This window comes from Panthera pardus, unplaced genomic scaffold (genome assembly GCF_024362965.1).
Source record: "Panthera pardus isolate Hobbes unplaced genomic scaffold, ASM2436296v1 HiC_scaffold_24, whole genome shotgun sequence".
Lineage (NCBI taxonomy): Eukaryota > Metazoa > Chordata > Mammalia > Carnivora > Felidae > Panthera > Panthera pardus.
Genome location: NW_026526810.1, coordinates 84095439 through 84239617, shown reverse-complemented (window position 1 = coordinate 84239617; position 144179 = coordinate 84095439).

Below are 144179 nucleotides of genomic sequence, written 5' to 3'. Positions count from 1 at the left end.
GCAAAATATATAGTAGTCCTCATATAAAGCATATTTTATAGGTACTTAAATAATTGGTAACGATAGAAACTACGAAGGGAATGGCAGATGCCATATTCAAGCGAGTGTTTACTTATATCTGGGATGAGGGAGGAATAAAGAAGATATTTATCTGTATTTTCTGTTGATTGTATTTAAAATATTATGAGACAAATATTATAAAATGCTAAGCTTTAAGGGGCAACTTAGCTTTAATGCTAAGCTTTAGATAGTCATGTTTTGGAATTAGATCATTGCATTCAAACCCAAACTCTGCCACTTGCTAGCTGTGTGACCTTAGATAAGTTACTTAAATACACTGTGGCTATTTCCGTATTTATAAAGGAGAGTGGTAGGAGAGTACACCTCATAAAGTTATGAAGATCACATGAGTTAGTATTTACAAAGTGCTTAGGACATAACACCTTTATATGGATTTTTGAGAGATGTAAAATTAATAAAATGGATAGTGTGTGTTTGGTTATTAACTAAATAATTTTTACAAAAAATAATTTGGGTAATTATCATAATGGCAGTTTTAAAGCAGTTATATGGCCAAGAACAATTTAATAAACAAAAGTAGAAACAAGTGTCCATTTCCTTCAAGAATCCTGGATATGAAAATAATAGTGGTAAATCTAGGAAAACTTTTGCAGATTCTATATGAAGACAGAAAGAACTGGGTGAGACAGTAGTCAATTCTTGAGAGAAGGAAGAAGACCAAGGCCATCCACTAAAATTTGGAAGTTGGTTTAATCCTGAACCTAATTAAAACTTTATTTTTGCCAAGGACTAGGGGGACTTCTTATAAGTGAGAGATGGGAAAAATACAGAGAAAACTTTAAGAAGTGTTATTAATTCTAGAAAAGAAGGTGACAGAATTCCTAACTGAAAGCCTCTTCTGACAACTACAAGAAGGTCCCTGAAGACAGTTGTTAAAATTTGACAGGAGAAGTACAAGTGATGAATTATGGTCAAATAGATCACATCTCAAAATCACTGTCTTATAATATTTTCCAGCAGAATCATGGAAGACAGCATTGAGGAGTAAATAGTGAAGATCAGCTGATGAAACCATCTCTGTATAATTGTTTTATTGAGAAGCACTATAGAATACTGACTGGAGTGGCAGGCTCTAGGGTTCCAGTTAAGACTCTATTCTTGGCTGAGGTATTTAATATCTCTTGATTTGTGTTACAGTATCAGTAAAATGGGCACAAGAATAGAATTTACATCAAAGAGTTGTGATAAAAGCACGAAAAGAAGTAACTGAAACATAGGCGACATAAGACAAATGTTATCATAATTGCTTCTATGACTTTCTTTTTAAAATAATTTTTTAATATTTATTTATTCATTTTGAGAGACAGCACATGTGCAAACAGGGGAGGGGCAGAGAGAGTATCCCAAGTAGGCTCCACACTCATCAGGGAGCCAGGTGTAGGGCTTGGATTTCACAAACTTTGAGTTCATGGTCTGAGCCAAAATCAAGAGTCAGACGCCTAACTGACTGAGCCACCCAGGTGCCCCATTGCTTGTACGATTATTATTACTTCTGAGTACAATGACAAAATCCTGAATCTGTGCCTCAAGATTATTTGTTTTTTAATGAACTAAGATTTGTTTTATTCTAGGTTTAATAAAGCACACATAGATTTTAAAAATCAGCAACTTCAATATAAAAATCTGCATATGGGTAAATCATACTTCAGGATAGTAGTTTCCTTGGCATGGGCAAAAGTGAATAGGATGTAAGAAGTTAAAATGTATCTGTATCATTTCATGTTTATAACCTATTTTTAAGTCTGAAAATACTACATTTTTAAAGTCTGATCAATTGCTAATAATCACCATTTTCAGCATTTAGTATTTGGAAAACTAAACTGTGCTAACCACTTTGCATGCATTCACTCATTGTCCTTTATATTCTACACAAAGTTTATACAAATTCTTCTCTTTTTACTCAGTATTTAATAGCAACACATTTTTAAAAAGCAACTGATGAAAAAAATGAGAAAGAATATTTTTTGAGCAAAAGGCAAAAGACACCACAATTTGTGGCACTTTGAACCTCGAACAAATTGCTTAGCAACCTTCTTGGAAAACAAAAGCACACCGTGGCAGAGAGTGGGGCCTGTTGCTTGATCCTGAGGTTGTAATGATAGCCAAGAAATGGAATTGAGAACTAGTTAAATTTTGATAAACCTAGGCTATTGGAAATTATTTGTCTTAAAATTTCACAGTGAAGATGCTGACTGATCCTTTAGAAAGTACAGTTCCCCAAACTAGACTACCTTAGGGAGAGACCAGTCTGAATTAGGAACAAAAATTAATTTTTGATGACAATTATAATAAGTTTTATTGAATGAGAAATAACTTTATTTCTACTTGTACTGATTCAAATTGCAACTGCTATGTCCACAAAGTTTCTATTAACACTTCTTTTAATAATAGATCAAAATATACAGTTAGCATAGTAGATCTCTGTTAAAGTAAATTTTAACTTATGATGAACTTAATAATTTTAATGCAATGTATAATTTTTCACAATCTTACTTTGATTGATAATTTTCTTAGGATGACCTTTACAAATTTGATTAAGTAGGCAAAACATAATAATAATAACCAAGATCTGTTGAATCCATCCAGTGGGCTACAAATTCTACTTGTACTTATACACTTTAACACTATTCAGCCCAAGGTTCATGCACCGTCCCCCCATATTTCACATATAAGAAAATGCAGGCTTATCTATCAAATTATTGTTAAAGAAAAACCATGTCAATTGTAGAACTCTCTATTTCAAATTCCACTGAGACTTTCTTTGTTGGCAGACACTTTTCATTTTATAGAAAAGCACAAATTAATGAAGGTGAAATACATGACATTTGATTCTAAAGCATACTGTTTGTGTAATTTGTCCTAATTGTAACATCTCACCTATGACGTATGATGTCACTTTCTCTAAGAATTCCATTGCAAAAGGTTCTTTTTTAGTTTTGCCAAATAATTTCAGATATTTTATCATTTATTTTTCAAAACAACTCTGAAAGGGTTACATGGATTGTATAATGATTTCAATGTTGTGAAGAAACCCAGAAACATGCTCAGTTTGCTCAAGGTCACAGAGCTAGTATGTGTTCAAAATTTGAAACCTGAACTTTTGATTGCCAGAGCAATTACATTTCCACAACTGCCTGTTATTTTCTAACATCAAAGAGATAATAATGTGTGCTTGGGATTTCGCCAAGTATTGATATCTCATTATTAGATTAATCATCATATATCTATGCTAATGCTCCATCTTCTCTCTTTGCTTCTTAGATATCAAAATGATATTAATTTGTTTGCTTGTTTGTTATTTATTTTGAAATGCAATTTTTCTGGGGAGCTGGAGTGGCTTTGTGGGTTAAGCGTCCGACTTCAGCTCAGGTCACAATCTCATGGTTTGTGAGTTCTAGCTCCACATCGGGCTCTGCGCTTATGGCTTGGAGCCTGGAGCCCATTTAAGATTCTGTGTCTCCCTCTCTCTCTTCCCCCGCTCACAATCTGTCTCCCTCTGTCTCAAAAATAAATAAATATTAAGCAATATTTTAAAAAATGCAATTTTTCTCTTTTCTAAAAAGAACAGTGACTCAATATACAGTGGGTAGCTTTTGTAAAATCTAATGCAAGCTTGACAGAAAACAGCCTCAACACCATTTTCCAAAAGGAATACAATACTGAAAGGCATACTTTGATTACAAAGAAATTCAGAAGATTAGGAACTGCAATCATAGGAGAGGTTATAGTACATGCAACAAAAGTTTTCAGTAGAAACTGGTAGTTGTGTTTTTGCTTTCTTTGTCCCAAGTCTCCTTCCAAACCACTAGGTACTGCCTTTGTGTGTTTGTTTGTTTGCCTTTTTATTTCTACCTACCTCCCACTTTTGGCTTCTTATATCTTCTTTAGCAAGCAGAATTGACACTATTTCCACTGACAAGTGGCGCTTCACTCCATACAGAGAAGTCTATTTCATCAAGGCCTGGTATTTTGAAGGAAGAGAGAAAATAAAAAAGCTTTAGTAAAGGCACATCTCTTTTTAGAAACATATTTTCGTCCAGTCACTAAGAAGATAAGATGGCATCCATAGTAATAAAATATATAATTGTAAAATTTGTCCCATAATCAGAGTGTAGATCATTTTAATACTAAACACTTCTAAGTATAGCAGTGTGCATTAACATTTAAATGGAAATACAGCAGTCATACTATCGTACTTGACTTGAAGTTTAGTTTTTCTTAATTAGTTTTCTACCACTATTTTTTCACTAGACAAATATATTTAATTTTGAAGTTTCATTTATGGTAAGACTTAAATGTCTTGATTTTTAAATACTACTTTATTATAGGATAAAAGAACCATGATAGGGTGAGAAATAGAATTCAGATTTTAGTTATCAAATATTTCATAATAGTTTACTTCAAAATTCTCCATAGAAAAAAGTCATAGAGCATAAGTGTCCTGAATTAAGGCAGTTAAATTTAATTATTACTAAAAAGGATTTAAGTATTTTTAAAAACCCCAGTAAATGTGAGCTAAACAATATTTTGAATTATATTAAAATAATTATTTGGGTTATTAGAAAAATCACTGTATGGTTTGCTTTCTCAGTAAATTATTTGAAACATTTTCCAGGTGGTCAATTACTTGGATATAATTTTATTTTATTTTTAATGAATATTCAAAACATATAGAAATTTGAATCACTTCATTACAATATAAAGCAGTTTTAGGACAATGTCCACATCAATGGGATCTCCTTCTCATCTATTACTGACTCCAATTAATCACCCACCACTGATTCAACCAGCATGTGGGTACATATGATAGGGTCCAAGCAAAGCTTCAAGATCTCATGAAATCCTAGCGGAATGTAGGAGTACAAAGATTGCTCTCCTAAGGGTTAGAGTCAACCTGGAAACTAGTTTTAGAGAATCTGGACTTAAATGTAAGCACTAACTATTGTGAAATCCCATAATGTTCTTGCTTGAGTGTGTCTATGATTCCAGGTCACCAAAGTTAAGTAAATGGATAGGTGAACTTAGTTTCCAATGTTGGTGAGGCTGTAAAGTCACTAAGAATCAGGGAGGTAACTTTCTAAATGCTTCAAAAAAGGGACTGCATGTGGAAAAGTTATGATACATATATTTATATATATATATATATATATATATATATATATATATATATATATATGTGTGTGTGTTCTCCAACAATTAATTATATATGAGCAAAATTTTCAGACATGAAAGATGCCAAATTGTTGGATTTTTTTAAGCCTTTCAGTACCTTTAGTTAGGTACTCTAAGGAGAAGTTACAGTGGTGGATGGGATTATAAGGAGGATGTGCTTCCTGAGCCCCATTAGTCAACTGGTCAATCCTCATCCAACAGCAGCTAGATCTCGCTTGAGTTGAAGCAGATGGATTCCATAATTGGAGACCATTGGCCTATTGATACTTCACAAGCCACTCAGCTTTTTGGAGGGCAGGTGATAACAATGACCAGGATTATGTAAAAGTTCCAAAAGTTCACTTGCCATGCGTCCATTCGCAGGCGCTATATCTCCATCGAGTGGTAAAAAATAATTGGCAAACCAAAGCAAACACAAGCAGGACCACTAAAGTCTCATTTATACTATACAAGAATGAACTTGAAATGTCCTGCTACGTTAGAAACTCACCCAGGCATTTCTGCTTGTGGAGAAAGAATATGGAATGGGTAGTAAAAATAGTAGGAGGTACATATACCTTATGAACAATTATAGAAATAAGAACTGTAGCAAATATGACTCGTTTTCTATTTTCCTTGCTTGGTTATGTAATATTTGAGTTCATTAATCATTTTTCCTCTATTCTCTATCTCTACTACTTTATATAAAGAGTATTAGTTATGGTTGCATTTATATCTTACTATGTATTACAGATATAATAAATTAGTACATATATATGTCATTTATTTTAATATATTTATTTACTCATTAGATTACATAATATTCCAGTGAGATTATGACTGCACTGGAAGAAAAATTATACTGTCCCAAAATGGATACAAGTTATAGGGATATCTAGGCAAAATATTGTTATTGGAAGTATGTGCCTTTCCCCGTTGGAGAAAAGGTGAACACATCTTCATTCATAAAAGGGGACAATTATATATTTTAAGGCAGAAATATGATGTATAATTGCATTCTAGGAGGATGGATAAGAACGAAAACCAGTCCAAGAGGTGGATATTCCCAGAGTCTGTTTACATTTCAACACCATTTTTGTTCCTTTTTAGGAACTCGGTAGTATCATAGGGGTTGGAAGACCAGAGACTACATTTCCAAGACCCTTTTGCCAGTATATTTACAAGGACTTACCAACAAGATGCATATGTATAATGTGGGGTGTAGTGGACAAAGGGAAGCTGTTACAGCTCCAGCAGTGGTACTCCAGCAAATGGGCTTTGACATATGGAAGAATTAAGGTTTTGCCAGCAGCCTCTACATCATCTTCCTATGGATTACACATTTTCATGCCACAGGCAGCTGGGATCACTGGAGGCAACTCCCAGTTTGATTTCCTAAACTTTAATGAGTGTGTCTCTAATCTTTATGCCTCCAGCTCTTTCAACAGTTTTATAAGCCTCTCATTCACTATATGAAATCTCTTTCTCCTCAATGTTCCTGGGTTGTTTTCTGTTCTCCTGAAAAAAACTCAGTAATACTGGAAAGCCATAATAATGCTTGAGGAAATCTTCCTGCCTGTTCTGCTCCCCTCTACCATCTCCTAACTCCATCAAACTTTGTTCATTGGACACTGAAAGACTGCAGGAGAGTTTACCTGGTCTTGTGGAAGCTTCTGGTCTAGTCGCCCATTCTTTACATTGCTCAGAACTTAGCCTTATTCTGCAGGAAAACTAACCATACATTTCAGGCACTTTCCAGTTTTTCAGCCTAGAAGAACTAACGAAAGCTCTATCAGTCTTTTTTTTCTACCAGAGGCTCAGAGTTCTCCACCAGAATCAGCAAATGCCCTAAAGGAAAGTTTTCACTGGTAATTCTTTGCTCACCTAAGAATGGTTCTGCTTTTAGAATTTTTATGTGTCGGGTTCCCATTCCTTCCACAGTTCTCAGATGCCTTTAAAGCCCCTCCTGTGTTTTTCAATGTAGCTGACTTTTGTTTTCCCTGCCACTGGAGTATTGGCTATCAGTCCACTGAGCCAATAGTGAACTTTCTATTACCAGGAATGCTAAATTACAAATTAGATAAACACATGCAAGGCATTTTATTGAATGATTATCATCTTGATTATGGAGAAGTTAATCTACTCTAAACATGGTATGTGTTTTCTAAGTAATTTTCCAATCTGTGGCTCTATGACCATATTTCTATGTGATAACTATATTGCTAAAACAATTACTTGCAACATCGCATATCATGTGTGTACTTATGCATACACATACAGTAGAATTGGATTAATGTAATCTTGCTTGTGTTATTTTCTCTTCTTATAAATTAATTATGTTATGCAAATCCTTTAAAGGAAATTAAAGATGTGTACACATAGCTATTGCATGTTTGGGAATTTCAGGACAGCAACCTTGCATCAGAATCACCTGGGGACATTAACTAGTGGAACTATGTGTCTTTCTCTGGGGAAAAGTTGAGTGGTCTTCATTTGTCACTGTAAGGTAGAAGTATGATGCCATATAACTGTGGCGTAGGAGGACAGAAAATAACGAAAACCAGTCCAAGAGGTTTTAATCTAAAGCACAGATTTCTAGCCTCACCCTAGAGTTTCTGAGTCAGTAGGTGTGGAGCAAGGTCTGAAAATTTGTTCTTCTAGCAAGTTCTCAACACCAATGCCACTTCTGGGGACCATACTTGGAGAATCATGAGTATAAATAAGGAGGTTTATGATTTTGCCTTTATTTTGTGTTTATATAAACCTAAAATGTGAATAGTGTAAGTTAGGTCAGAATGGCCCCATAGCTTATGGCTCTGCTTTATAATTTGCACTTACAAATGGACTGTCAGTTGGTTATATGATCAGCTATTTAAATATTGATGAGACATTTTTTCCTCACCACTGTTCTCAGCTATGCCAGCTTGGAACTCTAAGCAAATCATTTTGTCAGTCTACATGTAATGCACATTGCTTTCTCTTTCTCTCTCTCACTCTATCTTCCTCCAATAACTTCCTGTACTTGCTGCTTACCTCTGAGGGAATAGCAGCAGCTCAGGTCATCCATCAAACCGGTGCTCTGTGTCAGCAGCTTCTCAAATGATATAAGGTGATTCTTATATGACATAACCATCAGAACGCCACAAAGAAGTCACAGTTGTCAACTTGGGTCATAAACCACAGGAAATCTCAATGAGCCTTCTAGTACCTGCCAAGGCTAGTATTAAAGAGTCAGAAGGATGGAAAGTTAGCATGGTGACAAATGGCAGGTAAATATGTCTTTCAATATTAAAATGTATACAGTACCGCATCCATATTATGGCCACTATTGTTACAGTTATGTCACCATATTTCTGATTTCTAGAGGTAAGATTTATAACACAAATAACATTCTCAGAGATAATTCACATGTGCAAAATATATTTGGAGTTAAAACTACTCATTTAAGCATAAATGATTTAATTTAGATAAAGGTAATAAAGATGCATTTGTTTGGGGCCCATTGCCCAGGTATCTATATTCCTTCCTCCTTCTGATAAATAGCCTTTGTTCTGAATATGCCAACTCAATATATTTAGTATTTTATTTTAAATGTATGTATTTATTTTGGGAGAGAGAGGCAGAGAGAGTGCATGAGCAGGGGAGGGGCAGAGGAGGAGGAAGAGGAGGAGGAGGAGGAGGAGGAGGAGGAGGAGGAGGTGGAGGGAGAGAGAGAGAGAGAGAGAGAGAGAGAGAGAAAGAGAGAGAGAGAGAATTGCAAACAGGCTCTGCACTCCCAGTGCAGAGCCTGACATGGGGCTCAAACCCACAAACCCTGAGACCATGACCTGAGCCAAAGTCAAGAGATGGACGCTTAACCGACTGAGCTATCCAAGTGCCCCGACATATCTGGTAAAATTTATTAGTCAAGTAAGTTTCACGTAATTTTAATTTCATAATTTAAGGAGAACAAGATTTTTGTCTTACTACTTCTTCCTTTTTCTTTACCTTTTAGTAATTTTTTTTAATCTGGCATTATTTCCAAACTGGTTAAAGAAAGAAGAAAAAACACATTGAATGTTTTTGTCTGATTCCACAGAGGACCTATTTGTCCTTGTTTATAAACATGTTTTCTAAACCAAATCGACATGTATTATTAAAAATAAAAAAAGAAAGAAAAGAAATAGAAAAAGTTCTCTATGTCAAAAAAATGGTACTGAGCAAGGTAAGAGTTATTCAAGTTGAAGAGAGTAAAATAAAACACTTAGATTTGAAATGCAATTTTAATGTAAAAATAGACTCCTTCTGAGATTTTTTAATATTATTATAATGATCAAATGTAGATTGAACATCTTTGTCTCTTAAATTTTCTTGTATATTTGATTCTTTTGCCATGTTTGCTAGATAGGCTATAAGATTATCTGAACATATTTTTAAGTTTTCCAACATTTTTTGTGGTAGAAGTGGCAATCATAGTTTTAATCTCAAAAGACTTTTTCATATTATTTATGTTATTTTTAATAGCATCATTTTTGTTATTTTAAGGATGTAATTTCTCTGATTATTTTCCAGTATATTTCTCAGGGGTTTTTATTTGTATTGTTTTCTCTCCTTTTGTTACACTGCTGACTAAATTACTTATATATTTCTTTTATTTAGTGTTGAAATTATCTTCCTTTTGATTTTTTTTTTCTTACACATGCCAAATTATTGTCATACAATTTATATTTAAGAAAGAAGGATTGGATACTTGATTGGGTTTTCTGTGCTGTCTGATCACTAGGAATGTTTCTTGACATATTTTTTCAGTAGATGTTGCATCAAGAGGAGTAAGCTAAATTATACTGTACTATCAAACAATCCCTTAATTATAGTGGCTTTACAAAAGTCTATTTCTTCTTCATGTCGAACTTCCATCTCGGATTTGGATCTATGCTCTGTTTTAAATTGCTCTCACTTTGGAACCTATTCTGCCACAGCAGGTACTCTCTGGACTTTTGTTGGTCCTCGTGGAAAAAGAGTATTAGGGACTCTTCTGCCACGGTTAAATGCCCCAGCCTGGAATGGGCTGCTCATTGTCCACAATCAGTTACAGGGGCCACATTCAACCACGAGGAGTTGATAAAGTGCAGTCCTAACATTTGCTTCTTCCTTTTTCTTAATGTTAATGTATTTATTTTGAGAGAGAGAGAGAGAGAGAGAGAGAGAGAGAGAGAGCGCACACAAGTGGGGGAGGGCAGAGAGGGAGGGAGACAGAGAATCCCAAGCAGGATCCACGCTATTAGCACAGAGCTTGCTTTGGGACTCCATCACTCAAACCCCATGAGATCATGACCTGAGCCAAAATCAAGAGTCTGACATTTAACCAAGTGAGACATCCAGGTGCCCCTATCTTTTGCTTCTTGAAAGCCAAACAATAAAGAGAGAGATTTACAATAGTCATTAATTACTACTATAGGTCAGAATTTGACTGGGAGCTCAAAGCATGATAGAATGGGATATATCGATTCCTATACTTCAATTTATGATGCCTTAGTTGAGATGCTCCTGTAAGGAAGTGGACCAGAATGGGAAAGAAGACATTTTTTCTAGGAAACAAAATACCCAGCAGATCCTTGGATTTCTCCAAACTCTCTAATCAGTTTTATTGAAGAAAAATTGGCTGCTATTTTTCCTTGATGTAACTGCTAATTGCCTCAATTTTGCATAATGAATCAGTGGAAGAAAGGAATTAGATGTGAGCTGTGTTTTCAATCCTAACTTTTACCCTTACATAATTTTATACTTGCTGAATCAGATCCAAGAGCACTTTCAGTTATAGGTGAGGATTGTATTACAACACCTGTTACAGACCTTCATAACCTATATTAAGCAGTAACTTTCTATAAATTCCACCTAATAAAAATGTTCCATCTAATTTGTAATTTGAAGAGATTTGTTGTTATGAATTGATTCTTGTGTATTTTTACATTTTAGTTTCAATAAGTTTTCACGGGTGAAACTCATATGTGTCCAGTATTTCTGCCTGAAAGGAGAAGCTGTGTTTTTTTTGTTTTAATTTTATTTTTAAGTAAATATTTCATTTAGAATAGATTCAGGTTTACAGAAAAGTTGTGAAGACATGCAGAAAGTTCTCACATACCCATACCCAGTATCTCCTATTAACATTTTATATTAGTGTAGTATATTTGACATAACAAATGAACCAGTATTGATACATTATTATTGACTAAAGTCCATACTTGAGATTTCCTTAGTTTTTAACCCAGTATTTCTTCTCTGTCCTAGGATTCTGATCCCATGCAGGATACTATGTTACATTTGGTTGTATGTCTCTTTGGTTTCCTATTGGCTGATATTTTGTCTGACTTTCCTTGTTTTTGATGAACTTGACAATTTTTTTAATGTTTACTTTTAAAACTTTTAAATGTTTATTTATTTTTGACAGACAGAGAGACAGAGCATGAGCGGGAGAGGGGCAGAGAGAGAGGACGACACAGAATCCAAAGAAGCTCGAGGCTCTGAGCTGTCAGCACAGAGCCCAACACGGGCTCAAACTCACAGACCGCGAGATCATGACCTAAGCCTAAGTCGGAGACTCAACCGACTGAGCCACCCAGGCGCCCCTTTTAATGTTTATTTTTGAGAGAGCGAGAGAAAGCACATGCAAGCAGGAAATGGAAAGAGAGGGGGACAGAGGATCTGAAGCAGACTGTGTGCTGACTGAGCCACCAGGCCCCCCAAATTTGACAGTTTTGAGGAGTGTTGGATCCTATTTTGTATGATGCACCTCTCTTATTTTTTTTTCTGCTTACTAATGATTAGACTAGGTTTTTTGTTGTTATTGTTGTTTTGGTAGAACAATAATAGAAGTAGAATGGTGTTTTTGGTTTTTGGGGTTTCATTTGGTCACATCATAACAGGGATGGAACACAATATTAACATGCAATCACTATTGATGTTAACTCTGATCCCCTGAATGAAATTGTATTTGTCAAGCTTCAACACAATAAAGTTACATTTTCCCCCTTTCCATACTGTACTCTGGAAAGAAGTCCTTATGTACAACCCATATTGAAGAAGCAGAGAGTCAAGCATCGCAATCATGAAGTTGGAGTATCCATGTGGATTATTTAGAATTCTTTTGCATAAAATATTTGTCTCTATCTCGTAATACTCATTTATTCAACCATTTAGTTAAATAAGTATAATCACAGAAGTATCAATTTATTATTTTAAGTTATAATTGAATAATATTTTTTGATTGGTTTAGCTTTGTTAATTGAGAGTTTAGTATGTCCCTTTTAAATCCCCCATCAACGTGTGTGTGCATGTTTTCTGTTTTTCATCATGTTCCTTTTTTTTTTTTGTTTTGTTTGTTTATTTGTTTGTTTTTGGCACTACAAGGTGTCTCAGGCTCATCAGTCATATTTATTACCTCATTCTGAGAATCAGCTTTTTTCTTCAAACAGCTGTGGCTCCTTTAATTGAAAAATGTATTGAAACCAAGGTCTGCAAAATAGATAAGTTCATTCCTACTAGGGGCCATTGGTTCTAGATCCTCTCAATTGACAGGGGAAAAAAAATACATGTGTAACCCATGAGTGTACATACACACAAATATATGAATTATGTGTATTTATCTTTACCTGTATTGATAATAAATTAAACATAGATTCATAATGATGTCTTGACTTCTAATCCATGGATCATGTGTGGTTTATTCCTCTTGTTTGTCTATAACCTCAGAGTACAACAGTGAAAAAACTGGCCTTCACCATCTATGATTCTTTGACTTAATTATTTAATTCCAGCATATCTGAACAGTATTTTCAGAATTGTTCATCAATACCCCCATGAGAAGGAATTTTATCAACTAGAGTACAGTGCTTATATTCAGTTTATGTTTCCTTGAGTCTTACAGACTGTATTCATTTCCAAAGATACTTAGATCAGCATCTTCTTCTCTCATGCTTTTCAGTGAGGTTGTTCATACATTTGTAAACAGATTCATTTGTCAAGAATGCATTCCATTCTGTGATATCTCGATCTCCTAAATATATATTTTAATTTCATATGTTAAGCTTCATTCTTTGTGCTGTAATGTTCTATGGATTTTGACAAATTCACAGTGTCACTTCTCTATCACTACAATCTTATTTCTTGGCTTTCTATTCTCTTCCATTAATCTAGGTTTCTGTTATCTTGCTAATACCACATTGTTTGTATACTGTAACTTTACAGTAGGTCTTGAAATCTGATATCCTGAGTCCTTCAATTTTATTCTTGTTTTGTCTAATAGTTGGTTATCCTAGCTACCCTCGTTAGCTATCCTAACTACCCTTGTTAGCTATTTTTTGTCTTTCTCTGTACACTTTAGAATGAGATTTTAGAAGTCTACAAACTAGGTCACTTGGATCCTGATTGGTATTGAGTTCAATGTATTAATTAAGTTAGGAAAGAATGACATTTTCAATATTGAGTTTTAATACATGAACATGGGCTATTTTTCTATTTAGAATTTTTTATTACTTTCATGTATTTTATAGATTTTTGCATATGCATCCTGTACATATTTCTTTTAGATTTATACTTCACTATTTTATGGGTCTTTTATATGATGTTTTAAATTACCAAGTGCTCAATATTGGTATACATAATATGTAATGAATTTATACATTGATTTGTATAAATCTATTTTTTCTTTTTCTTTCTTTCTTTCTTTCTTTCTTTCTTTCTTTCTTTCTTTTCTTTGGGGGTGGGGTAGATTCTTTGGGAGTTTTCTATATAAACAATCATGTCATCTACAAAACAATTACTTCATTTTCTAGTCTGTATAATTTCTAGTCCTTTGAGTATGATGAAGATAAGGAAGAGTTAGAGAAAACATCCTTGCATTTTTTTCTGAATTTAATAAAAATTCTCCAGTCTGTAAACTCAAACTATAATGGGATATGTAGAGTTTTGATAGATGCCCTTTACCAAGTTGAGAGATTACTCTCTATTCCTACTTTGCAGAGATAATTTATCAAGAATGGGGATTGGATTTTGTCAAATGCTTTTCTGCCTCAGTAAGTATATTCCTACAGGTTTCCTTTTTTAGTCGGTTGATATCCTAGGTTACATTTCTTACATTTAATGTTGAAAGAATTGCATTAATGGAATAGATCTTATTTGCTTGTGGTGTATAACACATTTTATATTTCAAAAAATTAATTTTACTAAGCAGATTTCAGCTTTGATTTTCTATGTTCACTTGTGTCTCTAGATTTGGGGTAAAAGTTTGCCCTGCAATCTCAGTACCTGAAGGTTCCAAGAAAAGTCATTGATTTTTAGTGTTTCTTGTTAGGGTAAAAGTGGTAACTTCTAAGCTCTTTATATGTTGGAGCTGAAACCAGAAACCTCCCGGCATGCCTCCTCACACAGTTAAAAAATTTAATATCTTAATCCTTACAAATTATTAAATATTGAAACTCCAAATAGTTTCTGTAAATTACAGATTAATTTTATTTCCTCTTCCAACTTCAACTTTCCTACAGTTGCAGGTTAAACAACAATAACAAACTAATTTTCTTTCTCGTTTCTTTTTCTTCTTTCATATCACTCACTTTTCTGTTTCTCTGGTTAATAATAATATCTAAGCAAAAAATCAGTTAAATATGGTCAAGAAAACTAATCAGTAGGACTACCAAAAACATATTATCATCAAACTGTAGGACAGTCTCTAGCCATAGAATCCTCTCCTCAGCTCATACTCAGCAATGCCATTAATTACATGGATAAATACTGATAATATTTGCCAAGTGTAAGTAAATGAGAAATTATTCTAGCATATCTGTGTCAAATCTGTATCACAAAATATCTAGACATAAGGGGATGATAAGTCTAAGGTAACAAAAATAAATTTAACTGGAATGTCCTACCTTGTATTCCTTCCAAGTGACAGTTACTAATAGTGAAATAAAAGAAAATCCAGTTCAACAGACTATTAAGACATTCTCAGTTACAGTAAAATTTCCTCTGCATCCATCATTTCATATAATTTTTGAACAACCACATATAAGATACAGTAGTATAATTATTGTTTTTTAATGTAAAATAACTGAGGATCCAGGAGGCTAACTTTTGTGGCTCAAAGTCAAACAGATAGTATTAGAACAAATACTTGAATCTATGCCATATGAACTTACTATGCAATAACAAACTAAAAAAAAAAAAGCAATTGTTTTTGTGTCAACCGCATTACTTATGGTTATGTTTAATACTTTTGTGTGGCATTTGGAAAATCTCAGTACACACAGAGAAATGTACACTGTGTGGGTGAATACTTGGAAAGATGTCAAAAGAATAATCATTGAAGATGCTTGGGGGAAAAAAAAGTCGTAGTAACTCTCCTGACATGAAAACAGCCTTAGAAGAATATTAGTGATAAAAGTGGGTTTTAGCACCTTAACTTCTTCATATATAATGTTTTGTGACTTGTATCTAAGAAAATGATAGAAAAAAAGGAGGAGCTACTCTTTTCTCTAACATTCACTGAACTGCAAGCTAGTTATTTGGCATGCATGATAGGAATCTCTTTCTAGATTAATTTTGGCTTCCTAGAAAAACAGTTGTGATCTATATTATCATTCTTAACATTAGTAATCCCCTTGGCAAGTATTATATCTGTGTAGACATATGTGTAGAGAGGTAACTCTCTATTTTTTCAGGTTTTTTTTTTTAGGTTTGTTTTTGTTTTTTGTTTTTGTTTTGTTTTGTTTTGTTTTTTGTACACAACATTCTATTTCACCAAATTTTCTACAAAGTTTCTCTTTCTCCAGACAAATGGAATATGCTCTTTTTGGGCTGGGGGCGACATGGTGAGAAATTAGAACTCAAAGCAAAAATAGATTTAAAAAAACATAAAGTTTGGATTCCATAATTTTTCAGCTACACAATAGTCTGCAAAGCCTGGTCAATTTTTTTTAGAAGAAAAACATAAATTTATCCTTTAACATATACTAACATATCAAGAGTGAGACCTACATTACCAGATTAAAAACTACTTCATAGTACAAGAAGATATTCAAAGATTCATAGCAAATTAAGAATTTTGCTGATCCAGGGATTGTGGAAGGAAGAATAACAATAACAAAGAGTCTGAGGTGGGACAGGAAAGCTTTAAATTAAGATAGAACCCTTGCAATGCTGATAAATCGAGGGAAGTGTTTGGTATATTGATAGGTGGAGGGAAATGCCTGGGAAAGCTCTGGAAACCTTGCTTTCCATTTGGGACTGTGGGTGGAAACCTCTCAATGGGGAGGCCTTACACTAACGCAGGGTGGTCTCAGTAAGGAGAGAGGGTGGAACAGAATGAATACGGAAAGAGACAGATTATTCCATAGTCCCAAACTTCACGAAATTTTCTTGTACTTCATCAGCACACATGATTTCTTACATGTCTTTGACAGAGGTCAGCCTAATCAAAAGCCTGTCAGCAAGAATGATAAAGTCCTTAAATTGCCACCACCCACCCTAGTAGGAGATGAGATGATTCTACAGCTGAGAATGTGGCATAGAAATCCTGGGCCAGGGGCTGTAAAGAAACTATCAAAAGAGGCTTACAGGGCTTGGGGAAAAGGAGACGTAAGATGTTGCAGAAGTCTTTATAGAGGGCTATCGGGCCCTAAGCAAACCAATGACCAGATCAAGGGTTAAAGCAGCCAAGGCCTTTAGCTTGTCTCAGCCTTTTCTATCCCACAGCAGCTCAAACCACTCAGTCACACAGGATACGATATGGAACCAGTACACAAAAGCATCAATCTGTGTGGATGCTTCTTTCCTCTGCTGTCACAAAATTATGGAAAACTATGATTTTCTCCCTGTACAAGTAGCAGGGGAGGAGAAAAACCAAATGCAAAGCATTAGAGTCAGGAGAACTTATAAAGGAGAAGAAATAATCAGGGTATCAAAACATATCAAAATAACTTGCTTTCCTTTTTTACCCCATCTAAATCAAGAAAATTTTAATCTGGATATGTCAATATTTTCTTTATAAAAAAACATTCATATGCAGAAATATTATGAGTAATTTTCTTTATTATGTTGCTGTTTGGTTTTGATTGCTTTAAATAGGAATATTGTGTTTTCTCTTCTCTTGTTGAAATTTATAGGAAGGAATGTTAATATCAACTTCAAACTCCAATTCTACATATTTTGAGAAAGTTTTAAACATAACATAGTACAAAAAATACACTTTTTCATACATTTGCTTCTGGTTTTACATTCTAAAATATCATCATCAAGAACCTATGTACAGAAGCATATTAGCAATGCCAAGGTATCATATATTTGTTACATTATGAAACTTTAAATCAAATTTCACTTGCAAAGCTATACAAAAATAACATATTTACCAATTGTGTTGATTGTTGGTGATCATTCACCCTTTGTTAGAGAGTAAGGTGCTTATTTACTAATAATTCTGACACAGCTTGTAAAAAAAAAACAACCACAAAAAAAATGTACAAGGATAACAAGGAATACAGAAAACAAGTGCTTCTCCTATAACAATTTTAAAGATAACACACAATTTAGCTCCCAGTCTTAGGATAATGTGTTTGAATGTCACATGTGCCTGTTTGTATGTTACTAATTTCAGAAGACAACTGTTCCTGCTCGATGGGCAAGATATTCTTATCATAAAAGCACCTGGGTTTTTTTTCCCATGTTTCCAATGTATAAAAACTTAATGACAGCCCTAATTTATTCTGATATTTTTCTCCATTTTAACAAGCCAGAAATCCTACTTTTAATCCATAATAATGAGACTGTTAAAAATTTCTCTTCTTTTCATGAGGAAATAGATGGTTCACTTAAAAAGACATAGGAATGTGTACAGCACACAGGAACCTGTTAAACATTCCTCTGTGGGAAGATTTAACATAAAAAAAATTCCACAGCATTTGTTAGTTAAAACTGACATCTTTAAGTAAGTAGACATTGAAGGTTACACACAAGCTTCAATTAAATTGCATACTTTGAGATCTGCTTGTACTCCTACACATATCAAAGTTAGGTTTACATTGGTATAATCATTCTGAACATCATATCACTGTAAGACATACAGCCAAGTATATTTAATTTTATCTATATTGGCTATGCATAGATTGTTTTGAGTTTTATTTTATAGTAAGGTGCTATTATTCACCACAATAAACTCATTCTTGTCCCAAGTTCATCTGGTTGCCTGTTCGGTTGTTGATGTTGTTGTTTTAGTTTCTAGAGTTCCTCCTTTACTCCTTTGTTCTTTTCCTCAATTATTACTTTCATCTTTGTTTTATGCCTCTTCTACACTATGAATAATATGTCTGCTGTTTCCCTCTTGGAATAAAAAGGTTTATCATGCTATGCCTGCCCCATCATTGTATTTTGAAAGATAGTAACCTTTTTATCAGTTTTTTAATTTCATAGATGGAAAAGAAATTTTTCCCCAAGATGGATCATATGCAAAGTCTCACCCAGTCTGATTCATATGATTTAAGACAACTCAGCAGATGAGATTTAGGCTTTTTGAGGTGATGTTATTTATACAAGATATTAGAGTTGATATTGTAATATTTTGGGAATTTAGGGTATATTGGTATGGACTGGATGTATTTTGAAGATGGGATGGAGATCTAAGAAAGATTTTAAAATAATAACTTCTTAAATATATAGTGCAGGATGAGAAAGAATGTATTCTAGTCCAAATCCCTTATACCTGATAACATGACCTTGTTTGGAAATAGGTCCTTTGTAGGTGTATTACATTAATGATCTTAAGATGAGGTCATCCTGATTTAGTGCGGGCCCTATATCCAATTACAAATGTCTTATAAGAAACACAAAAGGAAAAGACACTGAGATATCTTTAGGAGAAAGCCTGTGAAGATAGAGGAAGAAATTGGAGTGATGTAACTACAACTCAAAGCATGTCAAGCTTTGAGACAAGCTCAAAGATTTGTCAGCAGGTACTATGAGATAGGAGAGTAGAATAGAACAGATTCTCAGAGTTTCCAAAAGGAACCAATTCTGCTGAAAGCTTGACTTTAGACTTCTGGTCTCCAGTACTAAGAGAGAATAAGTTTTGATCTTTTAAGATTTCAAGTTTATGCTAATTATTATGGCAGCCCTAGGAAACTATACAATATTCACCATATGATCTGCAAACTCCAAGGTATTTACTTAATTGATTCTAAAACTTATCAGCACATAAAATATATATGAAAATGTATGTAGAAGTTTTATTAATAACCACCAAACCTGGAATCAACCCTTCAACAGGTGACTATATACACAACTGTGATATATCTATTCAGCAGAATATCTTTCTATGATTAAGAAAAAAGCTAACAAGCCACAGAAGACATTGATGAATCTTAAAATGCATATATTGGTAAGTGCAGAAAGCCTACCTTAGAAGCATACTGTATGCTTCCAATTACAAAGCATTCTGTAAAAGGCAAGCCTATATCAATGGTTAAAAAAAAATGTTTGGCAAGATTTGTGTGGGAGTGATATGGAGAACTGAGTAGAAGCAGAACAGAAAAACTGTTCTGTCCGACATTATAATGGTGAATACAAGATATTAAGTACGTGTCAAGAATCCACAGAACTTTACAGAACAAAGATACAACCCTAATATATGCAATTAAAAAATCACTTAGGAGTTTGGGGATTTTCGGATGGAATGCAAAATGTGATAAAAGAATCCACCTGAATTATTCATTCACTTGATGTTGTTCACGTTATTCATTCATAGTCTTTCTTTACTCTTTTCTTTTTCATTTTTGTTCCTCTAACTGGATAATTTCAAATAATCTGTCTTCAAGATTGCTGATTCTTTCTTCTGCATAATCAAGTCTGTTCTTGAAGTTCTCTATTGAAATTTTCAGTTCCATCTTTGTATTCTTCAGCTCCAGGATTTGTTTTTCTATGGTTTCCATTAAACTTCTCATTTTGCATTGCATTCCTGATTACATTTAGTTATCTATCTGTTCTCTTGCATTTTATTAGTTTCTTTGAGATGATTGTTTTGAAATTTTGTTGGGCAAATTGGAGCTCTACATTTCTTTGGGGTCAGTTACTGGATCTTAATTACTTTTCTTTATGGTATCATATTTGCCTGATTCTTAAGATCTGTGTAGCCTGTGGTATCTGTACATTTGAATTAGCAAGTATCTCTTCCAGTTTTTACAGACTAGTTTTAGAAGGTAAAGGCCTTTTCCAGTTTCCTGGTTTGATAAGAATATTTCCAGAATTGCAGTCCTGCTAAGTTAGAGATAGATATGGCTATTGCTAGGTGGGAAATAGGATGTGGGGTTGGCAGGCTTATTTCTAGGGGTTCAGGTAGATGTGGATCTTGCCTGCTTCCTGGATAGATGGGACGGCCTCCATTACCTTGTGAAGTGAGTGGCCCCGGGATAAGGGTTCACTTCAGCGTCCTCATTTGGGTCCTCAGACAGTGGACCTATTACTACATATGAGGCAGGTGTGGCTCCCACCAGGTCCCTGGGGAGGACTGCTGCTTGGTCACTGGAGGGATTCCTGGGTGGGCAGGACTCGTTCTGGACCATGGCTGTGAGGGGTTGGAATCTAACCTCAGGGCTGTTCCAAGTTACACAACCAAGACTGAGGTCTGTATATCTGGCTTTAGAGGCACAGATGTGTGTGTCTCCTACCAGTACCCAGGAAGGCTGGATTGCATCCTGATTGTGGCTAGAGTGGCTGGAGCTGAATATAAGGCACTTCCAAGATCTTCTGAGGTGCAGATGTGTCTTCTACCTGGTACCTGTGCAGCAGGACTTCTTGTAGAATGTGGCTGGGAGGGGCCGGAACTGAAAACAGGGTCTTTTCAAGATCTCTAGGACTGCAGACAGGAATGGCTCTCACTGGGACCCCAGAACCTCCGGACTTTCGGCAGACTGGCTGATTGTGGCTGTGTGAAAGTTGGAGCCCTCGGACTCTTTCAGGTCTAGAAGTGGAGGCAGCAGTTTGCCCAGCCTGATCCCTGTGCCAACAGTCCTGCTGATGAACTGTGCCTGGAGGGAGCTGATACCTGGCATAGGGTCCTTTTAGAATCTCTGGGGGCACAGACAAAGGCGTCTCCTATGGTGTCTGTATGCTAGCAGGACTATTCATGACTACAAATGGGATGGTCTGGCTCAGTTACAAGACCCTTGCAGAATCTACAGTCTGCCAAGTTTGGCAGGCTTACCTTCAGAGGCTTCTGGACAGAGGCTGGGAGGGTCTAGAGCCAGCTCTCAGGCCACGTCAGGAACCACAGCCAGGACCGAGTTCCACATGTTTATTACCCAAAGCATTGATGGGCGTGACTTCTCCCAGGTCCTTTGGCATATGGTGCTGGTGACAGACAAAGCCAAACAGAGCTGCAGCAGAGTTCTCAAGGGTAGAGAGTTTTTCTATGTCTGCAGCTGGGACCACAGTGGGCTTGTTAGCCACTTGGTTGCAAGCCTGACTTCTCAAAACAACTCTCCTCAGTCTGGGACTACACCAGGGTTTCACAATCCTGCCTGGACTCCAAAGCTCCCACAAAAGCACTTTTGTACATAAATGGATAACAAATGATTGTTGTGTGGGTACAGGGATACACGCAAGAGACATCTTTGCCACTTTTCTGATGTCACTAGGCTTCAATTTATATTTCTTAAAATGTATCCCCACAAATGGATAACAATGAGAAATGCTTGAATACAAACAATTTCAAGTTTTACGATTCCATAATAATGTCAACTATTACACAAGCATTATAATAATACTTTAATTTTGTGGTGGTAACTTTGGAGGCCTGAATTATTGTGTTATGTAATAAACCCACACCTACCAAATTATTAATAACTGTCAAATAATTGAATAAAATTTAAGACAAGTTTGTGCTGCAATATGTAGAGGTACAGACTCCACTTTATACATATGATAGAAGGATCATTTGTATTACTGTAGACAAAATGTTCTTCATTCTTTTAACTGATAAATAGGCTATATTGTGAATCAGTGGTCATAATTTTTATTGTTTTTTGCTTTATCTCCTTTCCATAAAAATGAACTAGCAACTAAAAAATACTTCTATACAAAAATTGCTTATGAAAAAAATAGTGCCCTCTGAAATATATCACCAACTTGTATTTCACCTCTTTAGATGTGAAATGACCTTAAAATGTATATTTTTTAATGAGTAGATGACAAATACTCAAACTTTAATAGCATTGTCGGTGGGAAACTTTTTCCTTTAATATCTAAAAGTAATGGAAATGAAAAATGTCTAACAATTTATCATGTTATGCCAATTGCATGTAATGAATACCAATTTCTGCAACTCTCAGCCCAAAATTTTAGTTTTCAACTTTCTTTGTCTCTAGTAAAATTTGGCACTGAGACAAATGCAATAGTAATTGGGTTACCTTTTCATATTGCTTGCATATCATGTAATTGAATGATGGTTCCGAATATTTAAGACATCTTTGAATTTGGAACCTACTACAATATTGTCATTTATTTAGTGATAGCGTTCTTTCTCCTTTTCTCCTCTCTGTCCCCCTTTGTGATTGCAGTTAGCTTTATGGGATGAAGCTGCCTTTCAATAATGACTGATTTCATTTCCATTGTAAAAAGTTTAGTACTCTTGATCTTGCCTTTTAACTATATAAAAAAACATTTGAAGTACAAAAACTTATTTTCTAAATATTCTGTGAACCGATAGATTTAAATAAGTGACATGGCATTTATCTCATCATTTAGTATATGTGTAACCAATAAAGCAATTCATTAGCCCCTATGATTATTTGTTTTTTAGTTATATCACTTATATTGTTCCCTCAAGCATTTCTTCTTCTTGTTAAAGTAGAGCCAAATAGATGGTAGTTGTGTTCATTTAGGGGAGCTCAGATAAATCTATATTTAATTTTTATTGATGCCAGCTTCTGATTTCTTATTGAAGAATACAAATACGTATACTTGATATACAACACAGCTTTAAAAAACTTGCATGAGTTTTCTAATTGTTGTAAGTATATGATTACACTAGATTACAATTACAGGAGAGATTTACTAAAAGTAAAGGTATGCTGAGCAAGAATGCAGAGTAGGTAGTGACTTAAAATGTATGATGATGACTGGATTTTTATAATATTTTCATTTCTGATTAATTGTTATTTTCCAATGTCATTTACATTTTCATTTAAAAGGTCTTCTCTCCTTGTCATGTGTTAGCAGGACATTGACTTGATTTGATTAGCTGATTGATTCTAAAATTAGTATTTTGTTCATGAATATAAGATCTACATTTTTCTCTTAGCCCAATCCATTGATGCTTATATTATCCAAGATACTTAAGAGAAAATTTGAATATATTTGATAATTAATTTAATGTCGCTTATATTTCTTCATTTTCTGTAAAAGGTATTATGGACACACCTATTATAACTTCTATTTATTTGTGCACTTACCCATAAGAAACACATAATGAATGAAAAATTTGAAATGTGTACTAAGTTCTAAATGGGATGTGTATATACTAACTCATCTATTCACAAAGATACCTTATTGAAAGGTATCTAAATATGCATAAATTAATTCTTTCTCATGACTCAAAGTGGTTATAGGCATAAATATGTACATTTCTACTTAATCATTAATTGGTGAATTTAAATGCTGTTATGCAACCAGACACATAACTCAGAACCTTCTGAAGCAAAAGATTTCAGATTAGAAAATGATGGAACAGGAGTAATGTCCTGTCACCAATTTTTGTTCTTACACTTGGGAGATGGAATATTGGGGATTCCAAAATATTATATGCCTCTTATCTTTCTTATATAAAAGATATTAAAGGAATATTATGGAGCCTACTGAAAACAACAACTGCAGAACACTAAACTTATGTTTTATTTTTGTATTTTGAGAGAGAGAGACATTGTGAGCAGTGGAGAGGGGCACAGGGAAAGAGAAAAAGCATCCAAAGCAGGATCCACACTCAGTATGGAGCTTGATGTGGGACTCCACACCCCACCTCAACCCCACGACCCTGGGATCATGACTCAAGCCAAAATCAAGACTCAGTCATTCAACCAACTGAGCCACCCAGGTGTCCCAACATTAAACTTATTTTAATATGGAATGTGAAAAGCTGTGAAGTAGAAAAAGGGATGTGATAGCACTCTTAATTTTTCCTGGAGATTTTTTTTTCTCTGTAGGTAAGGAAGAATGGCTGTTCTGTCTACATTTGGGGAGAGATTATTTTACTTATCTTCTTATTATCCTTCTATGTGAAAGCACATAATCAAAACTGATGTATAATTGAAAGCAGGTCTCCTCCCTCACAACTAAGAATCAGGTTGATTAAATGAATAAGACTTTGAAGTAAAACATGAAAACTCCCTGTAAAACTTGCAATGTTTTAATTTTCTATTCAGAATCTCAAAACCTCTAATAGTGGATTCTATGTTATTTAAAACTTGTCAACACTGCAGTTATTCTGATGAAATTACAATAAATGTCAGTGAAGGAGAATTTTAATAAGTAAAATAGTTTCTGAGTTAAGCATATTTTCATCCCCTCCAGAGTTTTGCCACCTGCTCAAGCAGTGCATTATTCTGTCTCAGGATAAAGAATATTCATATTTATACAAAGGTGACAATTAAACTAGTTCGGAATTGGAGTCGTTTAAAGCATTAGGTTAGTGTTTACCTATGATCAACGAACTTTAACTTAGCCAAGATAGCCAAGACAGCATAAAAGAGTGGTACAGGCGCTCTGGGAATGTGTTCACCGTATTGATAAAAGATCATTGATATCTCTGATTTTTGTATTAGATAACTTTTTAAAAATAATTCCTTGTTGGAGTGCCTGGGTGGCTCAGTCGGTTGAGCATCCGACTTCGGCTCAAGTCATGATTTCACGGTTCCTGGGTTTGAGCCCAGCGCCTATAGGGCTCTGTGCTGACAGCTCAGAGCCTGGAGCCTGCTTCGGATTCTGCGTCTCCCTCTCTCTCTGCTCCTCCTCAGCTTGTGCTCTATTCTGTCTCTCAAAAAAAATAAATGTTAAATTTTTTTTAAAAGTATAAAAATAATTCCTTGTTTAAATTTCTTCTCTTCAATCTACACAAGGGAACATTTGTGCTAATAGGAGAAGATGCATAATGTAACATAAGTACTCTTATGTATGTTTGTACTTGCCTAAATTCATTAGCCCTTAGAATATTTTAATGAGGAAAAAGGTAATTGATTACCAGAAAGTAAAATATTTAGTAGATTAAACATAGAGAGTTGGCCTTTCCTTATCATTTTCACATTCATTTGCCACTAATGTTTAAGATTAAGGCTTTTTCATTTGCTACATATTGCTGCATAACAAATCACTCCATAATTTAGCAGTTTAAACAATATTTATATCTCATTGTTTCTGAGGAACAGGTATTTTGGAATGGCTTAGGTGGGTGGTTCTATCTCAGGATCTCTTAGAAGGTTGCAATCTCCATGTCACCAGAGGTTACAGTCAATAGAGGGCTTGACTGGGCTGGGGATTCCAATTCCAAGAGTGGTTTCATATATGGCTGTTTATGAGTAAGCTTCAGGTCCTCAGTGGCTCCTACCACATGGTCACAGTTCCACTGTGACATATGCCTATCTGTAGGGATGCTTGAATGTCTTCATGATATCCCCCCAGAGTAAGAGATTTCTTAGACCACTAGGTGGCCATAATGCCTTTGATTACCTAGTCTCAGAATCACACATCATTTTTCAATACCCTGGTTGATTACACAGATCAGCTGGATTTGATGTGGGAGAGGATTAAAGAGGAAAATGAATACCAAGAGATGGAGTTCATTAAGGTCCATATTGGAGACTGTGTTCAATATTTAGTTTTAAACTAATATCAAGGAAGTTTGGAAATAAAATTATTAGTATTTTATACACATGAGTTTTTTCAGAACTCTTCCATTGCATTGGGACGTTGCTGAGAATGACTTTTAAAGAATTTTAAAATAACTTTTCAAAAGTTATTTTTCACTTTTCTGAATTTTAGAAGTGTTCATCAGGTCAAGAGACTTATCTCACAAGTTCTACTCATTTTCTCTTTATGGTGAATGTTTTTATCCAGTGATTTGCATAATCCCACTGTTTCAATATGCACATAGTTTCCACCTTTCCAGGCTTCATTCATGTCTTACCTTATTGACTATGAGACAACCAAAAATTCTAACCTACTCTAACAAATCTAACCACCAATTCAGACATGACATACATATATATATACATATATATATACATATGTATATATATATGTATGTATATATTAACAAATGGCTTATATTTGTAAGGTGTTTTTCTCAATATACTCTCTTGAATGAATATCTTATACTCTTTTAAAAAAAAATCATGACCTCACTCAGGGTAATCCTAAGTACAAAATAATATTTATGCAGTTGAATTATCTATACAAAGGCACCTGTCGGCAGCATCCCAGACAATACTCAGACAAATGCCAGAAGTACTTCAGCTTATCCGTCCCTTGAGGAAGAGAGAGATTCTTCAGATGAGTGACTACCACTGCCATGGCTTTACCTTATTCCGTTATTTGCCACTAACTCATAATGATTTTCCTGAAGAAAAAAACAAAAAAACAAAAACAAAAGCAAAAACATTTCCTGTTGATAACAATGGCTTAAACTAAGTTCTAGAATATATTTTATTAGACTACTCTCCAGTCAGTTTAACTTTCTTCTTAAAAGATTCCTTTTAAATTTGAACTGTTATTTTCGAAAAATCTTAATCCTGGGGATTTTGTCATAACTCAATTAGAACTGACAGCACATTTCAAATTCCACTTTTACTTTAACAAATTACTGTACCAAAGTTCCTTCAGGCTGTACTTTGATTATTAATTAGCACACATATCATGTAGCTAAAGGAAGATAGGCATTTTATGGCAAGGTTTTTCTCCTAATTAAGTGTAACAGCTTATTTTCCAATGACTTTGAGGTTAACTTTTAAAAATCATTTTAACTTCTTCTTTATCTTCCTTAGTTGTAGGACATAAACTTCTGTGATTTTAGCTGTGACTTGTGGTAAATATTATTACCACTTATACTCCAGTAACAGTTTTGATCTAAAAAAGCAGCTAGCTTTTATTTGATTATTGCCTGATACTCATTAAACTAAGTGCTTGGTTGAGTTTACAATGTTTACAGTGTTCTCTAATCATATTTTTTGAATTATGAAAAATCATATGATCTTTCTAGCCATCTGTTGGAGAAGACAGGTTACATCAAATGTATACTGTAGGAAATTAGGAAGCTTCTATTAACTTATCAGTGATAGATGCATTCTACAATACCAGTTTGAGTTCCAAAGCATGTTTACAAATGGTTTCCAGTCTCATTTATCCTATAATGTTCTCTTCTCATCCTGGCTTTCCCCTTCCTATGCCGACTCAAGAAAACACCTGAATTCTGATTCTTATTCAAAAAATTCGGCATACTTTCTCCCAGGTTTGAACCTGGAGTATTTTACAACTACCAGTTGTGCCATGTCACCTGCCTTAGAAGCAGCTGAACAGATGTCCCAAGAAATTCTTCACTGGTGGGTGGCCAGTGCTACCTCTGTTCCCCCTAGGACACATTGTTTCTCCTCCAGGCAAAGAGACTGCAGCAGTCTCCTGCTCACAAGCAACTACTGTAAATGATTGCTACCTTTACAGTCTTCCAAATTGTAAGAGAAGGGAAAAGATTCTTCTCATCAGCCATATAGTAGTATGATCAGGTGAGGATATTACATATAGAATCTGGCTGGTTGCTATTTAAGTTTAAATTTCCACAAGGAAGATTGTACCATACTAGATTCCTGTGTCAACCACATTGTAAATGTAGTTTCACATTCATGACTGCCAGTCTGTTTCTGCAGGATCAAGTCCACACATTTCATTTCTTTTACTTTCATATGGTAGTTTTTATATCAGGGACTCATTGCTCTATTGAGCAGAGTGGTTCACCGTTCCATGTTTAAAGAAATACAAATTTCAGGAGAAAGGTAATGAGGTCTTTGTTCTTGTCTTCTAGGAAGGCATCTTGGCTGTTTATAAATAATTGTCTCCTCTGCTCGTCAGCAATCACTAAGTATGTGAATATATTTTTCACCCAGAGAAAAAAATACATCCCCCTTCAGCAGACAAACTGATACATATCTGAAACCATACATACGGATATCTGTATTAGTGTGTTTGGGGGGGGGGGGCGGGGAGTGGGTGTATAGTTGTTATTCTTACTGCATCCTTCATTAAAAATTCCAGGTATAAACTGGAAACATATTAAAATACAACTGCCAACAGGGATAACTTTAGACAGCAGATAAAAGCAAGAGTTTTATTTTCCCTCTTCTGTATTGATAGCACTTTTTTGGATACGAGCACTCTATTTATAGAAAGAAATAAAAATAATAATGACAAAGGAACAACTTATATAACTGTATATTTTAAGAGACAAAAGTAGAGTCTTATTAACTCTCCTAGAATCTGAAATATGATCACTTTGAATCATGCTCTTTGTAAAATGGTATAATGTTAAATCAAGTACCCATAAGAACAATTTTTTTTTTGTAGTTTACCTCTGCTGCTGTCAGTTTATCTTCCATACCTTTGTTATGCATTTACTGATAACAGAGACCTGTTATCTTTGCTATCATGGATTTCAGATTATTTTACATCAGGAGGTTGTTCACTGATGCTATTTTCAATTTGCAGTCTAGTGGTGGGCTTAATGAACCACTTAAAATACAGCAGATTTTCATCCCTAAGTTTATCTCCTATATAACAAAGTCTAAAATCTTATGGTTGCTTCCCAGGTATCATAAACAAAATACAACTGGTTTATTTCAATATTTCAAACTATATGACATATATAAAAGACATTAACTGCATCTCTTTCAGTAGTCAGACTGCCACATATCTATATGTTTATGAATGAATCAATTACATTTCAACTAATAAATTTAATAATTATTGAATACCCTTATATTCATAACACTTCATCAGTGCTTTGAGATATTAGAACTTTAACATTTTATGCAATAATATAGTTATGAATATAATTGGATACCAATGAAACACAATGATAAGATAAAGTACAGGAGAAATATCATAAATTATTTACTGATTTAACAAGTAGGTAACATACTAAGTAGAGCAAACTGATGAGAATATTGTAACATCACAGACAGGCTTTATTTTATTTTTCAATTTTTTAAAATGTTTTGTTTATTATTTTTGAGAGAGAGACAGACAGCGCATGAGTAGGTGAGGGGCAGAGATAGAGCAAGAGAGAATCCAAAGCAGGAGCCAGGCTCTGAGCTGTCAGAATAGAACCTAATGTGGGGCTTGAACCCAAAAACCTGTAAGATAATGACCTGAGCAGAAGTCGGACGCTTACCCAACTGAGCCCCCCAGGCATTCCCCATCATAGATTGGCTTTAAACAGAAATATCACATCAAAGTTTTTCTAGTTAATTCTATCATTGTAATAGTGCAAATAATCATTTATAAATCTTTCCAAAATTTAATTGCGAGAACATTCTGAATATAGAAAGCATAATGCTAATGAAATAGCATCTATGTTGATTTATTTGTAGACATGCAAAGTGTCTACTCTCTTATCCTGCTTTCTTGAGAACTTCCATCTAAAAACTGATGTCACCTAACAGGAATGAGGAAGCATTCCTGTTTATAATCATGCTAGTCATTTTGACAATGGCCAATGAAGTCTCCAAGAATTAATATCAACCTAGAGGTAAATTTAATCTAGTACCAGTTCTAGTTGTTATTATCATAAATTTGATGCTGTTGTCTTTTTTCCACAATAATTAATTTAATAAGATATAAATACGATAAAATGTACAGTTAAGTCTATAGTTCAATGAGTTTTGAAAACTGCACACGGCCATGTAACACATACTCTTACCAAGATGTGGACTTCCTGTTGTTCCTGTACGTACACCTATTCAAGTAAAACCTCTGCACTTCTGACTCCCAGATATTATTTCTGTCATCATAGATTTGTATTGCCAACCCGACTGGGATTGGGTTCTGGCAAGCTGTACTTTCTTTTGTTCCATTCTATTTCTCACCACAATAGCTATAGTGTTGCATATATCAATAGTTTGTCCCTTTTTATTGCTGAGAAGTATCTTCTTTTATGAATATGTCACAGTTTGTTTTCTTCATTCTTCTGTTGATGAATACCTATTGGTTATTTCTAGATTTTGCCTATTTTAAATAAAACTACTACAAAAAGTCTTATTTAAGGCTTTTGTGGTCTTGTTTTTATTTTTGCTTTTTCATAAATAACTAAAGTGAAATTTATGGGTCATAGTTTTAAGAAAGTGTGAAACTTTTTTTTTTTAAGTAGTTGTATGTTTCTGTTGGCAATTTGTGAGTCTCAGCTGCTCTACAAACTTATCATCATCTATTGTTGTCAATCTTTTTGAATTACCATTCTAGTGTATGTGTAGTGTTACATCATTGTGGGTTTTTTTTTTTTTTTTCATTTTTGGTAACTAATGATGTTTAACATTTTTTATGTGCTGATTGGTCATGTGAGCACCTTCCTTTATGAAGTGTTTGATTAAGACTTTCTTGCACAGGTTTTTCTTGATATAATTAGTTATAGCAGGAAGAGGGAGAAGGCCAAAACCAGGAAAATTATAAATTATTTCTGTGCTGTATAGTCCATATTCAAATCTTTATTTTATCCTTTTTAACTGTGTTCTTGGATTATCTAACCATTGTAGTTACGATGTATGTATATATATATATACACACACAATACACACACACTATGTATATACATAAACACACACACACACACACACACTCGTTGAAATTTCCTCCTCTTTTTCTTTATGTGTTTTCCCAATGTGTAATTGGATGGTAAATAGTCTACAGAATTCAATAATTTAACCATATTTGTCTTAAATTAATATTCCAAGCAGACATAATTATTTATATTTTTCTACAATACTTGTATAATGATATTTTGCATACTTAAATTTAACTTTATAAATTCTCTAATTCCAGTATAATACTTTCATGGTTTTATATTTGAATTAAACAATCTTTGATTACACTCAACACAAAACTTATAAGTAAAATTTATCTAAGTATATTAATTATATAATATTCAATGTTGTATGCAAAGCAAGATGATAATGTGTTGCACATTTAATGTTAGTTATTCTTGAAAGCTGGCATTTGATATTTTAATCATTCACAAATTCTAAAATGATTTGTGTAGTACCTCGAAAAAGAATATTCAGGAAATGCTTTCTTTGCATAGCTGAGATTTCTGTACCATACAAATCATGCTGGCAACCATATTTGTAGCTATATGAAACCAACTGTTTGGGACAATATGATGCCAAAAAGCAGAGACAGGAATGAAAGGGAGTCCTGGAGGCTTTAATTTTTTGTGTTCTAGTTATCTCTTAGGTCCAGATGCATTTTTTAAAAAAAAATTTAATGTTTATTTTTTGAGAGAGACAGAGCATGAGTGGGGGAGGGGCAGAGAGAGGGAGACACAGAATCTGAAGGAGGCTCCAGGCTCTGAGCTGTCAGCACATAGCCCGACACGGGGCTTGAACCCATAAACCCAGAGATCATGACCTGAGCGAAGTCGGACGCCAAACCGACTGAGGCACTCAGGCGCCCCTAGATGCACACAGTCTTTGATGTGAGATAATAGTTTTCTATTTTGCCTAAATTTCCCACATGCTGTCTGTTTCATTTATGTATAGAATATCTGCTATCAGTCACTGATCAAAGCATTGTGTAAAAATTGACCCACGACCGATTTATTTCTCAAATATTACAGATAAGAAAACTGAGTACCAGAGACTTAAAGTAATATGCCGTTTGCAGTTACCTATTGCTGCATAAGAGACCACTTAAAACTTTAAAAAGACAACTGTTTGTCTATAATGCTGTGGGTCAGCACTTTTGTCTGGGCTTAACTGGGTAGTTCTTTTGTTGGTTTCACCTGGGATCACTTTTGCAACTTCAGACACCTGGCCACTCTACTGTGGCTGGATGGTCTCAGATGGTTACACATATATAACTGTCAGTTGATTCTGGCTGTCAACTGCAGCTCCTTTATTCTCTACAGAGCATTCATCCCTAGCAAGCTAGCTCTAGCTTTTTTTACAAGGTGGTCTCATAGAAATGTTCATACAGAATGAGAATAAGAACTTAAGTCTTTTAAGGCTAAGGTTCTGCAACTTGAGCAACACCACACACTCTATATTCCATTGTTCAAAGCAAATGAAAGTGAAAAGACAGATATAAAAGATAGGAAAAATATATTACACCTCACTGTAGATGAAGTGGTAAAGGCACATTACAAGGGAGTGTGCACTTAGGGGAGAGAAGTATTATCGTGGCCATTTTTATAAACATTTCATCCAAAGACTGCAAATAGAAAATGTACAGTTTTTAATGCCTTTATCAAAAAATGAGATTTTTAGGTTTATTGATTTAAACCTAAGTTCTATCTTAAGAAACTAAAAAAAAGAAGAGCAAACTAAATTAAGCGAATCAAAAGAAGAAAATAATGAAGATTAAAGCAGAAATCAATGAAATAGATAACAAATACAATAGAGAAATCAATGGAAATAAAAGTTGTTTCTTTGAAAATACCAACAAAGTTGACAAACTTTACTGAGGATCATCAAGAAAATGAAAAAAAAAATACAGATTGACAAAGTCAAGAATAAAAGGAGGAGTAGAATCACTAAAAAATTATAAAAATATAAAAAACTATAAGGGAATATACAAAAACTTTATGCCAATAAAATAGTCATTTTATTTTTTTTTTAATTTTTTTTTTAACATTTATTTATTTTTGAGAGAGACAGAGCATGAACAGGGGAGGGTCAGAGAGAGGGAGACACAGAATCTGAAACAGGCTCCAGGCTCTGAGCTCTCAGCACAGAGCCCGACGCGGGGCTCGAACTCACAGACCGTGAAATCATGACCTGAGCCGAAGTTGGCCGCTCAACCGACTGAGCCACCCAGGCGCCCCTAAAATAGTCATTTTAGATGACACACAAAGTTCTCAGAAAGAAGCAAAACACCAAAACTGAATTAAAGAGAATTATAAAATCACCTGTTTTTCACCAACTCTTTTAGAAAATAAAGAAGGAACACTCATAACTATTATGAGGCCAGTATTACCTTGATACCAATACCAGATAGTCTTTAAGAAAACTAAAAACTAATACCCATTATGGATATAAGATACAAAATGCTTAACAAGATATTACCAAGGCAAATATAACAACAAATAAAAATGATTACACATCATGACCAATCGGGATTTATCACAGGAAATCAAGGTTGGTTTCACACTGTAGTGTATACATATATACACACACATTATATCAACATTATATATTCAACTATACATATCTGTGATGTTCATTATCTTCTGGTTTAATGCTTACTCAATAATAAAACTGCTCTTTCTACTATCTTTTTGGAGAGGCTTCCTGGTTTGGAAGAAGATAATTGTTATTAGTTTTTTTCCAACACTTTCTGTAAGATTTACATCAGTATGTACAAATTTCCTGAATAGGTGACAAATTACTACTTAAGTACCTTATGTTTTATTTTATTATTTTATTTTATTTTATTCTATTTTACTTTTTTTTTCGTTTTTTATTTTATTTTTATTTTGAGAGACAGTACATGCATGCATAGGTGTGGGAGGGGCAGAGAGAGAGGTAGAGAGAGAATCCTAAGCAGGCTCTGTGCTGTCAGCTGAAAGACCCACATGGGGCTTGATCCCACAAACTGTGAGATCATGACCTGAGCTGAAACCAAGAGTTGGACACTTAACCAATGGAGCCACCCTGGCACCCCAAGTATCCTATATTTCAAATACATGTATGACATATTTTATAAGGTGTCATAGCATAAAACAAGAACAATGGCTATCTTTTTTTTTAAGCTTATTTATTTTGAGGGGGGTATCAGATAGAGAGGGAGATAGAGAATACCAAGCATACTCTGAGCACTGTCAGCACAGAGCCCGCTGCAGGGCCTGAACTCACAAACCATGAGATCATGACCTGAACCGAAATCAAATACATAACCGACTGAGTCACCCAGGTAGGTGCCCTAGAAGAATGGCTACCTTATGAAATGAAGGAATGGTGCCAAATCAGATATCTCTTTCCCCAGGCATGAGTATTCATTAGATATCTTCATTATGTGTCCCACAAACACCTCAAAAGTTTAACATGTGCAAATGCAAACATGGCATCTAACATGTCCAAACTGTTTTGGTCTCCTTTATTGAGATCACTACTGACCCCAGTATCCAAATGAGAAGTATCATGCTTGATTAATTTTCTCTTATCCTAATCTCCAGTCAATCCTTGAGGATTATGAACTGTACCTCTTAAACATCCATCAGATCTATCAACTCTTCTCCACTGCTGCCATCATTATTCATTCCAAGCTATCACTTCCTAATATATATATATATGTGTGTGTGTGTGTGTGTGTGTGTGTGTGTGTGTGTGTGTGTGTATATACACACACATATATATGACCTAACTTTTAAAGTTTTTCTTCCTCAGTTTATCCTTGCAACATTGCTCTATCCCAAACCATACATCTTGCAATCTGGTCACATTGAACTCATTTCCATTTCTCACTCATAATGTTCTCTCTCTTTTTCAAGGGTTGCTGCAATCATTATTTACTTCTTAGATATGGTGGCAATTTTTCTCTGCATAGTTGGTATTTATTCTATGTGCTCTCAGTCCATTATACTTCAACTTTAATGGTACTTATCCCATTGAATTTTAGATGTCTTCCACCTCTAAGTATGGCTCACAAGTACCTAAATTCCATAAATAAACTGCTTTTTTGTTCATGTTATTCATTTAGCAAATATTTATTGGGTACTAATACTGTACTAGGGACTTTTCTCAGCTTCAACAATAAATGATGAAATACACTCATAATGTTCTTGATCTCACATAATTTACATTTTATCAAAAAGATAAAGACAAACAATGAAGAAAAGGAAGGTATTTTCAGATAGTGATACTGCTTAGAAGGCAACAGAATAGTTACCTGGTTTGAAAGAAAAAGAGGTCTACCTTAGATATCATGATCAGAGAAAATTTGTCTGATGATGTTTTTGCATTATCTCACACAATTCTTGGTACACAATTCCAGGCATATCCAAGGAATACACCTTTGCTAAATATTACAGTTCATGAATAACTACAAATACCCAATTAATATAAATGAGACTGCACAAAATTTGAAAAGCACTATTTCAATTAACAATAGCTGATATAAAACATTTACAGATTAAGCATTTACTCCAAGACAATGTCTGAATGAATACAAACATTCTCCCTCTCATTTATGTCTCACAATGGTTCTATTCTTTTTAGCAAATGTGGAAGGTGGCTTAGAGAGAAGAAATCACTTGACTAAAGTCATAATGTTCAGAAGGGTGGATCTGGGTTTCAAACTCAATTCCACTTAACAGGAACCCATGGGGGAGGGGAAGAAAAAAAAAAGAGGTTAGAGTGGGAGAGAGCCAAAGAATAAGAGATTCTTAAAAACTGAGAACAAACTGAGGGTTGATGGGGGGTGGAAGGGAGGGGAGGGTGGGTGATGGGTATTGAGGAGGGCACCTGTTGGGATGAGCACTGGGTGTTGTACGGAAACCAATTTGACAATAAATTTCATATATTAAAAAAATAAAAATTCCATCTCACTTTAAAGTCCATACTCTTTTCAACAAACAGTCTGTATTATGAGTAACAGAGCAAAAAAGAATAAAATATCTCAGGTGAAGGAAAATATATACTGAAGATGCAACTTAGAGCACACCAAAATAACTCAGTAAATTTAAAATTTAAGGCTGTAATTAAGTAATTATTCTCAGTCTAGTGGGAAAACACCTAATCTGACAACACCAGAATAGGATTTGATTTCTTACACTGTTTATAGGCTATTTATAAGTTTATGCTCAGAACTCAAGAACAGAAATGAAGAATGTAAACAGATGATGCAGAGAACAGGAAGTGGAAATGTATAGCCTAATTTATAACATATAATTCTAAATTCAAAGCCAGACAACTTTATTAATTGTACTACAGTTTCCTCTGGCACAAGTAAAACCGACACAAAACTAAATCTCTAAAACACTATTGTAGAAAATTTATGCAGTTATCTTGAAAATGCCAATTATTAAAATATTTTAATTTTTAATGGTTCCTTGGAAAATGTAGCTGTCTGAATTTTTGTTTGTTTGTATTCAATATAGAAGTTTTTATTCTTAAACTGTGAAGTAGATACTGTGGATTGCTCTCAAATTTTTAAAATGTTTTTATTTATTTATTGTGAGAGTGACAGAGGGGGCAGGGAAGGGCAGAGAGTGAGGGAGACAGAGGATCCCAAGCAGGCTCTGCATTGTCTGTACAGAGCCCCACTTGGGGCTCGATCTCATTAACCATGAGATCATGACCGGAGCTGAAATCAAGAGTTGGATGTTTAATCAAAAAGGTGCTTCTGTCCTTCTCAATTTCCATTCCTTTCTCTTTTTTTAGAGAGGTGGGAAAGCTACAACTTTACTTTCCATACTTCCTTGTAGCCTTGGTTCTGGTGGTATAAGTAAATACATATACTTAAATAAACAAACCATAAGTTAAGAGCACGTGTATGCGTTTTTAAAGATAAAAATGAAGTAAAACCCAATTTCCTAGATATTTTTGTTTCTTTTGGTGGCAAATAGGGTTGCAACTATGTGAAGATTTTCTGTAGCCATCATTCTGGCAGGGCTCTTCATACAGCTTCCAATGTGTTGAAAAACATCTGTGGCATTATTAGTGGCAATTTCTTGATTCTGGATTTTCATTCCTTGAGTTTCATTTTCACAGGTGTATGCTTGAAATCATGGATCTTATTCTCATTGGTAGTAAGAGACTACTGTGGTATCTGGGCATTATTCCTTACTGGTAACCAAGAACCTGCTCCTTCAGGGCTTATCATTTGTGAGAGTACCTATTTAAAATCACCTGGGTGGAGTGGTTTCTATTTCTTATACTTGACCTGACTGTAAGTGGTTGAGAAATCAGACGCCCAGGGATAGGAATCTGGGATTTTTTTTTTATATGACCTTCTTGGATATGAAATAGTCTGACAGTTACAAGTGGAGGATGACAGTTCTGTAGTCCATGAAAAACAATGGTGAGAAAAGTCATAAGAAAGACAAGGCTTCAGTGAATAGAGTGATGGCTACAATAGAGTGTTATGGTAAAAATGAATATAAGAAGTGGGAAATGGACTGGGCTGCTTCTGACAACACTGGAAAGTTTAAAGAAAGACACCTGCAAGCTCAGAATAGATTTTCCATATTTAGTAGTATCAGGGCTAATAAAGGCCAAAATCAGATGCAGAGTTTTATTCTGCTTTGAATTAATACATTTGTTTTTCTCTTATGTGAAGGCTGGGCCACTGATTGGGAAAAAGTGGAGCCTGAGAATTGGAATGAGGCCATGTAGGTGAATTTATCTGGATATAAGTTCTGTGTATCCCTATCCCCTGAGCCCTTCCTGACTGTTACTCCTACTTTGATGGAAACCTTTTAATCATTCTCCTGAGATAACTGCTTTAGCATGGAGTACCAATCCCCTTACTGCACCATTCCTACTATTTATAGTCTCTAGGCAGATAAAGTGAATTCTTTTTTTGTTTAAGTTTTATTTATTAAGTAATCTCTACACCTCATGTGGGGCTTGAACTTACGATCCTGGTGACAAATACTGCATTATTTTTACCTTTTATATTGGCAAAATAACTTGAGGAATTTATGTGGAGATGTAGTCTCAACATTTCAGAAAGGGAAGGAAATCATAGATTATATTGGAGCAACTTAATTGGTATGGTGTGTGACTGCTACCTCGAGCAGCCAGTAGTTCAAACATTTTAGTTGTTTGATCAAAACTAATTCTTACAGGTAGCCCACCCTAAATGAATATGAAACACTGACATTTATTGGTATAATTTACAAACGTAACTGGTCTCTTGTTCTGAAACCATGCTTATCTTTGCAGATCTTTAATACCACTGGTTTCAACCAAAGGTAGGGTTTATAATCAGGTGATAAAGACAGTTTGGTCTGAGTCATTTTCAGAGTGGGTTGGGCAGTTAGGAGGAGCCAATGATTAGCCCTGAAATCTTCCCCTCCCTACCAAAAGAGAAAAATAAAAGCAATGCTGCACTCCTGGGGAAAGTACAGAGATTCCGGGATTCTTATCACAACTCTATTTAACATGTCTGTTTGGCCTGTGAAGATGAAACATGGCAGTAATGGGAGATGACCAATAAAATCTGATGAAGACTCCAATTGTTGTTCCAGATGTAGTCTCTTTATAGAGGCAATTAGCATTACCCATGGCACCCATTATGCAGCTATCAAACTGCCAAAAGATTTTGCTCTCTACCAATAAGTAGAAAACACCAGCAGCAGTTGGCTTTCAACTTGTAATGACAGCAGTAAATCTCTATTGTATTTCTCTTTATATAGTTCTAGCTCACAATTTGGTTTGAGAAATCTAGATAAACTCAACATCTCAAAAGACGTTATGTTGGTCCACCACATTGATGACAACATGTTGACAGGACAGGCATAGTGGATACCATCCAACATTTGGCAAGAAGCATGCTTGCTAGAGGGAGATAAATCCTATTAAATTTTATTTTCCCCTTCACAATGTTTTGGTGTTTCCTGGCCAGGATCATAACAGGATTTCCCCTTCAAAGTGAAAAGGAAAACTGATTCCCAGTGCACTTCCTAGGACTAAAAAGAGGCACAAGACTCACGTGGCCTCTTTTTACTTGAGAAAAAACATATTACACTAGAGTGTATATGCTAAGTAAAATAGAGAAAGACAAATACAATATGATTTCACTCATATGTGGAATTTAAGAAACAAAACAGATGAACATAGGGGAAGGAAAAAAAAAAAGAGAGAGAGGGAGGCAAACCATAGGAGACTTTTAACTATAGAGAACAAACTGAGGGTTGATGGAGCGCGGTGGGTGGAGGATGGGCTAAATGAATGATGGGTATTAAGGAGAGCACTTGTGATGGGCATTATGTAATCCACCAAGTCATAAATGTGTGAACAGCATCTTTGTACCAACAACTGAAAATGTAATATAGGACAATGGCCTCAAATCTGTCCTGAAAGCCCAAGTAAGTTGCCCAAGCTTGTAGAGCAAGCTCCCAGAACACCTACTCCTGCTACTCTGCCTGTCACCCTCAATCTACCACCATGGTCTATGAGGAGTTTGCTGTGATCAGTTAGCTGAGGAGGACAACATTTTAGTCTGCTTTATAGATGATTCTTCATGATAATCTGGCACCAGCTGGTGCTGGAACACTATAAAATTAAAATCTTGTTTATGAGCATAAATCACTAAATTTTTAGTGAAAGAGGAGAAGCAATGGGCTAATGAGCATGGATTTGATTGCTTCTATTCTGTTTTCCAGATACCAGTAGCATCTGGGCTCTTGGAATTTTGAATGACCTTCTAAAAATGCAGAGTGCAGGTATCAAGGGAATAGAGATAGGCATGGCATTTTTTTCATACCTACTAATTTTCATACCACTTTATTCCTTACTGTAAGACACTGGACATAAACAGTTTAGAAGTTTTTTGTTTTTTTTTTTAACAGCTTTGTTGAGGTATAATTGATATAAAAAGAGTTGCACATATTTAATTTGTACAAGTTGATGAGTTTAGAAGTATGCAAACACCTGTGATACTATCACCACAATCAAGGTAATAGACATATCCAACACTACCCAAGTTTCCTTGGGTATCCCTGTGTGTGTGTGTGTGTGTGTGTGTGTGTGTGTGTGTGCGTGTGGTAATAACACAACATGAGATCTGCCCTTTTTACAATTTTGAAAAAATGCACAATACTGTATTGCTAACTATGAGCTCTATGTTGTACAACAGATTTCTAGAACGTATTTACTCAGTATAACTGAAGCCTTATACCCATTGAACAACTACCCCTTCTCCCTCCAGTTTCCTTCCACCTCTAGTTCAGCTTATGGCAACCATTATCGCATTTTCTTCTTTTGGTTTGGCTACCTCATATAAGTGGAGTTGTAACTTATTTGTTCTTCTATGATTGGTTTCTCAGTTAGCTTAATGTCCTCCAAGTTATTCCATGCTATCTTCAAATGGCAGTATTTCTTCCTTTTTAAGGCTGAATAATATTCCATGGTATGTATATAACACTTTTCTTTTATTCGTCTTTTGATGATGATGTGAATGTTTTCATATCTTGGCTATTGTGAATAATAACACCAATGAACATGAAAGTGCAGATATCTCTTCAAGAACCTGATTTCAATTATTATGTATATACACACAGAAGTAGGATTGATGAATCCTAACAGATATATAAAAAAATACTCATCATTAATTATCATGAAAAGACAAATCAAAACTACTATGAGAGATATCACCTCACACTTTAATGGATATTATATATATATATATATATATACATAATTTATATATATAAATAGTATATGTAAATAATAAATAATTTATATAATTAATATATACATATACATATACATATATGTATATATATATGTACATATATATATACATATATGTATGTATATATATAAATAGCATAGCAGTGTGGAAAACAGTTCGGAGGTCCCTCAATAAATTAAAAATAGAGAGTTTAGGAGTTCTAGTTTCTAGATGCAATACACTGAATTGTGTCTCTGCAAAATTCGTGTTGAAACCCTAATCCTCCTGATGGCATTTCGAGATTGAGTTTTTGGGGGATAATTAGATTTAGAAGATGTCATGAGGATGGCACACTCCTGATGGGGTTAATGCCTTAAAAGAAAGAGACTGACACCAGAGCTTGCTTGCTCTCTTCCTCTGTCATGTGGGTCCACAGCAAGATGGCAGCACTTATACACCAGGAAGGGAGCTTTCACCAGAACCTGACCATACAGGCATCCCTGATTTCACCCTTTCAGCCTCAGAACTGTGAGGGAAAAAAAAAAATCTGTTTTTTAAGCCACTTGAATTATGATATTTTGTTATGGCAACCCAAGGAACAAGACACTACTCATATTATGTTTCCTGTTTCTTGTATGTATGATACAAACCCACATCCCCACAAACACACCTCCTATTTTGTAGGTGTTGGTGGTGGTAGTGATTGTGAATATTTAGTTCCTGGGTTACTGGAAATCAGATTGTACTAGATTGTGACAGGTATAGAACATAAGTCAGCACCACTAACCTATTGCTGAAATTCTATGGCCTCTTTCAGTGAAAGCAGAATTTCTTCATTCTCATTTTCTGATGCTTTTTCTCCTAGCTGTGATGTTAGGGTACAGAATGACAACAGTTGCCTAAAAAGTAGTACGTGTCTTGATTGGTCAATTTTTCTGTTGTTTAAAGGAACATTTCTGAAATTCCAATCAAAAACAAGTTCTCTACCCTTGAGAAGATTTTATTTAGGGAGTAAAAAAATAATATAAAAAGTTTCTTGCTTCAAAAGTTTGATATTCTGCTTAAATCCATGGCTGAAAGTTAAATGTGCTCCTTTTGAAGAATCTGACAGAAAAAAAAATGAATAATAGCAAAGAAATTAAAATCACTTAAAATTCTACTATAAAGGCATATCAAGAGATAAGCAATCACTATTAAGAATATTTTGTATAAGTATCCAGATGATTTTAGGTGTACTTCTGGTATTTTTGACAAAAATTAGAGTCTACTTTAAATGCTGAGAGTCTAAGTACCACATTATTTCAAAAACACTGGTCGCACAAGTATTCTGTCTTTGTTTTTAGGACAGAAAGTCTATAAAACATATGTCACTTAAATTTTTTTAACATTAAAATATAATTATAAAAGTTTAAACCATGAAAAATTATTTTCACTTTTTTTCTACTTTCCTCTTTATTTTCTCCTACTGGTCAACAAATTTGCCATTTTTTTCCCCTTCGTTCCCTTCTTTTGTTTCACTCAACCATTATCTTCCTTTCCTGTTATCTCGTTATTACACTAAACTTTAAATGTTCATTTTCATAGTTTTAAATTTTCCCCTGAGATGATACAGCATATTTCTTCTATCACATTTACAGTCTCAACAGAACCATAAGAAACAGCCAGCTACAAATATTCAATAGACAAAAAAAAAAAGATAAAAATATTTTTTGTCTTCTAAATAAGTCAATGTCAGGAACAGAATTTCTTCCAAGCATTCCTAAAATAATAATAGCAAAGCTTCAGACATTTCAACATTTTCATAAATTAATACTAAAGAAATTCTAGATAGTGAGCAACAAAAACAAGAAATTTTAATTTTCTTCTTTATCCTCAGACCTTTTACTTAGCATAAACAGTCAAAATATTCAACTGATTATTACATGAATTAGATAATCAAATAACCTTAAATTAATTAATTTTCAAAATTTTAAGACTATAAAATGTCTACCACCTCACTCATGCCTCAAACATTGGTACAACATTGATTTAGAGTGTGACACTGATAATGTAGCTGTGTATCGAACACATTTTATTTAAAAAAAAGAACAGAAACAAAACTTCTACTAAAAAAAAAAAAAATTTATTTGGACCTGACACTATGTATACCAAAGAAATAATTATAATCAAAATGCATTAAACATTCCTACTTTAAATGCAGGGCTTAAGAAATTTCTTTGTGCTCTAACGTAAGTAGTAAGTAGCAACATTTTCAAAATAAATCAGTTATTCTGCTCACTTTGTTTTGTAACTCTGTAACAATTTATCTTCGAAATCTTAGTAATTCTTTTTTTGTATATATATTTTTAATCTTTATTTATTTTTGAGAGACAGAAAGAGACAGAGCATGAGGGGGGAGGGGCAGAGAGAGGGAGATACAGAATCCAAAGCAGGCTCCAGGCTCCCAGCTGTCAGCTCAAAGCCCAACGCGGGGCTCAAACCCACAAATGCTGACATCATGAGCTGAGCCGAAGTTGGACACTTAACCAACCGAGCCACCCAGGCATCCAAAATCTTAGTAATTCTTAAAATTTATTTATTATTTTTACAAAATTTGACCATTTTCATTAAATTTAGGAAACTTAGACATGTTTAGATGTTAAATATATCAGTGGTTTACCAACTTATTTATTTAACAGTGGTTATAACTTTGAATCAGAAATTACTATTTTATTATTTTGCTTTTGTTTTGAATCATTTAGGTACCTTGCAATGAATATCATTCAATAGTTTTTCTTTTACATTAATTATAGTCATTACTTTGTTCAGAGACATACTTGGAGTGAGGCTATCCAAAATGCCATGGGTATGGAATCTCTTTTTTTACAAAACACAAGCTATCACTTTTCCTTACCAATTAGCTTTGTGTGGAGTTTCACCAAATATGTATTTGTGTAGTTAATGTATGTTGGTATTTGTGCTAATTTATGAGATGTCAAAATGAGAAAACTGTAGTCTCTGAGTTAAGATATACAGGCTCAAATTTCATGACAATCTTCCTCAATACAGTGTGGCAAACATAATCTAATATATTTCTTGTTGGAATTTATTTTGAAATGGAAAGGCAATGAAAATGACATATTCTTTAAAAGAAAAAAAAAAATGATAGGGGCACCTGGGTGGTTCAGTCGGTTGAGCATCCAACTCAGGTCATTATCTCATGGTTCAGGTTTGTGACTTCCAGCCCCACTTCGGGCTCCCTGCTGTCAGCGCAGAGCCTGCTTCAGATCCTCTTGTCCCTTTCTCTCTCTGTCCCTCCATAGCTCTCTCTTTCTCAAAAAAAAAAAAAAAAAAAAAAAAAAATTAAAAAAAGAAAGAAAGGGTGCTGGGTGGCTCAGTCAGTTAATATCTGATTTCAGCTCAGGTCATGATCTCACGGTCTGTGAGTTTGAGCCCCAGATAGGGCTCAGCACTGACAGTGCAGAGACTGTTTGGGACTCTCTCTCTCTCTCCCTCTCTCTGCCCCTCCTCCCTCTCTTGCACACAAGCTTGCTCTCTTTCTCTCTCTTTCAAAAATAAATAAGTTAATTAAAAAAAGAAAAAAACAATGTTCTCTATGTGTGAGTCAGCATTAACCCATAAATACCATTAACACAATATATATGTGGGGGTGGGGTGAAGGGGATACTATTTTTCACAAATCTTAACTTCCTAAGTGTATTAATTGGCTAGGAATACTATAGCAAAATACCACAGACTTCAGCTTAAACAACAGAATTTTATTGCTTCAATTCTAGAACTGGAAGTCCAAGATCAAAGGGTTGGCCAATTTGGTCTCTCCTTAAACTTCACTTCCTTAGGTTGCAGATGGCCACTTTCTTGCTGTGTCAATTTCATTGTACATTCCTATCCCCCGTGTCTCTTCTTACCGAGATATCAGTCCTATTGGAGTAAGGCCCACCTCTACAATCTCATTTAACCTTAATTACCTCCCTAAAGGTTCTATCTCCAAATACAATCACATTGGAGGTCAGGGCTTTGTTGTAAAAGGGAGATCATGAACTCAGCCACTTATGAAGTTGCCTTGGGTCTATATAACTTCCCTTACTAAGAAATAAAACACCCACAAAGCCTGTCTAGGTTTTTCACCTTGTGTGAGAATATTTTTCCCTATTTCAGATTCAGTATATACTCCTTTGTTCAGTTTGCACTTAGTATTTCTGACTCCATGGAAGAAGGGGATCAGCCTTTCTACTATAACACAAAACAGATGCTCGTAGGCCAATTGCCCTGGGACAGTTGCCACAGGAGTTGATTTTGCTCTGTCTCTTCTCTACATTGTTCCATCTAGTACTTGATGGTTTTGTATTTCCCTTAGCAACTCTGTTATCAGGAAGCAGTGGGCAGAAGTGTGTGGACTTCTATTCCTGGTGGCTGGCATTGTGATGATCTTTGGTAGCCCTCCTGTATTGGTATGCTCTTCTGACATAGATAACTGGTGTATGGTGTTTCAGCTCAACAGTCCTCAACATAGGAATTTTAAGAGAGACACAATTCAGTCCATAATATTAAGTAACAAAAGAAGTTGGAGGAAATTAACTTATTAAGTAAGCACCTATATAGTGCTTATTAAGTGTCAGGCACTATTATGTGTTTCACAAATATTAACATATGAAAATCTCAGAACAACTTTAGAGCATAGGTACTACTATCATCTCTATTTTACATAGGGTGAAGCAAAGCACACAAAGTTTTAATAATTTTTCCAAGGTCATGCAATATAGCTAGAGTGCAGAACTAGATTGTCTAGCTCCAGAGTCCTTGCTCTCAACTGTTACACAATGCTGCTTATCTAATTTGAGGATATGAGGGCTAGTTTTCTGAAATATCATGGGGGAGATTAAAGTCATGTGATTTTTTTGCCCATATGGTGACAATATTAGTAAAGGATTCTAATCAATACATTTCTTCCATACATATTATTGAATGCCAAGGAGTATACTAGGTATTTGGACTATAAGAATGAATACAGAAAAGATCAGGTCTTACTCTTGGAGTTTAATCTCTAAATGAGAAAAAAAACCACAAATAATGTCAACATTATAATTGTTTTAAGACATGAAAAAAATAAATTATCATAAAATTACCACTAACTGTAAAACATAATAAATTACTGGAAAGGAAGTTAAAATCTATTTATTTTTATTTTTATTTTTATTTTGAGAGTGAGAGATTGAGTGAGTACAAGCGAGCCAGCCGGGTATGGGCAGAAAGAGAGGGGGACAGAGGATCCGAAATGGGTTCTGTGCTGAGAGCGGAGAGCCCGATGTGAAGCTCAAATTCATGGAACCACAAGACCATGACCTGAGCTGAAGTAGGGTGTTTCACTGACTGAGCCACTCAGGCTCCCCACAATTAAAATCTATTTAAATAGGGAATTTCTTGGGGTGCCTGTGTGGCTCAGTCGGTTAAGCATCCAACTTCAGCTCAGGTCATGATCTTGCAGTTTGTGAGTTTGAGCCCAGTGTCAGGCTCTGTGCTGACAGCTCGGAGCCTGGAGCCTGGAGCCTTCTTCGGATTCTGTGTCTCCTCCTCTCTCTGCCCTTCCCATGCTCATGCTCTGTCTCTCTCTGTCTCTCAATAATAAATAAACGCTATTTTTTTAATAGGGAATTTCTTCAAAACACTTTACTGAAATTAAAAAAAAATACCTTTGGCATAGACTAAAGAGGAGAAGCCTATACCAAAGATAAAAGAAAGAAACACTCTCTCATGTTTATCAAAGTTAGGTTATCAGTAATAGGAAAAGATATCAAAATATAGAATGACAAGTGAGTAAATACAAGAGTGGACAAACAGACAATTAAGAGGACTTAAGTTTTAAAGAAAAATCATTTAAGAGGCTTCAAAGCTAACCTAGTATAGTTAACCAACTTGGTATTTACTAAACTGCAATAGTTTCAATTGTGAAAATATTTTTTAAACCTTCTCAGCTACTCAAAGTTAGTAAATGATATAGAACAGAACATAGATGTAAGACCTCAAATGTTAAAACAAAAGTCATACAAAAGTTTAGATTACTAAAACTGACAGCTGTACAGTGCTCAAAAATTTAGAAAGGGCTTGTAACAATGCTTTATTTCCTCAAAACATGGCTTAATGAACACTTAAACTTTTTATATTTCAGATTTTTCATGTGCTGACTTTCAATATATTTCACTCTTCTTATAAATTTAAGAGAGAGGTTATAAATATAGAACTGTTCTTTTGCTTTTGTGAAAAAGTATTAATTCAAGTTCAGTGAGGCTAAGCACCTTTTTACTTATACCTATACCCTCCCAGCTATCACTGATCTGTTAGTACATATATTTTAGATGACCCTGAGGTTCCAGATTGCAGTGTTATAAAATACATGATTTATTTCATTTAGTAACAAACAATTCATAAACTCAAGTAAGATTTACCATGTGATTTTATGCGATTAGGTGTTTACATCGTATATTTCTAAAACACAATGATAAACATGTAACAAAATGAAAATTGTGATAATACAGTGCATAGCTATTTTCTGTAGTAGGTCTACTTCTTATCAGGACATTAACAATTTATAGAATTCTCCCCATAATAAATTAGTTAATCTGGGAGATCCATCACTTCCAGGCTTTAAAAATTTTATGCTGTTTGTACTGTTTTGAAGCCGCAAGTTCAACAAATGGCCAGAATACCAATATTATAGATTCCTGAAGCCCCAGATTCCCTGTTGCAGTGTCATTCTGAGAAAGGCAACTGTCTCCCTGTATTAGAGCTCAGTATGATCCTGTGCCTAGTTTGGCTTTGCACTAGAATCTTTCTCAGAGTTCCTTTATTTAAATTGACAGATTAATCTCCTTGAGGATTACAAGAGTCTCATTATCTGTAAATATATGTGATTTTCCCATCTTGTGCTCATTCTCATCAATAAAGAATAATTCCAAAAGTTGTTTTATTCCTGACAAAAGAGAAAACAATGAAAGGGCTATTTACTCACAAAGAGAATCAGTTTCATCTTAACATATACAGTGCCAGTGTGAATCTAGTAGGGGAGAGATTTTCAGACTAAAATTTCTTACTAGTAATTGCATTTTAATAACTAATTTAAACATAATCAGGTTTGAACCTCTTAGATATTAGAGATACTATAATATAATAGATATTTAAAATGTTCTTTCTGTGCAGTTACACACTTTTTATGTCCTGGGGATAGGTTATATATAAAACATACAGAGAATTCTGAAGACAAGCCAGAGGCCAAGGCCGAGCTGATTAGAATGGAAGAAGATGGGAAATAAATAAAATAGAATAAAACTAGGTCTCTCAGTATAACTTATAGCCAAAAAATAAAAAAGAAAGAGAGAGAGAGAGAGAGAGAGAGAAAGAGAAGAAAGAAAGAAAGAAAGAAAGAAAGAAAGACAGAAAGACAGAAAGAAAGGAGAGAAAGAAGAGGAAAGAAAAGAAAATATGACTGTTCCAGGTGGAAGGAAAAAATTCTTTTCTTTTTTTCTGAACACATTTAAAGATTGTACGCATATAAAGCTGGATGGAATTAAGAAGTAGCTAGAAGGTTTGCCTAAAGCCAATATATTGCACATAAAGTGTTTTTGATCCAGACATCTAAAATAAGAATTGAAATGATACTATCATTTTTCTAAATCTAGAACAGAGGTTTGGCTCTTGTAATTCTTTCCTTCCTCTCTTGTTTCTGATGTTCATCCTCCTTTTTGTTCCCATTTCCAATTATCTACCTCATTTTACACTGAGATTTGTTCCTACTTTATCCTGTAGAATTATAGCCTCTGACATTCCCTTATCTCCCACTATTGTTGAGTGTATGTTTTGACTTTTTCCTATATATATTTTGAGTTTCCAACATATCTGATATGCTTTACATATAAAAAAGGTAGACATTAATGGTTATGGTTCATGATTCATTTAGATGTAAATTGTTTATGAGCCAAATTTTCAACTAAGATTAAAGTTAAATCTGAAAAACTAGTTTTGACTTGAATAAGTGGCTTCCAGAAACTAGAATTGTGCCACTGAAATTTGATCCATTATTAAACAGAAATATTAGCCACATTTTTAATATACGAATTTCTATTTATGTTAAAAAATAAAATGCCCATTACAAACAAATCTAAGTGTTTTTGAGGAAACTGGTTTAAATTGCTTGTTCCTAATACACTCTCTTACAAGAGAATTAAGACATGGAATCATATAAATCCATGCAGAGACATAAAAGTCATGTTAATTGTACTGACACGGACAAAAATAAGAAGGAAATAATAACTTTTAAAAACTTTGAAGTGCTATCAGCACCCAGTTGATGGACATTTTCGTCTGTAAAAAACTGCTATCATGTGCATAAGAAATGTATGTTCTTCTCTTTGATATCCCTTGACTTAAAAAATATATGTATCATATAAATATTTAATATATAGTATGCATCTAGCTATAGCTATCTCTATTGAAAGCCATTTTTGTTGGTTTTTTCTTTGCATTAAGAAAAATAGTATTAAATTTATTATACCCCTGTGTTAAATGACCTTTGCTATTATTTAAAATTTGCCCATAATTATCCGAAAATACTTTTTTTTTGGAAAAAACCAGACTTCAAACAAGCTAAGTTACTACCAGTTATCGGCCAAACTATTTGTTCAATTTGCTTTGACATTTAACTAGGTTGTCAAAATTGAAAACTGTGTTATCAGTATATCAAACTGCTATATCACTAGAAGGCACTGTGCTTAAGAGCTATTAACTTTGTTTAAACTCTTAGGACATCATAAAATAACACTATATTTTAGCTTTAGTTTCTTTTGGTATAAAAGAAAACAAAGGTACCTAAATTTCATGGGCTACTCTTGAGATTAAATTAAAAAAAATACATGTGGGGTGATTTTTACAATGTCTGGCACAGTGTTTGGCTATCTATGACATGAAGACTGCATCCTATAACTTAGGAATATAACCAATCTACTTAATAAAAGGAGAGTGATTGTATTATTTGCAACAAATGATACTGGGTACAATTTAAATGTCTTCAATATGTATTAAATTATGGTTCTATTAATTATGAATACAGATGATAGGCTTTCTAATTCAATACCTTTAATTTATGGTTAAAGTATAGTTAAATTACAGTACCATCATAAAAGACAATAGCATGCATCATTAATGAGGAAGAAAGCTCTGTACATACTGATTCAGAAGTATCTCTATCATGTAAGCTAAAATAGTGAAATACTATGACCATTATCACAATTAGTTTCCCAAGTTGTATACTACACAACTTCAGGGAACGCCATGCTCCCCACGGAGTTCTGATTTGTGTAAATAAAATATACTTTTTATTAACATACTTGATTGCTGTCCTATTGCTGGTGTAATAAATTAATAAAAATTACCAAAAAATTGGTGGCTTAACAACACATGTTTACCACATTATAGTTGTGCAGGTAAGAATTCTAAATCAGTCTTGGTGGGCTAAAATAAAAGTGTTAGTGGTGCTGCATTCTTCCTGGAGTCTATGAAAGAGTCATTTTCCATGCCTTTCCCAGCTTTTAGAAATCACCTGTATTAAGAGGAGAGGGAAGATGGCGGCGTAGGAGGATGCTGGGCTCACCGCGCATCCTGCTGATCACTTAGATTCCAACTACACCTGCCTAAATAACCCAGAAAACCGCCAGAGGATTAGCAGAACAGAGACTCTGGAGCTAAGCGCAGACGAGAGACCCATGGAAGAGGGGCCCCTCCTGAAGTGGATCACCTAGGAGAAGCGAGCTAAGCCTGCCCCTCCTGCCCCCGTGCACCTTGCCTACCCACCCCAGCTAATAAGCCAGATCCCCAGCAACACAAGCCTGGCAGTGTGCAAGTAGCCCAGATGGGCCACACCACCCCAAGTGAATCCCGCCCCTAGGAGAGGGGAAGAGAAGTCACACACCAGTCTGACTGTGGCCCCAGCGGTGGGCTGGGGGCAGACATCAGGTCTGACTGCGGCCCCACCCACCAACTCCAGTTATACACCACAGCACGGGGGAAGTGCCCTGCAGGTCCTCACCACTCCAGGGACTATCCAAAATGACCAAACAGAAGAATTCCCCTCAGAAGAATCTCCAGGAAATAACAACAGCTAATGAACTGATCAAAAAGGATTTAAATAATATAACAGAAAGTGAATTTAGAATAATAGTCATAAAATTAATCGCTGGGCTTGAAAACAGTATAGAGGACAGAGGAGAATCTCTTGCTACAGAGATCAAGGGACTAAGGAACAGTCACGAGGAGCTGAAAAGCGCTTTAAACGAAATGCAAAACAAAATGGAAACGACGACAGTTCGGATTGAAGAGGCAGAGGAGAGAATAGGTGAACTAGAAGATAAAGTTATGGAAAAAGAGGAGGCTGAGAGAAAGAGAGATAAAAAAATCCAGGAGTATGAGGGGAAAATTAGAGAACTAAGTGATACACTAAAAAGAAATAATATACGTATAATTGGTATCCCAGAGGCGAAAGAGAGAGGGAAAGGTGCTGAAGGGGTACTTGAAGAAATTATAGCTGAGAACTTCCCTGACCTGGGGAAGGAAAAAGGCATTGAAATCCAAGAGGCACAGAGAACTCCCTTCAGACGTAACTTGAATCCATCTTCTGCACAACATATCATAGTCAAACTGGCAAAATACAAGCATAAAGAGAAAATTCTGAAAGCAGCAAGAGATAAACGTGCCCTAACATATAAAGGGAGTCCTATAAGACTCGTGACTGATCTCTCTTTTGAAACTTGGCAGGCCAGAAAGGATTGGCACGATATCTTCAGTATGCTAAACAGAAAAAATATGCAGCCGAGAATCCTTTATCCAGCAAGTCTGTCATTTAGAATAGAAGGGGAGATAAAGGTCTTCCCAACAAAAACTGAAGGAATTTGTCACCACTAAACCAGCCCTACAAGAGATCCTAAGGGGGATCCTGTGAGACAAAGTACCAGAGACATCGCTACAAGCATAAAACATACAGACATCACAATGACTCTAAACCCGTATCTTTCTATAATAACATTGAATGTAAATGGATTAAATGCGCCAACCAAAAGACATAGGGTATCAGAATGGATAAAAAAACAAGACCCATCTATTTGCTGTCTACAAGAGACTCATTTTAGATCTGAGGACACCTTTAGATTGAGAGTGAGGGGATGGAGAACTATTTATCATGCTCCTGGAAGCCAAAAGAAAGCTGGAGTAGCCATACTTATATCAGACAAACTAGACTTTAAATTAAAGGCTGTAACAAGAGATGAAGAAGGGCATTATATAATAATCACAGGGTCTATCCATCAGGAAGAGCTAACAATTATAAATGTCTATGCGCCGAATACGGGAGCCCCCAAATATATAAAACAATTACTCATAAACATAAGCAACCTTATTTATAAGAATGTGGTCATTGCAGGGGACTTTAACACTCCACTTACAGAAATGGATAGATCATCTAGACACATGGTCAATAAAGAAACAAGGGCCTGAATGACACATTGGATCCGATGGACTTGACAGATATATATTTAGAACTCTGCATCCCAGAGCAACAGAATATACTTTCTTCTCGAGTGCACATGGAACATTCTCCAAGATATATCATATACTGGGTCACAAAACAGCCCTTCATAAGTTTACAAGAATTGAAATTATACCATGCATACTTTCAGACCACAATGCTATGAAGCTTGAAATCAACCACAGGAAAAAGTCTGGAAAACCTCCAAAAGCATGGAGGTTAAAGAACACCCTACTCAAGAATGAATGGGTCAACTAGGCAATTAGAGAAGAAATCAAAAAATATATGGAAACAAACGAAAATGAAAAGCCAACAATCCAAACGCTTTGGGACGCAGTGAAGGCAGTCCTGAGAGGAAAACACATTGCAATCCAGGCCTATCTCAAGAAACAAGAAAAATCCCAAATACAAAATCTAACAGCACACCTAAAGGAAATAGAAGCAGAACAGCAAAGGCAGCCTAAACCCAGCAGAAGAAGAGAAATAATAAAGATCAGAGCAGAAATAAACAATATAGACTCTAAAAAAACTGTAGAGCAGATCAACGAAACCAAGAGTTGGTTTTTTGAAAAAATAAACAACATTGACAAACCTCTAGCCAGGCTTCTCAAAAAGAAAAGGGAGATGACCCAAATAGATCAAATCATGAATGAAAATGGAATTATTACAAACAATCCCTCAGAGATACAAACAATTATCAGGGAATACTATGAAAAATTATATGCCAACAAATTGGACAACCTGGAAGAGATGGACAAATTCCTAAACACCCACACTCTTCCAAAACTCAATCAGGAGGAAATAGAAAGCTTGAACAGACCCATAACCAGCGAAGAAATTGAATCGGTTATCAAAAATCTCCCAACAAATAAGAGTCCAGGACCAGATGGCTTCCCAGGGGAGTTCTACCAGACGTTTAAAGCAGAGATAATCCCTATCCTTCTCAAGCTATTCCAAGAAATAGAAAGGGAAGGAAAACTTCCAGACTCATTCTATGAAGCCAGTATTACTTTGATTCCTAAACCAGACAGAGACCCAGTAAAAAAAAGAGAACTACAGGCCAATATCCCTGATGAATATGGATGCAAAAATTCTCAATAAGATACTAGAAAATCGAATTCAACAGCATATAAAAAGAATTATTCACCATGATCAAGTGGGATTCATTCCTGGGATGCAGGGCTGATTCAACATTCACAAATCAATCAACGTGATACATCACATTAACACACAAAAAAGAGAAGAACCATATGATCCTGTCAATCGATGCAGAAAAGGCCTTTGACAAAATCCAGCACCGTTTCTTAATAAAAGCCCTTGAGAAAGTCGGGATAGAAGGAACATACTTAAAGATCATCAAAGCCATTTATGAAAAGCCCACAGCTAACATCATCCTCAACGGGGAAAAACTGAGAGCTTTTTCCCTGAGATCAGGAACACGACAGGGATGCCCACTCTCACCGCTGTTGTTTAACATAGTGCTGGAAGTTCTAGCATCAGCAATCAGACAACAAAAGGAAATCAAAGGCATCAAAATTGGCAAAGATGAAGTCAAGCTTTCGCTTTTTGCAGATGACATGATATTATACATGGAAAATCTGATAGACTCCACCAAAAGTCTGCTAGAACTGATACATGAATTCAGCAAAGTTGCAGGATACAAAATCAATGTACAGAAATCAGTTGTATTCTTATACACTAACAATGAAGCAACAGAAAGACAAATAAAGAAACTGATCCCATTCACAATTGCACCAAGAAGAATAAAATACCTAGGAATAAATCTAACCAAAGATGTAAAAGATCTGTATGCTGAAAACTATAGAAAGTTTATGAAGGTAATTGAAGAAGATTTAAAGAAATGGAAAGACATTCCCTGCTCATGGATTGGAAGAATAAATGTTGTCAAAATGTCAATACTACCCAAAGCTATCTACACATTCAATGCAATCCCAATCAAAACTGCACCAGCATTCTTCTCGAAACTAGAAGAAACAATCCTAAAATTCATATGGAACCACAAAAGGCCCCGAATAGCCAAAGTAATTTTGAAGAAGAAGACCAAAGCAGGAGGCATCACAATCCCAGACTTTAGCTTCTACTACAAAGCTGTCATCATCAAGACAGCATGGTATTGGCACAAAAACAGACACATAGACCAATGGAATAGAATAGAAACCCCAGAACTAGACCCACAAACGTATGGCCAACTCATCTTTGACAAAGCAGGAAAGAACATCCAATGGAAAAAAGACAGTCTCTTTAACAAATGGTGCTGGGAGAACTGACAGCAACATGCAGAAGGTTGAAACTAGACCACTTTCTCACACCATTCACAAAAATAAACTCAAAATGGATAAAGGACCTGAATGTGAGACAGGAAACCATCAAACCTCAGAGAAGAAAGCAGGAAAAGACCTCTCTGACCTCAGCTGTAGCAATCTCTTACTCGACACATCCCCAAAGGCAAGGGAATTAAAAGCAAAAGTGAATTACTGGGACCTTATGAAGATAAAAAGCTTCTGCACAGCAAAGGAAACAACCAACAAAACTAAAAGGCAACCAACGGAATGGGAAAAGATATTTGCCAATGACATATCGGACAAAGGGCTAGTATCCAAAATCTATAAAGAGCTCACCAAACTCCACACCCGAAAAACAAATAACCCAGTGAAGAAATGGGCAGAAAACATGAATAGACACTTCTCTAAAGAAGACATCCGGATGGCCAACAGGCACATGAAAAGATGTTCAACGTCTCTCCTTATCAGGGAAATACAAATCAAAACCACACTCAGATATCACTGCACGCCAGTCAGAGTGGCCAAAATGAACAAATCATGAGACTATAGATGCTGGAGAGGATGTGGAGAAACGGGAACCCTCTTGCACTGTTGGTGGGAATGCAAATTGGTGCAGCCGCTCTGGAAAGCAGTGTGGAGGTTCCTCAGAAAATTAAAAATAGACGTACCCTATGACCCAGCAATAGCACTGCTAGGAATTTATCCAAGGGATACAGGAGTACTGATGCATAGGGGCACTTGTACCCCAATGTTTATAGGAGCACTCTCAACAATAGCCAAACTATGGAAAGAGCCTAAATGTCCATCAACTGATGAATGGATAAAGAAATTGTGGTTTATATACGCAATGGAATACTACGTGGCAATGAGAAAGAATGAAATATGGCCTTTTGTAGCAACGTGGATGGAACTGGAGAGTGTGATGCTAAGTGAAATAAGCCATACAGAGAAGGACAGATACCATATGGTTTCACTCTTATGTGGATCCTGAGAAACTTAACAGAAACCCATGGGGGAGGGGAAGGAAAAAAAAAAAAAAGAGGTTAGAGTGGGAGAGAGCCAAAGCATAAGAGACTGTTAAAAACTGAGAACAAACTGAGGGTTGATGGGGGGTGGGAGGGAGGGGAGGGTGGGTGATGGGTATTGAGGAGGGCACCTTTTGGGATGAGCACTGGGTGTTGTATGGAAACCAATTTGACAGTAAATTTCATATATTAAAGAAAAAAAAACCAAAAAAAAAAAAAAAGAAATCACCTGTATTTTTTAGCGTGTAGCCTTCTTCCTTCATATTTAAAACTAGCAACAGGTGATAAAGTCCTTCTTGTGTGGCCATCTCTCTGGTTCTGTCTCCTCTGCCTCCCTCTTCCATTTGTAATTACTTTTGTGATCATATTGAGAACACCCAAATAATCTCATTTCAGGAATATATCAAAAATAAATTTATCTTTTCAAAGTGAGCTGACTAGCACTCTAAATGCATCAGCAACCCCTTTTTTCCGTGTAACCTAAGATGTTCACAGGTTCTGGAAATTAGAGCATGGGCATATTTTGAAGGCCATTATTTTGTCTACTGCAGGTTTCATTGGCCCTAAATTAAATAGGCTATTTTATTAGTGGATGCTTTGGTGAAGAAAATATTTCCTTTTTCTAACTTTAGTTTTTACTTTGAATTGACTTTGAACTTTTTTTATCATGTATGTACATTTTTATAAATTTAGAATGCAATATTTTTGTATTGGCTAACTTCAAATGCCCAATTATATATATATAAGTTATATATATATATAACTTCTTTATGTTATCTCCCCATCTCCAACTAGGACATGAGTGACAAGGGGTAGTTGCTGATTGAGGTTTTCTTTTATGCTTTTCCTAAATGAGTGAGCACTATATTTAACACTGGAAAACGTGATGAGCTATTGGACTAAAAAGGGGGCCAGAATGTCAACTATATCTTAGTATATGCCCATTCTAAATGTCCATGAACAAGTGTGAAATTACAATGTAAAAAATGTGTTAAAGTAGAAGATATTAAGGTCATTATAGAATTTTTTTAGCCAACATAGACTTTCTGAAAAATGTATTGCAGGCAAATAATATTTTTGTAAGAAAATAAAGCAACGTTCAAATGAATTGAGTAGAACTTTTATTAATAAATGATCTATAAAAAGCCACTTGAGGCTCAATCAATTTATTTTGATAATAATGAATAACCTCTTTATTTTGGGGAAAAGACTTTCCACTACAGAAACCAGTTTAAAAAGTCTCCTTGGATTTTGTGTGCGTGTGTGTGTGTGTGTGTGCGCGTGTGAGTGGGTGTGTGTGTGTGATTTTGTGTGTTGTGTGATTTTGTGTGAATTCTTGCTACCTGAGCAAATAATATTCCCATTTGTTCTATAGCAAAGTTGGAAACAAACATAAAATCCCTGTTAGGGTAAGTAAACTGGTATAAAGACTGAGTTAGCTGTGTGCACGACACAATGAAAAAGAACTAGTCTATGATGCTTGTTACATATTGATAATCCACTTGTACTAAGATGTCCTCTTTTCTTTTATTTGCCAAATACTTGAAATAGACCTATGCTCCACATGCAATGCTATATTTAGTTCTTTCCCTGAAAGTGTTATATATAACACTTATATATTTATATATATATATATTTTAATGTAGCTAGCTTTGTGCATCTGGAATCAGTTTTCTACATGATTTTCTTTAGTGATACAGTGATAGTTGGATAGAGATAAGTCCTTTCAGGGTGTGTGTATGTGTGTGTGTGCACGTGTGGGTAATTTCTAAAATTTAAACATTTGTAAAGTATACTTTGCTACATACATAAATATATATTAGTTATTTTCTTTCTTCAGGGATGTCATTCCAAATGGTTCTGAAAAGTCAACTTCCAATCTCATTGCTGTTCCTTCAAAGGTGATTGTGCCTTTTCTGGATATTTTTAAGATTCTCTTTTGTAGGTTTTATTATTTCAGTCATTTTCCTATTTTAAATTTATATATGGTTTTATTTGTTTTTGTCCTCCTTCTTCAACTTCAACTAAACAATATATTCAAAAAATTTTTAGCATATTTCTTGAATTCTTTTCAGTACTTTCCATCATATTTTTTCTCTATGTTTCACTTTGTACCTTTTATACATATATTTTAGTTAACTGATTAATTCTTCAGCCGTTTCAATGAACCATTAAACATATTAGTTTGTAAGTGTAGTTACTAAGTTTTACAATTCTAAAACTTCAGTTTTATTCTACAATCCCTACTTCTCTGCCATTTTTCCATTAAGTCATTTAATTTCTTGAATATATTCAAAATTACTTTAAATTTCATATTGGCAATTTTTCAGTCTGGATTTTTGTGTCTATTTACATTATATCTTTTATAGTTTTTTGGATAATTTTTTTCCTCTTTAATGCCTAGCTATTTTTATACGTGTCTAATTTTTATAAGATGGCAAATACAGTATCATATTTTGTTGAAAATAATGAAGGCTCTGAGTGATTGAACATTTCTCCAGAAATAATTTAACTTTTGGCTCATAATTTTGCTGGAGGCAAAAATTGCTTGAGCACTGATTCAAGTGAGGCTTCCTGCCTTTTGAGGTCTGTATCTTTTCTGTCCTTCCTTATTTCTAGGGTACAGCAGTAGTGCCCCTAGTAGAGTATTGGTTGTTTATCAGGACCTACTCCTTGGTGTCCTCTAAACTCCATATTTTCTTCCTCCAGTTCACGTAAATCTGCTTGCCTCTTAGCCTTTACACTGACACTTTTACTTTAGTATTCACAATTGCCTCAAGGAGAAAAACAGATCTAACTATTGGCTTTAACTCTCTTGGTTCACCTCTTTATCTCATTTTAGAAAAGTTCTCTGCCTTGGTAGCTTTCCAGTGCCTTCATATAGATGTTTCTACTTGTTCCCCCAGGTTTTCTGGTTGTTCTCAGAAGGAGATTAGCTTCAAGCAACATAAGCAATTGTTGTCTGAAGGAGAATCAATGATTATATATTTGATTTAGCAAGTCAGCAATACGCATTTATTGTAACAATTTTAGAAGCTAAAAAATGAAAGAAAGAAAGAAAGAAAGAAAGAAAGAAAGAAAGAAAGAAAGAAAGAAAGACTACAGGTATGTAACAATAAGAAAATTTAAAGCACCTAAAATTAAATTACACAGACCTAATCATTATGAAAATATATCAGCTCTACCACCATGGAGTTAAACACTGAAAGGCTTCTTTTATATTTTCATTTAATAACTCACATCATCAAATGATCAAATTAGTAAAAAGCCCAGCAGTTTTGACTTGAGTGTCCTCTTCTCCATTGTTAAGAATCCTGGCCCAATAATTTTGTTTTATTTTCTTTTTAAAAAGTTTTTTTTTATGTGTTTGTATTTATTTTTGAGGCAGAGAGAGACAGAGAATGAGCAGGGGAGGGGCAGAGAGAGAGGGAGACACAGAATCCGAAGCAGGCTCCAGGCTCCGAGCTGTCAGCACAGAGCCTGACGTGGGGCTCAAACTCATAGGCTGTGAGATCATGACCTGAGCTGAAGTTGGACGTTGGACGCTTAACCAACTGAGCCACCCAGGCACCAATAATTTTAAATTAGACCAACCTAATCTAAATGTATCAGTCCTGTCTCCAAAATAGGCAAAGACAATCTAAAAGTGTTTCATAGTTCACATGCAAAAACAAACAAACAAACAAACAAACAAACAAAAAACAATGTTTATACTGCTATTGAATCAGGGCTTTCTTATACAGTATCTAAGTTGGAAATATGTCCTACACAATTAGATATTTCTTTCTTCTCCTCTACAATGATTCTCTGTGTGATCAAGGCTTTGAGTCTAAAGGCTACAGTTTAACTACAGTGACTGAGGGTTAACTGCCATTCTGGACCATTCCTCTGAATGTGGAGAGGCTGCCAGTTTTAATCACATGCTATGTTTAAGTCAGTTTCTCATTCGACAGCTAGATTCTATTGTCAGTCTTAGTCAATAGTACAGGTTCTGCCTTTCCACAGCTCCAGGGCCTCTGACTTCTTGTGTTTTTGTTTGTTTGCTTTGGCAATAAATCACAACTGCTACAAAGGAGCAGAATCTCATTATCTTTTTTTTTTTTTTTTACACCAAAAGTTTATTACCTCATTTCCTCATTTCTTTGCAGTATTCTCAAAGCTGTGCAAATTTACTAAACTCTCCCTAGCCACTTTCAAAAGTCTATTGGAGATAGCCTGTCCATTAAAAGTCTACCAGAGATGATATAAAATCACCACACCCAAATACATCATATCTTGTTCATACAATAACCAGAGTGATCTTTTAAAATTGCATATATAAACATAAATTTGTTAACCAAATAAAACTTAAAACCCTTCACCATCTTCCTGCCATATGTAGCATAAAGTTAAAACTCATTAATATGGCCTGGAAAAGCTTACATGTGAAGCCGCTACCTAAATTTTCCATTTAATTTCACATCAGGCCTCTTCCTCAACCCTGCACACTGGCCTCAATTACCTCATTAACTCACTTCTTCCTTTGTTCTTGCCATTGTACAAGCTCTTTTGTTTTTCCCCATTCTCCTACATTCCTCATTTCTATCAGTTCAAGAATTATTTTATAAAGAAATTCATCCCTGAATTTCTTATTTAGGTTAACTCTCATTATTGGCTACATTGTTCTAAGTGTCATCCTACACAGACCGTGTCTTTTACCACTGTCTCCTTGTGTGATTTTTTTTTTTTTTCAAAAAATTGTTCTCTTTCTTAACAGGCTATTCTTCCATGAGTATAGAAAAGGTGTCTTTTTATTTATATTTCATTCGTGTACTTAATACAGTTCCTGAACATAGTAGATGCTGAATAAAATCCTATTAAGTCAATGTTTTTGAAATCTTCCTGATGACATTTCTGAAATCTGTAAAATTTTGGATAAAGGAAAATCCATTCTCAAGTGAAAACATGAAAATGCATCATGATTTTCTTCAGGAAATTTTTTATGGTTCAACATATTTTAATATTTATTACATCATGAGTATGACAATATGGTAGATTGATGACGGTACAGCTGTGAACCAAAGAGGTAACTTGTCCCCTCACCATGCTTATTCTATTGACAATATTTTTATTGTTAAAAAAAAAAAAACAATATTTTTATATGTTAAAGTCCCTTTCCTTTGTAGTTCAGTGAAATTCCTTAGCATATTGTTATTCACTTGTTTAATTCTATTATAGTTTGCTTTCATATCATTAATTGGAATGTTATTTACATCATCTGAATAATAATCTTTGGTAACTAAATAATATACCTGAACCAATAAACTGAAAAAGTGAGATTTATATTATTCTCCATCATATTCTACCCACATTAACCGTTCAAATCATCTGCATAAGGTCTTATCTTTCCACTCTCCTTCAATCAATTCCAAAATGAGTCCCATTACTACTTTGTACATTTTCTGATGATAAAATAAATAAATGAATAGTAAATTCTCTGGTCACTTAGCACCCCTAAATAGTCTTAGGTGATTTATTAATATGTGTAGGCTCATAAAATATTACAAACTCTAAATTATTTAGATTTCTTCTCTTCTAGCTTGAACTTTGTCCAGGTCATACACTTTTTTCCCCTATTTCTTGGACTAGCACTTTTACTACTCACTAGTCTACTTCCAGCAACTTTAATGCTGAAGTAAAGAAAAGAGAAATATAAAGAATTAAGAGTGTCTTTCTCTGCTACAACCAGTATGGAGTGTATTTGGTTACTTCATCCTTTGTAGGTGTCTAAAAATGACTCTCTCTTTTGGTGCACTTCATGTTTTTCATAGATTTCCTCTCATTGCTAAGGATATCTGAGCCAGAATTGTCTGACTTGTGGTGACCACTTATGAATTCCACTTTGCTCAGGGTTCTCCAAGCCGTATTGCCATACTCTGTAAAATTCTAATACCTTTCCAGTAGACTCTTGGTTAACTCTGTCTCTTAATCAACTTTGTCCCATTATTTTGTCTTTGGGAAATATTTCTTATCCACCATCTATTTGTATGCAATCTCCTAAAATTCCAGGTTTTCTGTGGCTGTAGGGTAATTCAACTGAATAGCCCTCTCCTCTTTTTCTTCCCTCAGGTTTAAGTCAGATTCCTGGTATACTGTGTTTCTCAAATTCTAGGAGAGAAGTTTTACACTCTCCAATGATCTCTCTCTAGACTTGAGGTCATGGGGAACCACCTCTGCTCCTCTCCTATTGGAAGTAGGACAACATCTTCAGAGAAGTCTAGATATTCATATAAACTGGGTTAAGCAATGAACATGGGGAAAAATAAACAGTTCTTGGCCCTTTTCTTGTCATAGATACTCTAGATTCTCAGTTTGGAATATGGGAACATTTGACACCTGTTGCTAAAACTGGAAAAGGTCTCTATTGTAACAAATAGTTATATGTTTATTGTATGTATCTTACATCAATATGCCTTTTGTCTTTTAAATATGTATGCAGTGTCTTTTGTTTTAAAATTGTTACATGCAATCTTTTTTTTTATATTTTGAGCTTTTGGTATCTTGTTTAATGAATCAATATTCCTAAATAAAATGAAAACACATCAAAAATATTTTTACAATTAGGTTTTTAATTCAGGTGGGATTTCATTTTGTGTACGCTGTGGGATTAGTATCTAATCTTGCTATTTTTATTATGGAAGTCCAGTTATTCTTAGTTTTTAAAAAGTGTTTTGTTTTTGTTTTCTGATTTCTAATATCATCTCTATAATATAATACATATCCTTATCATCATGCATCAGTTTCTGGGTTCTTTATTCTGATCATAAATTTACTTTTATCCCTGAGTAAATATACAATGTTTTGTTTCCTATGATTTGCCATAAATGTTGCTATGGCAATTCTTCTTCCTTACTTGTCTTCTTCTTTTTTTTAATGTTTATTTATTTCTGAGACAGAGACAGAGCCTGAGTGGGGTAGGGGCAGAAAGAGAAGGAGACCCAGAATCTGAAGCAGGCTCCAGGTTCCGAGCTGTCAGAACAGAGCCTGACGCGAGGCTCGAACTCACAAACCGTGAGATCATGACCTGAGCCAAAGTTGATTGCTCAACGGACTGGGCTACCCAGGTGCCCCTTCCTTACTTTTCTTTATAAAGCACTGCCTTAGTTATTCCTTAATTTTTATACTTGTATATGAGTCTTATTTTTTTTTCCAAATTACATTAAAACTGTGTGTTTTGATGATTATTTACAAATATATATATGGAAAATTACTTATTTGTGATATTAAGTTTTAATATTCTAATATGGTATGTTATTCCAATTATATCTGTGTTCTTTTATGTATTTTTCTAAAATAAGATTACAATATGGTTCTTAAATTTATTCCTAAATTCTTCAGAATGTTTGTTGGTATTGAATATTATATTTTCTAGTGGTAAGAAGTAATGGTAAAAGAATGTCTGCCATCTAGTTTCTCCTTTTACCAGTGGGTAAAATATAAGTTACACCAAGTAAACATTTAAAATAAATGTTAAAATGTAAGTTATATCAAGTGATATATGGTTTAGAAGGGAAAAATTAGGCCAAGGGGCCAAGGCAAATATCTTACCTTTTAGTTATCATTCTGTTGGCTAGAAAAATTATGGAGATGTGAGACTTTTCTGCAGCAACATTTTATTGCATATTCTCCAGGTTTCTTGGCTTCAAGAGGCAGTTGGGGTCAAATGAGTCATACACCATGTTCCAATGTCTGTTCTTCAGTTTTGTGGGTGTTTTGAGACCTTTTATAAAAATGTCAGGATGACTCAATCTACCCACCCATTCATGGGTATAAAGAGGTCAGTCACAGTGGCAATGGTGTCACAGGTATGCTTTTATTTTTATTAGTTCCAGTAGAGGCTTCAGGTGTGGGAACACCAATATCAATTTGAGGAGAAATTTCTGGAGATCTGGCCTAGAAACCACTCTTCCAACTCATTAAACATTTCTCTAAGCACTGATTTTCCACATTGAATATACTTTATTTTGTTAAAATACCCAGAGCATTTTCCATCTTCTACATTAAATAAAAACTGATTCAGTATTTGGTATTGGAAGCAGTTTCAGAAAATACCAGTATTGGGAATCTGAGTTAAACTGTCTGAACTGTTGGGTTGGAAGGTAGAGATATTCAGATTGCCAAAGGAAAATGAGACCCTATTAATCTATGTCACATTGTGACCGTGTAGTCACTTAGTGAGTTTTTAAATTCACCTGAAAGGAGGTACCTATTGAAGGAAAGATTCTAGCAGTGTGTGATTGCTCTGATTTACTATTAAGGCAGGAATGAGAAAATCAAGGTATGTATTCTAGGTATTCTAACTATTCCTGGGAAATTAAAGACTATTTAGAAAATCTACTATTTGGTGAGAAGGACAAAATAGGTTACAGGAGGCAGAATAAATGTTATTTTATTTAAGTTGTGAGATAATGAAGATCACTTTCATATTTTTGTTTTAACTTGAGCTGAGACATGAAGGATGAGAAGAAATTAACTGAGGTCTGAAGAGAAGAGCATTCTAGACATCAGAACATCCAATAAGTAAGAGATCAGCCTACTTCATAGGATTGTGAGGATCAAACTAAATAGGATTAAATTACATTACATAAAATTCTGATAGGTTTTCAATAAATAATTGTTAAAGTTCTCTTTTCTCCTTTGTAGACTAACTTACTTTGTATATATTTATCCATCATAAATTTATTTTTGAGAATTGCTGGAAATATTCTTCAATATTTTTCTATTCTTTCTTTTTCTGAAAGTGTGTGATATTTTAGATACATATAAAGATTAAAGGGAAGAACAAAAAAATATTCCAAGGTTTACAAAAATGATGAAAGAGGACAATATGATAAATTTCTCTTCAACTGTAGAAATATAAGTTCCTGCTCACTGAAAATTGTGTAAAATATATGGTTGCTTTTATCATAATTGTCTCAGAGCTTTTACAAGCAAAATGTAATTGAATAATTGCCTAAATGCAACTACCAAGTAAAATTAATATGAAAACAAGACTTATGAATATTGCATCATGTTAGACTTGGCAATAACTATATAAAAGATGGTATTTAAAAAGAAAGTCAGTTTTTCTATATTTCAGGAGAAATATAGGTATTATGCTAGGACTCTAAAGTTGATGACTTTAGAGAGATTGAGGTGTCTTGAAAGCAAAACTGAGTATCAGTTATGTTAAGGCAGTGATCACATTTTCCTATTCCCACAGTTCTCAATATATGTATTTCAAATAAAAATAATTTAATTAATTAATATCTTAATACAAGTGTGAAAAAAATATAAACAAGTCGCTGTAACTTCCCAGGTAGCTTCATTAAATATCAATCTTTAACAAACATTCACTGGATATGGAAGTGAAGACATCTCACTGATCACTGTTTCAAACATGACAGAGTTATATAAATGCATTTAAGTTTTAAATACATTTAAGTAGGCTCCATTCCCAATGCAGGGCTTGAAGTCAGGACCTTGAGATAAAGACCTGAGACCAAGAGTTGGATGCTCCACTGTCTGAGCCACCCAGGCACCCTAAGTTTTAATTATATTTAAGTATCTAACTAAGAATATGATGCCCACTATAAAGACATAACAATAACAATTATTCTTACAATAATAGTCATTGAAAAGGAAAGGGATTGTGAGAGTAGAGACCAAAGTTAGACACAGCTCAGTGCCAATGATAATGTACTTAATATAAACTATAGGGAAACATGATGGAGTAAACCAAGGCAGTAATGAAACAAAATTAACTGAATTAACAAGACATTTCCAGATAAAATTCACATAATAGTGTGATAAGTATGGACTGGATTCCAAAAAGGCCAAGGTAGAACTACTCATATTGTAGTTAAGATGTAAGGAGTTAAAAAACAATGCTTTTTTCAGATTTTCAGAAAAACAGAGATACCCAAGAACGAAAAGCAAACATATGTTTTTAAAAAATGAATGACAGGACACAAATTTGTATTTTCCTATGTAAATTTTATACAAAGTTAAGCCACAGGAAAAGTAACCATGCAGATGATTATGCAAGGGCAGAAAAATAGAAGTTTTCCAATACAGTTAGTTACATAATATAAACTTCACCTGAGGTGTCAAATAATGAATTATGTCTCCAAAAACACAGAATAGTTCAGAATAGCAAAGCTTCAAAAAAGAGGTAACTTGAAAGATGTGATCAACTATAAAAAGGTCACAAAGAGAGAAACAACATGAATCTTACCAACAGAGAATACTCTAAGAACAGAAGATTTTGATCCCTCTTAAAGCAAATATTCTCAGAAGGATTTATACTTCAGCTGTCAAAACTAAAATAGTGAAGTCAGCAATTATTTACCTACCTATGAGCAGAGGTCATTGTGAAGAAATAGAAATGAAAATACCTTTAGATTTCTAAGGGGTATAATCAACATATTTGGTTTATATCTGTAAGAAAAGATGTTGGAAATCTAAGTGCATAGGTAAAAAAGAAATATATGGTAAAAATAAAGCATTCCAACAGAGAATAAAGAACTACTTAAATAATCTCCATCAAGAACAGGAATATTTTATTTTATATCAAAGATAGGTGTTGTGGTAAAAAACAAACAAACAAAAAAACTAAGAACAATGCTTAATCTATTTTTTTTTTTTTTTAATCTTTTTTTAACATTTATTTATTTTTGAGACAGAGAGAGACAGAGCATGAACGGGGGAGGGGCAGAGAGAGAGGGAGACACAGAATCAGAAGCAGGCTCCAGGCTTTGAGCCATCAGCCCAGAGCCTGACGCGGGGCTCGAACTCACAGACCGCAAGATCATGACCTGAGCTGAAGTCGGACGCTCAACCGACTGAGCCACCTAGGCGCCCCTGCTTAATCTATTTCAACATAAGACTATGTGAACTCAGAGAATCCTATTTTCCTTCTTTTTATTATCAGTATTTAATGTCATAAAAATACATCCTAGGTGGCTGGAATGTTAAGGTGAGATGATAATGTCAGGAAATGCAGATGGAACAGCTATATATTTCAAAGTTCATTATTCAAGTTTACATTTTAATTTAAGTTATATAAACTGAAACTAAACTATATCCCCAAATCAACATAAGAAAGTGTTATTATTGAAATTAATTGAATTAAAAAATCTGTTCTATTGAAATTAACTGAATTTTTCGTTTCCCACATCGTTACCAATTCGCTAAATGCCTAAAAAATATTTCCTTTGGCATGCATGTGTTCAGAAACAAAATTAACTGAATTAACATGACATTTCCAGATAAAATTCACATAATAGTGTGATAAGCATGGACTGGATTCCAAAAAGGCCAAGATAGAACTACTCATATTGTAGTTAAGATGTAGTTAAGATGTAGCTAGCACTGACTTCATGAAACACATGGCAAATAACCTAAATAACACTTTGAACTTAATAGTATATTAATTTACCATCAAGTAGATCAACACACATATCGTAACACACATATTATAACAAAATTGAGTTCAAATATATTTTTAATGTTCAGTGCTTCTGCCAATAGTACAATTGCATAATACAGATTTATAGTCAAAGATGGACATAATTTGTCCAATATACCAGAGATATTATTTTAAAACAGGAAATTTATAAGTAATTATATGCACATTTGGGGGTATTCTATCTTGGAAAGATAGTAAAGCTTATTTGCTGTATAATTTGGCATTTTTAGTATCTATTGAATATTTCCTCAAGTATTTCAAAGATATATTTGAAGATGTAAGTAGTATTATGAGTTATCCTGATTTTAGAAAATAATGTAGCAAAAAAGGAAAAGGGTAAAAAGGTAAGTCTTAACATGATTTATTTATTTAAAATCAGAAATGTCTTACTCTGACATCACTTAAGTAATATATTATATGGATATTGCTAAAAACTAGAAAGTGAGTAATATGTTGTTCTATAAGTAGACTGAATGTCACATTATTCATTCTAATGCCAGTGTTACATAAAATGCAAGACCAAGATATAAAAATGTGTTCCCTAAAAATGCATGAAAATTACTTTTTAGAGAAAATGTTATTTCTAATATTAAATCTTAGTACGAGCTCATTGATGTGAATATACTTCTTATAGGCATTATCCATCGCATGTTTATATAAAAATAAAATACAATTCCTTAAGAAGCATACATAGTGTCATTGTATATGTTTGAATAAATTGCTTTTAATAGTTGACTTACAGAAAAAGATCTAAAATATCTACCTTCCATTTGTATATTTCTGATAATTTATCATAGCTCTGTCTGAATCCAACCTAATTTGACTAAAATACTAAAATAGAAAATAGAAAAATTTGCCTCAGCTCCAGAGTCTAGGAGTAATGCTGTATTTATTTATTTATATATATATTTATGTAAATATATATGTATATATATGTAAATACATATATATGTAAATGTAAATACATACACATATATGTAAATATATATGTTTATGTGAATATAAATATATTTAGCTATAACAGGTGCATAGAATAAGAGAAGTAAAATTAAATCATAAAAAAGAAGATATTTCAAACTCACATAGAGTCCAGGGCAGATATGGCGGCTAGGCTGTGTCTTTGTTCCACCCTGCTTCTAGCTTTCTCCTCCACACTGAAAGTATGGCCTTTATTTTCATGCTGTAGGATGGAACTCAGCCCACCAAATCTAAATGTATAAAGAAATCACATTAATTTAAAATGTGTTAAAGAATCCAATTAGAGTACAGATGTTGTCAAAATAAATAAAAGTGCAAACTCCAATTGTATGATGTATATAAGAAACCTAATTTTAATATAAAATTAATATTTAATTTAATTGAAAAATAATTACAAATACATTATAATTCAAAAAACGAAACAGATATGTCAGTACTAACCAAAAGAAATCAGGACTATCCAAGATATCAATATAGATTTCAGAGGGGTGCCTGGGTGGCTCAGTGGGTTGAGCGTCTGACTTCAACTCAGGTCATGATCTCATGGGTTTGAGCCCCATGTCAGGCTCTGTGCTCACATCTCAGAGCCTGGAGCCTGTTTCGGATTCTGTGTCTCCCTTTCTCTCTGTCCCTCCCTCACTCAAGCTTTGTCCCTCTCTGTCTCTCAAAAAATAAATAAATGTTAAAAAAAAAAAAAAGAAAGAAAAGAAAAACTCCATGGTAGGTTTCAGAATAAAGACTATTAACAGGGAGAGGGTGGTCATTTTTTTTTTCAATTAAAAAAAAATTTAATGTTTATTCATTTTTAAGAGAGAGAGAGAGACATAGCATGAACAGAGGAGGGGCAGAGAGAGAGAGACACACCGAATCTGAAGCAGAATCCAGGCTCTGAGCTGTCAGCACAGAGCCTGATGTGGGGCTCGAACCCATGAACCATGAGATCATGACCTGAGCCGAAGTCAGACGCTTAACTGAAGGAGTCACCCAGATGCTCCAGATGCCCCCAAAAGGGGTCATTTAATAGTGATAAGGGTATCATTTATCACGAAGACATAACAATTGTAAGCATTTATGCACATAATACCAGAGCTTCAAAATAAATAAAGGAAAGCTGATAGGAATATAAGGAAAATAGGCAAATGCACAATTAGGGTTACATAATTAAATTTTTTTTCTTTCTCAATAATTGATTGGACAGATAGAAAATCTTTAAGGATACAGGAGATTTGAACATTGTCAACCAAATTAATGTCATTCACATTTCTAGAACATACATTATAAAGGGAATATATTTTAGGTAGGATGGCAGTATGTATATTCTTTTCAAGTGCATGTGAACTTTTATCAAGACAGATTATATACTGAATATGTACCATAATAAAATATATAATACATATAAATATATACCATAATAAAAAGTCTCAATAGATTGAGAAAGACTACAGATACTAAAATTACAATATGTTAATATAACAAATAATGTAACATCATAAATTCAACAACGTGGATGAAATGGATACATTTTTTGAAAGACACAAGCTACCAAAACCCATTAAAGAAGAAAAAAATATGTTCTTATGTTTATTAGAGTAATTAAATTTGTAGGTAAAACTCTTCCCACAAAGAAATCTTCAGATCTAGGTCAATTTATGGGGCAGACTCTACCAATGCTGTATATATTTTTTTCTAAAAAAAATGAAGAGACATGAATATAATCCAATTTATCTTATGAGCCTACCATTGTTCTGAAATAAAAATGAAGAAAACTAGAATGTAACAGTGAACTGAAAGGTAGCAAGAAAGGGCTTAAAAAACTTGTGAAGCACTGTAACATCATTGGAAAATACATAGTATTAAGAACATATCTAAACATGACAATTAACAAATAACACAACAAACAGCTATAAATAAGAATCCAACAAAGATTTAAAGTAAAATAATACAGTGTGCTCAATCCAGAAGAGGAAAATAAAAATAAGGGAACAGAAAAAACAGGAAAACCATTATTGAGATGGCGTATCTAAAAAAATATATTAATATATGCACTGAGAGTAGAAGCAAATGGACTAAGCAACTCAACTAAAGGTGATTTTATGAAAAGAAACTAAAAACTGATAGACCTTGAGTAAAGATGCAAAATTCTTAACAAATTTTATTACCAATTTGAATCCAGTAATGTACACGTACATAAAATACAACCAAGTGAAGTATATCGCAAGAATGCAAGGTTGATTTCACATTTTGAAATCAATAAATGTAACTCACCATGTTAACAGATGAAAAAAGTAGAAATATATGATTATCCCCATTGTTGCAGAAAAAGAATTGTCCAAATTCCAACAGCCATTCCTAATAAGTTTCACTAAAATAAGAATAGCTGAAAAATTCCTCAATATGATGAGGGCATCTTCAAAAAAGCTCACTTGATCCTGACTGGTACAGCTTTGATTGAAAGTCATTGTGAAAATTTAGTCTCAAACATAATCATACTAACTATTGCAGCATGAATCCATAGAATTAGCTGAATTATAATATGAGACCAAATGATATCTTACATTTCTTTAAATCACTTTTAATCCTTTGCCTTGAGAAAAATATCACTCATATTTTAGATATATTTCATTATTTTACTTCAAAATTCCCTTACATTTTCAATATTTTAACAGGAGTTATACGTTAGAGTATGAATGGCTTTTTAAAATGTTACTTAAAGCTAGGAGATGTGTTTCCCTCTTTGCTTAAGTATAAAAAAGAAAAGATGCATCCAAATTTTTGCAACTATACCTATATATTATACCTATATTTGATCTTACATTGCAAAATATACTATTTTCAGCAAGTCACCAGGGAACCATAAGCTTGACATCATTTGACTGCCTCTGAGCCATTGGTCGGAAATCTATACAAGGAAAACCTCATAGTAAGAATCAAAGAGATTATGAGGAAAGAAGCCAGAGGCTTTGGTAACTATATTTTCATGGTAATGTTAAACTCAAAGTAACATATCATGTTCATTTAAGGATTATAGTCTTCCACACTGGGAAGATATTTCTAACCAAACTTAATTGAGCTAGTGTACAAATAGATTGCATCTATTTTGCTATTTGGGCATATTTTTGGTTCTTTATATTCAATAAAGTATGATGTATAAAATTTGAAATAAGACAAAATGAATGAAGGCTCCATGGGAATATTTAGGCTGGCACATAGAAGTAACTTAAAGATGCCTCAAGTGAATGATGTTTTTAAGGAACCTTGGGAGTATAAAATATTTTTCTGTAAGGCTTATTTGTGATTATCTAAATTTGTATTTGGGGAAAGAAAAGATGTTGAAGTTTCAGTCTGCATATGGCAATTTTCCTCTACAGATGGTTTCCTTAGTAAGAGAAGAGTCAAGGTCATATTAATGTTTAGCATTCTTACAGCAAGTATATTTTGGCTCAATATGTATCATGAATTAAAAATAATTTTATGCTAGTCAAGATGACCCAGATAGAAGAATGTTTTTTATTTATTAAACTGATCTTTCCAAGTGATATAAAATACTTGAGCTAAACATACTTAAATCTGTCCCTCTTGCCCTGTATTCTTGAAAGCAAAGAAGGCAAGGAGAGAAACTATTTCTCTGACCCATATTCTCAGGAGAAACCATGGACATTAGTGAAAAAAATGTGTAATACATAAAAAGACAGAGATAATGGAGTTTGAGAATTATGAACAGTTACTGCAAATGTGCGTGCCCACTCTCAGAATAGGATTGCTGTACTGGCATTAAATATGCTCTATTAACATGATATTCTGAGCTCTAACCTTGTTTCTACAGCTCTTCTAGGATTGGAGAGATGGGGACATGTGCACCTATGGTTCAGGATGTATTTAACTTCAGTACCATAAGCCCTTCACTCCCAGGTATATGTGCTGAGAGTCTACTATCCAGACAGCAGAATAAGATTTGTTGCCCTGGAAAGAAGATCAGAGCCCAAACTTCTTTTCCCAGTGTTTGTGCTAAGAATCCACAGGAAAAGAGCAAAAATCTGCCTATAAATTAATGAAGTTAACACAAATAAATCATTCTGAGTACCTAAGGATTTCCATGCCTCAATTTTATTTGTTAACTGGGAATAAATGAATGACATCAAAGTTCATTTCAGATTGTGTTTGAAAGGGCAACTCTGAGATTTAAGGGTACCTTTTAAATATTTTCCAAGATTTGTTGTAGACTGCTCTCGAAAAGGTAGCACCTCAGAAGCCCCTTAGAGGAATTTAACACAAACTATCTCATGGTTTTTTAATGACAATTCTGTAATAATGTAATCTTTACCAGACATTTGTCGGGTTTCCACCATACGAAAAAAGCATCTTTGTTTCTGGGAATTCAGAGATAACCATGGTATTTTTTCTCCTTTTATAAATGTAGTTTCAGTTTGCTCAATGCTACATGTCTACTGATTGTTGAGCTGAAATTTGAATATAAGTATCTCTGATAACAGACAGCCTTGTGCGTATTTACTTTAACATCCCACCATAATCCCCCACTAGGGAAGCTGAGTCATGTGAGAGGTGACAGTAATTATGTAAGGTAGAAGAAACTTATGCAAAACAAAACAAACAAAATGAAAAAAGTAAAAAACAAAATGATATAAATGATATGCAAATCTATAAATTCTCTGGCTTGCTGGGAGAATTTAAGGTAACACTATAATAGAATTTTTTTTGAAATTTCTTTATGCATATTTAAAATTTGGCTATATTTTTGTGTCAAAGAACTTTTCCTTCATATAGATCAAACTTCTGATTTACAACTAATGAACTCAGACAAGGATCAAGGGAAATCCAGCTGGTTGACCATTAGTGGTCATAGCTTCATAATTACTGTGAACAATGGACAGGGATATAGGCGAGACTGCCTCAGAATGCTATTGTAAGAAATAAAATAAAAATAAAATGGTGTCTGTTAAAATACTTTGGAATTTGGGTGGCATGCTAATTTAGGGATTTTAATGCTCTCTAACACATTTACAGTCCTATGTAAAGTTAGCTAATACATTACGGTTTTCTTTTTTTTTTTTCTTTTTTATTTAAGAAAAGTTTTTTTAACGTTTATTTTTGAGACAGAGAGAGACAGAGCATGAACGGGGGAGGGTCAGAGAGAGAGGGACCACAGAATCTGAAACAGGTTCCAGGCTCTGAGCGGTCAGCACAGGGCCCAACGCGGGGCTTGAACTCACGGACTGCGAGATCATGACCTGAGCCAAAGTCGGACGCTTAACCAACTGAGCCACCCAGGCGCCCCAAGGGTTTTCGTTATTGTATTGCAAGCAATTATAAAGCTAAAGTATGGAAAAGAGTTTGATTTTGAAGCAATGATAAAGAAAAAAAAAACCCCAGATTTAAAGACTTCATAAAAAGGCTCATGAATGAAAAAACACTTGGTTTGTGACAAATGAGGCACCGCAGAACACTGAGGGATTTTTCACCGAAAGGTTCTGGGTCCAGTAGATAGATGTCCAACTGGACAAAGCATAATGTTATTCTACCTCACCCTTTACATAAAATTCCACTCGAGGTAAACTGCCAATGCAAATGAGAAAATAAAGCATAAGAACTTTCTTAACTTTGGGTTAAGGAAGAATTTTTTACATCAGTACCAAAACGAGAACAACAAAAACACAAAAAACTCCTAAACATTCAGAAAAATGGTGTTAATGAATCTGGGTTACATTAAAGTTAGAGATTTTTGATAATTAAAAAAAAACACAAAACATTTGACTGTGTATAAAAGCAAATAAAAATGATAATATAACAGCGATACATATAAATGGTTCTTGTATTCAAGAAAGTTCTTGTATCCAAACTATATTGATAACAAAAATTCTGTTACACTTCAGCAATGCACACCTCCCTAAGGAAATTAGGCCTGCTGGCTTTTAAGCAACTTATATCAGATTGTTTTGAAACCAGATTTCCCAGCATCAGTGATATGAAAACTGAACATGTCCAATCAATCACAAAGAATTTATAGTCCACCTTGTGAGCAGAAACTTGGATTTAGAATCTTGCCTCGTTTGAAATACAGGCTCTTTTGCTATAGCTCTTTCAAGCTGTTGCTTGGAGAAGCCCCCTGAACTTACACATGAAGACATTGTACTTGCCAGACATGATAAGTTAGACTTAATTTTAGAATATTATTGGAGCAACTTTTTTTCCTTCTCTTTTAACAAAATAAATAACCCCTAAAATAAATGAAAAAAAAAAGTTAACTGAAAATGGATAAAAAAGCATATACAATTGCCTGGTAAGACATGGAAACATGGCCCACCTTCCTTAATGATCAGGGAGACATGTATTAGCTCTACCCTGTTTGGATTTTTTCTCAGGCCTGATTATTAAATTAAAATAAGACAGATCAACAGAAGAAAAAGCATAGAAATTTATTTAATGCTAGTTTTAGGTGAAATGGGAGACTTCATAAGGAATGAAGACCCAAAGAAGTGGCAAAATTTAAATGCTTTATACAAAGTTGAATAAAAAGGCAATTGTGGAAAAGTAACGAAACTATGTGAGGAGGCTAAAGGAAAATAATTATTTTAACAAGGTCTGTACAGAATTCTTTCCATCTCAACTTCCCAGTTGGTGGTAAGAATGTTTCCTTCTGGTATAGGGAGGACACCTTTCACATGGAAATTTCGTCTCCTACTTTTAAGAAAAAGGAACAAGGCCAGAGTGTACTTCTTGCATCTGTTGTTTTTCATGTGCCTTTATCAAGATAGTTAATATGCCAGAGTGGCATATTTTGGGATAGCTGTTCTAAACGCCTCCAACAACAATGTGAGGTAACTATATACCCACTGGAGTAAATCTCATGACAAATAAGAAACTTATCTGACAAGGATGTGAAGCAATGATAGTCTTTGAATATTGCTGTGGGGTAAGGGAAGTGAAACTGGTACTTTGCAAACTAATGAAATCTACTAGGTTAAACATATGCACACCCTAACATCAAACAAAAAATGTAACCAACAAATATACATATATATTTGCACCAAAGAGGACAGATCATAGCAATATAACCTGTATTAATTTACACTGAAAGTAATTTGACATGGGAAAAACATTGTGACATATTCATCAAAAAGGTAATATTGCACAGAAATAAAAATGGATGATATAAACAAAACAATGTGGATAAAGAATACCATTTACATAATGTTAACAACTACAACAAAAAATCCAGACAAAAATCACACTGATTTCATTCATATCGAGTTAAAAACAAAAAAAACACACCATCTTTGCAAACAGAAATGAGAATAATGGTAATCTGTGGAGAGGTGTATTGACTAGGAGGATTCAAGAAGACTTCTGTGGTAATGGTAATGTTCTATTTCTTGTTTTCAGTTGTATTGTGTCGGAGTTTTGACCTTGTAAGAATTCTTCAATATATAAGCTTATTATGTGCACATATTTCTGTATATATACAATATTCAACTTAAAAATTCTTAGAAAGGAAAATAAAAGAAAGAATATTCTAGGAAGAAGGTGGCATAGATGTTTACATGCCTTCCCTTAACTACTCCTTGTCTAGAATATTACACCAATAAATAACATGCTGGTTCTGCCTGGTGGATGTCTTTTTTTTTTATTTTTAAATGTTTTTCTTGTTTTTACTTTTGAGAGAGAAAGGTGGGGGAAACGGGGGAAGGGCAGAGAGAGGGAGACACAGAATCTGAAGAAGGCTCCAGGCTCTGAGCTGTCAGCACAGAGCCCGATGTGGGGCTCGAACTCATGAACCATGAGACTATGACCTGAGCTGAAGGCAGACACTCAACTGACTGAGCCACCCAGGCAACACAGTATATGTCTTTAATGTACAAATCTTGAAATCTTCTGGATAAAATGAACTTCTAATCAACTGTGTGAAGAATAAATGATTATCTAAGTCCCAGACTGATAGGAGTCTGTAGATTCTTTTAATAACAAATAGTAGCTAACATTTGTTGAGTGCCAGACATAGTTCTAATAAATTTACAAATATTTTCTCATTTAATATGGCCAATGATGCAGCCATTTTGTCAGTGAGCCTTGATACAGTTTCCACATTTTTAAGATATTGAAAATGTCCAAGTGTTTGCAGTGCAAAATGAATTTCTCCTAGTCATTACTCATTATAGAAAATTGCTTCCTGTAACAGGGGGGATCTGGGAATAGAGAATCATCGCAACCACTTCTGCTCCAGATATTTCAACAAGTCTGAAGATTGTAATTGTGGGTCAAGTATTTTGCCCCTGATTCACTATATAGATATGTAAAACTCTCAAATGTTTTTTGTCTCCCTGTTACCCAAAAGAAACCAATACTGTGCTATACACTAGTACTGAGGGAACTGACCACTATGGACATGAAAGAAAAGTTCCAATTATTTTTAGGTAGATTTAGTAATCTAAAATACCTTTTCTTATTTAAATTAAAAACTTAGGAGAACCAAAAGGAAATTTGAAAAAAGTGACTTTTCTAGAGACATCATAAGTGGAATGGAAAATCTTTCTGAATTATAAATATACAATAATCAAAAAACATAATATCCATAATTGAAACTGACAACAGATCAACAAAAAAAAGCATATGATCCATACTTAATTTCTAGAAGACCAAGTGAATATTGCATACACTAAGGTTATAAAAATTGATGGCAAGTATGAATGACAGTGTAAGAGATATGGAAGACAAATAAAGGAATCTTATATTAAATAAAATATTCTTGCATTTGTTAAAATAGTGAAGAGGGCTTTATTAAGGACTATTGAGACAGGTGTTAAGGTTATCACGTAGAGGAGAGAGATCAGACTCAACTCTGAACACAACATGGACAAGTGGGGATTTACAAAACAGAATTAAGAGGGCAAGTGATGGGAAGTTACTAAGAGAACATAATGGGTGGGAGATTTTTGCCAAACCAGTTGAAGGAGATTCCTGATGTAGGCAGGCCAGGGTGATCATACTTCAAGGATGGGGAGATTCTCATTAAACTGAATTAACAGGATTCTTACTACATCTGGGCAAAGTAAGCCCAGCAAAGGGGCTAAGGTCTAGATCGAGCTCAGAGGAGGGCTCAGGGAAACATGACTACAGTTTGGATCAAAGAGTCTTTGTGGCCTACAATATGAAAAAATGAAAACATTCAGAGTGAAGAAAAAAAATGGAAAAGAAACCAAAATTCATAAATAAGAGAAGAAATATAACAGAATTAAATACCATAGAGATGAAGAAAAAGCTATTTCTTCAAAGTAAATATTTTAATTGAATCACAAGTTTGAAGTTTTTAAATGTTTTTCCAGTAAACCATTTTGATTAAAGTGATATTTTACTTTATAAGAAGTATTTAAAATTTTTACGTTGTTTATATTTGCTTTTACAGTTACTTACAAAGTTAATTTATGTAAATAGATTAAAGACCCAAATGTGAGATCTAAAAACATACAACTCCTAGAAGAAAATATAGGCAATGATTTCTTTGACATTCGCTATAGAAACATTTTTGTATACATATCTCCTCAAGCAAGGGAGATAAAAGTTTATTAAGAATAAACTACTGGAAGTATACTAAAATAAAAACCTTTTGCACAGTGAGGGAAACCATCAATGAAACCAAATGGCAAACTACTCAATGATAGAAAATATTTGCAAATTATATATCTGACAAGTGGTTAATATCCAAAATATATAAAGAACTAATACAAATCAACACCGTAATAGAACAAGTAAACTGATTAAAAATGGGCAAAGCTATTAAAAAACAGACTTTTTTTCTAAAGAAGAAATAAAGATGGCCAAGACACATGAAAAGATGCTCAACATCACTAATCATCAGGGAAATGCAAATTAAAACCACAATAAGATATCACCTTACAGCTGTCAGAATGGCTAGAATCAAAAAGACAAGAAATAATAAGTAGTGATGAGGATGTGGAGAAAAAGGAACACTTGTGCACTGTTGATGGGAATGCAAACTGGTGCTGCCACTGAAGAAAACAGTATACAGTTTCCATAAAAAATTAAAAATAGAATTATCATATGATCCAGTTATTCCACTCCTGGGTGTTTACCCTTGCAAAATGAAAACAATTCAAAAGATACATACATTTATGTTTATTGCAGAATTATTTACAATAGCCAAAATGTGGAAGCATCCCAAGTGTCCATCAATAGATGAATGGATAAAGAAGTAGTATGTATGTGTGTGTGTGCGCGCGCATGTGCGTATATATATACACACACACTATATATACATATATACATATATATATGTATATACGCACGTGCACACACACACATATCATATATAAACACACACACACACAATGAAAGTACCCAACCATAAAAAAATAACAAGATCTTGTCATTGAAATAATATGGATAGACCTAGAAAGTAAAATGCTAAATGAAATCAGTCAGATAGATAAAGAAATACCATATAATTTCATTCAGATATGGAATTTAAGAAACAAACCAACAAAGAAAAAAAAGAGACAAGCAAAAAGACTCTTAAATACAGAGAACAAACTGGTAATTGCCAAAGGGAAAGTTGGTGGGGCAATGGGTAAAATAGATAAAGAATGTTAAGAGCATACTTATCTTGATAAGTGCTGAGTAATGTATAGAATACTTGAATCATTATATTGTATACCTGAAACTAATATAACACAATTAGATATTTCCTCATGTCCGTTAAGGTAGCTATTAACAACAACAACAACAAAACATGTAACAATGCCTAGCAAGCATATGGAGAAATTAGAACCCTTATTCACTGTTGGTGGGCATATAGAACACTGTAGCTACTATGGAATACATTATGGAGGTTCCTTAACAAATTAAAAATAGAACTTACATGTGACCCAGAAATCCTACTTTTGTGGTATATCCAAACGAATGAAATCAAGATCTTAAAGAGATGTCTGCACTCCCATGTTCACTGCAATATTAGTCATAAAAACCAAGATATGGAAATAATCTAAGTGCCTATGGATTAAAAATGTGGTGTATACATATGATAATATATTATTCAGCCTTAAAAAAAAAGGAAATCTACAATTTTATGTCATGGATTATCCTAGAGGACATTATTACTGAGTGATATAAGCCAGTCACAATCAGACAAATGCTGCAGATTCCCCTCTTATGAGGTATCTGAAATAACCAAACTCATAGAAATAGAGACTAAAAGATGTCTCTCGGGGGCAGAGGAAGAGGGAAATAGAAAATTGTTGCTCAATGGGTATAAAGTTCAATTTAGATAGGATGAATAAATTCTAGAGCTTTGCTGGAAAATATACTACCAATGGTTAATAATATGTTGTTCTGTACTTTAAAATATATAAAGAAAATAAACCTGGTGTTATGTTCATACCATAATGGAACAAACAAAAAAACAAACAAACATACAAACCTACATACACACAAAAGAACATAGGGAGATTGGGGAGTTGGTAGATGATTAGTACCTCGATTGTGTTGATAGTATCACGAGTGTATGCATATGTGAACATTCATAAAAATGTATTCATTAAATGTATATAATTTTTCATATATCGATTGTACCTCAACAAAGCAAGAATGTAATTTACTGGTTAACCCATTCATTCTTTAGTAGGATGTTCTTTAACCTCCACCTATTTGAAGGCTTTCCAAAATTTTTCCTGTGATTGATTTCAAGTTTCATAGCATTGTGATCTGAAAATATGCATCATATGATCTTGATCTTTTTATATCTGTCAAGGGAGGATTTGTGATCCAGTATGCGGTCTATTCTGGAGAATGTTCCATGTGCACTCGAGAAGAATGTGTATTCTGCTGCTTTAGATGAGATGTTCTGAATATATGTTAAGTCCATATGGCCCAGAGTGTCATTTAAAACCATTGCTTCCTTCTTGATATTCTGTTTTGATGATCTGTCCATTGTTGTAAGTAGGATATTAAAGTTTCCTACTCTTAGGGTATTATTATCAGTGAGTTTCTTTATGTTTGTTATTAATTGATTTATACATGAGTTAACCAGGAAATTAAAGAAGAAATAACAAAATACATGGAAACAAATTGAAATGAAAATACAACAGTCCAAACCCTTTGGGATGCAGCAAAGGCAGTCTTAAGAGGAAAGTACATTGCAATTCAGGCCTATTTCAATAAGCAAGAAAGGTTCCAAATATACCTAACCTTACACCTAAAGGAGCTAGAAAAGAAGCAGCAAATAAAGCCTAAAGCCAGAATAAGAAAGGAAATAACAAAGATTAGGGTAGAAATAAATGATAGAAACAAACAAAAACACTTGAACAGATCATTGTAACTAAAAGCTGGTTTTTTGAAAGAATAAACAAAATTGATAAACCTCTAGCTAGACTTATCAAAAAGAAAAGAGAGGACCCAAATAGATAAAATCATCAATGAAAGAAGAGAGATCACAACCAACACCACACAAACTCAAAGAATTATAAGAGAATACTAGGAAAAATTATATGCTAACTGGGCAATACAGAAGATATGGAAAAATTCCTAGAAATTCACACACTACCAAAATTGAAACTTTGAAGAATGAAATAAAACATTTGAACAGGCCCATAACCAGCAAAGAAATTAAACCAGTAATCAAAAATCTCCCAACAAATGAGTCCTGGGACAGATGGCTTCCCAGGGGAATTCTACCAGGCATTTAAAGAAGAGTTAATACCTATTCTCCTCAAACTGTTCGGAAAAATAGAAATGGCAGGAAAGCTTCAAAACTCATTCTACGAAGTCAGCATTACCTCATTTCCAAAACCAGACAAAGATTCTACTAAAAAGAATTACAAGCCAACATCCGTGACGAACCTGGATGCAAAAATTCTCAACAAGACACTAGCAAATCAAATTCAACAGTACATTAAAAGAATTACTCACCATGATCAAGTGGGATTTATTCCTGAGCTGCAGGGCTGGTTCAATATTCACAAATCTATCAACGTGATTACACCACATTAATAAAAGAATGGATAAGAACCATATGATCCTTTCAATAGAGCAGAAAAAACATTTGACAAAATGCAGCATCCATTCTTGATAAAAACCCTCAAGAAAGTAGGGATAGAAGGAAAATAGCTCGACATCTTAATAGCCATATACGAAAGGCTCGCAGCCAATATTATCCTTAATGGGAAAAAAACAGAGCTTCCCTCTAAGGTTAGAAACACAGTAGGGATGTCCACTCTCTATACATAGAGAGTTGTTTAACATAGTGAAGTCCTAGCCATAGCAATCAGACAACAAAAAGATAAAAGGCATACAAATTGGCAAAGATGAAGTCAAACTTTCACTCTTTGTGGACATGATACTCTGGAAAACCTGAGAGACTCCACCAAAAAACTGCTAGAACTGATACATGAATACAGCAAAGTTGCAGGATATAAATTGGTTTCATTTCTATACACCAATAATGAAGCAACAGAAAGAGAAATCAAGGAAACAATCCCATTTACAATGACACCAAAAACCATAAGATACCTAGGAATAAACCCAACCAAAGAGGTAAAAATATCTGTATGCTGAAAACAATAGAGACTTTATGAAAGAAGTTGAAGAAGACAAAAAGAAATGGAAAAACATTCCATGCTCATGGACTGGAAGAACAAATATTGTTAAAATATATATACTACCCAAAGCAATATACACATTCAATGCAATCCCTATCAATATAACATCAGCATTCTCCACAGAGCTATAACAAACAATCCTAAAATTTGTATGGAACCAGAAAAGACCCCGGATAGCCAAATTAATGTTGAAAAAGAAAACCAAAGCTGGAGACATCACAATTCCAGACTTCAAGCTGTATTACAATGTTATAATCATCAACATACTATGGTACTGGCACAAAAACAAACACATATCAATGGAACAGAATAGAGGACCCAGAAATGGGCCCACAAATGTATGGCCAACTTCTCTTTGACAAAGCAAGAAAGAGTATCCAATAGAGAAACAAAACAAAACAAAACAAAACAAAAAACCAAAACAAACCAAAACAAAACAAAACAAAGAAAAAAAACAAACAGTCTCTTCAGCAAATGGTGATGGGAAAACTGGACAGTGACATGCAAAAGTATGAAATTGGACTACTTTCTTATGTCATATGATTTCACTCATACGTGGAATTTAAGAAACAAAACAGATGAACATAGGGGAAGGGAGAGAAAAAATAAAAACAGGGAGAGAGGCAAACTGTGAGAGAGTCTTAAATATGGAGAATAAACTGAGGGTTCCTAGAGGAGAGGTGGGAGTGGGAGCGGGAATGGGATAAATGGGTAATGGGCATTAAGGAGAGTACTTATTGGGATGAACACTGGTTATTATATGTAAGTAATGAATCACTGGGTTCTACTCCTGAAACCAATATTATCTGTTAACTAACTTGAATTTATACGTATATATGTATGTGTGTGCGTGTGTGTATATATATTCTCTGAGGAAGCTTGTAATACTTTCTTCTTACCCTTGAGATTGAGGTAGTTTCACACACACGCATATATATATTTCACACGTGTGTGAAACTACCTCAATTTCAAGGGTAAGAAGAAAGTATTACAAGCTTCCTCAGAGAAAGTACAGTTTACTTGTAGGGCAAAGATAATTATATCATGTTCAGGCCTCTCGTGCAACAGGAAGTCAACACACAAAAGAGCAATATTTATGCACTCTGTTGAGAAAAAAATTATCCTTAAGAACCCTCTGCCCAACCATGTAACAGTTGTGTTGTCTTTTTCTTAGGGCAAAATAAATACTTCTTTTTATTTTACAATTTTATAAAAGACACTAGAGGATATCTGTGAACAATACCGGAAGGAGAAAAAGGAAAAACTGAAGCAACTTGTTGCAATTTACCTGACCAAATGGCACTTTAATCAGAGAAAGGGATTCAAGATAGGCACAGAAAAGGTTAAAAAAAATAGAAAACAAAAAAAAAATAATATGGCATGTTTATTAAGGTGGAAATGGATTATGATGTGTCTAGAAGCTCATTTGAGATTTTTGTGTATTACTAAAATAAAAGAGATATAACAATAACAATGATAATAATGTTAATTCTGTCAACGAACTCATGAAAACACAGGATTTAAAGGGAAAGTTTTCAGTAAAAGTATTCTAACTTTTCTTCTGATGATGGTGTATGCATATTAAATTATATGTAAGAATATACTTAATTGTGTGTGAGTTGTAATTGAATTTATTTTTTTAATGTTTATTTTGAAAGAGAGCATGAGCAGGGGAGGGGCAGAGAGAGAGGGGAGAGAGAGAATCCCAAGAAGGCTCTGTGGGGTCAGCACAGAGCCCAATGTGGGGCTTGATCTCACAAACCATGAAATCATGAACTGAGCCAAAATCAAAGAGTCAGACACTTGGGGCACCTGGATGGCTCAGTCGGTTAAGCATAGACTTCAGCTCAGGTCATGATTTCATGGCTCGTGGGTTCAAGCCCGCATCAGGCTTTGTGCTGTCAGCTTAGAACTTGGAGCCTGCTTCAGATTCTGTGTCTCCTTTCTCTGCCCTTTCCCCACTCACCCTCTCTCTCTATCTCTCTCAAAAATAAATAAAAAAATTTAAAAAAGAGTCAGAGACTTAACTGACAGAGCCACCCAGGCACCCCAAGTAATTTAATTTTATTTATAGAAATGATATTGTAACTATGTAAGGTAATGGATGATAACTAAATTTATTATGGTAATTATTTCTGTATATATACAGCTAATGTATATATCATGTTGTACACCTTAAATACACTATTGTATGTCAATTGTATCTCAATAAAACTAGGAAAATAAAATTTTAACATATAAAAATATATAATTTTATGTTTGATGGAGATAAGATGGTGACCACCAGTAAATTTAAAACAAATATTAGAATATCAAAATGGCTGTTTTATCAGTCTTTTGTTTCTCCATACAAATTTCATTTTTATTTTTACTTGTTTGATTTTTTTTCTCCATATAACCTATTACTATGTATTAGTATCTACATGCAAAATAACTAGCTGAGATTTTTATTGGTATGACACTGAATTTATAGATCAGAGTGCAAAGGACTGACACATCACAATAGTGAATCTTCCTTTCTATGAACATGGAATATCTCTTCATTTAGTTATTTGATCAGTTTATTTCATATAGATCTTTCATATATTTTATTAGGTTTAAGTTTTTACCCAATTATTTCATTTTTGGGGGGTTGCTCATGTAAATCGTTTTGTGTTTTTTAATTTCAAATTCTACTTGTTCCTTGCTGGTATATTGACTTTTGTATATCAACCTTATATATTCCATCCTTACTATAATGACATTAGTTCTAAGAGAGTTTGTGTGTGTGTGTGTGTGGATTATTTCAGATTTTCTATTTAGACAATTATGCTATTCTGAAAACAGCAGTATTATTTCTTCCTTCTCATCTGTATATTTCGTATTCTTTTTCTTTTCTTACTGAATTAGAGAAGACTTCTCATATGATGTTGTAAAAGAATGGTGAGAAAGGACATCTTTGCCTTGTTCTTGTAGGTTTATTGTAAATATTCTTTATCAAGGTGAAGGCCTCCCCTCTGTTCCTAGTTTGCTGAGAGTTTATCATGGAAGGGTGTTGGATTTTGACAAATGCTTTTTTTTTCATTTATTGATATGATCACATGATTTTTCTTCTTTATCCTATTGATGTGATGCATTACTATTAGAGTTTTGAGAAGCCTTGCATATGTGTGATAAATACCATTTGATCATGGGAAATAATTCTTTATACATTTTTGGATTTTATTTTTATTTTGATGAAGATTTTTACATCTGTGTTCATGAACCATACTGGTGTGTAGTTTCTTTTCTTGTAATATCTTTGTCTCGTTTTAATATTTTGGTAATGCTGGCCTCATAGAATGAGTTAGGAAACATTCCTTCTGGTTCTACTTCTTAAGTAGACTATAACTAATCGGTACAATTTCTTTTTGGCTCATTTGGTAGAATCCTCAGTGAACCCATCTTGGCCTGGTGCTTTTTGTTTTGGAAAGTTATCAAGAAACATTTTTTTAATATAAAATTTATTGTCAAATTGGTTTCCAAACAACACCCAGTGCTCATCCCAACAAGTGCCCTCCTCAATACCCATCACCCACCCCCCCACCCCCCATCAACCCTCAGTTTGTTCTCAGTTTTTAAGAGTCTCTTATGTTTTGGTCCCTCCCTCTCTAACCTTTTTTTTTTTTTTTTTCTTTCCTTCCCCTCCCCCTTGGCCTTCTGTTAAGTTTCTCAGGATCCACATAAGAGTGAAAACATATGGTATCTGTCTTTCTCTGTATGACTTATTTCACTTAGCATAACACTTTTTAAAAAGATACAGGCTTATTCACATTTCGAGGGGGCATTTATCTTGATCATGTTCTTGAGCTTCCTGGATCTATGGCTTTGTGTCTGACATTAATGTGAGGAATTCTAAGTCATTATTGCTTCAAATACTTCTGTTCTTTTCACTCTTCCTTCTCTGGTATTGCCATTACACATATGTTACACCCTTTGTAGCTGTCTCTCTGTTCTTGATACACCATTCTAGATTCCCCCACCCCCCCGCTGGTGTCTTTTTTCTTTGCTTTCCACTTTTCACAGTTTATCAGGATTTAGATAATCCTGAGTACAAAGATTTTTCCTTCAGCCTGTCCATTTAGCCCTCCTAGTAAGTTAGGAAGCTTTTTTGTTACAGTGCTTTTGATATCTAGTAATTCTTTTTTATTTTCTCTTAGAATTTACACTCTCTATTTTGGCCCATATGTTCTTTCATGCTGTCTACCTTATCAGAGTTCTTAGTATGTTAAGAATTGGTGTTTTAAATTCCTGTCTGAAAACACCAGCATCCCTGCCACATCTTAGCCTCATTCTGATGTTTGCTCTGTCTCTTCCAACTGTTTTCTGACTTTTAGTAAGTGTTGGCTATTTTCCTGGATAGCTAGATGTGATGTACTAGGTAAAAAGAATTGCTGTAAATAGGTTGTTGGTAATGTGGTAGTAAGATATTTGGGCATATGAAGTGTTCTATAGTCCTACGATTAGGTCTCCACCTTTTAATGAGACTGTGCCTTCATATTATGAACTTCACAAGGGCTTCTTAGATCCTACCTACTTGGGTGGGACCAGATGGCCAAAGTGGACTGGAGTTGGGTATTTTCTTTTTCTACATGAAAGGCTAGAGCCATTGAAGGTTGGGTCTTTACATTTACCCAGGTTAGTTAGATTCTAATTAAACCACATTAGGTTAGACTCTGAATAAATGGTTTCTTCTGAGTATAGACCTTATTAAGAACACAGTGTTCTGGCATATTCAAAATGGTTCCTTTTCTCCCCCCCACCATGGAAGCATGAATGCCTAAGAATATTTTTCTGATACTTTATAATCTGGTTGAGCTCTGGATGTTTAAACTCACAAAAGCATGGATTCCTGCTATGACTGGGTCCTCTAGGAATTTTTGACTCTTAGGATTGTCCACCTTGAGTTTCTCACAATTAATTAAAGATCAAATATTTCTAGTTTAGCACTGGTTCCTACTAACATTTCTTCTAGAGGGTTTCTGCTGCAGTTAACTTGTGAGATTTTGTTTGTCTCTTCAGTTTTGGAGGCAGCTGTTTATTCTATGGCCTGACTTCACTTCCAGATCTAAGAAGTCTTGATTTTTCAGTGTGTATAGGTTTTCACTAGTAGTTAGGACAGAGTGGCAACTTCCAAGCTTCTTACATACTGAAATGGAAACCAGAAGTCTCTACATTTATTTTTAACAGAATATAATGTTGAAACACTTCATTGGTGGGGGGGGGGTAACAAGTTTTTATTTGGCTTATTTTATTTTATTCATTGATGTATAAAAACAGGATTTCGATTAGCTCAATACACATTTATAAATTACTAAAAATGGAAATTATTAATTTCTTACCAGCAAATTTTCTCTTTTGAACTTATTATAATAATATTGTTACCTTGGACTTTGTATTGTTAAATTATAAGCTATAACTTTTGTATCTATGCTTAATTTTTGATCTTTTATATGCACTTTGTTTCTATTGGTGGTTTTACATTTCTATCTGTTATAATTTTAAAATAAAGCAATTTTACGTGTTGCATATAATTTAGACAAAAAACACAGGGAAATCTCAGATGTCACATGATTATAATTTGTTTACTTTTTTTCTTTTTGAAAATGCATTTTTCTAAGAATACCTTGGTAATTGTTCATGTCATGTTTGATTTCCTTTTTGAGCTTAAAGATAAACAATGATTTACTAGGGGTATGTGTTTCAGGCCTAAGAAAATGAATATACTGAAACATGTTGACACAAAAGATGAATTCTCTTCTGCCAGTACTTCTGTCCAGTTGCTAATCTTGCTTTATAATTAATTAGCTGTCAGATCTGCTAAACTTTCATGAAGAGACTACACAGATGTCATGGCAAATTGTTCCTGAAATTAAGATCTGAACTGAGAATGTTCTTTATCCTGACCTTACAATTCTTTTTATTGATTTTGCTGTCATTTTCACCTGTTCAGAACAGAAAGAAATGGAAATGGTGGTTTATTTGTTTCTAAGAAGGCATTGTCATAAACAAATGAAGAAATAGTTTAGTGTTTATCTCAAAACTTAAATATGTGTGTGCATGTGTGCATATCTTTAACTACTCAACATTGAATTGTTGAAGTGACAACATGAATGTAAGACAAAAATTATATAGTTTAGATATTTAATATATAAAATGGATTTATAAAATGAAGCCATTGAAAATTCAATTGGAATATGTGATAGAGACAATATTTTTTCATCTGTCACTCTAAATTGTTTTAACATATTTTACTTTATTATTTGTTAAAAATGTATTGATTTCATTTGTGTGGAGATCAATTTAAATGTTAACATTCCTTACACAAGTTCCAATGCACGTTTTGTAGTCATTTGAGCAATAAAATGTTCTCAGTGTACTGGAGTATCCTAAACTAGTAAGAATTTATTAACTTTTTTGATAACTTTAGATAAAATGGAGAATATGTAATATATTTAATCACATATTCATTTCTATAAATATGTGCCATGTTTTTGATGTCTCCTTGTAATTACAAATTCTTATTCCAATTTTCCCAACAAACGCTATTTAATTAGAATATTCTGATGCCATTAAAAGTTCCATGTAAATTTTTTTTAATGTTTATTTTTGAGACAGAGAGAACAGAGCATGAGCAGGGAGGGGCAGAGAGAGAGGGAGACACAATCCAAAGCAGGCTCCAGGCTCTGAGCTGTAAGCACAGAGCCCAAGACGAGGGGTTCTAACTCATCAACCGTGAGGTTATAACCTGAGCCAAAGTCGGAGGCTCGAGTGACTGAACCACTCAGGCGCCCCTCCATGTAAATATTTTTAATTGCATATAGTTCCATTGTATTAATAACAGTTCACAGGTGTGATATTGTAAGATACACAATGGCAGTAACAGCACTATATTTGAATATTCAGTATTTATGGAAGCATTCCAATGTAATGTACCGTGTTAATGCCTTTTTACATAAATACTTGTCCATTTAAAAATAATTTCTTTAGGGGCGCCTGGGCGGATCAGTCGGTTGTGTATCTGATTTCAGCTCAAGTAATGACCTCCCCGTTGGCGAGTTGGAGCCCCACGAGGGGCTGGCAGCTCAGAGCCTGGAGTCTGCTCCGGCTTCTGTCTCTCTCTCTCTCTCTCTCTCTCTCTCTCTCTCTCTCTCTCTCTCTCTGCCCCTCCCTCGCTCATGCTCTGTCTCTGTCCCAAAAATAAAATAAAAACATTAAAAAAAAATTTAATAAAAAAAATAAAAATAATCTACTTAAAATAGTTTCCCAAAATGCAGTTGCTGTGCACAAATCTTGGATCAACCGAAGCCTTCGTTCCCCGAAGCGAATAAATTTACCTCAAGAAGCGGATGAAACCCGGGACTGGTTCCTCCCCCTTCTCTCTGAGATGGTCTGGTGTTTCCGGAACACGACCTCTTCTCATCCGGGGAACAGGCCGTCCAGGTACATGGATATGGGAGCGCCCATTGCGGCTCTGTGGAGCGGCTGTGGGGGATGGGGCCCGGTGCAGGCCTCCACCTGAGGCTCTGCTGCCTTCAGCCCGCCGGAAGGACGTGAGCACGCGCAGTCCTCAGTGGCTGCGACGTCACCACACGCTGCCGCAGCCACGCAGCTGCCCAGGGCTGCAATTCCTCCAAGAGCCCTTGTGGCACGTGGAGGCCCAGTCACTGGCCCTGGCGTGCAGGCTGCGGTGACCTTCACTGAACTCCGATGCGGCCTTGAGGACCAGCGGCCCGGACGCCAGGGGGCAGGCAGGACCCCTAAAGTTTATCCTACCTTATTACAGTCAGCACCCCCAGTGCTGGGACAGGGCGTCATTGCGCACGTTTTATCTACTGTGGCTCCTGACCTCTTTCCGTGCTCCCGTTTCACACCAGTGTTTCCTTTGCCTACATAGTAAGCTACCAACTCAGAAGCAGGTAAGAGTGTGCTTCTAGTGTATTCTGTATACCTATGAGAAGGACAGTTTTTCCTTACTGTGTCAATAATTAGGCAATCTGACGGACATGCTTTTAGCATTTTTGCTCTTCTGCTGTCAAAATACTAATCTAGTGGTAAATTGATGACACCTTATTAAAAGTTTAACGTTGGTTGGGCTTTCAGCTTGAATCTGGATTTTAAGTTAAGTTCTAACTTATCACAGTAATAACTATACCTTTAAATGAGATACCTTTGCTTTTGCCATATGGAGTAAAAGCAATAGATAGGTTTGCCCTTTTTAATAATTTAATAAATTTAATTATAAATTTTCATATATATAGAGGCAGAAATAGATATATACATACATATATGTGTTTATATCTGTACTTTTTTTCAATAAACCAGGGCCAGTAAATTTCAATGTATATATAAACATATCATCTCTATATATACATTTTACCCAAATATTTTGTCAACTGTTTATATACACATAAACAAATGTCGCTTCAGTAGTTGTTTAAAATTTATTTTAATGATTATTTATTTTTGAGAGAGCAACAGAGTGTGAGTGGGGGAGGGAGGGACAGAGAGAGAAGAAGACACAGTATCCAAAGCAGCTTCCAGGCTTTGAGCTGTCACCAGAGCTGGAGGCAGGGCTCGAACTCACAAGCGGTGAGATCATGACCTGAGCCAAAGTCAGATGTTTAACCGACCGAGCCACCCAGGTTCCCCAGGAGTTGTTTAATATGTTATTACATTGGACAGATGGTCTAAAAACCTATTAAATTGATTTGATAATAGAGACCCTTTTCTTGTTCTAAAGGGAATATTAAATATGGTACATAGTCTTTTGTTTTATCTTTTAATGGATTTTTATTAATGTGCATCTTTATAGGGTTTTAAAAATAAGATGAAATTGAATCACTAAAATGCTCTTCAGCATCATTGCTTTTGAAAATAATATGAAACTACTATGAAATATTCATATTTCATCAAATGGCTGTATGAATGCAATATATTGTGCAGAAATAGTATATAGAGTCTACTAATATAATAGAAAGCAAAAAGCAAATTTAGTGGTTTTTCTGATTAATAATTTAAACAACTTCTCTAGAAAATTTAATGCAAATTATTTATAATGGGACGATGTACAATACACTAAGACACTAATGTGAGTTATAGTGCATAACTTATTTCCACTTTTATTAAACAGTAAAAATGAAATGATTAACTTGTGTATACATTCAGTTTGGGAATTTTGAGTTCAGTACTTGGGTTACATTTAGAAAGAAATCTGTTTTTTCTTTTCTTCAAACAGATTCAATTTACAGGAAAGCCTTTTATAAGCAGAGGTTTGATTAAGATAACTAACAGATTTGCCTGCCTGCCTGGCTCAGTCATTGGAGCCTGTGACTCTTGATCTCGGGGTCCTGTGTTTGAACCCCACGTTGGGTGGAGAGATTACTTAAAAAAAGATAACATAAAGTGGTTCTTTATGGTATAGACATAAAAACACTGCTGTGTTCATCAACATGTTGTCTTTGCTTTGGTTTTGGTGATGTACACCTTTGAATTTAGTGATTGTCATTATTTTATTTCCTTATCTATCCCAAATCATCAAACTTTTAGCTCTAAAATATAGTATTTTATTTTTTCTATACATGCTGAGAATGAATTTGGTATGAATTTTTTTCTTTTTTTACAATCTTAAAATCCTATAAAAGCAATTGTAAATTCCATTCATTTGTTGCTTAAGTAAATTAACTTTGTACGATTTTTTCTGTTTTAACTTAATTAAACAAGTAACTTAAACTTATTTACTTTTATAAAAAATAAAACTATTATCTATCACACAATAATTTATTAATTCATTATTAGGTGATGCTAAATGATACACTTAAAACTTCTCAAAGTTAAACCAGTTAAAATTTCATATTTGAGATTTGACTTCCTGAATTTTATATTAGAAAAGGGAGGTTATCTGTAGTGCTGTGATAACTTCTAAAATATTTGAAAACTCTATTAAATATAGCATTTAACTTTCTATAGTATTTCTAATTATATATTTAAAGATAATGAAGCATAATAAAAAATATATTAATGAGTCTTCAAGCACTTAAAATGTCTCACCCAGAGAGTGATCTGTAAACTTGTCAACCAAATGGTAAAATCTAAAATATTAAATATTATACCACTTGATGCTTTGATATGTATATGTACTGGGAAGTGACCACATAATCAAGCTAATTAGTACATCCACCTCATCCACATAGTTTCCATTTTCTTTTTCTTTCTTTATTTTGTGCTAATAAGACTTAATTTTAAATGTACCCTCTCAGCCTATGTCAAGTATACAATACAATGTTGTTAGATGTAGGCGCCAAAGCCATACATGAGATCTCAAGAATTTATGCTTCTGTGTAACTGAAACTTTGTACACTTTGATCAACATCAGCCCATTTCCTCCTTTTCCCAGTCCCTGGAAACCATCATTCTATTCTCTGATTCTATTAATTTTTACTACTTTGCATTTTGCATACTGTGTAATTGAAATCATGAAATATTTGTCATTCTGGGTCTGACTTATTTCACTTAGTATAATGCTCTTCAAATTCAACCATATTGTTACAAATGACTTTACTTCCTTCTTTTTTCAGGCTAAATAATGTCCCATATTATTATAATAATTTTAGATGTTATATATAACTTAATACATAATGTATAATATATAAAGTATAATACACAGTAAATTATAGTATCATACATTTATTATATAAATAATATTTCATATATATATATCACATTTTCTTTGTCCATTTATCTGTTGATAGACATTTGGGTTGTTTCCATATCTTGACTATTGTGGGATAATGCTGTGATGAATATGGGAGTACACATATCTTCTTAAGGTCCTAATTCAAATTTCCATGGATAAATACCCAGAAGTGGGATGGCTGGATTATATGGTGTTTCTATTTTTCATTTTTTTCAGGAACTTTCATACTGTTTTTCATAATAACTGCGCCTTTTACCATTCCCAGCAACAGTGTACAAGTGTACAAGGGTTCTAATTTCTCCACATCCTTGTCAACACTTAACTCTTTTTTTTTAAATAGTCATCCCAACACATTTCTACACATTTCTCTGATTTCCCTGATGATTAATGATGTTGACTATCTTTTCATGTACTTGTTTGACCATTTGTGCATCTTTGGAGAGACTCTATTCAAGTACTCTGCTCATTTTTTAACTGGTATATTATTTTTTAAATTATTTTGGAGTTGGAATTATTTGCATATTTTAGATAGTAACCTCTTATCAAATATATGGTTTACAAGTATTTTCTTCCATCCCATAGGTTGCTATTTCATTTCATTTACTGTTTCTTTGCTTTCGGAAGTTTTTCCTTTGCTGTGGTCCCACTTGTCTATTTTACGTTTCTTGCCTGTCCTTTGGTGTCATATCCAAGAAATCAGTGACAAGGCCAATGTCATGGAATTTTTTTTCCCTGTGTTTCCTTCTAGGAGTTTCCGGATTGTTTAATGTTAAAGAATGATCTTAAATACCACCCAGTCAGGGAGACTAATGAAGGTTGAAACAATACCAATGAATAACTTCCTCTATCTCTGATTAGGTGATTTTTATTTCATTTAGTAGTATTTCTAAGTAAATTTCATTTGATTATTGAGTATTTAAGTTCAGTTATTACTAAGCCTTTGTATAATTATAGCATTACTCAGTCAGAACATTAAAGTCAAAATATCTTGAGTTTCTTTGTACTTGCAAGGATGATAAAAAATTACCTTTCTATTGATAGAGTATCAATAGTAACTCTTCTAGAGTCTTAAGAGTATGTTACAGCTTTTTCAGACTTTTTTGATATCTCATTTCTCAACTTTTGTTTTCTCCAATTGGTTTCACTTTCTCTGGCAGCTGCAGTGATAAACACCTGCCACTTACTGCTTTTGATAAATGCTCTGAGGCTAGGTCTTTCCCATTAAAGGTAACTCTGAGATCAAACAGTGACAAACCCAGTGAGTGGGTTTTTTCCAGAAAGTTTCAAGACAAGTCGAAAGTGACGATACTCTGGAGATGGAGTTTTTGGGAGCTCCAAACCATCATCTCTACTCCAGTGTTTGCTAAGCTGCTGGTTATAAACTACTGTATGCTTGGGGGACAGGGTACATAGGAGATAAAGCATGTTATAAGCTCTTTGGTTTGAGAATCAGCAGCTTGTTGCAGTTAAATCATTATTGGATTGTTGCAAATGTTGGTAAATGTGCAGATTTCTGAATAACTTATTTTTTACAAATTTTCCCTGTGTTCTTGCTTTTGTGGAACATCAGAGTTTCAGAAGATTTTACTCTCCCATTTCAAAAGTGCTTCTCAGTTGATTATGTTTGGATATATTTAACGTGTTAAGAAGAGGTGAAAGTATTTAATTCACTTTAATTTCTCACATCTTAATTATGCAATTGTCATTTTAACAGAAAGAAAAGAAGTAGGGGTTAATTTGCTTATTTATTTTTTTTCTTTTATGTAAAACAGATTATGGACATATAGTTCAGAGATAGATCTCAATGAGTTTGATATAGCACGTGAGAATCTCATCAAATTAGGGTTACAATCATTTCAATTTGTTTTGTGGTGAAGAGAAATTTTAAAATTTATAATGCTCTTAACTTATTTATAAAATGAAAAAGAACCCAAGAATCCACTTACTTATTCATTTAAACTGAAAATTCTGTGACTGTTTTATTACACTTTAAACTCCTGAAGGAAAATAATAGGTATATAATGAATGCATAAATATTCAAATAACCTCTTGTAAACAAATGAAATGTTGGTGTAATTTAAATATGCAAAGCATGCACATTCCTTATATAGCACAATGATAACAAAGAGATCATTACAATTACATGATATTTTTCTTAAAAATGCACTACTGCTAAAATTTTTCCCTTTGTGATATATTTTAGTTTCTTGGTTGTAACCTGGATTCAGTATGAACATAGGTATGGAAAACCTGAAATATCAAATAACCAATAAATTAACATGTACTTAATGGGACATTAATAATATAGAAAGTATAGATTATTATGAAATAAAAGCCTGTGAAATTTATATTTCATATATTTGGAAGCTACTTTTTTCTAGTACTAGAATCTGTCAATAATTAGCTAGTTTACAGAAAGTTGATTTTTTCTGCCATGCTTATATTAGATATATATATGGTTTCATTCCCCTCTTTCCCTCAAGTACATTTCCCCTTCCCACATACACTTTTCAGGAAACTTTCAGAGCTTTCCAAATCACCGAATCTCACAGTTTCCCCCCAAACAGTGTAATGCAATCTTGAAAATGCATTGCAAATACAAACATATACTAGGTACAATGTGTGATACTATATTGTAGGTATTTATCATTAGCTCTATTCCATATTTCATATTAGTGAGAGCTATAGTCTTATAATTTTACTAGTTTGGCTTTTTCATTCTCACATGTATTTTTAAGTGGAAAATCATCAGTAGTGTAGGATTCTTTTTCTCATAAATAGACAGTTTTTCAGCAAATGAGGAGAAATATATGACATAGTATGAATTGACATTACTCAATTTTTTAATCTATTTCATGTGTTTAAAATAATTACTTTAAATGTTGAAAATATTTTACATTGTATTGGATTGATCATTGCTATAGCTTTGCATATATATTTATATTCAGTTTTGGGCATTTAAGCCATATACACAGAAATACAAACATACAACTGAACTGTTATATATGTTTCCTTGTTATTTTTAAATGTTTATTTATTTTTGAGAGAGGGCTAGCATGCACATGTGCTGTGGGGATGGGGCAGAGAGAGGGAGAGAGAGAGAGACAGAGACAGAGACAGAGACAGAGACAGAGAGAGACAATCCCAAGCAGAATCTGCTGGTACAGAGCTGGAGGCAGGGCTTGAACCCATGAACCTGAACCTTGAGATCTTGGCCTGAGCTGAAACCAAGAGTCAGACTCTGTTGACTGAGCCACTCAGGCCCCCTTCTTGTTCTTATATCGAAGCAAGACAGGTATTAGAATTTTCTTTTTTTTTTGTATTTTTTAAATTGTATACAGTAATTTATTAAAAACTGCTTGGTGACCTTTAAAACAGTATATTCTGATTAACTGGTTCCCCAGTTTTACACTAGCATTCAGGGAGTGAACTGAATGACTACTCAATTAAGACACAGAATATTGCAAAGGTGACTGATGTATTATGGTTAAAAATCACCTCATAAAGCTTTTGATATTAGAGGTATTTCTTCATGAAATAGGCTGTAAATGGGCAGAGGAAAATTTTCAAGGCAAATATTTTCCAATATTAAATAGTGAAAAAAGAAAGCACTATAAGACACACACAATGAAGAAGTGATCACATACTATATATCTTTTAGGCCACATACTCTCAGATTGATTTTCCACTTGGAATATGTTTTCTGATTTACATATAAAATTATAATCACATCACTTGATCATGAAATCCCTTTACATACAGGTCATGATAATTCAACATAATGTAAAGTAAAATAAAATCTGTGCTTGGAATATAGATAAATTTGTCATCTGCTGTTCCATGTTGCCTTGTCCAAACTTCAGAAATACAAAAAGCTCTGAAAAATTATACATTTTTTTCATAGTTTATTTGGTGACTAAACATAATCTCTTCTGAGAAGAGACCACTTGTGATCTTTATTTATTCACTTAAGGTGCATATTCTTAAACTTGCTACAGAAAAACCAGAAAGTTTAATTATGGGTAGCTCTCCTAGATCTTGTGGGGAGAGTTCCATAATAGATATAATATTCATATACTAACTTTCTCAGATCAAAAAATTCAGAATTCCAGATTCTTTTGATCTCAAGGTTTTAGATTAACTTCTAAACAGATGGTGTAACTTTTTAAATACTGTTTACAATAGAGGTTAACAGAAATGTTCAAAATCCTTTTTGGAAGGTTTTTAAAAGTTAAAAATTCTCTATTCAAGGCTTCACATACACAGTGATTATTAGTTTCACAAATGACATTCAATAGTTATTGGAGATAAAACTTGTTATCATGAAATGTAAAAATCTGCTTTATGGAATTGGTCATGAATTTTATAAAATTAACCTCCTCAATGTTATCTTGTTGTCCTTTCTGGATTATTGTCTTCTTTCATGCAAAAATTACCTATGAATGATCCAGAGAACATATTTTATATGGATGTTATTTCTGTAACCTAACCCAAAATCATTTTACTACCCTAAACAAAGCGCTAATTCATTAGGGTTAAGTTCACATATCTCTTTGTTAAAATAGTTTTTTTATTTTCCCAATTGATGCTATATATTTTTCAGTATATCTTGCCATTAATGTTTTCCCCAATCTTGACATTTATTTCTTGTCAGATATTATGTATACAATTTGAGGAGTTTTGACAGAAGTATTGTCATATAACCACAACATAATCATTACATAGCTAATTTCCACGAACTCCCAAATTTCTCTTTTGCCTCTTTGCAGTCGGCCCTTCCTCTTGCTACATGACCCATGGCAAATACTGATTTGCTTTTTGTTACTATACTTTGCATTTTATGTCATTTCTTTTTTTAACCACTTCATTGAGGTATAATTGACATATTAAAACCTATTCATATTTAATATTTAATGTTTACAACTCAGTGAGTTTGGTGGTAAGTATATATATGTGAAACCATCAAAGCTATAAACATAGCAATCATTCCCCCAAAGCTTCCTCCCACTTCTGTTACTATTATTTTTATTATTATTATTAGTAGTAGTAGTAATATTAAGAACACTTAAAGATCTACTCTCTTCATAAAGTTTAAGTGTAAAATACATATTGTTAGCCATGAGCACTATTCTGTGTGGTGAATTTCCAGAAGTTATTTATCATACATAATTGAAACTTTGTACCCTTTAACCATCACTTCTCTCCATTTTGCTCTCCCTAAGCTCTAGAAACCATCCTTTTATTCTCTGCTTCTATGAATTTGGCTATTTTAGATTCTGCATGTAAGTGAGGTCAAAGAGTATTTGTCTTTCTGTGTCTGACTTATTTCACATGGCATAAGCCCTCCATGTTCATCCATGTTATAACAAATGGCAATATTGCCTTCTTGTTTAATGCTGAATAATATTCCATTATATGTAAATAGCACATTATCTATCAATCTATTGATCAGCACTTGGATTGTTTCCATATCTTGGCTATTGTGAATAATGCTGCAATAAAAATCAGAGTGCAGATACCTCTTGAAGAGCCCAACTTCACATCCTTTTGGATATATACCGAAAATGAAATTGCTGGGTCATATGGTATTCCTATTTTTCATTTTTTTGAGGAACCTCTGTACAGTTGTCCATAGTAGCTATACCGTTTAACATTCCCATCAATAGTATAAAGAGTTAGGATTTCTTCAGATCCTTGCCAATACTTGTTATCTTTTATTTTTTAATAATAGCTATCTAATAAGTGTGAAGTGATATCTCACTGTAGTTCTAATCTTCATTACCTGATGACTAGTGATATTCTTATAAATAGACTCTTATAGTATGCCATATTTTGTATTTGGATTTTTTAAAAAAGCATTATGGTATTGTGATTCAGTAATGCTACTGCTTATATCAGTAATTCCTTTTTATAATTGTTTAGTATTCCATTATTTGTTAATATGTTAGTTTATTTCACCACTCAGTGGACATTTGTATTGTTTCCACTTCTTTTCCAAACACATTGTTAGTTTTATTTTGTTTCTACATGTCATGATTTCTCACCCCTCACACCATTAAATCAGAGCATTTTAAAATGTATGGAAACAAGAAAGGATTTCTCTCAAGTATCTCAGAAGAGCAGCAAGATGCCTGTTGACCCAAATGTCATTTCACATTTTCACAGGTGACTACAAGTTCCAAAACAACTTCTTCTTACCTTTTTTCTTGATGTTTATTTATTATTTTTGAGAGACAGAGACAGAGCATGAGCGGGTGGGGGGGGGGGGGGCGGGGGGCAGAGAGAGAGGGAGACACAGAATCCCAAAAGAGGCTCCAGGCTCCCAGCTGTCCGCACAGAGCCCAACGCTGGGCTCAAACTCACGAACTGTGAGAGCATGACCTGAGACAAAGTCAGACGCTTAATCAACTGAGCCACCTAGGCACCCTTACTTTTTTTTACTTTTTTAAGATTTGAATTTTAATAACCTGGAAAATTCAATATGTTGGATATTTTATAATATTTATATATTTATAATCGTTTTTATAATATTTTATAATAACTGTTGTCAAGATAATTTGAAATTATACAAATAAAGACCTTTCACCTTTAAAATACAATGAAAATGAATAAGTTCATCCATTTGCCAAATCATGATGTTGATGTTGCCTAACTCTTAAATATTCTTGGGTTTTATCTGTTGTTTTCCTACTCAGAACTATATAATTCTAATTAGGATTCTTAAAAAAAGGGGAGAGGACTCTATCCCCATCACCTCATTTGTATTGTAGAGTGAGTAAAGCATATATCTGGTGAGAATTACATTGAAAATCTCATGGAGAAATTTGAATACATTGTTATTACTAGTAAATCATAAGAATAAGTTTTAGATTAGTGTTTTCAGGTTGTTATATTTTAAGTTACATTTTCAATAATATGACTGGAGGCCAGCCTAATAATAAAAAAAAATTATCTTTTCTTCAGTATTCTATTCTTTTTTTAAGACTATTTTTAGAGGAATTTTAGATTCAAAACAAATTTGAGAAAGATGAACAGAGATTTTCCATATACTTTCTGCTGTTTTCACTTCTTTGGAAATTGTAACTAATGCTTCTGAGAACAATCTAGAACAACTCTTTACTGTGAACATATGTTTTCATTTCTCTTGGGTAAATATCTAAGAGTGAAATTGTTGGGTCAATAGCACCTTCATGCTTAACTCTGTAAGAAACTTACAAAACTACATTCCAAACCTTTTTTTATCACTTTGCATCTCCACAATGAATGAGAACTGCCCCAAGGCAATGCATGTTCTGCACCATTGCCTTGTGTTGGTAGCTTTATAAATATTAGCTATTGAGTGGCTATGCAGTAGTCTTTCCTTGAGGTTTTATTTTCATTACTCTGGTGACCAACTAGAATTGATATTCTTTTCATTTGTACATCTTCTTTTGTGAAGTATGGAATTAACACTTTCTCTGATTTTATTAGGTAGTTTGTCTTGTTATTGTAACATTTTAAAGTCCATTCTGATAAAATCTTTATCAGATATTTGGTTAGCAAATATTTTCTAATATTTTAGGTCATGCACTTTTATTTTTCAATGAGTATGTTTTAAAGAGCTAATTTTTAAAATTTCTATGAATATATACATATCTTTTTATTTATACTATATGGTTCATGTGTATTATTTAAGAAATCTTTGTCAAACTCAAGTTTACCAAGATTTCTCTGAGGTTTTGTTCTAAAAGTTGTATAAACTTAATATTCACAAATAGGGCTGAGTTATCCTGATTCCATTTTATATGTGATGTTAGGCAAGGGTGGAACTTCATTTTTCTTATGGATGGATATTCAATTTTCTAGCACCACTAGTGTGCAATATTTTCTTTTGTCTTTGTATTATTCCCTTTGCATCTTTCTTTAAAACCAAATGTTTGGAGGTCTGTGTATTGACTCTCTTTTTTCCCCCCACTAATCTCTATGTAATTTTTTATATTAATGTGTCACTGTGCTACTGGTTGTCTCTTAGTGAGACCTGAGATCAGGTAGTGTGAGTAAACCAACTTTGTTCTTTACACTTAATTTTTTTGTTATTCTTGGTATTTTGCATTTACACATAAATTTTTCAATTAGCTTGTCAATTAAAAAACAAGTTTTTTTGCTAAATTTTTACCATATTTTATAGTGCTGGTTTTCCTCCTTTATAACTGCAATTCCTTAAGGTATATACAGGATCAACATTCATATCCATTATATACTCCCATCTCCATATAAACTCTTTCTCAACGGAATTGTACCCTGCAAAGCCTTTATTCACATATCTGAAGTTTGTTTCTCTTGCCAGTATCTGTTTCTCACAACTAAGTTTATATGTCCAATTGTCTAAGTCATGTTATATGCCATGTGTCAAAATTTCCACTTAGAATCTTACAGGAATCCTGTCTTTAACTAAACATTCAAAATGAATACCATTTCTTTGTGCTTCAATCTATTACATTTCTTGTCTTCCTTATCAGAATTAATGGTGCTTCTATTTATCCATTCAGATGCTTCTGCCACATAATTAAGTGTCTTTCTTGATTTTTTTTCCTTTGGCTGATGATGCTAATTGTCTTGTTCAACACTTATTCTAAATCCATTCCTGGTCAGCAGAGGCTAAAAAGCTATTACAGCTAAGTATCTAGATGTGATTTGTCAGACTTGGAAACCACTAGTTTAGAAAAGTGCCTATATAGCTCTTCTGTGAAATATTCATTAGGCCCATGTGAATGGGAATTAAAGGTGTGATGAATTGGATCAGCTTACCCATGATTACTTTATACTAATCATGCACTGTGCTCTAGAGTTTTTGTAATTTCCTGATGTTGGCCATGTTCCTTTCCATATTCCTGTTTCTTCCCCCCCCCCCCCCCCCCCCCAGTCAAGTCTACTCATATGTAGCTGAATAGTTTTAAATGCTGTGAAGGAAAAAAGCAAAACTCAAAGTTAATTGTCTCTATAGGATTTTGTTCATTATTTACATAAGTATCTTTTCAGAAAACAATGAAGCCAGTAAGCGTATTATAGTAGATACTATACTATCTACAGGTGGAGACAGAGTTAGGATGTAGACAACTTTTTTCACTGTATAAATGAAAAAGAAGGAGAATATTACAAATGGAAAGAGGTATGAGTCAAAAGGATTTTTTGTATGTTATTTAATCGACTGTATTTTATATATCAATGAATATTGGTCATATTTAAATAAAAATTGAATAGATAAGAGAAAAACTATAAAAAGGAAGTTTGCAACTTGCTAGAAACAAAGCCAGAATTATGCTTATTTTAGGCTTATAATTAGCCAAGAACCCAAAGTTACCAAAGATAATCAACTCTGACATAATGGGTATCTAACTGGGTCAACCAATTTAAAGACCGGAAGAAAATGTTCAGCTAACTGTGTGACATCAAAACAAATACTTGCATGTACGCAAATATCTTTGATCTGTAATCATCATTCCTTACTTGTAGAGCCTATAGGATTTGCCTATGCATCAGTATTTCTAGGTTTAGTAAAGGTAAATTTGTGTTATTAAGAAATTGGACTTGCAAGCCTTTCTTTGTCCCTTATTAACTAAGACATCTTTGGCAAATTCTTAGTTTGTTTAGCCATAAAACAGTAATAATACGTTTACCTTACTAATTAAATAAGCAATTAGAATAATTATGATTATATAGCCATTCATTACTTAAATGCAAACTAATATTATTATTGTTTTTCTATCTTGCTTCTGCTCATAAGTCTATGAGATAAACCTTCATTTTCTTAATATATAGATGAAATATTTGAAGTATTTGGAAGTGAAAACTATCAAGTGACAGAGTTAGAATTTTAAAACCACATATGTTTAATTTTAAAGGTTACATTTTTTTGCGATATTCATAATCTAGTACGTCACAAGAAAAATATTATCAATAAACTAAAGCAAAACAAAGATCCCAGGTAATTTAAGGCAGAGAAATTATATATGTATCATGTGCACGTGTGTCTGTAAGTATGTTTAAACCAGGAGTAAATAGTTCTACTAATCCATGAATAAATAGTAAAACACAGACATTTCATAATTAAATATTGCTTCAGTTTGGGATATTCATATCCCCATTTTTGTTTTATGTCATTTGCTTCCTTGTAATAATTTACTTTTCCTGATTTTGCTCATATTTGGCAAAAATGAAAAATATGAATGAAAGTTTTAAAATATTTATTTACTGAAGTTTGATATTAAGAATATGTACTATGAGAAATAATATTCTACTACTGTATAATGTGAAGATCTAAAAAATAAGTCATGCTAAAATGTACTTCATTATCGCCATGTCTCATCTCTGCAGTACTACTTTTGATTCATTTCAAAAGAAATCTTCACTTTTTCTTAAGATCAGAGCACAAGTAAATTACTATATGAAAAGAAATTGCTACTCCTTTTTATAATCTTTGATACAGTGAATATACCAAGGTGAATGGAAATATCATTTGGAAAATGTTTTATGAATACATTATTAACTCGTTCATAGATGAAATTTTAAAGCTTTTTATCAAAAATACAAAATGTGAAATACTTTCCTGAAAGGAAAAATAAATGCTTTTTATGTAGAAAATGCTACTGGAGAATTTTGAGATAATGGCCCTGCAGTTTTTATTTCACAAAGTTTATAGGATATTTCCCTTGAGTCATGCCGATTTAGAAAGGTGCACTTTCACCAATTAAATTGTACCCATAAGTATTTTATGACAATTTAGCATAATTTCTGGAAACATTTTTATCTATTATCTTCATAATCATAACAACTATATTCTTATAAAAGTTACCGTTTTATGTGGCATTTCATCAAATACAACCCAAAACAAGCAATTTGTACTATAAGGTAGACCTTGTAAACACGTGGCACCTGCTAGTTTAATGTACAAGGACTTAAAAAAATATTTATCTTTCTATTTTTTATAAATACTTCAAGGTGCAATTATGAGACCATTTTGTGGAGTATGTTTGGAAGAGCACTACATTCTCTGAATATTTTTAAGCTTTTATTTAAAAAAATAGACCTACGTCAAATAATTTTCTACATACGAATTCTCTGTCTCCAAATTTATGGGCTTCTAGTAAGATATTTTAGAGACTATTTGATTTCTTCTTATGCCAGTTCTTCCATTCTAAGTTATAGCCATTCAGGCCATATTTGAGTTCCTTTAAAATGCCAAATTTTGTTTGTTATTTGGAAGTTTTCTTGTGCTATGTGTCCTGCCCATAATGTTTTTCTAAAAATTTTGCAAATGATTACTTCCTACTCATCTTCTTTTCATCATGTTATGTGTCATATTCTTAGCAAGGTCTTCTCTATCACTAAAATACACTTAAGTCCCCTTCCCACATAGCATGGTTTCTGTACTTTTATTGTATTGTTCTTAGCATTATCTTTAGTTTATATTTGCAAGCTTGTTTTGTTCAGAGTAAGTCCCTGTCTTTTTTAAAAATTATTTTAGAAATAGAAAGTGTTAGCAGGGGAGAGGTGCAGAGGGAGAGAGACAGACAGAGAGAGAATCATAAGCAGGGGCTCGATTTGTGGGATCATGACCTGAGCAGAAATCAAGAGTCATTCAACTGACTGAGTTACCTGGACGCCCCTGTCCCCATCTTTATTTAATTATCAAACTTCAAATAAACTAGACTATGATTATTTGGTTCACCACTGTATGTCCAATAGCTAGTAGTGTACCATTAATACTTATTAGTTGATAAATGAATAAATACCTATAAATTTTTTATGCCTTAAAAAATTGACCAGAGGGTATATTTTCCATAAGCATGTATGAATCTAGTATCCCAAGGGACATTCTTAGAATGAAAAAACAATAATACATTCTTTAATTCTGAAAACGGGTGTACTTTATAAACCAGACACATATTCATTAATAGGAATTAATTCTCCTTTCTATATGTTAAAATGTGAGAGGTGAAACATATTTTTCTATTCTAAATGTTAATACTCTGTAAAGAGGAGGCAGGGGTTAGTTTTGTATTATACTATGCTTACTCTAAAATAATATATAAAAAGGAAGAGAACACATATAATATCTTGGTTCTACATTTTCAGGAAAGTAGTAAATGACTCCAACCTTCCATAGGCTTCATAAAATAGATATCATGCTTCAATTAGTGTTAAGACTCTAATCTCACTATTTGTGGAAAATGTATTTCAAACTTTGAAACTGGAGAAGGGAGAGTAGAGAAACTAGGTTTTTCTGCGAACAACTAGAAAAATCGAGATAAAATACCTAACTCATATGTGTGAAGGCAGGGGAGACTTGAAGAAATGAGAACTGGAGGTGCCAAGACTCCAGAGAAAAGGCAGTCTGAGAAAAGTGGATTTACATTTGCAGCTGTTTTTATACTGGTGACAGTTTTCAATTTCTGGAAAGGTAAAAAGCTAAAGAAACGGGCGTCACATCTGGGAAAGAATCCTCAGAAAAAGAAAGCTTTTGGAGCATAATATTGTGGAATTTTTGGCATCAAAGCTTTTGGAAACTTGGGAGAACCTCAAATACTGGCACTTTTATCCTGAGGATGTTTGTGACTGTGCAGGATAAGAAGCTAAGAACTGTTAAAAGATTAACTGAAACATATTAAAAAATTTTAGACTTTGAGCAGAAATCTGTTTGGATGTGGCAGCTACAAACTGAAAGTGGTTAGGAGGGTTCTGGTTGCAGGAGCCAGGAGAGAGACTTAAACAGAGAAAGTGCAGAAGCAAAGATAGGAAATGATTTCATTGGTTTATAGCTTAAAGCCTAGTCGGTTGTTTGTGATTGGTTATCCTTAATCTTTTTATTTATTTATTTTTTTATTTTGACTGTGCCTGGGTGGCACAGTCTCTCTCTCTCTCTCTCTCTCTCTCTTTCTTTCTCTCTTTCTTTCTATCATACACACACACACACACTAAACATTAAACACAAGATAACAATAATAAAAAAAAAAAAAAAAAAACTTTTGATTTTATATCCTTGAAACAGTTAAAGGCTTAGGTTTTGGTTTACTTACTCATCCAGGCAGTAGAGCTGTCTCAGGTTAATGGCCTCCTGTTAATTAGTTTAACATAACCTAGCAGAACATTATGTTAAAGCACAAGTTTCAGCAATTTTGAGAACCAAGTGTTAGACATTAGAACCTGTGAGGAGAAGTCCCAGAAAATATGAAATCTCAATTGAAAATAATAGTCCAGAGATGAACCAAAGGCACCCTGAATCTCAGCTGAGCTCCAACCCAGAATTAAATCTCTACTTAATTAATATGATCAGCCACTATTTTATTGTCTCAGGAAGGAGAGATATCATAAAGGAAGAAAACATCAGATGAATATTTTTATTTTAATTCACAATCAGAAATATTCTATCAAAAAAAAAGGCTAACATGTCAAAGGCAGAACACAACATTGAAAAGCAAGAGAAAACAGGAAATAGGAATACAGGCAGATGAGATAAAATTAATGAGACTAGATGACCAGATCTTTAAAATAATGTAGATTAAATGTTAACAAAATTAGGGGAAGGAATAGGTAAATAAAATAGATGATGAAAAACACTTCATCAGGATATGAAATTTAACAGTTACATAGAAATTCTAAAATGAAAAAAAATGTATAGTACCTGAATTTATAATCCTCTAAGTGGATTTAAATGAAGATTCACACCACAAAAGGCAAAACTATTAAGTAAGAAAACGGGTTGACATATAAATTAGAGACTAACTAGAGAAAAAAAAAAGAACAAGGAAATTCAGTATATGTAACAATAAGGTGAAAAACAAAGACTTAAATAGGTGTAAATGGAGTTCTAGAGAGAAAGTAGAGAAATGAGGAAAGAACAATACCTAAGAGGTAGGTGTCTCCAAATAGCCAGAAACTGGTTAAAGAAATCAAATCATAGAGTTAAGAGACTCTGAAGGCAATGATCAAGATAAATTCACAAAATGTAAGATTATAGTTCAGCTACTGAAAACTAAAGACAACCAGAAAATCTTACAAACAGCCAAATAGGACAAGACAGAACAAATAAAAACATTACTTTTGAAAAATCAACAGCAAATAAAATGACACCTTTAAAGTGCTGAAAATAAACATCTACAATTTTATTTCAAAAGATAGTATCTTATACATCAATATTAAAATGAATAGATTTTCAGCAAATACTAAAATATTTTGTGTACAAAAATCTCCAAAGCAGATCTTTTATTAAAGGCATTTTTTTTAATAGAAAGAAAATAATTCCAAATAGGAACCTAAAAACTGATCTTAGATGGAAACAAAAAATGATGTAAGAATAAATATGTGGCAAATAAATGAAGATGAAATCTTTACTGCCTGGTCCAAAACAGTAATAGAAATGTCTGGTAATGTTCACAATATAAAGTCCTTAAAACTTACTTAAAAGGCTAGATGATTTCAAAAAAATAAAATAAAATAAATAAAAAGCTAGATGATTTGCTAGAATTTAAGTATGCTTGGAAAAGTGGAAAAAGTAATAATCTGCATTAAACTGTAATAAGGTATTGTCTTGTAATCTTTAAAAAAACTAAATTGTAAAAATTTCATAACTCACAAATTACCATTGGTAAGGGAATAATAATTTATTTAAGTATTAACCAAAAAATTGAGGAGTGAAAAAAGAATATTTAAAAAAAATTGATGGACTGAACAGAAAACACTTTAAGAAACATGCTTGGACTTTATGCAAGGATAAAATACAAAACACAGCTAGATGCTTTTTTCAATCGCAATATGTTAAAGACAAGGACACAGAAAAGTTTAAATAATTATGATATATGGTGTAAACACTAAACAAAGATATTGTAGCTATAGTAATAGTAGCCAAAGCACTACTAGAAGACAGAGGAATATTTTGCAATTGAAAGAAATTGAACAGGAACATATCACAGTTCAGAAGTACTATGCAAAGTTAATATAGATATTAAATATGTAAGCCCCAGATACAAATACATCATGTATACATATATTTATCATATACATATCATGTGCATGCATACATTTTTTTTAATGTTTATTTTTTAGAGAGAGAAGACAGAGCACAAGTAGGGGAGGGGCAGAGAAAGAGGGAGACACAGGATCTGAAGCAAGCTCTAGGCTCTGGGCTGTCAGTATAGAACCTGACACAAGGCTTGAACTCAAACTTTGAGATCATGACCTGAGCTGAAGTCAGATGCTTAACGACTGAGCCACCCAGGCGCTCTGCACATACAAAATTTAAATGGCAGATACTCATATGCTACTGTTAATAGCTAATCAAATAAAGAGAAAAATAATCAGTAATGCTCTAGTAGATCTGAGAGTTCACTCACCAAAATTGATGTAAGTATATTAAACTAACTTACATGCAACAGAGGCACATTTTTGATATACAAGTGCACATGGAAAATTTATCAAAAGTGAACAAAGATATTACAAATCAAATGTTAATAAATTTCAAAGGATACATAGAAATCAATATTTTCTGTTTATAATGTTATTAAAATAGTAACATAAAGTAAAGTAGAAAATTTCCCAACCACTTGTAAAAGGATATTACACTTCTAATTAATTAGTGGCTCATAAAAATAAGTCACAATAAAAATAATATAAATATATCTTTAAATGTATGGAAAAATGTTACATTTTATTAAACTTTTAATGTGCAGGCAGAGCAAAGTTTAAAAGACATTTCATAGCTCCCAATGCATATATTAGAGAACAAGAAAAATTATCACTAATGATACATTGACAATATCATGATAATTGAGTAACATCAAACTAAAGGAAAGAAAAGATAGGAGATAATAAAGAACAGAAATGAATGTAATAGAAAGCAGTTGATTGACATGGAAAATCAGCAAAGTTGAAAGTGGATTCATTGAAAACCCAAACTTTATGACCGCTTGTAAGACTGAACAGGAGTAAATGAGAAAACAAGATTGTCCAAAAACAGACCCACCCATATATGGTTTATAATTTTTACTTAAGCTGCCAATGTTACTTAATAAGAAAAAATGGCATTTTATTGACATATATTTGATTTAAAATTATATTGATTCTGATCTCTTTAGATGTGTTAAGCAGTGTTTCCTTTTATCTTATCCTTTGGAAGAGATTGTATAATTGGTAGCATTTCTTCCTTATATCAAATTGTAGAGCTAAAGTTAAAGACTGAAAGTATACAACTTCTAAAAAAACAGCAAAAAAGGTAAGTTTGCAGTTATTGCCAGGCACAAATTTCTAAGTGGGGTACAAAAAGCCATAAGAGAAATAGGAGGAAAAAAACAATAAATTGGACTTCATCTAAATAAGAAAGTCCTTTTTTCCAAAGTCTGTGTTAAGAAAATGAAAGTATAAGTGACATACTGGGAGAAATTACTAGTGGTACATATATGTAACACAGGATACATATCCAAACTATATAAACAACCCCAATTTAAAAATAAGACAGCACAATATGTATTTTCAAAATAAATTAATATGCAGCTCAGGGGAAAAAAAAAGATACATTGATGGTCAATAATTACATGAACAGATGCCAACCTTCTTAGTCCTCTGATAAACCCACACAAAAAAATATTATCATACAGAGTCTAGAATTGCTAAAATTAAGGAAGATAATTAAGTGTTAAGAAGTTCTGCAATCTGAGCTCTCATAATTTTCTAGTGGAAATGTAAATTTGCATAATCTCTTTAGACGATCACTTGGCAGCTTTAATAAAGTTAAGCATAAAATCACTGTATGTCCTTTTTTGGACCTGTATTCCTATTTATTTCTGCAAGAGAAAGAAAATAAGTATCTATGTAAAGTATTATACATGAGTGATTTCTGCAGCTTTATTTAGGGGCCAAAACTGGAAAAATCCAAATAACCATGATCAGGTGAATGGATACACACATTGTAACATACCCATTTAATGGAATATTATAAACTTTTGTTAAAATGTGTCATCTCAGATAAATCTCAGAATCCTGCTGAATGAAATCAGACACAAAACTAATTACTGATTCAAGATTTTAAGTTCTAGGAAAGTTAATTCTAATTCATTATAACAGCAGACAGATCAAGGATTGCTTAAGGTCAGGAATAAAATCTGTTGATTTTTAGAGATAAAATTGGGTGATAGAGAAGTTTTATACTTTGAATCTAATGGTGGTTAAAGGAGTATAGACATTTGTCAAAAGTCATCATACTGTATACTGATAGGGTACATTATACTTCATATAAATTTTACTCAGTATAGTTTTTAAGACATTAGGATATAATGAGACATTATGAAAAAATTTATGATAATTCTGATAATTTAGATGAATTGATCAATTTTTTTTGAAAACCATAATTTATAAATAGGTATGCAGAAATAAATATAATATTTGAAACATCTATTGAGTATAGAGTTTTTGTAAAGGATAGTGTAAGCTTAGGTAACTTAAACAGTGAATTTAATTTTTGCAAATCATAAAGGAATACTGCAGTCTTTCAGAAACTTGTAAAAAGAACAATTCTGTATTTGAAAATAGTTAATATATCCAGCATATATCGGGTAACAAATCTTGACAAAGACATTAGAGGCAGAGAAATTAAAAAAAAAAAAATCTCTCTCAAACATGGATGCAAAAGTTTTACGAAAAAAAAATCACTAAATCTGGTGATATATGAGATAATAAAATATCACTAACAAGGGAGATTTATGAATGCAAATACAGATTGACAACTTGAAAATCTATCATTATTGTTCATAAAATTGAAAGATAAAAGGGAAAAAACTCATGTAATTATCTTGACAGATGAAGGCAAATCACTCAGTGTAACCGAAAATGTATTAATGATAAAACGAAGTTTTAACAAAATATGAATAGAAGTCACCTTCAGCAAATTTCATATTGAAAGGTGAATATTGAAAATTTTTGATCTGGGAAAGAATGAGACTAGGAGGCCCAGTATCTGCTTTCTATTCAAAGTTATACTGAAAGGGTTATAAACTATGAATTTTCATAAACAATTTGACTCCTTCTAAGATAACACCCACACAAATTCAAATTACTGGGAGTGGACACAAAATTGAGAATGACTGAAATGCTACCAAGAGAGAAAGAAGAAAGTCTAGTTAAGGATGAGTCTTGGGAACAAGACAAGAACCCTTAGAAAATAAGCCATCATATTTTTTTCACACTCCAAGAAAACAATAGACAAGGAAGCTACTTAGAGTTTAAAGGTATTCTAAACTATGCTTCTTCCTAGAAGTTCCATGGAACTAATTTTACCTTTAAACATCTGAAAAGCATTGAGGTTAGATCTCATACCTGTTAAAAATGAGGATTAAGGAACATTATTAGTATGCTTGGTGATAACACCTTCAAACCAAACATCACCAGGAAAGAATACACGTGTAGTTGAACAAGTTGGGTTTATTCATTATAGTAAGGGAGACCACACACTATGGTGGACTGTGGACTGTTTCATTGAGACCATTCCAAAAAAAGGACTTATCATAGAAGTTGGGTTCATGTTAGGTGGCTTTAGAGGAAGATTTACTGAAGTGAAGTTTTATTCTGGATTGGGTGATATCAGGAAACAGGGATAATTTTGTGATTGAGTATCTTAATAAATCTTACCAAGAAGAAGGAAGACTGAAGCAAACCTAAAGCTTTAATTGATAAAGAAGTAGCAGCCACTTAGCAATAGTCAAGATGGGGGGATGTTTGGTCATTTGTATTATTTAGACAGTGTGTGTATCTGTGTGTTAGTGCTTTCAGACATAATAATGGAAATTTGATTTTATTTGCTATTTTTTCTTGATTTGTCATAGTCACAGGTGGCTTTGTTTGATGTTGAAGCTTTATGAGATTAAAACAGAGGTATATGATGTGGTTGTCAGCCTAGGTTCTTAAAACACCAAAGGCTTGATGATAGTACTAAGACAGCTCATACACTGCTTTTCGTTTCCTTAGTACAGACAATGAAATCATCATAAAGACATGCCCTCAAAATAGATCAAAATTATATTTAAAATTGGTTAAAAGTCATTAAGAAAATGATACAATGTAGGAAAAATCCATAAGGATCTATCAAATTTAGAAAAACTCAGAAGTCAGGTAATGGAATTCAGGCAAGAATTATAAATACAAGACAAAAATTCATATTAGAAATTAAAACTAAAATGAAGACTTAATGGAAAAGGAAGGTGAAAAAATTTATTAAAATTTTTATTCAAATCTTTAATAAAATAATTGAAATAAGAGAAAGATATCATGTTTCATATGTGGAAGTTAAGAAACTTAACAGGAGACCATGGGGGAAGAAAGAAAAAAAAAATTACAAGCAGAGAGGGAAACAAAGCTTCCCAAAGAGACTCTTAAATGCTGAGAACAAATTGAGGGTTCATGGGGGTGGGGGGGCGGGGAAAATGGGTGATGGGCATTGAGGAGGGCCCTTGTGGGGATGAGCACTGGGTGGTGTTGTATGTAAGTGATGAATCATGAGAGTCTACTGAAGGCAAGAGCATGCTATGTACACTGTATGTTAGCAAACTTGACAATAAATGATATATAAAATAAATATTTGTTAAAAATAAATATGAAGAAAGATAAAAATCAAAGTGACAAATATTGAAGATAGCTAAGGAAAATAAAATGTATATTTAATAAGTTTTGAGGCCAAAAACCAAAAGCAGAAAATTGAACAAATATTAAGAACCATCATTTTAGAAAAGACTTTTACATTAAAAAAGGATTTGAAATCCTTAAAAAAGTTGACACTGCAGTTTTGAGGTTCTGAGTTTGTTTGAAATGAAAGAAACCTATTATTAAAGAGTAAAAGCTTTATAATTATGAATTTTAAAAGTATCAGTATGGAATATTTATCTTCATACCATATTATATTAGATAGCAAAAAAATATATCAAACACTTCTAGGGACATGTCAAAACATTAAGAAGTCACTTTGAAGGGCCTTCTCCTAGCAGAAGGTGGGATAGGTAGAACTACAATTGTGTAGTAATCATAATGGGTTGAAACCCACCAAGTATATTTAAATCCATATTTGATAACTGTTCTCCCTCTCTTTCTCTGTTTCTCTTTCTCTCTCTCTTACACCCACACAGAGATCACATGATCATGATAGAGAAGAAAGGAATTACCTTAAAAACTGATAAAGGGAAAGAAACATTAAACTACCTTTCTCATTTCAACTCGGAATCTGAGAAGATAAAATATCTCCATGTTTTTCTGTTCTATATGAAAGTATATGAAATATTTTTGCATTCCAGTTGATAAATGAAGAATAAATGAATGAATTAGAAATCTTCATGTTGCAGCCATCATTGAATTAATGTATGTGTACATTGAGAATCAAAAGCTGCTCACATAACAAAGGGAAGCAGAAATTATTTGCTTCTTTTTGAAAGAATGAGATAGCTCTTATGTAGCCAGCAGAATAATGACTGCCAATATGTCCTCTGTAGATCACAGAAACCGTTGAGTAGGTCACCTTACATGACAAAGAGTTATTTGCATGTATGATTAGTGTTAAAGACTTTGAGATTGGAAGGTTACCTACATTATTCACGTGGAGTCTATCTACTCACATGAATCCTTAAAAGCAGAGAACCTTTCCTGTGGTCATAGGGAGAGGATTAAAGAAAAACAGTTAGGAGGGGCAACACTGCTGGTTTTGAAGGTGGTGTAATGGGGCCATGAACTGAGGAAGCAATGCAGACTCTAGAACCTGAAAAAGACATGGAAATGAAACCTGACTAACCCCAGGATGAAACATAACTCTGCTGACAATTTGATTTTAGCCTCATGAGAGGCTAAATAAGAATACCACATAAGAATTCTGCCCTCCAAAACTAAAACTCTAAGACAAATTTGAGGTTTTAAGGTACTTAATTGTGGTAATCTGATACAGCACAAATAGAAATTAATACTACCTATCGTCCTGCACATTGTATTGAAAGTACATCTAACCAGAGCTGTGTATTTAGCTGCCAGTACTCAAAATGGAGGAACGTGTAAACCTAGTACATGAATAGGCAATCAGCAAAACCCAAGCTATAAAAAATCCTTTAGGCCTGATGACTCATGTTTTAGCAATAAATACACTTTTAAGAAAGGAAAATAATTAACTGTAAGCAAGGAAAACAAAATCTGTGGATTAAAAAAGGTTTAAAAAATGATCAAAAACATACAGGATTAAACTGTCGAGGGTAATAATGCAAACTTGAGTACTACTATTAAGAAATGCAAGGAAGTGATTACAAAAGGAAGTGATTATAAAAGGCAAGAGAGTGGTTAAATATATATGAAGAGAGGATGTAAGATCAGAACATGACACATGGAGGAATATCCTTAAGTGTCTGGAAGAGTTCTTTTTCTTTATCTGAATGGTGGTTATAAGCAAGTTCACCTGATAAGCATCCACTGAATTTACATTTAAAAAAAAATTACTTATTTTTGAGAGAGCGAGCAAGCATGACTCGGGTAGGGGCAGAGAGAGGGGGAGACACAGAATGCAAAGCAGACTCCAGGCTCTGAGCTGTCAGCACAGTCTGATGCAGGGCCTGAACTCACAAGCCCTGAGAACCTGAGCCAAAGTCTGACTCTCAACCTAGTGAGCCACCCAGGCGCCCCTGCATTTATATTTCTTGTGTGGTTTTACATAAATGATATATTTTATGATAAAAGGAAATGTGTAACAAATACAATACTTGTGTTTAATTCTAATATATGTTTTATGTACTTTGCAACGTCTGTTTTTCAGTGAAAAGCAGATCCTCAATACAAATATGTTGAGCTGTTATTCCTAAACTTTAATATTCCTATGGTAATTTAATAATTAATTTTTAATCATTTTAAAAATGTTATTTGATAAAACACATTAATATGTCTGTAGTGACACAGATAACATTAACATTAGGTGGGATATATAAAAATCATACATTGTTTCAGGGCTTTCTGTTCAGGTTCACCACCAAAGGAGTTCAGGTTACCCTGGTCTTCCTTCCACATGAATTCTGCAAAAGCTTGCAGGTTTCAGACCTTTTTGGATTGTCAAATGTATGTAAGGGATTGTTGACCTGTGCAACATTGAAGGGTTCTAGGTTTATTTGGACTACTTGGAAACGTCTGAGATTAATTACGTTGGCAATTTTGTTATTTTTTTTTTTTTATGGGCAATGATGGATACCTTTGTTGTCTTGGTTGTAGTGATGGTTTCAAGACCATATACATATATCAAAACTTACACATTTTAAACACATGCTTTTATTGTGTTACAATAATGCAATAAATAAAATTATTTAACCTAGATGCAAAAACTCTGAAAGAAGATTAGTCAATTGAATTATGATTATAAAAATTAAACATCGTGATCAATTGGATATATATAAAAAATGTCAGGATGATTCAACATTAAAAAATTCTGGAAATATAATTAACATACCATTTTAACAGGGTAAAAGGGAAAAACAATATAATTTTCTTAGTAGATGTAGAGTCTGATAAAATAAACACTCATTAAGATTTTTCTTGCCAGAATATAAGAATATATTTTGTATTTCCACCCCCTGGACTTCCACCCCCTGGCTAAAGTGGCAAAACAATCATCCTTTTTATTTACTTTGTCCAATTTTGGGGGGATATACCGACATAAAACATTGTATTAGTTTTAGGTATACAACATAATGATTTTATTTATGAATATATTGTGGAATGATTATCACAAGAAATTTAGTTAACTTCCATAACCTCATAGAAATACAACTTTTTCTTGTGATGAGACCTTTTAAGATCTCTCAACAAATTTTAAATATATGTTACAGCATTGATAAATTTAGTCACAATGCAGTTTGTTACATTCCCAGACTTATTTATCTTGTAACTGTGAGTTTGTACCTTGTGACCATCTTTTCCACCCTTGGCTCTGGAAACCACCAATTTGTCTATGTATCTGTGAATTTAGTTTTTTTTTCTTTCTTTTTCTTTTCTATTTTTTTTTTAATATTCCACATACAAGTGCTATACAAAAACTATACTGTATGATAGTTTTTCTCTATTTCACTTAGCAAAATGCCTTCAAGTTGTAAATGGCAGTGTTTCTTTCTTTTATTTTTATGGCTGAATAAATATTGCCCATTCTTGTTTTATTTTATTTTTATGATGATAGCCATTTTAACAGGTATTGGGTGGATATCTCTGAGTATTAGTGATGATGAGCACTATTTAATGAAGGAAAAAATAGCAGCTGTGTGATGTTTCCTTCTTAAAATGTTTTATTAAAATTTTTAAAGTTCAATTACAGAAAGAATAAAATAGTTTAAAGAATGTATTTCTTTATGAGGCTTGTCCTGTCTTATGTATTTGTCTAGAGGCTGGAGCTGATTAGTGGATGCAAAAAATCCTAAACCAGAAAGTAACAATTAGAACAAAAAAATCCCAAGTTCATAGCATTTTTCTTGCCTGTTATAATATCAATTTATATTGATAATTATTATCATGTCTCTGGTACCTTCTTTTAGGTAAATGGCATGTAAAGAAATGAACTTTACCAGTGGCTGTATCTGAATATAGTACCTTCCAAAGCTTTGTACTATACATTGTGAGATATATAAAAACAAAACCCAAAAACCTGTATACTTCTTTAAAATATTTTTATTTTACTTTGTCTTACTGCAGGATCGTTATTTTTGAGGAGGTAAAGGTTTGGAAGAAACAAATAATGTTTTAATAAATGAAAAGATAGAAAATTAGAAAAAAAATCAAATAGCAAATACCTCTGATTTTTAGAACAATTACATTCAGAACCAATGTACATGTTATCTAGAAATATCTAAAATTTGTAGAAGAGCCATTTTTAATAAGACTCGTATTAATAATTATGTTTTAATAATGTTTACTGAAGAGGATGAAGGATATTAAAACAGCAACAACAACAGCAACAAAACTTAAGCAGATAGGTACGTACCCTAGTAGTTTTGGTGAAGTGTTACCTCTGCCTATGTTGCTGTTTCTGTTTTCTCCTTCAACATCCTTGCAAGCATATTCGCTTGAAATCTTGATCATAGTATCTGAAATTCATAGAACAGGATTTTCCAGACCACTGATCCAAAATGTGATAAAAAGATAGAGGTATACATGAAAATGTAGTTAGACTATAAAAAAAACTCATCTCTGATATTGTTTGTTAAGCCCTGAAATATTTGGTACTAAAAATCTTTCCAAAGATCATTAGTTTTCCCAGTTCAGGAAACAGTGGGTTTGTGTATTACTTTACATTTGTAAAACATGGAAATAAAATGAAAACTGTCTGTAGTCTAATAGTCTTTTAGTCTCTGCAGGTAGTCTACAGACTTCCTTCAGGTAAGTGTGATTAATATTTCCTACATGGTGGGAAACAATATATGTACATGGACAGTTTGTTCCGAGAGTTGCTAATTGTGTACATAATTAATTTGAAGTTTCCAGTCAGTTGATAGAAATTGAATATATTAGATATTAAACATTAGTTATCAAACAATGCTTTTAGTCCTATTTCAGTTTTTTATGTAGGTGCAGCAGATTTGTGTTACAACTTTTATAAGATGAAATAGGAAATTGCAAAATGAAAAGGATAAATTGTATACTTGTGAATTATTACTACATACATTGTGAGCCATGTCTTCAAAGCTGATTACTAAACACCAATTACTTCTGTGTGCTTTCCTTCACTCTCCTGCTTGAACACAGTTTCTTTTTTCTGTCCTCTAGAATCTACTCACAGAATCTACTCTAGAATCTGTCCACAGAATCTATTCAAGCTTCATGACTTCTGCAGTAACTCTTCCACAAAACTCAAGTGTTATTCCCCCCTATTTTAGTTTCATAAGAGCAGACTTAATCATTCAGTGCAATTCCTTATCATCAGGAAAAATTCCTCTCTGAAATTATAATGTTTTACCTCCTTCATTTAACTTATCACTATCTAATATTATCTATTATTTTGCCTGCATGTTTACTATGTTCCTCTGTTAGAAAATATGGCACATTGGGGCGCCTGGGTGGCTGAGTTGGTTAAGCATCCAACTCTCAATTTCAGTTCAGGTGTTGATCTCGTGGTTTCGTGAGTTCAGGCTCCACATTGGGCTGTGCGCTGATGGTGCGGAGCCTGCTTGGGATTCTCTCTCTCTGTCTCTCTCTCTCTCTCCCCCTCCCCTATTCGTGCTATGTCCCTATCAAAATAAATAAATAAACTTTAAAAAAAAATTAAAAAAGAAGAAAATAAGGCTTAAGCCAGATACCTTACTAAGCATTTCTATATTCTTGGTAATTATCGTTACAGATGTTGACTGGAAAAAATGAAATAAACATAATAACTATATTTGGCATGCATCTGTGTTTTTAAAATGATGACAACAAAGTTCAACAGGCATTATTTTAGAGCTGTTTGTTGTAACAGTAGAAACTGGTATATTAGACTCCCTCTGATTATCTGCATTTTTATATACTTCCTATTCTTTTAATCTTTACCCTTGAAATATTTATTTAAGTTTATTTATTTATTTTGAGAGGGAGAGAGAGAGAGAGCGAGCGCGCACAAGCAGAGGAGGGGCAGAGAGATAATCCCAGCAGATTCCTCACAGTTAGCTCAGCGCCAGATGTAGGGCTCTAACTCAGGAACCATGAAATCATGGCCTGAGCTGAAATCAAGAGTTGGATGCTTAGCTGACTGAGCCACCCAGGTGCCCTTTACCTTTAAATTCTTAACTTTAAAAACTGACCTAGAGTCCAGAGTTAATCAACATTTCTTCCTTTTTTCAATGTTGATACCAATTTCAAATACCAGTTTTCTGCTGTCACTAATTCAAAAATTGGAAATCCAATCAGATTTTGATAAATGATATGTATTTCATTGTTTCTCTTTTTTTGACTTTTTTTTAGTATTTTTGTGTATTGTTTTGAGTAACCAAATAAAGAATTTCAACAGGGGCGTCTGGGTGGCTCAGTCAGTTGCGTGTCCAACTCTTGACTTCAGCTTAGGTCATGAATTCAGGGTCCTGAGGTGGGCTCCATGCTGAGCCTGAAGCCAGCTTGGGATTCCCTCTCTCCCTCTCTGTCTGTCCCTCCCCCACTCACAACATGCACTCTCTCTCTCTCTCTCTTCCCATCAAAATAAGTATTTTTTTTTAAAGAATTTCAATGAGACATTATGGTATCATCCAATCTACTGATGTGCTTAAGAACTTACCATAAAATCAATTATATCTGTACGTTGTTGTTCTAACATAGAATTTTATGCCTTAACATTTCCCAAGATGTCTTTTTTGCCATAGAGTTTAGTATATGATAAGAATTTAGTACTATTTTAGAGAATGCATAAATAAAAAATTTACATGTATGAGGTCTAATCATTTCCAGTTTTATGATAGTGATGCATAATATTTAGTACTAGCAGCAGATACAACTGAATTTACTAGAGATAGAGATGTGTTATTTGTACAAAAGTATAACATTAAAAATATTTGCCTTTCAGTTTATATAGTGTAAGCAAACAAACATAAATAAATGTATTACCTACTTCAATTAATATATTAAGAATAAATATAAAAATATATAATCTAATTTTCATTAAAATGTCATATATTAAAAATACTGATATGATAGATTTGGAATAGCTATATAAAAGGCCTTTCATATTGTGAAAGTTCTGGTTGCATAAGATTATAATTTTACATGCCAGAATTGTAGAATGCTTTCTTAAAATAATTATCTAGAACTTTAGTATTTAAAAATACTTTATATACTTTTCCCCTTTTTTCTTATTTTCTATATAGTACACAATATTTTCCATAGTTAACATCTGAAAATTTCATCTGAGAATCCAATAATATAGTTAAAACTCCTTTTTCTATTTAAAAATAAGTGAAAATAGTAAATTTAAGATACTTTGGTAGAAATATGTCTATTCACATTTTTTAATCAGATTTTTTTTACTGTCTAGTTGTCTGAGTTTCCTACATATTTTGAATATTTACCCCCTTGTCAGATAATTGGTTTGCATATATGTTCTCCCAGTCTATATATTGCATTTTCATTTTGTTGATTGTTTCCTTTAGTTTGATTTCATTACATTTGTTTATTTTTGCTTTTGTTGCCTGAGCTTTTGGTATCATATCCAAAAATACTTTTGATCTGAATAGAAATTTTTCCAAAGCAGGTAACAAATAGCTAAAAGGTATATGAAAAGGTACCCAACATTATTAATTATTAGGAAAATGAAAATCAAAACCTAAATGAGATGCCTCCCACTTGATAGGATGGCTGTTTTCATAAAAATCAAACAAGTATTGGCAAGGTTGTGGGAAACAAAAAGGAATCCTTGTACACTATTGGGGGGGAATACAAACTGGTATAGTAATTATGGAAAGGAATATGTAGGTTTCTCAAAAACTTAAAAATAGAACTTCTGTATGATCCAGCAATCTCTTTTTAGGTTATGTACTCTGAAGGAAATGAAATCAGTACCTCAAAGAGATATTTGCTCTCCTGTGTTCACTGCAGCACTATTTGCAATAGTAAAGATGCGAAACAACCAAGGTGTCTATCAATGGATGAAGGGATGAAGAAATGGTGGTAGATATATGTACAATGGAATATTATTCATTCTTTAAAAAGAAGGATATTTGGGCATTTGTAAGTACATGGATGAACGTGGAAGACTTTAATGTTAAGTTAAATAAGCCAAACACAGAATGAAAAAACTGCATTATCACTCTTACATATGAAATCTGAAAAAATCAAACAGGTAGAGGCAGAGAGTAGAAAGCTGGTTACCAGGTGGCTGGGGCCAGAGGGGAGTTGGGAGATGTTAGTCAAAAGGTACAAAATGGCAGTCATGTAAGTTGAATAAGTGTAGTGATCATGTACAGCATGATAATTATAGATAATACTTTGCTGAATACTAGAAATTTGCTAAGAGAGTAGATTTCAAATACTCTCATCCAAAAAAGGAAAAAAAAAAGCAACTACATGAGGTATATTAATTAGCTTGACTGTATCAATCATTTACTATGTTTGTGTGTATATATATACAAATCATGTTGTACCCCTTAGGTATATATGAATTTTATTTAAAAAAGAAATATGTGGGTGGAATTAAATATTTCTGTAGTCCCCAAGTATTTTTGATAGTCATTTTGAACTAGAGTAAACCAGAGTAAGATGCCATAGAGATAATATATGTTCGCGTGTGCGTGCACACACACACACACACACACACACACACACACACACACACACATTTGAATAAAGGAGTTTGACTCTTGTTTTTGAAGAAAACTGTCAGTTGTGAGCACACACGTATTCTCTGCTCATAAAAGGTCTTGCCTTAAGATGTTGTAAATGTGTACTTGACAGATAATATTAAAAGAGAATTGCTTCTTCAGAATACCATATTGATAGGTTATTTAGTATTTTTAGTGTTAAGGAATGAGTGAAAAAATTGACTCTAATTCTGACTTCAAACAGAGGCAGAACTCTAGTGACTTATGTGGATATTTACATATGTTGATCAAATGAATGCCAATTATATTAATATGGGAAACAAGTCTTTTTTTATGAGTTGTGTCAATTTTGTTGACAGCACATATTACAATGGGTGGTTCAACACATTTAATTAATTTGATTTTTTGAAATATCAGATATAAGTGTCACATCAAAACAAAATTGACTTGCACTGTGCAAATAGTTGTTCTTCATTATGTTAGTGAAACAAGAAAGACCAAAGTTAGATGCATATCTCAGTTTTCATTCCAAGGAATGATTTTGATCATGTCTCCGGTTCTGATGTATGAGAAAAGCTAATGCAGCTCCTTTCTCTTGTGTTCTCTCAATTCCTGAGGTAATTTCCTCTTGCTGCATGGAATTGCTGACATGGAGTTGCTTCTCTCTGGAATTTTCCAATATTAAAAAATATGAGGTCTGGGCCCACAATAATGCAACCCAGTTTCAAATAAAACAAAACAAGAAGTTCAACGAACTTCTATTTAGGTTTTCTATGATTTTTCTTCCTAACGTGATATTAAATTTACTGGTTTACTCCTCATAATTTATTTTCTTTCTTATGATTTATTCTCTTCATTTTCAGAAATTTCCCAGTCTCAATACCTATTTAGAATCTTATCTCCCAAATCTAGTGCTGGATGGCTGTGCTGCGTTAATTCCAATTTGACATGTGGACAAGTGTCTGGTGTCACACAGCCAATATTTTCAGCCTATTCACATAAACTGAATAGAGAGATTTTTTTTATCTTTAGAAAAGTAGAAATTGCACTACTGAGGTGATCTCTTAAATCCATCTTTTCACTTGCTAATGCTTTTAGAAAGGAATATATCATTTCCAGATGTGCTACTTTTCCCACAGGAGAAAACAAAACAAAACAACAACAACAACAAAACAGTAAAACATTATGTGAGCTGAAGGAGGGGATTTGTACATGAAAATTTTACTAAAACCAAAATCTCATTATAATTCTATACCTAGCTATTATGGCTGTATGGTATATAGCTATACCTAGCTATTATACCAAGCTATTATGGCTGTTTTTTGAAAAACGTTCTTGAGACTATTTCTTTGCCCTTCCAGTCTCTGTGTGATTTTGCTATGATACAAAAACACACGTGGTTGAAGAGCAAGTGAGTCTTACAGAGATTTGGTAAGATATTATTAAGTGGTAGGAGGTTGTGGTAAAGGAAAAAGCAGTAGAGAAAAGCAAGAAGATAAAATCTGGGTGTGATAGTTATTATTTGGTATCAGTGGTACAAATGGCAAAGGTTGGTTTCTCACTCATTTAGTTAGAGACCAGTGAGTTAGCAATATAAGATGCTTCCATCTTGTTCCAACAAGTCTACTTGGATACCGTTTAACAGTTTGTTTAATTTGGCTACCCTATCCAGAGGTCAAGGAAAACAGAATGTTGACAAACACCATCAATATCTACCGAGTCCCTTTTTTTTTTTTTTTTTTTTCTGGCAACAAACTATTTGGTTCACTTTCTTTCTTACACATTCAAGATACTCACAGACAGTTCAAAGCCTATAGTCACAGTTCAGAAGCTCTAGATAGTGGAAGGTGCAGTTGTCTGTCCATCAGGTACATTTAATTCAGACATGTGCACTGAAAAGACAAGGTGTCATACCTATACACACTCCATATGTAATGGTGGAACATGAATACACAACTGCAAGAACCATTCTCAGGTAGAAAAGAGAAGAATGGGCAACACAGTAATTACAGGTTTTGACATCCCACTAGACAGAGAGTATGAGCTTACCTATCTTGAGATGAAGAAATTAATTAGTTCCTGATCTTGCTCTCTGCAAGCACTTTCTATGTGCACTGTTTTTATTGTTTTTTGTTTGTTTGTTTTGACTCTTTCAGTCTTTTCAGAGGTTTCTCTTTTCACCATTAACCTCACTTGAAATGAGGTGAGTTGCCATTTTGAGGACTTCTTGATATTCACAGGCATATTCATACATATTCTAGTATTGAGGCAGGGTTATCTTAAATCTTAATATTATATTGTGATTTAAATGAAACCTTGAAACAAAAAGTAAAAATAAGTAAAATTAAGTACATAGGGGATTTTTTAAAAAAAAATTTAATGTTTATTCATTTTTTGAGAGACAGAGACAGAGCGTGAGCAGGGGAAGGGCGGAGAGAGAAGGAGACACAGAATCCGAAGCAGGCTCCAGGCTCTGAAGCAGCAGCACAGAGCCCGACGTGGGGCTCGAACTCACGAACTGTGAGATCATGACCTGAGCCGAAGTTGGACGTTTAACTGACTGAGCCACCCAGGCACTCCCATAGGGGATGTTTATATCAAATTTATTTGGCCTTTATTCTTTACCTCTTATTATAACATTAATTTTATATGGAAATAAATGAACAATTGGGAAAAAGAACCTTAACACTATACTATGTATATACATGGTATACATATGTATATCTGTACACATGTGTATAAATGATATAACAACTACATAAAATATGTGTGTATTGTTTCATTTGCAGTGCAGCATGAAATTTGAGCAAGCACTTTTTTTACTTACTTGCTATCAGTAAGTTCTGTTCTAGATACAGTTCTCATAATAGTTTTTTTTTTTCTTCTGTGATTCATGACTGTCATAACTTAATGTTGGCCGAAATGAAAGCCATCTGAAACATTGTTTGGGTGGCAAAGTAATGCTCAAAGACTCAAATTAATGCAAAGTGACATTCAGACTGATACTTTGCTGAAGAGAGCCAAGAGTAAACAAAACACACTAACATTCTGATTTTTCCCAATCAGTCCTCTATAGCTACAGGCTGAGTAGGTAACCTGGTGTGCCTCCTGATCTGTTGAAGATGTAATTTTTCTTTCCTTTCTTTTCCATTTTAATCTTCCTTCAATTTTATAATATAGAGAAAATAATATTGGAAATTAAATTATTATATATCATTTTGTAGGATATATGGTTTCATATTCAACTATTACCTAAGAAAATATATAAGATCTAATATATGAAACTACAAAAATGGTAAACAGTTGAAATTCCTATATCCTGAGACATTTATGATTTTTCTTTATGAATGGAAAAATTAACCAATATTTAAAAAAAAATTATTCAGTAGCAGGAAACCCCCAATTTTCTGTCATATAATAGAATTTTCAGTATAAACATATCTAAAAAAATAAAGGAATCATGGATACTCCATTTTTTAAGTAGATAGTAATAACAGAAGTTTTTTTAAAAATATAATTAACTAATTGCATAGAAAATTAACCTGCCCACCTGAGGAAATAGACGTCCCTCAGATTTGACTCATTAAGATCATCATGTTTTTCTGATGGAAATTATACTGCAGAGCTTAAATGTGGTTCTTATGGGAAGAACAAGTTTTACTGAATAGTTTATTAATAACTATTATGCTTCAATTCTCCAATTGAATATATTCTCTCTGCAGCTTAATTATTCTTATTTGAGTGCATAGTCTTAGTTGTATACAAAATGACATTATTGCAGTCAGTGAAAGAGATATATTACATATGAGCAAGTGAATAAAAATTAAGTGAGAAACATTTGGAGTGATTCAGATGAATATTTATTGGAGGATATGAATTACTTTATTTTGTTTTATTTTTTGTATCTTGAAGGTATTGTAAGGAACCACAGAATAGTGGTTTTACAGCTGATGAAAGTACTTAGGGTAATCTTTGTAATTGTTTTCAAATTATGCAAGTGATAAAATTAATAATATAGAAAAGCTTGAAAAAAATACTGGTCATATTAGCTTTTTAAAAAAATGTTTATATATATTGAGAGAGAGAGAGAGAGAGAGAGAGAGCAGGAGCAGGGGAGGGACAGAGAGAGAGAGAGAGAGGGAGAGAGAAAAATCTCAAGCAGTCTCCACTCTGTCACCCCAGAGCCCGATGTGGGGCTTGAACTCACGCACTGTGAGATCATGACCTCAGCTGAAATCAGGATTCAGATGCCTAACGAACTGAACCACCCACGCACCCCACATTAGCTTTTTTGAAGTGGAACTTTCTTTCTCCAAAACTTATCACTATCCAATTAGTATGTAAATTACTGTTGACAGGATTTGGAAATGTTACCTAGCTATCACTGAACTCTAATCTGGAAAATGACAATTACCAAAAGTCCCATATTTCTGGACAAGTTTCTGCTTTAATGCATACTTAGAAAAATATTTTCCAGTTAATGTTTAATTGTCAGCATTAAAACTGCTGAAATTATGTCAAATTTGCTGTATTTTATAAAGCAGATTGTCAAAAATTTCTAAAATCAGGCTATTACTTTCAGTACTCATATTTAGTTGGGGCTTTAACAAGATTGATTCTTAGTAAGATTATGAAAAGAAGATTCTTTATATTCTTGACAATTATGTCAAGTTATGTTCAATTGTGAACACTTACTGTCTATTTCTTCCCATATATGATTCTGTTTTTGAGTCGTCCATTCTGTAACATTGATTTCTTTCCCTTATTGTGTCAATAGCTCTACATTGTGTAATTATGGTGGATTTCTAACATCTGAAAAAGCTAATGGCATATTATTCTTCTTTTTTGAGAATTACTTGTTAAATATTGCATGTATATTGCCCACCCAGCTTGATTGTTTACAAAAGTAGCTTTTGTTTTTCATTGGAGTCCAGATCATATATAAATTAATATAGTAAACACTTAAATCCATGAATTGAATTTTTGAATAACTGTATTTTGATTTATTCAAGGATTTTTAAGAATGTTTCAGTCTTTAAAGTGTTTCTTTAAAGTGTTGACTTTTTATTTTTTTTATTTTTAATGTTTTTTAAATTTATTTTTGAGAGACAGGGAGACAGAGTGCAAGCAGGGAATGGCAGAGAGAGAGGCAGACACAGAAACTGAATTGCCTGTTTTGGAGCCCAAGTCAGGGCTTGAACCCACAAACCATGAGATCATGACCTGAGCCAAAGTTGGATGCTTAACTGAGCCACCCAGGTGCCCCTGTAAGTGTTGACATTTTAAAATTCATTTTTATGCCTTTATTAAGTTCATTTTTAAGTGCAATCTTTATATATCTTTTCTGAACAGGAAGACCATTGATTTTATAAATTAATTGTCTCTAATTATTAATTCTCTCATTAGTAAAAGTTTTTATTTTTTTTTTGTAATATCTCCAATGGTCTCTTAGATATTTCCAGTTATACAACTCAAACTTCATAAATATTATTTCAAGTTAACAAAGCATTTACAAACCTCTTGAACTTTGTCCACTGTGTTTCCTGTTGCTGTGGTAATAAATCTCCGCAATTTATGTGGCTGAAATAAATAAAACAAATTTACAGTTCTGGAGGTCAGACATCTGAAATATTCAAATGGGGCAAAAATAAGGTGTTGACAGATATGAATTTCTTTCTGGAGGCTCTAGGAAGGTATCAGTCTTCTCCTTCTCATCTTTTCCAGCTTCTAAAGGCTGCCAAAATTCCTTGGCTCATTATCCACTTCCATTCTCAAAGTCAGCAATGGCCAGCGAAGTGTTTCTCATGCAGCATCATTCTAATGTAACATTTTTGTCTCCAGCTTTCACATTTAAAGGACCCTTGTGATTGCATTGGGCTTACAAAGATATTCCAGAATAATCTTATTATAAGGCCAGTGGAATACCAACTTTATTTCAATTTTCTATTTATATTTATATTACTATCGTAAGTAGTAGATTCAGTTTATCTTTTTATCAGATACTTTGAGGTGGTCTTATCTTTTGGCATATGTGAACTAAGTATTAAAAGATACTGAAACTTTAAATGTAATAAAATGTCAGTGGATGATATATCACCATTGACTAACTAAATTAAAAAGACAAAGCTGCAATTGTTTATTATAGTAAAGGGGGATATGTTGGTTAGACATGGTCTCTTTGAACAGAGTAACATGATAATAGGATACTGGCTTTTTCAGCAGCATCAAGTTCTGGGTTTGGTGGATTTTCAGGGGTATCAGAGATTTCCATAATATATAAAATTGTAATTTTTTTCTGATGAGATTAATATTGATTACCACGTGAAGATATATTTATTAAAGTAAGTTCATTCTTAATTGGTTGACTTTCAGAAGATAGAGGGAGAAACTAATTTGTTTCATGAAAGCATATTCACTGAGCCAAGTTGCCATTGATTAACTGAACAGTTTTAAACTGTTCTCGTGAGTGCCCATTACGATGGCTCCAGTACAATACTCTTTTCCTAATTCAGTGGGACATTTTTATTCTCAGTCACTCCTTTTGGTGCTACAGAAAAACAATCAAGTATTATCCAGATCTTCACCATTGTTGATTCTTTTTGTAGGTGAGGTTTCTGAAGGCTTTTGATGTTCAACCTGTGCATCACTCAGCAGGATTTCATGCCATTTTTAAAAGAGAATTTGTTTGTTTGTTTTTTTTTTTAGGCAATTTTATGTTCACAGCAAAATGAGAGGAAGGTACAGAGATTTCCCATATTACACCTGCCTCCACACAGGCATACCATCCCCCATTATCAATATCCTCCACCCAGTTAGAACATTTGTTATAACTGATGAACCTACATTGACACATCATTATCATCCCAAATCCTGATTTTACATTAGGGTTCACTCTTGATGTTGAACATTCTATGGGTTTGGACAAATGTATAATGACATGTATCCACCATTATATACTATGACATGGAATAGTTTCACTACCCTAAAAATCTTTGTGCTTGGAATAATCATCCCTCCTCTTCCCTAGCCTATGATCTTTTTGTATCTCTATAGTTTTGCCTTTTCCATAGTGGCTTTCTGTATGGTTGGACTCATATACTTTTTAGCCTTTTCAGACTAGCTTCTTTCACATGGTAATATGCATTTAAGTTTCCTTCAGGCTTTTCATATATTGATCGCTTATTTTTTTTTTAGAAATGAGTAATATTCCATTGTCTGGTATATCACATTTATTAATCCATTAATCTACTGAAGAACATCTTGTTTGCTTCCAAGTTTTGAAATTATGAATTCCAGATAAATGAATTATAAATGAAGTTGATCTAAACATCCCTTTGCAAGCTTTTGTGTGGACTTAAGTTTTTAACTCTGAATAAATGACAAAGAGCATGATTACTAGATAGTAATGGTTAAGAGAACGTTTAGCTTCGTGAGAAACTGTCAAACTACCTTTCAACATGGTTGTACCATTCTGCATTTCCTCCAGTGAAAACTGCAGGACTGTTGGCATATAACGACACTGCCCTAACCCTGCACTAAAAGACTTGACTAAATTCTAGAATGGCTTCTAGCAGCATAAGGATATGCTTCTAGGATAAGCCCAAATCCCTACTAAAATGCCTGAGAAAGCTCAACACTGCCAGGAGAAGGTACTGTTTGTTTTAGTCAATTCCCTGTGCTAGGCCCCTGACCACCCTTTCTTAGAGAATTTACTAAAAGGGTTTACAATTGTGAATATATACTTCCTCCAAATCAGGAATGTTTCTTTTTATTTTATTTTTTTAATGTTTATTTTGTGTGAGAGAGAAAAAGAGTGAGAGGGAGGGAGGGAGGGAGAGAGAGAGAGAGAGAGAGAGAGAGAAGAAGTGGGGGAAGGGCAGAAAGAAGGAGATACAGACTCTGAAGTAGGTTCCAGGTTCTGAGCTGTCAGCACAGGGCATGAACTCATGGACCGCAAGATCATGACCTGAGCTTAATGGACGGAACCACCCAGGTACCGCAGAAGGGTCTTTCTAAAGGACCTTAGAGCCATTCCTTTGAAATATAATCATCAAGAAGAATACCTCTGTCTTACTGTGTCTCTGAGAGGATAGAATCCTTACTTCAGTAAATGATTAGCAAACGCAGCTGGCCTAACCACATTTGGACTGACTAAACTTGTAATTTTTCACTTCTCTCATTCTACTGAGTCCTCTCTCTTCCCCCTCCCTCATTCTCCTTTTAAAAAGCCCAATCGGAGGACCAGGAAGATGGCGGCGTAGGAGGACGCTGGGCTCACCGCGCGTCCTGCTGATCACTTAGATTCCACCTACACCTGCCTAAAGAACCCAGAAAACCGCCAGAGGATTAGCAGAACGGAGTCTCCGGAGCCAAGCGCAGACGAGAGGCCCACGGAAGAGGGTAGGAAGGGCGGCGAGGCGGTGCGCGCTCCACGGACTGGCAGGAGGGAGCCGGGGCGGAGGGGCGGCTCGCCGGCCAAGCGGAGCCCCCGAGTCTGGCTGGCAAAAGCGGAGGGGCCTGACGGACTGTGTTCCGACAGCAAGCGCGACTTAGCGTCTGGGAGGTCATAAGTTAACAGCTCTGCTCGGAAAGCGGGAAGGCTGGAGGACAAAGGGAGGGGGAGAGCTGCTGAGCCCCCTGATGACAGAGCTCAGTTTGGTGGGGAACAAAGGCGCTCGCCAGCGCCATCTCCCCTGCCCATCCCCCAGCCAAAATCCCAAAGGGAACCAGTTCCTGCCAGGGAACTTGCTCGCGCAGCGCAAACACCCAACTCTGTGCTTCTGCGGAGCCAAACCTCCGGCAGCGGATCTGACTCCCTCCCGCTGCCACAGGGCCCCTCCTGAAGTGGATCACCTAAGGAGAAGCGAGCTAAGCCTGCCCCTCCAGCCCCCGTGCACCTTGCCTACCCACCCCAGCTAATACGCCAGATCCCCAGCACCACAAGCCTGGCAGTGTGCAAGTAGCCCAGACGGGCCACGCCACCCCACAGTGAATCCCGCCCCTAGGAGAGTGGAAGAGAAGGCACACACCAGTCTGACTGTGTCCCCAGCGGTGGGCTGGGGGCAGACATCAGGTCGGACTGCGGCCCCGCCCACCAACTCCAGTTATACACCACAGCACAGGGGAAGTGCCCTGCAGGTCCTCACCACTCCAGGAACTATCCAAAATGACCAAACGGAAGAATTCCCCTCAGAAGAATCTCCAGGAAATAACAACAGCTAATGAACTGATCAAAAAGGATTTAAATAATATAACAGAAAGTGAATTTAGAATAATAGTCATAAAATTAATCGCTGGGCTTGAAAACAGTATACAGGACAGCAGAGAATCTCTTGCCACAGAGATCAAGGGACTAAGGAACAGTCACCAGGAGTTGAAAAATGCTTTAAACGAAATGCAAAACAAAATGGAAACCACAACGGCTCGGCTTGAAGAGGCAGAGGAGAGAATAGGTGAACTAGAAGATAAAGTTATGGAGAAAGAGGAAGCTGAAAGAAAGAGAGATAAAAAAATTCAGGAGTATGAGGGGAAAATTAGAGAACTAAGTGATACACTAAAAAGAAATAATATACGCATAATTGGTATCCCAGAGGAGGAAGAGAGAGGGAAAGGTGCTGAAGGGGTACTTGAAGAAATTATAGCTGAGAACTTCCCTGAACTGGGGAAGGAAAAAGGCATTGAAATCCAAGAGGCACAGAGAACTCCCTTCAGACGTAACTTGAATCGATCTTCTGCACGACATATCATAGTGAAACTGGCAAAATACAAGGATAAAGAGAAAATTCTGAAAGCAGCAAGGGATAAACGTGCCCTCACATATAAAGGGAGACCTATAAGACTCGTGACTGATCTCTCCTTTGAAACTTGGCAGGCCAGAAAGGCTTGGCACGATATCTACAGTGTGCTAAACAGAAAAAATATGCAGCCGAGAATCCTTTATCTAGCAAGTCTGTCATTTAGAATAGAAGGAGAGATAAAGGTCTTCCCAAACAAACAAAAACTGAAGGAATTTGTCACCACGAAACCAGCCCTACAAGAGATCCTAAGGGGGATCCTGTGAGACAAAGTACCAGAGACATCACTACAAGCATAAAACATACAGACATCACAATGACTCTAAACCCGTATCTTTCTATAATAACACTGAATGTAAATGGACTAAATGCGCCAACCAAAAAACATAGGGTATCAGAATGGATAAAAAAACAAGACCCATCTATTTGCTGTCTACAAGAGACTCATTTTAGATCTGAGGACACCTTTAGATTGAGAGTGAGGGGATGGAGAACAATTTATCATGCTCCTGGAAGCCAAAAGAAAGCTGGAGTAGCCATACTTATATCAGACAAACTAGACTTTAAATTAAAGGCTGTAACAAGAGATGAAGAAGGGCATTATATAATAATCACAGGGTCTATCCATCAGGAAGAGCTAACTATTATAAATGTCTATGCGCCAAATACCGGAGCCCCCAGATATATAAAACAATTACTCATAAACATAAGCAACCTTATGGATAAGAATGTGGTCATTGCAGGGGACTTTAACACCCCACTTACAGAAATGGATAGATCATCTAGACACACAGTCAATAAAGAAACAAGGGCCCTGAATGATACATTGGATCAGATGGACTTGACAGATATATTTAGAACTCTGCATCCCAAAGCAACCGAATATACTTTCTTCTCGAGTGCACATGGAACATTCTCCAAGATAGATCATATACTGGGTCACAAAACAGCCCTTCATAAGTTTACAAGAATTGAAATTATACCATGCATACTTTCAGACCACAATGCTATGAAGCTTGAAACTGACCACAGGAGAAAGTCTGGAAAACCTCCAAAAGCATGGAGGTTAAAGAACACCCTACTAACGAATGAGTGGGTCAACCAGGCAATTAGAGAAGAAATTAAAAAATATATGGAAACAAACGAAAATGAAAATACAACAATCCAAACGCTTTGGGACGCAGCGAAGGCAGTCCTGAGAGGAAAACACATTGCAATCCAGGCCTATCTCAAGAAACAAGAAAAATCCCAAATACAAAATCTAACAGCACACCTAAAGGAAATAGAAGCAGAACAGCAAAGGCAGCCTAAACCCAGCAGAAGAAGAGAAATAATAAAGATCAGAGCAGAAATAAACAATATAGAATCTAAAAAAACTGTAGAGCAGATCAACGAAACCAAGAGTTGGTTTTTTGAAAAAATAAACAAAATTGACAAACCTCTAGCCAGGCTTCTCAAAAAGAAAAGGGAGATGACCCAAATAGATAAAATCATGAATGAAAATGGAATGATTACAACCAATCCCTCAGAGATACAAACAATTATCAGGGAATACTATGAAAAATTATATGCCAACAAATTGGACAACCTGGAAGAAATGGACAAATTCCTAAACACCCACACTCTTCCAAAACTCAATCAGGAGGAAATAGAAAGCTTGAACAGACCCATAACCAGCGAAGAAATTGAATCGGTTATCAAAAATCTCCCAACAAATAAGAGTCCAGGACCAGATGGCTTCCCAGGGGAGTTCTACCAGACGTTTAAAGCAGAGATAATACCTATCCTCATCAAGCTATTCCAAGAAATAGAAAGGGAAGGAAAACTTCCAGACTCATTCTATGAAGCCAGTATTACTTTGATTCCTAAACCAGACAGAGACCCAGTAAAAAAAGAGAACTACAGGCCAATATCTCTGATGAATATGGATGCAAAAATTCTCAATAAGATACTAGCAAATCGAATTCAACAGCATCTAAAAAGAATTATTCACCATGATCAAGTGGGATTCATTCCTGGGATGCAGGGCTGGTTCAACATTCGCAAATCGATCAACGTGATACATCACATTAACAAAAAAAAAGAGAAGAACCATATGATCTTGTCAATCGATGCAGAAAAGGCCTTTGACAAAATCCAGCACCCTTTCTTAATAAAACCCCTTGAGAAAGTCGGGATAGAAGGAACATACTTAAACATCATAAAAGCCATTTATGAAAAGCCCACAGCTAACATCATCCTCAACGGGGAAAAACTGAGAGCTTTTTCCCTGAGATCAGGAACACGACAGGGATGCCCACTGTCACCGCTGCTGTTTAATATAGTGCTGGAAGTTCTAGCATCAGCAATCAGACAACAAAAGGAAATCAAAGGCATCAAAATTGGCAAAGATGAGGTCAAGCTTTCGCTTTTTGCAGATGACATGATATTATACATGGAAAATCCGATAGACTCCACCAAAAGTCTGCTAGAACTGATACATGAATTCAGCAAAGTTGCAGGATACAAAATCAATGTGCAGAAATCAGTTGCATTCTTATACACTAACAATGAAGCAACAGAAAGACAAATGAAGAAACTGATCCCATTCACAATTGCACCAAGAAGCATAAAATACCTAGGAATAAATCTAACCAAAGATGTAAAAGATCTGTATGCTGAAAACTATAGAAAGCTTATGCAGGTAATTGAAGAAGATATAAAGAAATGGAAAGACATTCCCTGCTCATGGATTGGAAGAATAAATATTGTCAAAATGTCAATACTACCCAAAACTATCTACACATTCAATGCAATCCCAATCAAAATTGCACCAGCATTCTTCTCGAAACTAGAACAAGCAATCCTGAAATTCATATGGAACCACAAAAGGCCCCGAATAGCCAAAGTAATTTTGAAGAAGAAGACCAAAGCAGGAGGCATCACAATCCCAGACTTTAGCCTCTACTACAAAGCTGTCATCATCAAGACAGCATGGTATTGACATAAAAACAGACACATAGACCAATGGAATAGAATAGAAACCCCAGAACTAGACCCACAAACGTATGGCCAACTCATCTTTGACAAAGCAGGAAAGAACATCCAATGGAAAAAAGACAGTCTCTTTAACAAATGGTGCTGGGAGAACTGGACAGCAACATGCAGAAGGTTGAAACTAGACCACTTTCTCACACCATTCACAAAAACAAACTCAAAATGGATAAAGGACCTGAATGTGAGACAGGAAACCATCAAAACCTTAGAGGAGAAAGCAGGAAAAGACCTCTCTGACCTCAGCCGTAGCAATCTCTTACTCGGCACATCCCCAAAGGCAAGGGAATTAAAAGCAAAAGTGAATTACTGGGACCTTATGAAGATAAAAAGCTTCTGCACAGCAAAGGAAACAACCAACAAAACTAAAAGGCAACCAACGGAATGGGAAAAGATATTTGCAAATGACACATCGGACAAAGGGCTAGTATCCAAAATCTATAAAGAGCTCATCAAACTCCATACCCGAAAAACAAATAACCCAGTGAAGAAATGGGCAGAAAACATGAATAGACACTTCTCTTAAGAAGACATCCGGATGGCCAACAGGCACATGAAAAGATGTTCAACGTCGCTCCTTATCAGGGAAATACAAATCAAAACCACACTCAGATATCACCTCACGCCAGTCAGAGTGGCCAAAATGAAGAAATCATGAGACTATAGATGCTGGAGAGGATGTGGAGAAACGGGAACCCTCTTGCACTGTTGGTGGGAATGCAAATTGGTGCAGCCGCTCTGGAAAACAGTGTGGAGGTTCCTCAGAAAATTAAAAATAGACCTACCCTATGACCCAGCAATAGCACTGCTAGGAATTTATCCAAGGGATACAGGAGTACTGATGCATAGGGGCACTTGTACCCCAATGTTTATAGCAGCACTCTCAACAATAGCCAAATTATGGAAAGAGCCTAAATGTCCATCAACTGATGAATGGATAAAGAAATTGTGGTTTATATACACAATGGAATACTACGTGGCAATGAGAAAAAATGAAATATGGCCTTTTGTAGCAACATGGATGGAACTGGAGAGTGTGATGCTAAGTGAGATTAGCCATACAGAGAAAGACAGATACCATATGGTTTCACTCTTATGTGGATCCTGAGAAACGTAACAGAAACCCATGGGGGAGGGGAAGGAAAAAAAAAAAAAAAAAAAAAAAAGAGGTTAGAGTGGGAGAGAGCCAAAGCATAAGAGACTGTTAAAAACTGAGAACAAACTGAGGGTTGATGGGGGGTGGGAGGGAGGGCAGGGTGGGTGATGGGTATTGAGGAGGGCACCTTTTGGGATGAGCACTGGGTGTTGTATGGAAACCAATTTGACAGTAAATTTCATATATTAAAAAATAAAAAATAAATAAAAAATAAATTAAAAAAAAAATAAAAAGCCCAATCATGTCTGCACAGACCTATCTTAGGCCATCAATAACTACGGAGTAAAATCTATTTTCACTGCCATAACTAATGTTTGGATATGTTTATCTTGACATTAATAGGGAATAAGTGTTTCTGTTGTTCTGCATTCTTGTCTGCATTTGGAGTTTTCAGCATTTGGATTTTGGCCATTCTAATATGTGTGTAGTTGTGTCTCGTTGTTTTAATTTGCATTTCTGGCACTGGTTTCTGTGGATATTTCAACTCATGGATTTCTGCTCCAGTAAGTTGTGATTCTCTGTATTCACTTGTCAGCCTCTTCAATTAGGAACAGCGGTTTGCCTTGTGACTTCACTGCTCTTGTTGATCAAGAGTTGTTGATTTTTCAGTTTATTTAGCATTTTTCTTGTTAGGACAGAATGGTGACTTCTGGGCTTCTTACATGCTGGCCCAGTAACCAGATGTCTGTTTTTGTTTTTCTTTTTCTTGAACCATTTGTTGAATAATTTGCCAGGATAGTGGCTTAGCATAGACATTTATGAATCAGGTAAACTGATCTAGAGCATTTGTGATACACACAAGTATAGGTAGGGCTATTACATGAAGGGGATGGAAGACATTCCAGAATCACAAGTCAAGTTTTTTCGGGCCTGGTCCTAAGAAGAAGTCTTGATTAAGAAGAAGTCTTAATAAATACTTGTGTCCATCTCAGGTAGAGGTTGCCTTTTTTTTACGAAACCATGGAAAAGATGTTCATGAGAGGGAAGATTCAGAATGAGTCTCAGCAGCATCTTTGGTATTTAAAGACATTAAAATCATGGAGTCATTGCTCAAGAAAGTTTCAAGTAGGTGAGCTCAAGAGGATCAAATTATGTGTGGGACATTTTGCAAGAATTGGTGACATCAACTTGTGTAACCACTGTGCAGCATGCAGGGTACCACATAGGAAGACTACTTTTTTTTTTTTTCTTTTCAATGTTTATTTATTAATTTTTAGAGAGAGAATGCCTGCCTGATTGTGAGAGGGGCAGAGAGACAGAGGGAGAGAGAGAATCCCAAGCAGGCTCTGTGCTGTCCGTGCAGAGCCGAAGATGGGGCTCTATCTTACAAATTGTGAGATCATGACCTGAGCTGAAATAAGAGTCAGATGCTTAACTGACTGAGTCACTCAGACACCCTGAAATCTGCTTTTATATCAAAGGTTTGTTTCAGGACTTTGTAATGTTTTAGAATAACTTGAATTCTCTGTAGGAATGGATCTGTCAGTATGACTGGAGTATATATTGATGACCACTGTTCTCAAACTGAATCTCTGCATGAGTGGTCTGAATAACATGAATATATAACTCATATATAGTCATTAATTTGCTTATTGGTATATTTATGCAAGTATTGCTTTCAGAACAAAAGTTTTAGAAAACTTTTATTTTTCAATTATTTTATTAAATTCTGCTATGTTTATTTTGAATGACAGTTTTATATCTGTGTTGCATTAAAAAAAGTTTTCCTTGGTTACATATAATTGATGTTCATCTGATTCAAAATGTGTCCCAATACTTCCACATCCTTGTCTTTTTACATAAGAGGATATTCAAATTTTGAAAAGTGGAAAGATCATTTTACTCTATTCTGTTTTGAAATTATCACTAAAGACCTGTATAAATTTCATCAGGATTTCTAAAAAAAAAATTTTAATGTTTATTTATTTTTGAGACAGAAGAGACAGAGCATGAACAGGGGAGGGGCAGAGAGAGGGAGACACAGAATCTGAAGCAGGCTCCATGCTCCAAGCTGTCAGCACAGAGCCTGACGTGGGTCTCGAACTCACGGACCATGAGATCATGACCTGAGTCGAAGTCGGATGCCTAACTGACTGAGCCGCCCCAGCACCCCTCATCAGGATTTTTTTTTAACTTTCAACCTTTTTATAATTTTTTCATGTTTCATAATACAAGAAATACAAGACTCATTTGCTTGTTATCTCCCTCCTCTGGCCATTCCTTATACTACTGATTAGAGGTTTACAATATGCAATATGATTTGATAACCGTAATATAGTATGGAAAGATAAATTCAATATTAATAACAGAAGTTGCTGCTTTAGAAGTTATACTTTAAAAACAGTTATCTCCCAACTATATTCTATAGAGAGGATTGTTAGAAATCCTGTAATATCTTCTTGGCTGGTCCTGTATTCTTTTGCTTCGCAGTCCATTTGTCTTTTTATTAATTTAAATTCCCCCATGTTCTCAATCCCTAGTTTTTTGTTGTTTAATTTAACACATATGTCTGTGTGTTATTTCAGTAGAAAGTTGGCAGATGGGGAATTTTCTGACCACCAGCTTTCTATTTTATAATATTTTATTTTTATTTATTTTTAAAATATTTATTTACTTTTGAGAGAGAGCAAGTGCGAGCAAGTGAAGGGGCAGAGGGAGAAAGAGACAGAGGATCTGAAGTGGGCTGCACTGACAACAGGGAACTTAATGCGGGACTTTGAACTTATGAATGATGAAATCATGATTTGAACCAGTCAGACACATAACTGACCACCCAGGTGCCCCAGCTTTCTATTTTAAAAACAAGTCCCAAGGGGCACCTGGGTGGCTCAGTCGATTAAGCATCCAACTTTGGTTCAGGTCATGATCTCACATGTTTGTGAGTTCAAACCCCACATCAGGCTCTGTGCTGACAGCTCAGAGCCTGGAGCCTGCTTCAGATTCTGCGTCTTCCTCTCTCTCTCCAGCTCCCCCTCTCCTGCTCTTGCTCTGTCTCTCTGTCTCTCTCAAAAATAAACATTAAAAAATTTAAAAAAATAAAAACTAGTCCCTTATCTTCTTTTTTTTTTTTTTTTTTTTTTTTTTTTGTTTTGTTTTGTTTTAATTTTTTTTTTCAACGTTTTTTATTTATTTTTGGGACAGAGAGAGACAGAGCATGAATGGGGGAGGGGCAGAGAGAGAGGGAGACACAGAATCGGAAACAGGCTCCAGGCTCCGAGCCATCAGCCCAGAGCCTGACGCGGGGCTCGAACTCACGGACCGCGAGATCGTGACCTGGCTGAAGTCGGACGCTTAACCGACTGCGCCACCCAGGCGCCCCAGTCCCTTATCTTCTTAAAAGACTCTTATTCTTAGAATTTATTAATGTGTTAATGGTCCTCCTATTTCTCACTATTTGTTTCAGTTTCTATTATTTTTTATTATTCTAGTCTTACTTAGTGCCTTTCTTAAAATACTCATATTATGCAAGCTTAGATCTTTTATATTATTCTCATACTACACATTCCCTCCTTAGATGTTTTTCTCTACCATTAACTTTAATACTATCTATTTGTTTTTGACTTTTACATCTTTATATCCTTATAAATACTAAACTCTGTTATAAAATGCAGATACTTATATACAACTGTCTGATAGACATTTACCAATATTTCAAAAACCAATATACATGTATATAATTCAGTTCCATAGTGATTATACCATTTTTTAGTAATTATACCATTTAAATATAATAGTTTTTTGGACCATATGAAAAAAGAATATATGTACAAGAACATTTTGTGTGTGTAAAATAGGATTTATGTTTAGAAATTCTTGGGGCGCCTAGGTGGCTCAGTCGGTTAAGCGTCTGGCTTCGGCTCAGGTCATGATCTCACAGTCCATGAGTTCGAGCCCTGCATCGGGCTCTGTGCTGACAGCTCAGAGCCTGGAGCCTGCCTCGGATTCTGTGTCTCCCTCTCTCTCTGCCCCTCCCCTGTTTATGCTATGCCTCTCTCTGTCTCAAAGATAAATAAAAACATTAAAAAAAAGAAAGAAAAGAAATTCTGTGGCATAATTGAAGCATTTACATATATGTCAATTCACGTAATAACTGAAGACATTTCAAAAGTTAATGATTTGTTTTACAATGTCATTTCTTAGGGTAATGTATTATTTTCTATCTAATATATATTTTATATGCAGTTATTAAGTAGGTCAAATATATTTTTTAAATTGATACTTTCACATTTTTTCCCCTATTTTTGTAAGTTTTAGAAGAATTGCTATATTTCCAAATAATCTTGGTCAGGCTCAGGCAGATTTTTCTTCTGCATGTAAGTTATTTGAGAATTGTTGCTTAATACAACCTAAAATTCATTGAATTCAGAATTCACTTAACAGTGGCTTCTGCACTATTTCATAACCATATTACACATTAATATGGAAAGATGTATAAATTCAGTATTAAAACAAATTGCCACATTAGAAGTTAACTGTAGAAAACAAATCTCTTTCCATTATGTTAAAGAAGATATCTAAATCAATAGAAGGGCAATATCTTAGTAAATATGACTAGTATGATGTTGCAAACAATGTGGGCTGAAGCTTCTGAAACAGGCAAATGAAAGAGCAGAGATTTCACAGTATGTACATGGAAAATCAATGGTTCTGTCAGAACAAAATTACTGAAAGATAAAAAATAATAAAAAATGAAAATGGGCATCAAAAGGAAATGCAAATGGATAAAGAACTTTCTTTAAGAAAACAAATATATTCAGAATTCCAGTTATGATGGATTATTAGTAGCAAATATATTTAGATATGTTTATCATCATATTTAATAAAATATAAGCATCTGTCATATTAAATATCCTAGAAGAAGACTCTAGAATACAATATAGTATCATAAGACATGTTCAATTTAAAATAAACTGCTAGATGGATGGGTATCTACCTTTTTTACAATAAAGTTCAAGCAAGGTATATCTTCTTAATTAGCCATTCAAATATCAGTTTGGAGGAAGTGATTCACCTATATAAGTTTTAGTGTGTCTCTTTTCCAAATATAACATTATTTCTTATTCTATCATACTTAAGATACATTATGGTGATTACACCTTTTTTTCAGTACAGCTAAATACAGCCATAAAAAAAGAAAATGAAAAAAATGTAACACATAAGAAAAACCTTATTTAATCAGAGTTTTCACTCAGAATGTGTACCACTATTGATAAAATTGATAGTGAATGATTACAGTTTCAGGAAGATAAATTTTAAGTAAATCTTCTCTGGGCTGTATCTGGATGATTAGTATTGTGTGTTTCTAACTGAGAGAATATATTCAGATTTGGAAAACAGGTTAATTAATAGATTAAAGGATTTCTTAAAATATTTTAATGTTTATTTACTTTTGAGAGAGAGAGAGTACGAGCAGGGTGAGAGGGAGAGAGGGAGTCAGAGGATCCACGCTGGCTGTGCGCAGAGCCCAATGTGGGGCTTGAACTCACGAACTGTGAGATCATGACGTGAGCTGAAGTCGGATGCTCAACAGACTGAGCCACCCAGGAGCCCCAAAGATTTCTTTATTAAAGTTGAGAATTTTAAAATTTTCCTTATGAGTAAACTGCGTTTTATTTTCCAAGTGTAACTTTTCCTGACAGTGGCATCATTACTTACTGCGATTAATTTCATCACCAAAGGACCAATAGCTAATATTTTTAATCAATCTGATCAGTTTTTAAAAGTCTAAAAGGATACTATAATTCTATATCACAGTTGAGTGACCATGTATTGCTAATAATCAGGGATTTTTTTTTCAGGATAATTGAGATATTGGTCCTACAATTGAGAGGAAGTGGGTGGGGGTGCGGGGGAGAGGAAGGATCAAAAGAGAAATGCTTTTTTTTTTTGTAAAATAAAATATAATTATAACCAAATATTATTGGAAGAATGAAGTACTTTATTATGATAAGGATAGAAGTCTGAGACTGTCCTCAAATTAGGTCTCTCAAATTTAATCTAAGTGCATATCTCTTAGAAAAGATATTGATGACATTGAGACGGAGTGGGAATTCCGTGCTTCTTCCTGTCATCCCAGAAGTGTAGCATCAAGAAAATCTATTGAATCACTAGTAGCTCCCTATCATGAGTATTTGTTAAAAATGATGAAATCACATCAAGTCTTGCTAGTAATAATTTATGGAACAATTACCATTTTTTCATACAAGGAAACTACACTTTCTAAATTTAACATTCATAATTTAAACTACACCCCATCAACATTACTACTTATTGAAATGAAATGAATTTCATCATTACTTGATGAAATGAATTTCATCACAATAGACAATAAATTATAGTTTTAAGAACTTACAAACAATTGCATTGATGAATTTTAGTTATACAATTTGATGATATTGACAAATGTATATGGTCATGTAACTACTCCCACAATAATTATATAGGTATAGAACATTTTTATCAGCACCCAGATTTCTCTTATAACTCTGGCCATCAGTGTCCTTCCCTGGGCTTGAGCTCTGGGAAATAGATGCTTTTTTCTGTCTTTACTCTGTGAAATTTGTCTTTCCTATGCTGTGTGGGCAATGGTGTATCTGCTCAGTTGACTTTTATTATTTTATTTAAAATTTTCTTTGTTTATTTCTTTCCTTTTATTCCAGTATAATTGACACACAATACTACATTAATTTCAGGTGTACAACATAATGATTCAAAAACACTATGCTCACTACAAGTGTAACCACCACCTGTCCTAGTTGCCAGGGAAGGGGCGGGCAGGGAGAATGAGAATGGGTGAAGAGGAGAGGGAGGAAATACAGGCTTCTAGTATGGAATGAATATTTTATTTTATTTTACTTTTTTATTTTGAGTTTCTGCACATCATGCTGTGTCTTCAAAGCTTAGGTGTCAGTCACTGATTGGTCAAAGGCTGTGATTAAACACTTTCAGTCAGTAATATTTCCACCTATACCAACGGTTCAGTGTATAGATCAGGTTTTGCATTCCAACTTCAGGCAGTTCGATTCTGCCATGAATTTTGTATTTCACTGAATCCTTTCAAGCCTTCCCTGTGCATTCGTATGGTTTCCAAATCAGCAAGAAGTATGTGAAGAATGTTGGCCATTTTGTGTCTTCCTCTGTATGTGTACCTAGCCTCTTTTTTTTTTTTTTTTTTTTTAACGTTTATTTATTTTTGAGACAGAGAGAGACAGAGCATGAACAGGGGAGGGGCAGAAAGAGAGGGAGACACAGAATCTGAAACAGGCTCCAGGCTCTGAGCGGTCAGCACAGAGCCCGACGCGGGGCTCAAACTCAAGGACCGTGAGATCATGACCTGAGCCGAAGTCGGACGCTTAACCGACTGAGCCACCCAGGCGCCCCATAGCCTTTTAATCAAAGATAGGTAATAGTTATCAACCTCTCTCAATGGCTGTTTCATTTACTTTTTTAAAAAGTTTATCTATTTTGAGAGAGAGAGAGAGAGAGAGAGAGAGAGAGAGAGAGAGAAAACACAAGCAGGGGAAGGGCAGAGAGAGAGACAGAGAATCCCAGCTGTTCCCCTGCTGTCAGCACAGGGCCCGACATGGGGCTCAAACTCATGACCTGTGGTCTCATGACCTAAGCCAAAATCAAGAGTCAAATACTTAACCAACTGAGCCACCTTGGTACCCCTTATCCATTTTCAGGATCCTCTTATATTTCTGGATAGTTCTCTTTTTTGCCACTGCCCTACTGAGATCACAGTCTCAGGTTAAGTGAGCTGCAGGCCTTCGTTGTTTGCTGCTGTTCCAAGTGTTTTGTGCTTTCTTGTCCAAATCACGTCTGCTCCCTCCAGCAGCTTTCTTTCTGTTTTTATGGTCAGATTTGCCTTAGTATACTGACTGCATACTGACCAAGCTGTGTTGGGGCATAAGAATATTACTAGGCAGGAACATCATAGATTCCCTCTTTTCATACTACATATTCAGTAGCTTTCAGGAATAATCATTTTGCAATTTGTTGTTTGCATTTTTAAAGTCCCCATTTTTTAAAGCAATAATTGTCCAATGGAGGGAGAAGGCTATGTTTGTATCAGAAAATAAGGATGCTCTATTTGCAATGTTTTGAGAGGAAATGATTTTAATTTAATTTAATTTTATATTTTTTTTATTTTTAATGTTTATTTATTTTGAGAGAGAACTACAAGCACATGCTCAGATGTGTGTAGGAGGGGCAGAAAGAGAGGGAGAGAGAGAATCCCAAGTATGCTCCATGCTGACAGCTCAGAGCTTCATCTCACAGCCCTGGGATCATGACCTGAGCCAAAATCAAGAATCAGACATAATTGACTGAACCACCCAGGTGCCTGGAGTGGAGATTATTTTTAAATTTGAATTCTATATTTTGCCACAGTACACTTAAAAGAGTAGGCAAAGTTAAAATCATAGATACTCACTTAAAATATGATCACTGAATATATTTCAGCAGAAGGAAAATATCTTCCAAGATACAGAAAGATATGGCCAATTGAGTGATGATGAAGAGAAATGCTAGAACTCAGTTGTTTGTCTAAATAGGGCAAATAAATAATACTAACCCAAATTTCAATAATAATTTCTATTTTTCTCACCCCCATGTATGGGGAAGAAGAGGAAATTGAAGGTAGTATGAATTTCATGTCTTACTCTGATGGAATATCAAGATTCAGATTAACTCTAGAAATAAATGTCAATATGTAAATAATACTAAAATTTGAATAACTGTGTGTTAGAACACATTCAATAATAAATTAAAATACTTAGATACAAATCTAGAAAGTATATATAGGATCCCCATGAGGAAAATTATAAAACCAAGGAACAAAATAAAGGAAAAACAAAGAAATGGAGAGATAGTCCATATTCAGTGTGTTCAGACTCAATGTTGTCAAGATACCAGTTCTTCTCAAATTGATGTGTTGAGAAAACAGAGACACAACCAAGAAAATTATTTTGTAGCTATAACAAACTGATTATAAACTTTATATGGAAAAGCAAATGATTCAGAATAGCCAACACAATATTGAAGGAGGAGAACAAAGTTGGAGGACTGATGTTCTCCAATTTTAAGACTTACGGTTAAGCTACAAAAATCACAACACTGTAGGATCAGTGAAAGAATAGACAAATCAATGGAAAAGAATAGTGAGCTGAGAAGTATACTTACACTATCTATCTAAACTTATTTTTGACAAGACAGCAAAAGGAATACAATGGAAGAAAGTCTTTTCAACAAAAGGTGCTGAGGCAACGGGATATCCATGGGCAAAATTTCATCTAGACATAGGTCTTCCACAATTCACTGAAATTAACTGAAAATAAAGCCTAGATCTAAGTGAAAAATGCAAATCTATAACTA